The 124,626-nt window shown below is 36.8% G+C and overlaps 19 protein-coding genes, 1 long non-coding RNA gene, 1 other non-coding gene and 3 pseudogenes across 30 annotated transcripts; 12 read left to right on the forward strand and 12 right to left on the reverse strand.

Moving 5' to 3' along the window:
* Positions 1-265: 265 nt before the first annotated feature.
* Positions 266-2,042, forward strand: LOC147289562 (small ribosomal subunit protein uS10y). Its single transcript, XM_086236278.1, has 4 exons — positions 266-415; positions 620-758; positions 1,336-1,449; positions 1,724-2,042. Exons 2-4 carry the CDS (start codon positions 647-649, stop codon positions 1,864-1,866), a joined length of 369 nt encoding a protein of 122 aa, XP_086092404.1. The 5' UTR covers positions 266-415; positions 620-646; the 3' UTR covers positions 1,867-2,042.
* A 1,053-nt stretch (positions 2,043-3,095) lies between these two features.
* Positions 3,096-4,680, reverse strand: LOC147289563 (UDP-glucuronate 4-epimerase 2 pseudogene; annotated as a pseudogene).
* A 7,719-nt stretch (positions 4,681-12,399) lies between these two features.
* On the forward strand, positions 12,400-13,579 carry EXL3 (EXORDIUM like 3). The gene has a single exon (XM_086236751.1). It carries the CDS (start codon positions 12,527-12,529, stop codon positions 13,562-13,564), a length of 1,038 nt encoding a protein of 345 aa, XP_086092877.1. The 5' UTR covers positions 12,400-12,526; the 3' UTR covers positions 13,565-13,579.
* A 2,941-nt stretch (positions 13,580-16,520) lies between these two features.
* Positions 16,521-20,168, reverse strand: LPA2 (low psii accumulation2). Of its 4 annotated transcripts, none has more exons than XM_086235241.1 (3): positions 19,707-20,167; positions 18,099-18,233; positions 16,521-16,951 (listed from the first exon to the last, which is right to left on the reverse strand). In XM_086235241.1, the coding sequence occupies exons 1-3, from the start codon at positions 20,128-20,130 to the stop codon at positions 16,938-16,940; spliced, it is 573 nt and encodes a 190-aa protein (XP_086091367.1). In that variant the 5' UTR covers positions 20,131-20,167; the 3' UTR covers positions 16,521-16,937. The 4 variants fall into 4 exon arrangements, with proteins under 4 accessions (XP_086091367.1, XP_086091365.1, XP_086091366.1 ...); XM_086235239.1 differs by lacking the exon at positions 16,521-16,951 and adding an exon at positions 17,062-17,144 and having other exon boundaries at positions 19,707-20,168; XM_086235240.1 differs by lacking the exon at positions 16,521-16,951 and adding an exon at positions 17,361-17,422.
* Positions 20,169-20,251: 83 nt separating this feature from the next.
* LOC147289566 (DNA photolyase) lies at positions 20,252-24,170 on the forward strand. Its single transcript, XM_086235238.1, has 14 exons — positions 20,252-20,734; positions 20,823-20,956; positions 21,039-21,182; positions 21,297-21,411; positions 21,535-21,847; positions 21,968-22,178; positions 22,321-22,410; positions 22,538-22,793; positions 22,907-23,019; positions 23,097-23,195; positions 23,274-23,321; positions 23,444-23,554; positions 23,689-23,779; positions 23,864-24,170. Exons 1-14 carry the CDS (start codon positions 20,485-20,487, stop codon positions 23,962-23,964), a joined length of 2,076 nt encoding a protein of 691 aa, XP_086091364.1. The 5' UTR covers positions 20,252-20,484; the 3' UTR covers positions 23,965-24,170.
* Positions 24,171-24,192: 22 nt separating this feature from the next.
* Positions 24,193-29,476, reverse strand: LOC147289567 (Zincin-like metalloproteases family protein). 5 transcript variants are annotated; one of them, XM_086235234.1, is made up of 17 exons: positions 29,166-29,476; positions 29,000-29,081; positions 28,854-28,906; positions 28,704-28,758; positions 28,425-28,563; positions 28,272-28,326; positions 27,700-27,904; positions 27,289-27,384; positions 26,981-27,100; positions 26,738-26,863; positions 26,420-26,575; positions 26,109-26,225; positions 25,629-25,754; positions 25,466-25,533; positions 25,069-25,204; positions 24,789-24,948; positions 24,193-24,690 (listed from the first exon to the last, which is right to left on the reverse strand). In XM_086235234.1, the coding sequence occupies exons 1-17, from the start codon at positions 29,366-29,368 to the stop codon at positions 24,440-24,442; spliced, it is 2,148 nt and encodes a 715-aa protein (XP_086091360.1). In that variant the 5' UTR covers positions 29,369-29,476; the 3' UTR covers positions 24,193-24,439. The 5 variants fall into 5 exon arrangements, 3 of the variants coding, with proteins under 3 accessions (XP_086091360.1, XP_086091363.1, XP_086091361.1); XM_086235237.1 differs by lacking the exon at positions 29,166-29,476 and having other exon boundaries at positions 24,200-24,690; positions 28,699-28,758; positions 29,000-29,014; XM_086235235.1 differs by lacking the exon at positions 24,193-24,690 and having other exon boundaries at positions 24,798-24,948; positions 25,074-25,204.
* A 1,825-nt stretch (positions 29,477-31,301) lies between these two features.
* Positions 31,302-31,381, forward strand: TRNAL-UAG (transfer RNA leucine (anticodon UAG)). The gene has a single exon. It is a non-coding gene; the product is annotated as a tRNA-Leu (tRNA).
* Positions 31,382-33,869: 2,488 nt separating this feature from the next.
* Positions 33,870-41,055, forward strand: IRE (AGC (cAMP-dependent, cGMP-dependent and protein kinase C) kinase family protein). Its single transcript, XM_086238630.1, has 16 exons — positions 33,870-34,330; positions 34,527-34,594; positions 34,695-34,871; positions 34,984-36,267; positions 36,699-36,871; positions 37,082-37,331; positions 37,510-37,602; positions 37,688-37,828; positions 37,961-38,053; positions 38,677-38,964; positions 39,300-39,388; positions 39,582-39,633; positions 39,713-39,769; positions 39,858-40,016; positions 40,267-40,347; positions 40,700-41,055. Exons 1-16 carry the CDS (start codon positions 33,910-33,912, stop codon positions 40,787-40,789), a joined length of 3,516 nt encoding a protein of 1,171 aa, XP_086094756.1. The 5' UTR covers positions 33,870-33,909; the 3' UTR covers positions 40,790-41,055.
* Positions 41,056-43,035: 1,980 nt separating this feature from the next.
* LOC147289570 (MYB-like transcription factor ODO1) lies at positions 43,036-44,478 on the reverse strand. Its single transcript, XM_086238631.1, has 2 exons — positions 44,209-44,478; positions 43,036-43,893 (listed from the first exon to the last, which is right to left on the reverse strand). Exons 1-2 carry the CDS (start codon positions 44,469-44,471, stop codon positions 43,362-43,364), a joined length of 795 nt encoding a protein of 264 aa, XP_086094757.1. The 5' UTR covers positions 44,472-44,478; the 3' UTR covers positions 43,036-43,361.
* A 3,093-nt stretch (positions 44,479-47,571) lies between these two features.
* LOC147289571 (P-loop containing nucleoside triphosphate hydrolases superfamily protein) lies at positions 47,572-49,860 on the forward strand. 2 transcript variants are annotated; one of them, XM_086235466.1, is made up of 9 exons: positions 47,572-47,710; positions 47,796-47,855; positions 48,028-48,061; positions 48,153-48,270; positions 48,361-48,517; positions 48,760-48,840; positions 48,917-49,024; positions 49,189-49,253; positions 49,381-49,860. In XM_086235466.1, exons 1-9 carry the CDS (start codon positions 47,642-47,644, stop codon positions 49,385-49,387), a joined length of 699 nt encoding a protein of 232 aa, XP_086091592.1. In that variant the 5' UTR covers positions 47,572-47,641; the 3' UTR covers positions 49,388-49,860. The 2 variants fall into 2 exon arrangements, with proteins under 2 accessions (XP_086091592.1, XP_086091594.1); XM_086235468.1 differs by having other exon boundaries at positions 49,384-49,860.
* OTP70 (Tetratricopeptide repeat (TPR)-like superfamily protein) lies at positions 49,851-51,656 on the forward strand. Its single transcript, XM_086235465.1, has one exon. The coding sequence runs from the start codon at positions 49,990-49,992 to the stop codon at positions 51,553-51,555; it is 1,566 nt and encodes a 521-aa protein (XP_086091591.1). The 5' UTR covers positions 49,851-49,989; the 3' UTR covers positions 51,556-51,656.
* A 3,395-nt stretch (positions 51,657-55,051) lies between these two features.
* On the forward strand, positions 55,052-55,869 carry LOC147289573 (21 kDa protein-like). The gene has a single exon (XM_086237279.1). It carries the CDS (start codon positions 55,143-55,145, stop codon positions 55,713-55,715), a length of 573 nt encoding a protein of 190 aa, XP_086093405.1. The 5' UTR covers positions 55,052-55,142; the 3' UTR covers positions 55,716-55,869.
* A 1,214-nt stretch (positions 55,870-57,083) lies between these two features.
* LOC147289574 (21 kDa protein pseudogene) lies at positions 57,084-57,479 on the forward strand (annotated as a pseudogene).
* Positions 57,480-63,724: 6,245 nt separating this feature from the next.
* LOC147289575 (pectinesterase inhibitor 4-like) lies at positions 63,725-64,327 on the reverse strand. The gene has a single exon (XM_086234853.1). The coding sequence runs from the start codon at positions 64,325-64,327 to the stop codon at positions 63,725-63,727; it is 603 nt and encodes a 200-aa protein (XP_086090979.1).
* A 7,357-nt stretch (positions 64,328-71,684) lies between these two features.
* On the reverse strand, positions 71,685-73,463 carry LOC147289576 (uncharacterized). The gene is made up of 4 exons (XR_015121456.1): positions 73,269-73,463; positions 73,136-73,181; positions 72,611-72,682; positions 71,685-71,971 (listed from the first exon to the last, which is right to left on the reverse strand). It is a non-coding gene; the product is annotated as an uncharacterized LOC147289576 (long non-coding RNA).
* A 2,072-nt stretch (positions 73,464-75,535) lies between these two features.
* LOC147289577 (21 kDa protein pseudogene) lies at positions 75,536-76,472 on the forward strand (annotated as a pseudogene).
* Positions 76,473-77,170: 698 nt separating this feature from the next.
* On the reverse strand, positions 77,171-80,582 carry LOC147289578 (uncharacterized). Its single transcript, XM_086235260.1, has 2 exons — positions 77,782-80,582; positions 77,171-77,685 (listed from the first exon to the last, which is right to left on the reverse strand). Exons 1-2 carry the CDS (start codon positions 80,495-80,497, stop codon positions 77,345-77,347), a joined length of 3,057 nt encoding a protein of 1,018 aa, XP_086091386.1. The 5' UTR covers positions 80,498-80,582; the 3' UTR covers positions 77,171-77,344.
* A 456-nt stretch (positions 80,583-81,038) lies between these two features.
* On the reverse strand, positions 81,039-87,048 carry LOC147289579 (putative LRR receptor-like serine/threonine-protein kinase At3g47570). The gene is made up of 3 exons (XM_086235261.1): positions 86,839-87,048; positions 81,902-82,044; positions 81,039-81,618 (listed from the first exon to the last, which is right to left on the reverse strand). The coding sequence occupies exons 1-3, from the start codon at positions 87,018-87,020 to the stop codon at positions 81,227-81,229; spliced, it is 717 nt and encodes a 238-aa protein (XP_086091387.1). The 5' UTR covers positions 87,021-87,048; the 3' UTR covers positions 81,039-81,226.
* A 2,616-nt stretch (positions 87,049-89,664) lies between these two features.
* On the reverse strand, positions 89,665-92,097 carry LOC147289580 (jagunal-like protein). Of its 2 annotated transcripts, none has more exons than XM_086237825.1 (6): positions 91,938-92,097; positions 91,726-91,781; positions 90,830-90,878; positions 90,571-90,677; positions 90,233-90,302; positions 89,665-90,150 (listed from the first exon to the last, which is right to left on the reverse strand). In XM_086237825.1, the coding sequence occupies exons 1-6, from the start codon at positions 92,017-92,019 to the stop codon at positions 90,071-90,073; spliced, it is 444 nt and encodes a 147-aa protein (XP_086093951.1). In that variant the 5' UTR covers positions 92,020-92,097; the 3' UTR covers positions 89,665-90,070. The 2 variants fall into 2 exon arrangements, with proteins under 2 accessions (XP_086093951.1, XP_086093950.1); XM_086237824.1 differs by having other exon boundaries at positions 90,764-90,878; positions 91,938-92,096.
* A 761-nt stretch (positions 92,098-92,858) lies between these two features.
* On the reverse strand, positions 92,859-94,761 carry LOC147289581 (endoglucanase 8-like). Its single transcript, XM_086234854.1, has 6 exons — positions 94,396-94,761; positions 94,219-94,311; positions 93,847-94,053; positions 93,625-93,736; positions 93,327-93,493; positions 92,859-93,173 (listed from the first exon to the last, which is right to left on the reverse strand). The coding sequence occupies exons 1-6, from the start codon at positions 94,744-94,746 to the stop codon at positions 92,859-92,861; spliced, it is 1,245 nt and encodes a 414-aa protein (XP_086090980.1). The 5' UTR covers positions 94,747-94,761.
* A 2,810-nt stretch (positions 94,762-97,571) lies between these two features.
* Positions 97,572-99,684, reverse strand: LOC147289582 (endoglucanase 4-like). Its single transcript, XM_086234735.1, has 6 exons — positions 99,487-99,684; positions 98,893-99,393; positions 98,530-98,733; positions 98,302-98,413; positions 97,992-98,158; positions 97,572-97,886 (listed from the first exon to the last, which is right to left on the reverse strand). Exons 1-6 carry the CDS (start codon positions 99,655-99,657, stop codon positions 97,572-97,574), a joined length of 1,470 nt encoding a protein of 489 aa, XP_086090861.1. The 5' UTR covers positions 99,658-99,684.
* Positions 99,685-101,086: 1,402 nt separating this feature from the next.
* On the reverse strand, positions 101,087-103,975 carry LOC147289583 (endoglucanase 8-like). The gene is made up of 7 exons (XM_086238080.1): positions 103,818-103,975; positions 102,603-103,010; positions 102,407-102,499; positions 102,109-102,306; positions 101,881-101,992; positions 101,622-101,785; positions 101,087-101,517 (listed from the first exon to the last, which is right to left on the reverse strand). The coding sequence occupies exons 1-7, from the start codon at positions 103,968-103,970 to the stop codon at positions 101,191-101,193; spliced, it is 1,455 nt and encodes a 484-aa protein (XP_086094206.1). The 5' UTR covers positions 103,971-103,975; the 3' UTR covers positions 101,087-101,190.
* Positions 103,976-109,701: 5,726 nt separating this feature from the next.
* LOC147289584 (putative pectinesterase/pectinesterase inhibitor 59) lies at positions 109,702-111,369 on the forward strand. The gene is made up of 2 exons (XM_086238079.1): positions 109,702-110,587; positions 110,675-111,369. Exons 1-2 carry the CDS (start codon positions 109,702-109,704, stop codon positions 111,367-111,369), a joined length of 1,581 nt encoding a protein of 526 aa, XP_086094205.1.
* Positions 111,370-115,240: 3,871 nt separating this feature from the next.
* On the forward strand, positions 115,241-117,500 carry LOC147289585 (pectinesterase 2-like). Its single transcript, XM_086234683.1, has 2 exons — positions 115,241-116,117; positions 116,809-117,500. Exons 1-2 carry the CDS (start codon positions 115,241-115,243, stop codon positions 117,498-117,500), a joined length of 1,569 nt encoding a protein of 522 aa, XP_086090809.1.
* The last annotated feature ends 7,126 nt before the right edge of the window (positions 117,501-124,626 follow it).

Genomic DNA, 124,626 nt, shown 5'->3' on the forward strand with positions numbered 1-124,626 from the left:
GATAACCCATGCTACAAAAAATAACCCGATTTCTAAGACATATTCACACAATTTTGCAACAAATTAATCCTGCTATCATCGTTAATAAAAAGCAGAGGAAACTCGGAAGGAAAATAAATAAATAAAATGAAAAAGCAAACAAAATTGGTGTTTGTCTTCAGAAGCCTGAAGCCCAAGAGCTAACCCAAGTCGTGTTTAGCCCAGACTCATGAGTGGAACCCAATAACAAGTTTGAACTCGACCCGACCCGTCCATAAGACAAACGGTCAAACACACACCTGGCACAGATGGTGGCAAAACCCTAATAGACCATAATATATAATCTCACAAGACTTTGCTTGTCCCTCCCATCGCTTTGAGAAAGAGGTAGCAGAAGCCGCAGCTCCAGACCTCCTTCCTCACTCCCACCTCACAGGTCTGTCTCTCTCTCTCTCTCTCTCTCTATCTTTTCCTCTCTCTCAGCTTAGATTGGTGAAGGGGATTAGAGATTTCTGATTTGTTGTCAATTTGGTTTAATAATGAATTGGGAAAGTGAGTGGTACTTAGTAGTTTTTGTCTCATTTCTGATAGCTTAGATGCTATATTTTTTATTAATCGTTGCGTAATTATTTTGATATAGAGGAAAGCAAAGAAGTAGCTTAGAAACATGGCTTACGCTGCGATGAAACCAACAAAGCCAGGTCTGGAGGAACCCCAGGAGCAGATCCACAAGATCAGGATCACTCTCTCTTCCAAGAACGTGAAGAACCTCGAGAAAGGTCTTTATTTTTGCGTATTCTTTTTATTTAATTTATGCCCATTTCATTACCATTTCGTATTGTGTTGGTTTTTGGTCTTTATCATTTGGCATTCTTTGCTATTCCCATTTCCTTTCTTGTACTTTTGATTGGAAATGGACCACTATGTTAGTAATTACTTTGTTAGGGTCAGTTTTACTACCTACCCATTATCTGTGGTCGAAGTCCTATTTTATAGCTATATGTTTGTTATTAGTATAAATTGAACATTGGAAACATTGGGATAGTAGAAACATTTGTAAGAGGAAATTTTTGGGGGCTAAGGCGAGCAAAATGAGTGTATGCATGTAAGATTTTTCTTCATTTCTTATGGTAAGGTGTTAAGTCAGACCGATGTGATACCTTTTCAAAGAATTTGGTAGGTCAGTCGTGTTCTTCCGAGCTTGATAGTATAACCCTTATTTAATTGCTTTTTCATATGGTCAATATGGGTTTATCTACCATTATTTCTACCCTGGTTTTGTTTTAGCTTATATAGATTTTCTCAGTTGAATATTTCTTTTAGCCTGTTGGTTTGATATCTGTTCTGTATTGATAGTTTGTGCTGATCTGGTTCGTGGTGCCAAGGACAAGAGGCTCAGGGTTAAGGGACCAGTGAGAATGCCGACCAAGGTTCTCCACATCACCACCAGGAAGTCTCCTTGTGGTGAAGGTATGCTTCAGTGTGAAATGTGCTTGTCATAAGCTCATGTCTTGATGGATAGCATCATTATTTCCTACTGAGATACTAGTGTATATACTATAATGCTTTGTTTCTCAAAATGTGTGGCAATGGTTATGGAATTTTATGGTCATTTACTCAAAAGAGTTGGGAGGTCTCTAGTTGAATTTTGTGGTCTGTACCTGAACAGTTATTGAAGTATTGTCTCTACACATTTCCATTTTAAAGGCTTCTGTAGCTCTTAACATTTCGATTGTGATTGCAGGTACCAACACATGGGACAGATTTGAGTTGCGAGTGCACAAGCGGGTTATTGACCTCTTCAGCTCTCCTGATGTTGTCAAACAAATTACCTCCATTACAATTGAACCTGGTGTGGAGGTGGAGGTCACCATTGCAGACTCATAGATGGATGCATTTCTAGTTGTCCTAGTTAATTGGAAATCTTCCCTGAGCATGTTTGTTCTTTTCTTATTTTGAGATTAAAGACTTGTAGTGTTTGCAATTTTCTTGAGATGATGTTTTGAAATGGATATGTACTCCAATGAATATTTTAATATTAAATAGAAGTGCTTTCTGCAGAATGCTTTAGCTTTCTTTCCAACGTTTATCGCCTGTGTAGTTCAATTAATTTAGAGATAATAGAGATTTAAATTGGCGTCTATTGCTCTCTGATGCGCGATAAACAAATTTTTCTATTTTTAACTTGTTACCTTTGTTTTTCTATTTCGACCAAAAAACTTGTTACCTTTGTATTTCTTTAGCCCGAGATTTTAATGATGTTTTTTTAGAACTGCATATATTAGAGATTTTTTATCTGTACTCCCAAAATGTTCACTTTACCTAAACCCTATTTTAGCCTCATAAAAAAAAAAGAAGGTAAAGAACTTGCAAAAAAAGGGAACTTAGTAAACCCACCCCTCAATGGTGACCCCTCAATGGTAAACCCACCTCTCTTTTCTGGTGACCCCTCAATGCCGGTGACGCCCCCTTTTCTGTGGATTTTTTGTTTAGGAGTGAATAAGTAACATTTTTTAATAAAAATTTGTTGGAGAAGCGTTGTGGTTGGGTACATATAGAATTTCAGAATCAGAGATGTAGCTTCACCACGGCACCACCTCTTAACCTAAAAAGTTGAATGGTGACAACGTAACCATAATTGTAGTTTCTAATGATTTTTAGTCTCTTGGTCACATGAGTTTTAAGCCTCTTTTATCTAAAAAGTTGAAAAAGGTGACAACTCAACCATAATTATAGTTTCTACTGAATTTTAGCCTCTTGGTCACATGAACCATGCATGTCTCTGAGTCTAGACGTAATCCAGCTGATTGCATACTGCTAATGGACTCTTCGAACCTGCTTATCTTTTTTGGGTCAGATCAAACCTACTTATCCATTGTGGCTTTTACCATATATGCTTCTCATTTCTACAGACTACAGAACAAATTAAGCAACCAAAGAAAACCACCTATATGGATGTCGATGCTACCATTCACTCTTTCAAGAAAATTTATAGACAATAGTGCCTCATTTCCCCATAGTAGTAAGAGAAAAAGAACAAAAAACTGGTAAAACATTGTATTGATTAATTAAAAATGTTGTCTATGACTTATCAACAATTAAACATCAACAAATTAAAACAGAATTTCACTAATCAAGCACTCTTCCTCTTTGCTTCCGAAACATAATTAAGATACCAATTTACAAAGTTCCTCAACCCCATCTCCAAATCTGTGGTGGGCGTATAACCAAGCTCCCTCTGCGCCAAGCTTATATTGGCATGAGTAAACAAGACGTCCCCATTTCTCGGCATTGGCAACACAACCTTCTTAGCCTCCACCCCAAGGAACCTCTCCAATACACTCACAAGCTTACTCACTGGCACCGGCGACGTGTTCCCTAGATTAAAGACTCTCAATTGCGCCGGACTGGTAACCTTGCCGCCACTTCCGGTGCTCTTCTCGGCCGTGTCCAATGCAGCCAAGCAACCCTTCACAATATCATCAATGTAGGTAAAGTCCCTGGCAACAGAGCCATGATCAGGGCCTTCAAACACCACTATCCCCTTCCCTCTCAACATGTTCCTAGTAAAAGAAAAGTAAGTCATATCAGGGCGACCCCATGGCCCATAAACCGTGAAAAACCTAAGCCCAGTAATGGAAAGCCCATATATATGATTATATGTGTGGGCTATTTCTTCACCAGCTTTCTTAGTTGCAGCATACAAACTAGCCGGTTGGTCCGTACGGTCCTTCTCCGAAAATGGTACTTTCGAATTGAGTCCGTAAACCGAACTTGACGAGGCCCAAACAATAGCAGGCTGTGGGCCCGCTGATTTACAGGCCTCGAAGACATTTACGAGCCCAGCAACGTTGCTGTGAATATACGAGTTGGGGTTTTTCAGCGCGTAGCGAACACCGGCTTGAGCGGCCAAGTGCATTACGTGAGTGAACTTCACCAAGCGAAAGAGATTGACGAGCGTTTCGGAGTCATTGACGTCGGCCTCCATTACGATCACGCCGTGTCGTTTTAGCACATCGCTACGAGCGCGCTTCAACGACACGTCGTAGTACCTGTTGAAGTTATCTATCCCAACGACGCCGTCCCCGCGCTTCTTTAAAGCCATCGAGACGTGCATTCCGACGAAGCCGGCGGCGCCGGTGACGAGCACAGAGAGGCCGCCGGCGGTGGAGTTGTGGTGGTGGTGCGGTTTGGCGGATTGGAGGATGAGGTCTTCCCAGTTGGGTTGACTCGGGAGGACTCGGCGAGTTGAAGAAGAAGATGGAGTTTTGAGAAAGAAGAAGAGGATGAAGATTAAGATGGCCAACCAACAGAGGATCAGCTTGGTTATGGAGCATCGGTAGCGGTATCGATGACTGTGTTTGGGTTTGTCCATGGCAGCGCTGCTCATTTTCCCGAGAAAAGTTGGCTCCTTTTTGTTTCTGTTTGGTTTAGTTTATTGGGTTTTATTAATGTTGGGTGGGTATTTGAAGTGAAGGAAGAGAGGGTTGATGGGTATGGGATAACGTGAAACTCTGGGTTTTTGGGTGAAACAGGAATTTGGTTTTGTCTTCATCTTCTTATGTGTACTAAATTTTTCTGTGTTTTTTGGTGTACTTTGTGCTTTTTGGGTTGATGGGGTTATCTTTATGGTCCTATCTACCTATAAACACAGAAAGAGAATGACAAATGATGGAATGGGACTGAAGGATTTGGATTCCCTGTGTGAAAGGTAATGCTTTCTGTGTGCCAAAGATAGAGTCTTAGGAGGGAAACTGGATTTATGGGGAGGGAGACACAGTCTGCAAATGAGTTTAATTAAAGTTAAACACTCTATTATCAGTTAATTAAACAAAGAGTAGAAGAGTAATAAAAGAAATATAATTTTAAGGAAAAGAACGCTTTCATGAAGTTGTGAGTTGTGTGATATATGCTATTGAAATATGTCTTGCATTCTTGAACTATCATATGAATAATGAAGTTGGATTAAGACTGTTTCAGTGTTTCACATGCATCTATAAAGCATTCTTCACCAAAACAAAAAAAACATCTTGGGGGTGTACTGCTCTTTTTGGGTGATGCTACCTGGTGCTGACATTAGTAAGGTTGGGCCACACTTATGTTTTGAGGCCTCATCTACCCTGTCCAATGGGCTGTAATATTACTACACCCCAAGTAGAAGAAGGGCTCCACATTCATCAAGAACCCAGCCAAGTTCTAATGAACTGGATGTTGGATCCACACATTCATAAGGAAGATAAAATGGTATTTTTTTTTTTCTTTTGTTTTTTTGGTCAAGAGGTTCAGAACTTGGGCTTCATTCCTAAACTGTAGAAGATATTTTAAGGGAGATGATTATGAGAAAATGTGCAAAGAGGTCAAATCAATTGACATTAAACGAAGTATATATTCATTAACCAAAAAACAAAAAGAAAAGGAAAAAACGAAGTATATATTCTCTCAGTAACAGCAGTTTCTGTATAATGATATGCCATTAACATGATAGGCCTAATTACTATGCATTTCATGAACAAATTAATTAAGCAGCATGGATGCTTCTGTCAAATCTATAAATCATGATCATTAATGGGTTCTTTAGGCTCCTTTTTTGCCTTTCTTGCATGGTCGCTTCAATCACTTTTATTTTCCTTTCCAAATAACGAATATTTGTGGTAAGCTTTCGGTTCTTTTATCGCATTAAAAATCTCCTTCTGTTTCAAATATTAATCTAGCTACAAGCTCCAACTCAAAGCACTTTTCTAAGTGCTCTTCTCTAATGCAGATGAATTGGAGCTAACATTTCGCATCTCTCACAAAAACCTTATCATGCATAAATTAGTGAATTTATTTTTATACAAACTATTGGAATACAATGCATGCATCATTTAAAAAAAAAAAAAATTGGGATTGCATTTAATTTCTATTCAGTTCAACTGACTATTCGATCAATCAAATCCAAAATCTTAATTCCAAGATAGTGTTTAGTGTGGATACCACATCTTATATAGTTATTATCTAATAATGAAAATCACATTATGACATCATAAGGGTTTATATATGCTCACTGTGTCTATTTTTTTTATTAATTAATTTATAACGTGATAATGAAGATAGACACATAAAATATATACAACGGTTTTATGAAGAAAAAAAAATTTCTAATTCATATCCTAAGAATTAGGATAGATTGAGCACAATAAAATTATAAATTATAATTTGAGGAAACAGCGCGCATTTGCAATCACATACGTACGATCAAATGAATTTCATTTCATATATAGTGAGTGCTCACTCAATTAATTGTGATCTTTGTAATGATTCAAGCCCAACAACATTGGTGATTACTGATTACTGAATATATCCTGTGCTCGGTTTTGTTTTATCCTGCTTGCATAAAATCATCATGATCGATCGATCTGTCTGTGGTTAATTGGTTTCTTTCGGTTCTTTGAATCTTTTCATTTATGAAAAATCACTTTTTAATCATTCACGCCCACAACACCATTCTGCAGACGAGCTTTTGTTACCTAAAATCAATCCAAGCTTTTTCCTTAACGCGTTTCCCTTTAAGAGGAACTATATATGATATGACCCTGTTGAAATGATTGTTCAAGGTATACATTTGTAAATAAAACTTTTCGTCACGGGGCCGCGTATAATTTTTTTTGTAATTGTGTCTTTCATTACGTATTAAGTCATGATATGAAAGATAAACAAATAAATTGTAAATCTCATGATAGAGAAGTTTTTCTATATATACATTTATACATGATATTTATTCTCCCTCACATTTGATCTCACACAAATCTAAATTATAAATTTTATTATTCTTTTACTCGCACACTCCATATATCAATACAAGTGCTACACATTTTATATATGTTGTAGGAATAGTATATAATGAATTAACGATGCATGCATGGATATATATTAATCTGTATTAGGGTGTTTGATATACAAATCTTAGATGCATGGTAGATGGTTTCATATAATATTTGTCTGGAAAGTTTGGCACCCAAGAGTACAACCCATTAATATACATGTTGAATGAGCTACCACGAAAACTTGCCTTTTAATTGATTTGGTTAGGTGAGAACAGAGAAGTACTCATGCATGACTACATTTGATGCAGACCTTCTCACGTCACAAATTAAGTAGGAGATTTCAACCACCACAATGAGCTTCATATTTATGGCTGATTTTACAATATATAGCTTCAACCACCAAAGTAATTAAGCATATAACATGCATATCTTAATTTCAAATAATGCAAGTGATCAAACACTCATCCTAGAATTGTAGTCTTGTGATCACAAGTTTTATAGATTAAAACAATCAGTATAACTTTTGCATATTTAATATAAATTTTTCATGCAAAAAGTTTAATCCTGAACTTTAAAAATGGCATCGTTTTAGGCATTAAAACCACCAAAAACATTCCTATTTCCTTTTAGCACTGAAGGAGGGTACTTATTTTATGATGCCAAAAAAATGCAAGCTCCATGTGAACTGCTTTGTCGCCTGTATTCTTTAATATACATGTACGTAAACTGTGAAATAATTTACTTTTACCATAAAAAAAGGGTACAAAAGAAGCTATCAATGTCTAGCCAGAAGTTGTCGTCCAAGAGGGGTGAAAAATACAAGCAACAAATGGCCCAATTAATCACATAAAGCTTCCAAACCGGCCACTTCATATCAGATTATCAGACCGGTTTCAAAGCATGCACCAAAACAATTGCCATTCGCAAAAAACATCCTATATATCTTGTCCTTCTCAAAGGCCAAAACACATCGTTTTAGGTGACAACATAAAAGGTTCCCTTCACTGCTTTGTTTTCCTCCACCTAACCCACACACACACACACACGTACACCTCCTCCATCACCTCTGACCTCTCTATCATATATATTCTTGTTTGGATTTAAATATCTTTGCAACTGAAACAAGGCCAGATTGCACACTATTCTCATTTATAGTGGAAGGTTTGGGTGGTGGACGTGATAAACCATTCTCTCATACATTAAATGTACCCAATTTCATGTCTCATGCTTCATTGGAATATGGTGCTCATCTAATGCCCGTTAAAATTTAGTGGACCCTAACTACCGTAGATCAATTGAGAGTCAAATTTTATCATTTTTCTTTAGTTCTTAATTTCGTTCTCGGGATATGTAATCGATAATTAACTTAAGGTGTAACTAGATATTTTAGAATTTATTCTCAGATTTTGAGCTAAATATTGGAGAGCAGAATTTTCCCTAGTCAATCAAGGAAATAAAGTGTCGATGGATTGTACCTATGCTCGCAATCAACGTGGTGTGAATTTTCACAAATGAAGCCGCAATCAACCTAGTCAATCAACGTAGACATGCGACTTTTCTGTTTTTTTTTTGTCTGACTTAGACACGCAATTTCAAACATGCATGTATGTAATTGTGTAGTTTTAACATCCTAATTAAGTTTGAGTCCCCCAATACTAATTTGGAAAAAAATTGTACATGAATGTTTTTCACCGATCTTCTTCTTTATTATTTTTATTTCACATTATATCTTCATAATCAGAATAGTTGATTTTTGAAATAATTATATAAATATCATTTTTATAAAAAATTAACTAAATCAGAAATTATTTAGTTATGTAATCGTTATCAAATAAACAAATAGTAAATTTAATTGTTAATTTACAGAAATGATCTTCATAATTAAATTTTAAAAATGAACAATTTTGATCATAAATTTACAAAAAAATGATAAAAGAGAAAATAAATTGAAAAAGATACATAACATTCTCCAAAATTTTAATACCACCTTAAAAATCTCACGTAGTGTTCTCTCTCTCTCTCTCTCTACTACACGTATGTGAAAATTACTTGTATATAATTAAACTTACATATATGCAACCGTGACATAAAAAATTCCTTTTGTGATGAAGGGACCGGTGCAGGGTATTGGGCCAACATCGGTCGAAAACCAAACTGTAGCCCAATAGGAAGGGGGCGTTGATACCACGACGAGGGACGAAAGTATGGCTGACCTGCTGCATTTCAGACTGAGGCTGTACTTCTGTAACCCGTGTTCCCGCATACACCCCATAGTTTCCGCAACTCTGTCTCCGCAGCACTCTATACGCGCGTGTGGGAACGTAGAGACTAAGAGAGACGACACAGATATACACACATACATACTGTCAGCGCATGCGTGTATCGTTTGGTGTTGTTGAGAGCGAGCGTCACATCAAATTCAACGGTGGGGTCCACGCATCTCTTTCCTCACAGTTCGTGTGATTACTGATTAGAGCTGACTGAGGCCCACTGCCCCGTCGCTCTCAATCTCAGCTGTACGATCGCTGCTCCTCTCTCACACTCATTATTTGGAGCCGCGCAATTGACTCCGTGATTTGCAACAATACCCATTCCCAACTTTTGTTTTCCCGGCCATTCCCTTTCACTCTCCCAACTTTTGTTTTCCCGGCCATTCCCTTTCACTCTCCCAACTTGTGTAGTGTGTCTCTACTCTCTACACTATTTGCCCACAAGTTCGTCTAAATTTTCATCCTAAATATCGATGTAATGGATAAAAATATGGCATGTATGTTAAATGAGGTTTTGTGCATCAATTGATTCGATGGGTTCTGATTTTTTATGACTAGGGCATATTGGCATAGATTTTAAGCGATTATAAGACTTTGCATACAATATAGTGTTCGTATATAATCTATCATTCTAAACTTTTTTAAATAAACAAAACACTCTGCAGAGTATTCATCGAAGAGCATGCTCTCGGTCACAAACCATATCGCAAGTATGTTCTCAATATAGAGATGGATAATTCTTAACTGCAACAACAATGATTCTTTCACAATAATTTATAACATAATCAGTATGTGAGAAGAGCATTGTAGTACTCAAGACAGAAGGTTCATATTCTAAATATCATGAAACACCATTTAATAATCCCTGATTCTATGTACATTCGTGTGCGTGGTTTGTTCTTGTATGATAGAGATATATAATTTTATTGTGCCTAGCTCAAATATTTGAAATCAAGAATGCCCCTGTTTCAAATATTATAGTGCTCGAAGAAGACAATCAAACCGGGTCCAGAGATACGATATTTAGTACCATATAGTAAGCTAAGAAAGGTTATCATTGTAATTTGGAGAAAAAGCCAATTGAAAGGATTTGGCTTTTTACAAAAGCTGGAGCGATTGGAGTACAAATTTTGGCTTCTGAGCATCGAGGATCATGGCCAATTGCCCATTGTTTCATCTTTCATGGGTTGTGGACCTTGTGGTCCTTCAAGCTCAACATGAGTGAGAGAGAGTAACAGTTTTTCCCAAATAAAGTCGTTTGGGTTTATCTATCCATTTATAAATTATCTAATTAGTTTTCTCACATCATTTGTTATTAATTTTGTAATTAGTTCTAGATAAATTATACATGTTAACATATACATGGATAATTTATCTAAAATAAATCTTTTTTTTTTTGGTTTAAATCGTAACATGAAAAGCCGTATTGTTCATTAATTTCTTATTATATATAAAGTCTAAATTTACATTTAAAATTATAATCAATGGAAAATCATATGTATCAATTGTATAAAAAAAAAAACCATACATATCAAGAAGAACGGGAAATTTGTTGAATACTAATTATTTTGTCACAGTTTTAGATGAATTTTTTTTGTTGTCTTTGACATTTTTAGATGAATATCCAGTGATTTTTCTAAACAGTCAAACTCTAACTGTTGACAGAGACATTACATGCAATAAAATTATAGGCTATGGACCAAAACCTACCTAAGGTCCTAAACAATTTAGCTGGTTGAACCATATCCCGCTTGTTGAGACCACAAGGACTACTTCTTCAGTCTTTAGACCATGTTGCATTATTATCTTTTAGAACCAACAACAAATATGAGGACCACCATTTGATCGATGATCATGCTAGCTAGCTCTCTCATTCCGAGAATCGTACACCTTTATCCTTTGTAAATACCGTACAAATTTCAAGTTTGTCGATTGCCAAGATTGAATTTACAAACAAAAAACCAATTAATTTGTATGAAAAAGTGAACAAAAATTTAGAAACAGGTAGATTTGTCTGTATATCATGTATAAGACCAAATGAGTGAATATTATTGATCTAACTATAACAACAACTCATACAAACGTTTGCATAGTAGCAAAACCTGAAAGTTTATCCTTTTGTTGCTAAAACATTTTTTTTTTTTAAAAATTTATATGAGCTTGGTATTGTGAAGGCTGAACGTTGGAAGAAAAGACAGCAGTGCAATTGAGATAAGCCGTAGTCTCTGAGCAAAGGACGGCCGGCCAATTTTTTATAACCGGCAGCAACTTCTGACATAGACTGTATTGGCCTCGTCGGTACACGTGTATCCACCACCACAAGGCTTTGGTCCGTGGCTTCGACCACACACGTACGTACTAACGCATCCTGTCTTTTCCTCTAAAAGATAGGACCTTCTTCATATGCTCTTTTTTAAGAATAACTACATATTAATTTAATTATTTCTATATCTTACAGTTTTAATTCTTTATTATAAAATAAACATACGAAATAAATAATCATTACGAAACAACGTTAAAATGCTAAACATTAAAATTTTAAATAGGGAAAGAATATAAGACGATTTATAAATTCAAACGCTCAAAATTAAATCTGTATGAATATAAAAATATTAAAATTCACATGACACATAGAATTTCGGAATGACCATATATTATCTAAAATTTACCATAGCAACATATAGTACTTGAGGGTCGACTTTTCTCGTTACGCAAACAATATATTCGTGTGTATTTCTGTTTGCATCAAATACAAATTAACTCTAATTATATTCGTTTTATTAATCATTGTATTAAATGACTTGATAATAATTAAATACATTTTATTAATGATTTTATATTTAGATTTACTCAATATTATAAGCTAAGTAGTATTAAGAAAGTCATAAAAATAAACCTGTAATTATATTATAATAACCTATAACTCTATAAGTATTGATAAATTAATCATAATATGTTGGGGTCCAATTACGATCAACTCTCTTTTTTTTTTTGGCCATGGAAATCAACTCAACTTGACAATTTTGTATGAAACTGAGTGATAGGCTGATAGCTTGTCTTGTCAAAATTAGGACCTTTAAATTAAGACTAAGAACTATTTTCCCGCGCTTGGGAGAAGTAAAAGTAAAAAAGAAAATATAAAACATGCAGAGTTAAGATGAAATGACGACATAGACCATGATGATGATGATGGCCCCTGCTCTGTCTGACCTACAAGGCCCCATCACCCTCCCTCCCAGTCTCGGCTTTAAGAATCTATCTGTCCTCCATTACCCGCAAACCGATGCCAATCCCCTCTCAAACATTATTTTCCCTTCCTCAAAAAATGAAAAAACATAAAATCTAATTAGTTAATTAATTAATTAAATATTCCTATATATACCCTTTCTTCGACAAAAACAAACACTTGTAACTCCTAGTCCTAGCTTCCCACTCTACCACTCACACTCACACTCACTCACACTGAAAACTAAAATGCGCCCGGGCTGTTCCGGCCGGTATGCTCCGGTGCCTCTCATCCTCACCCTACTTACCGTGCTCCTCCTCTCCACCTCAGCAGTGGTCGCATGGCGCCCCTGGCCCCACCTTAAACCCAACGCCACCGATCTCCTCCTCGGAGACAACAAGAAGTTCGAAGGCTCCTCCGAGTTCGTCCACTTGATGTACCACATGGGCCCCGTCCTAACCGCCAACATTACCGTCCACACAATCTGGTACGGCACGTGGCAGCGCAGCCAGAAGAAGATCATCCGCGGCTTCATCAATTCCATCTCCGCCGTCGATTCCAAGCACCCCTCCGTCGCCGGGTGGTGGCGGACCGTCCAGCTGTACACGGACCAGACCGGCGCCAACATTTCCCGTACGGTGCGCCTCGGCGCCGAAAAGAACGATCGCTTTTACTCCCACGGTAAAACGCTGACCCGCTTGTCTATTCAGTCCGTGATCAAAAGCGCCGTTACGGCCAAAACGAAGCCGTTACCTATAAACCCGCAGAGTGGGGTCTACCTCTTGCTCACATCCGATGACGTGTACGTCCAGGATTTCTGCAGACAGGTCTGTGGGTTCCACTACTTCACTTTTCCGTCCATCGTCGGTTACACGCTGCCGTACGCGTGGATCGGTAACTCGGCCAAGTTGTGTCCAGGTGTGTGCGCTTACCCGTTCGCCGTACCTGATTATATCCCGGGGTTGAAGCCGTTAAAGTCACCCAACGGTGACGTAGGGGTGGAGGGGATGATAAGCGTTATCGGTCACGAGATTGCTGAGCTGGCAACCAACCCATTGGTGAACGCCTGGTACGCGGGTCAGGACCCAAGCTTTCCGGTTGAGATTGCGGATCTCTGCGAGGGCATCTACGGTACGGGAGGTGGCGGGTCGTACACGGGTCAGCTGATGGACGATCGCGATGGCGCCACGTATAACATGAACGGGATCCGACGGAAGTTCTTGGTTCAGTGGGTTTGGAGCCACATTTTAAATTACTGTACCGGACCTAATGCACTCGATCAGTAAAATTTCGGATTTTTATATTCTTTTTGTTTTTTTTTTTTCCTATTCCTGGGTTGTTTTTCTTTTTCCGTCTGGGGTTTTTTTTTGGTGTTTTTTGGCTGTTGGGAAGCTTGTTTGTTAATGCATAATTAGTTAAGGTAGTTAAGTTTGTTAATTATTGTATGTAATAATGGTATATTTCTGGTATACTGTCTGTTTATCTGTATACAAAGAGCTGTTGTTCCCTTTGGCCAAAAAAAAGAGCTGTTGTTCCCGCCTTATTCGAACTGAGGGAGTGAGGAGTACTGGAGTAGGAGTATTTTCGCTTTATTATTGAAGACATTTAGGAGTAGGTGATGCTATTGAAGATATTTTAATTTGATTAGATATTTTAGCTTTGTTGAGCACTGATTGCGTACAGCAGAGATTAGAAAGATATAATGAAGGAATGGTACTATGGTTGTCTCTACTCGCTCGAGTATTTAGTGCTTATTACTCGCCACTATTTCGTTTGGTGGACCTGGGCCAACCCCTAATGGCAACTATACAGTCTATACTCCCAACCCTAGAATGTGCTCGTATTTTTTACCAAGAAAAAAAGAAAGAAAGAATGTGCTCGTATTTATAGTTTCTCGAAACTCAATCTTATCAAATTGATTTGATATGGGGATTAAGAACCTTGTCTATGAAAATATGGAGATTAAGCATCTAATTCTTGTTCTTGTTTTGTCGTTTGTTTTTTTCAATGTCCAATGTCTTTTGCAAAAATTGTTTATTCATTGTTTTCTTGGGAAAATGATTGAATTGATTTGCCTCTAATAATTCAACTTTCATTATTACAAGTTTAATGATGATCATCATCTCCGAAAGAAAAGTGCACATAATAAGATAATCACCACCTTTTGATCTGTCCATTAAACTTGTTTTCCTATAGCATTAGTGATCGATCTCACCATAGGTAAGACAATATAATAAGGTCCTACATGCACGACATTCCTATGTGGAGATTGTACTAGAAAGATGAACCTTGCTATTCTTTTGATTTAGTTGTTTGGTGACTTTGGTCCACCCAATCACATCATTTTGAATCATATACAAACGTTTCATATTGCATAATAATTAAAATATTTTTTGTAAAAAGAACCGACACTTTTTGTAATAAAATTTTATATCCGAAATTATACAAAATAATTAAATTGTGGAGAATATTCATTCAGAATGGGGTTGTGCTGCATAACCTCTAACAATTAATACAAGAGCCAACCTTGCTGCTCTAACTCATTATCTACACAATAGAAAAAAATGACAAGCTTCCATTCCACCATACTTTGCAATTATGGGTTTGGCAAGTATTGAAAATTTCCACCTAATCTCATAGCAACAAGAAAAAAAATCAAAGCGATAGTGATGTATTATATCGAATCTAAGTGAGTTCTCGAAATTATACTAGAGTAATAGTAAGACATGCTTGATTATCTCAAATCTTCAATGTAAATCATCACTTTACTTGTCAATATTGCACCACTATTCACTTGACATACAAATATATTTAAGGGTTTATAAATTTATATAAAATAGTATGAAATATGAAGTTTGTCAAACTTGATAAAATATGTTTTAAGGGAAGTCATTGGCATACAGTGCATACTTTAATCTAAGTGTAATTTTCGGACAACTCTGTCTCTGTGCAGTAGCTTTAGATAGAGTAGTATATCACAGGGCCCCACTTGTTACTCTTTTTTCTTTCTCCTCTCAATTTTTCTTGGGTAAGTTTACCGGGATTTGAGCCGTGAGGCTTATGATGCAATGCTCCTTTATTTTTTTTTCTCTGTATTGAAAATGAACCTTGAATGCTTTTTTCAGTTTTCCCTTTATAAAAAGGAGGGGGCACATCTTGTTGTGTACTCCAACAAAACAAAGGCAGAGACACCAACCAAGCTGCTGCTGCTTAATAACAGGGGCACCTACTGTTGTGTGTTTCCACACTTACTTGCCCACCAAGGTCTCCGATTTGACTGGGGCTCCAACAAAATTTGTGTTTAAAACTTCAAGAATTGGGCACCAACTGTTCTGTTTTGTTGGCTGTGTTTTAAGGACGCTTCTCTTATGACAGGGGACAAACTCATAATAATAAATATGTGATTTGTGAGTGATTTTATGTATTCAGAATTCAATTTAAACTTTATAATATCCAATAGTTTGTGAGTAAATAATTGAAGTTTTCCTCCTCAACCAAAAAGACTAACTCTTAATAATATATAGAATTATAGAAGGGAGTAGGGACTCATTTACAAGCTTTTTTTTTTTGCGTTGTGCAATGGTTTGGCCAATTTGGGTTTTACACCCCATCGAAAGTAGAAAAGATTTCAAGGTTAAGCGGTCAAAGCATTACATTTAGGGAGAAAAAACCAGCTGGCTCTCACTTCAAATTCCATCAACTTGCAAATTGAAAAACCAAGTTTAAGACCTCAATTTGACCTGAAAATGGAAGAATAGTAGGAGTATCACTCAAATAGTGCCCTTTGATTATCTTAATCAAATATTTAACACATAATTATAAAGTGGCAGCGGCGCCTGAAGCCCGATCTTTGAGACTTTGACCTTTTAGTCTTTGTGTGTATAAAATATGTTCACCTTTGTATGCTTTTGCTTTGTCTTCCTTAATGACACATATATTAAATTACTAGATGACTAATATTCTCATCTTCTGGGTCCCAATACTATTATACAACAAGCTACATTTTACCAAATTTTAACTCTAGTGTTTGTTTGGTTTATCATTTATGGTGTATGTGTGTATGGTTTAAGATGCTTGTTGGAGTTTATCTGAAAATAGCACTTAAACAAGTCGGGTTGGACGGGTCGGATTATTTGAATTGAGTATTTGTTCTCTTCAAATATTGCAATGGAGGCCATGTGATGTAGATTGTAGAGACTGAGTTGTCCATATTGATTTGCATTTAATTAGAAGAGGGGACCTCAAGCTCATTGTCATATAATTCTCACACAAACTTTGGTGAAGTGAAGTGAGACTCAGCAACAGTGGATCATTTGGGAAACTGAGGCCAACTGCAACGCGGCCAATCAATGATTGGGTGATCCTTTTTGAAAAAATTGACACTACATCCTTAGGGGGAAGCCAGAATAATCAATATGACCCCTAAAAATTCGCATAACTTTGAATATTCGGATTGATCAAGTTTAGAAGCGCCAAATACACCCTTCGCATGACCACATTGTTTAGGTCAATGCTTATCACTATTTGCTGGTGAGGACACAAGTATTGTCTTTTCCTCATATTCTTGAAATCTCACTGCTTTTACTCTTTCCCATCCTTGTAACGGCTGTAGTTACTTTTAACAGTATTATTACTTCATTCAGCACTGCAAATATGACATTAATTATGCATACCTGAAAAAGTTCACGTAGATCATCACTCATGGTCAAAATAAATGAAGGAAAAAAGTAATTGTTAGAGCAATGACTGCAGGTCCTACTCCAAGTGGTTATACCAGCAACCACCATTGTAATTCAATTCAGTCAGTACAAATACACCTCCTCTCCTTTTCATTAGCTTTTAGTGCTGGGCAGTGGATGCATCCATCTTTTTCCATACCCATTATCACAAACATAAACTGTTCAGTTGGTTGTCCTGGTATGAAAAGTACCATTTGCTAATAGAGGTAACTGTTACTACTTTAAGGGATTTGTATCTCTATCAAACCGTAGACATGGATGCAATAAGAGTTTGATGAGGTTTTTCTCACTTAAGTGATTGACTGAGTGGTTATACAAAAGCGTGTAGACCACCCTAATAATGTAGGGTGACCAAGGGTTAATACAGTGGATTTAAGTTGATGTAACCACAGATCTCACGGTGAACTGTAATAAGTACAAAAACAATTCAATGGTGAGAAAAGTGAATTCTCAGTCACAAGTTCACAACCAACTTAGTGAAATATCAAAGATGAAGGGAAGCTCAAAAAATAATATAGAAAAGAAAAAATTAAAAGTGGAACAGAAGCAAGTAATGCAATCATGGCAAGCTTGTTATAGTACCAGATGAAAGTTGCGAGAGATAAACTACTCCTTTCTAAAGGATGACTGATGAGTGCACTAGTATGGTATAAAGCAATATAAGTAAAAGCACTGCGAGGATGATAGGAAGGCCAAGAGCAGGGCCAAGACAGTGCAACATGCGATTGTATATGGGATGCTCTCCCGATCTAGATGGTCCATTTACAGGATAAACCATTAGATCATGAGAGTCCACTCAATGGGGTGTGGGCCCCATGTGATCCAATGGCCCACCCATCACTGGACTTACGCCTATGACGTCTAAAAACAACATGGCTTCAAGTATAGCTTGTACAAAATTAATAAGGGTCAGAGCACAGAACTGCTTAAAGGATCCACTGGAGGCTGTTCGCAATTTCTCAGCTGATTCATCTTTCTATCAAGCATTAAAAGGCACTACAATTACAACCTGAGAAACTACTGAATTGTCTCCTCATGTACCTGAATGTTTCTCTCTATACAAAGTAAAATCATTTCTCACCTTTAAGTTCCTCATTCTGCAGGTACTTCAACACTCCATATGTAACAGTTCCAGCAACAAACAAGCCGACTGTTGGTGTAAAAGATGGATATAAATACTTCACAAAGAATTTATCCCACTCTTCTGGCAGGAAGCCTGAAATGCAAATTAACTAATCATTTACCATGTGAAAAGAATATAAAACATACTTGACCAAATCAATTATAGAAATAATTTACATGATTTTCTTTTATTATGTTGAATCTTTTTCTTTACATCTAAAGTAATCAGTCATACTGGACAATGTACTGCTTTTTTTTGACATGTGTGAATAAAGGATGCATCAATAGTCCCATAATCTGGGGGTCAGCTAAATATGCTGTGCTATGAAAGTAATGGTTTTTGTGAGGTAGTTGGATTGTCAAAGAGGGAAGTTTGGAAGACAGAGAAGCTTTGCATTTGGAAGGCTATGCCTGTTCTGGTTTATCTTAGGTGATGCAAGCATAATAGTTTGATAGTCGAGGGTGTTAGCTTCGAAGAAGAAGATCAACATGGTGTTTCGTACAAACTCTTTCCAATATTTTATATTCTAAATAACTTTTTGATTTTTTCAATGTTCGTATGATAGTCAGTGGCAGTCGAATACCCTTTAGTTGGTCTCAAGTTGAGCCACCTGCTTCAACAAATGTTCTAGAGCTAATTTGTGCAGTATCCATGGTTGTAATATGTCTGCCACTAGGAGTAGTGAACATGCAAGAGGGGCAGAAATGATTTGAACCAACAAGGGGTTGCTGCAGATTACAGTTGGATGTTGGACAGAAACAATATCACACAGAAGATGGAGATCAATGATTTGCTGCTGGACAAACACTACAAGAATGACTCAAAATGACTCAAAATACTGAATTGAATTCTAAATGATGAAAATTGAATGCTAACTGACCTAGATGTTGGACTGATATAAGCAAAGTTGCAACAAATGAGTAAAACCCTGAACTAAACCACGTTTCTCTTTGGACCAACGGGCTTAGTGTTGGACTTTCTCTAAGGAGTGATATTTTGTTTATACCAGGCTATTCATTAGGGTTGCACACCTTTGATTCTTCTTCTCATTTTTTATTTTTTAAATATCCTAAAGGAAAATGAAATGTAAGCCTCCAAGAAGAAAAACATGCTGTAGAAATTTTATGAATCCCTCTTCATGTGAGAAAAGAGTTGGATTTAAGGGCAAAAATAAATAATGACTTATAATAGACAATTCGTATGTAGTTGTTGTCAATGTTATTTTTCTGCTAGAGACAACATTATTGGATATAAAATTCTGCTTTCATCATATTTCCTAATTGAGTTTTTCCCCCAAGTCCAACTCCAAGTTCTAATCCAGAGTGAAGTTAGTTTCACTGAAATTACTAAGATCCTTAAAATTACAGAAAATCAAGACTAGATAACACAAGTTGAAAGCCATCAAAGGAAACAAAGCCACCTATAAAACATGAGTCCAGAATCAAGAACACTATCCAAGTTCATCCTATAGATAAATACCCAATAAAAATTTCATATGATTCATATCAATGCAAATATGCAATCACAATTGTTTGATAACAAGATGAATGGAAGGCATAATCCTACCCGATGCGGCGAGAGTAAGGCCTTGGACGAGAATGACCCCGCCGAGCCCCAACCAAGCAAGAAGAAAAGCGCTCTCATTTGTGCTCACCTCTTTGGCCTTCGCCTCATCTTCTTCAGAGAAAAGCACAGGCTTTTCCACCGGCGGCCGCCGAATTATCGAAGCCCTCTCTGTTTTACTCTTCTTCGGTTTGGCTGGAGACGAAGGAGATGAGCCAAAGCCCAGCCCAGCTGAGGTGGGTTTCTTGGGTGGGACCTGGGTGGTCTCACTCTCATCAGTGACCTTGATGGTGGGTTTAGACGGCTCTGATGGGGTCTGCGACTTGACTGTGAAATGGGTCCTGATTGAAAAATGGAGGAGAGGACTGTGAAGAAGATGATAGGGTTTGTTGGTGAAAGAAGAGGGACAGTGGATTTGTAGCGCCATTTTCAGTTTTAGTTGGTTAGTGTAATAATTTTCTTTCTTTTGCTGTTTTTGTATTTCTGCTGCTCTAAAAACGACATGTCGTTTACTCTGACTAACAAAACAGAGTGAGAGCTGAATGCCTTCTTCTCCTCCACAAAATCCCAATTCATGGTCTCAACTTTCATTCAATTTTTTTTTTTTTCTTTTTGGAGCAAAATTTTCTTCGCCACAGAAACAATTTGAATTCTGCGTCTGCAATTTCAACAATGCCAAACCCTAGAAATCCCCCAATTCTTCCTCAATAAAACCTCTGCTCTCTTCTTTCCTTAATGGACACGAACATCCACATTCAACAGTTGACGCTTCCTCTCCCGTATGGCTTCACTCCTCACTCTCCTTCACTTTCCCTTGCTTTCCTTCTCCCCAACCACCCTCCGCTTCCCACCAACACGGCGCCGTTTCAGAGCTCAATTTGCCGCCAACGACAGAGAGAAGAACACCGGCGTGGCCGTCGTTTGGCTGAAGCACGACCTCCGAATCGACGATCACCCAGCCCTCCTCGCCGCCGCCTCTGATCACTCCGCCGTGGTTCCTCTCTACGTCTTCGACCACCGGATCCTCTCCCGTAAGTCTCTCACATTTGTACTACACCGATATACAAAACTACGACGTTTAGGTGAATTGACTGGAGTCAATGTGCGTAAAATGTGCAGGTTTTCCTGAGAAAATGCTAGAAATGGTTGTGCTTGCTTTACAAGATTTGAGAAGCTCGTTGAGAGATAAAGGTTCGAACTTGATGGTCAGGTTGGGGAGTGCGGAGAATGTGATACGAGAGCTTGTAAAAGAGGTTGTTTGCATAAATATTAGCTTTGCTTTCTGTGTGTATGAGATTGAGAGACTACTACTTGAACCACTCAGGATTGGAACAGGTTCAGCTTGTTACCACTGTGTATGCTGAGGAGGAGGTAGAGTACAGTTTAAGGGAATTGACTGATACTGTCAAGGACACCTTTGAAACAATGCCTTCTGCGCCGGAGTTTGTACTGTGGCGGACTCCGTTTTATGATTTGAAGGTAGTTCTGATTGTCTTGATTTGTTTTTCGGTTTATGTTATGAGATGCTGATTGATGATTGGGTCAGCTAATAATTGAGTTATTTATTTACTGGGTGATTGCGTGGTTGTGTAGAGCTTGAAGGATATTCCCGATTCGTACAATGACTTTACCAAACTTCAAATACGGATAACTTCACCCCTTCCGCTGCCGGCTACATTAATTGGTGGTGAAATTGAATTGGACTGGGGTAAAGTTCCAAGAATGTTCATGTTTCTGCTTGTAGTTCTCCTTGATTTTTTCTAGTAAATATTAGCAAAGATTATATCTTGTAATTAGTGCCATTGCCAATGAAAACTGTACTGTGATATAGGTCCTATCCCCACATTTGATGATTTGAAGGAATTTATCAATGAAAATGCATGCAAAAAAGAAGAGCCTTGGAGTTCAATCAAGGAGATGTCGACTGGAACAATATTGATGAAGGAATTTTTGAAACCTTGGGAAAGAAATCAAAACCGTTCAAGTTTTAGACATGCCCAGGTCCAGTCAAAGAGATGTGATAATTCTGTGTTTGCCCCAACGAAAGAAAATTTTGTGGGAGGTGGGACGAGCACCGTATTGAAAGTGTTGGCTGCATACTTGAGATATTTGGATGGAACAGCACGGGATGACTACTGGAAGGAGTATGTGGTCACATTTTTAGAATGTTATTTAGAGAGAAAAAAGCCTAGGAATCATCATATATTCCTTTTCAGTTCATAACTTTATTAAAAGGAAGGTTCTTTTGGCATAATTTGTTGTAGGGTACATGAAAGGATGCACTATGCTGAAAGTCGAGATGGAGCTTCTTTTACCACACTCTTTGGTCCTGCCCTTTCTCTTGGCATCCTATCCAGAAGGAGAGTACATTTGGAAGCTATTAAGTATGAGAAAGAACGAAATTCTGGATTTCTCTCTCCTTTTGGATCAGGAGCTACAATTGCTGCAACTGTTGATTCAGTTTGCTCAATGGAGGTGCAATATCAGCTATGCACAAATTATATTTGTTTTAATTGAAGCAGTTCTTTGTAGACTTACCTTGTGAGGTTGCTAGCTTATAAAAACCATTTTCTTTGTACAATAAATTTATAAGTAACTGAGTTATTTTTTGTGGCAGTGGTATTGGCTTGTGGCTCTAAAAAGTCAGATAAGTGATGATAGAAGATATCATATTCGTATTTGGAGTTGGAAAGGCTATCTAATTCAGGTATTCTGTTCAAAACTGATCTTGGATCAAAGATATTATATGGCTTTTAACTGGAGAAATACCTAGCTAGAATTAGGTTGTAGATTTGAGTATATAATCATTCACTAAAATACTATCCTCTTGTCAGTATACAGTTGTCGGTCATGAAGGTCCTGCTATTCTTCTTGTGCATGGTTTTGGAGCCTTTTTGGAGCATTACCGTGACAACATATGTGACATCGCTGAAGATGGAAACCGAGTTTGGGCCATCACAATTTTAGGATTTGGCAAATCAGAAAAGCCAAATATTGTATACACCGAACTCATGTGGGCTGAAATGCTTAGAGATTTCATTGTTGAAGTTGTGGGTGAACCAGTGCATCTTGTTGGGAATTCAATTGGTGGTACGTTATAAACTGGAAACGAGATGTTTAACGTACCTAAAAAATCCCTTACGATATTCTCTCCAGCGCCCATGGACTTGCATAAACAATCCCTTACTATTTTCTATCTCCAGGTTATATTACTGCAATGGTCACTTGTCTTTGGCCTGCTTTGGCCAAATCTGTTGTTCTTGTCAACAGTGCTGGAAATGTTATTCCAGGATATTCCTCTGCGCCATTCACCAAAGTAAGTTTGATTAAAACCGTGGAAGACCCCTCATCTTCATATGTAAGACAGCATTGTAATTTATTTTTCTGTTCCAGGAGAGAAGAACTACAGGTGCTTCGTGGCTGGGTGCTCGACTCCTTTTGTTCTACTTAAGGTTGAACATCAAGGACATAGTAAAGAATTGCTATCCAACTGTAAGTATCTCTATTGCTCTCTCAGTTTGCATCTGGTTCACTTTTATAGTATTCGTTTTAATTTCTTTACTACTGCAGAAAACAGAGCGAGTCGACAATTGGCTTATTGATGAAATGCTAAGAGCTGTATCCTCTTTCATGTTAGATATATTACTATTTTTCTAGGAACTAGCGATCAGTGTTGATTTTCTAATACAGCTTACAAGACATGTCTAAGTTGTCTAAAGCATCCTTAACATAAATGATAGTCATATGATCCTGGAGTGGCAGTGGTCCTAGAAAGCGTTTTTAGCTTTAATCTCTCAGTTCCTCTTAATTATCTCTTGGAAGGATTTGAGGGCAAGGTTCTGATTATGCAGGTAACCCATCTTAACAAGCAGAGAGAAACGCCATTGACCAACTCTCTGTCTCTTCCCTATGGTTTGATTTTCAGGTTAAATTTTCATAATTTGATTTTTCCTTTTTTCCCTTGAATCAAATCATATTCTATTAGGGAATGAGAGACCCAATATCTGACTCCAAGTCGAAAGTGGCTATGCTTAAAGAGCATTGTTCTGGGTTCATAATCAAGGAATTGGATGCTGGTGGGTAAAATGCTTGACAAAAATCATTCTCCTCCCATGTGCTTTCATGGCAGTTTATGTTTCTCATTGTGTTTGAACTTCCAGGTCATTGTCCCCATGACGAACTGCCTGAGGAAGTGAATTATATTATTCGTGAATGGATAGCAACCCTGAGCACTAAACTTCCGGTTGTCAGCTTTAAGTAGATTTCATATTGGTTGGGTTTCAAGCACCAAACTTCTGGTTGAAGGATTTTTTCAGATAATCATTTTTTTTTTTTCCTGCTATTTGATCTCATGTAAGTAGAAATCTGTAACATCGAATTTTTTTTTATTTTAGCAATTTGTAACATAATTTTTTTCTCCATTGACAATATGTAAACCTTTTTTCCTTTAACAATCTCTACCATTAATTTTTGTTTTGCTAAAAACCTGTTACATTAATTAATAATCGTTAGGTTGCATGCATGTACAAAATCCATGTGGATGTACAAGCATAACCCTCAAAAAATGGATAAGAAACTGTCAAACCCTACATCGCCTCAGCAACCCCATTGTGAGATCTCTCCTATAGCTGTTAGTCCATGCTTAACCTGTGGGCATGTTGCTATGCCTCCTACAAGAGAAGCTGTTCACTTGATTAGTTTTTTGAATTCGAATGAGCATAACAGGGGGCTGCTCTCTAATTCTTTCCCACCAACTTCATTTCATTACAAAGACAGGTAATGTCGGGAACTATCCCTCCATTTAAATCCCTTAGAATCCCATCTCCTACAAGACCATTTAACAAATCAGTCGGTTCTTTAGCTCCCCCATGCTGTAAGAATTTTGTTCTTAAAGCAGTTCCTGTGGTTAATGATAGTGGATCTTCTTCACACAGCTTCTGCCATATAGTTGCAGCAAAACATTTGGCATACAAATAGCTATAATAACCTGCAACAAGTGTACACGATACAGCCAAGAAAATGAACATCAAAGTTAGGATGTTGTCTAGAAGGAACAAGAGTGTTGGCAAAAAGGTGTTCGCATACCTGCACCATAATTCAGGAGGTGATTGAATCGGGTCTGCCAGTGTGTGCCCTCCACATACTTCCAACTAGTATATTGTCTTTTGAGATCCGCAACAATAGAACTTGTCGGTAGGGTTGGCTGTTCCCCAAAGAACGTCTGATCAAGAGCAGCATAAAAAATCTGACAAACAGGAAACACGCAAGCAAACATTGGTCAATATTCTTTCTTGTTGGTTTTTGTCTTCCCTTCCAAACATATAAAGGGATCATTTATTGATTTATCCAGGTCCTGGGACAAAACCTGACGTTGCAATTCCGTTGCAGAAAACATCTTTTTGGCACCCTGCATTGACTCTACTAACTTCTCAGGTATGATTTCACCAGTTGAATAGTGTTTGGCAAATGTCCTCAAAACTCGATAATCCCATGCGTAGTACCTTGACATAAGACCAGAACTACTATCAGGTACATTACCAACCTATCCATCACAAAGGCTACAATTCAGTGAAACAGTAACCATTTTCTCATCAATATCTCAAAAAGAGACTACCATCTCTAAATTGATAATTCACAAAGTCCCACACATTGAAAAGTATCATGGCATATATATATTAAGCTACATTTTTTTCATATTTTTGTACAATGATCTTCTTCAGATAATAAGGACAGTGGAATAATAATCACAGCATTCAACTCACTCAAAAAGGTTTGAAGGTGTCTCCGCTAAATCAAGAACCACCCTGGTACCTGAAAAGTGTTGGTAATCCTACAAGAAAATACAAAAGATGTATTATGAATTTATGATGATGAAATGGAGGAAATAAAGCTTGATTTCTCAGTCATAAAGTATTTCTAGAATACCGTTCTTGAAAGCAATGAATGAAGAGCATGTCCAAACTCATGAAACAGAGTTTCCACTTCCCAGTGATTTAGTCTCACGGTTGATGAATTATGTGAAGCAGAAAAATTGCAAACAAGAGCAACAGCCTGTGCACCAAACTATAGTTAAAAGTCCAATCAACAAATGCATAGGGCATAAAGTCATTGAATGAGATAATATATATATATTTTTTTTTAAATAGTGTGCAATCCAATTCAGACATTTTCTCACAAAGGGGAAGTACTCTGTTCTGATATTTATTAAGAGAGATTCTCCAACACAAATGCAAATCCACCATAATTTCAAAGACTTTTAGGGTTCAAAAGAAGTATTTAGATCCCCTACTTCACTTTTTGTTCCATTTTCAACAATTTAACTAAGAATTATGAAGTCTACTCCTTAGAAAGAAGCCTAATGTGAAACATAAAATTTGACTAGAGCAAAAATGTGTATTTACATACAGGAAGTTGGTATTCTGTTTCAGATACCCTGCAGCCACCTTTGATTGCAAAATGAGCACAACCTGGATACTTGCCCTTCCTCGAGTACAAATCAAGGTAGAGATACCCCAAATCACCCTGCAACAAGTGCATATATCATAATGTATAATGTGGAAAGCACAGAAGAATAAAATCAGCAAAACTATATTTGAATATGCACAAGATTTTACACAAAATTATGCATATAATTGAAACATTCCTGATGATATGAGTTCTCTAAAGCGTATAGCATATATAGAGACATTCACACCTATTATCATCCATGTAAATACCTCTTCAGGATGATGAAGACAAATTTTAAGCACATCTGGGTGCCACGATTCACCTGGTGCCAGGGGGATGCTATGAAATGTTGCACCAAACAATGACTCCAGCAGCACTTTCAAACCCTCGATACATTGTGGCAGGGAAAAATACGATGCTACAACCTGCATGAGAGAGGAAGAGAGTCGAGAAAAGTTCCCTAGCTTTCAAATTGTCAATATGATGTCTCAACAAATAAAGCAAAGGGATTCTATTCCACAAACATCATAGAAAGTAAACTTTGCACCAGATTTTACTTTATAAGCAAACAGAATAGCATAGCATACCGAAGAGTCCAAGTCATAGGCAGAAGATTTCATCATTGCTGTGTAGTATGCCTCATCCCATGGCTCTAAATCTCCATTGTGTAGACCACATTTTTCTCTCTTAAAATCCCTAATTTTTTTGAACTCCTAAATTAAAAGTAACTTCTCATGAATAAACAACATCTGCAAAATAATCTACAGCCAAAATGAAAGAGTACAAATTCTTTCAAACACTACAAATATGTCATCCAAAGGACATAATACCTCATCAGCACTGGCCCTGACCATCTTGCTCGTCTCTAGTAAAAAGGACGTCACGACTTCTGGTGATGAAGCCATGTTAGGCTTCACAGTGAATTCAGCATAAGATCTATACCCCATTATCTGCATTTGTCAATTAAGAACAAAGCATGCCCATAAGCATAATAATATAATAGAAAAAACCTACATCAAATCATATCCTCTATTTCTATAAATGAGACACTTCCTACAAACTACAAATGTCTAAAAAAATATCACAAGAGGATGTCTGATTAAATATTTATCAGGCACTACATGTGAAGATAACAAACCTGAGCTAGCTCATGCCGGGCAGCTATAAGTTTATCAAGAACACCAAGGTTTGCCTGAGGAACAGAATTCCCTTTGATATATGCCATTTTCCTAACCTGAAAGCAAATTTAGTTAATAAAATAAAAACAAATACAAAATTGTCAACTGCAACTGGGAAAGAAATTTAAGTGCCAGGCAATATATCCTTCTGGAAGAAATCCTAGGTTTGTTTACATGTAAAGCAAATGAGAAAAACAAAGAAATACTACAAAGTCCATCCACAGTATAAAGTTAGTTTCCATATTATGTCAGTCAGAACTTAGAACCACTTTTCTCAGTTGTCCCAAGTTATTGCACTCGCCTAACACCCGACTGCACCAAAGATTGAGTAAACAATAAAAGAAACAAAATTTTTGAAACAACAAAGTTACCTCATCATCTGGTGACCATTGCAGAACAGAGGATAGAGTATGTGGGTCTGTTGTTATACAAAATCCTTTTTCTTTCTTCGTACCCCTTGAAATTGCAGTTGTGGAACGATAGATGGGCTTAAGGAGATGGTGCAAACTTTGTGGCATACGTGATGCTGGGAAAATATCCACAGCACCTGGGTCAATGATGATATTTTCATTGAACCTGAACCAAAAACAAATGCATTTATAGCAAATGTAAAGAAAAATAGGCAAACTGTTTATTTACAATAAAAAGAATGCACAGAATCAGCAAGCAGTTAAACCAAGTCTCCAGCAAAACAAAATTTGAATTCCAAAGAAACATTTGGACCTAGGCTCTAATGGTAAATGGGCAGAGTGAGCCTAAGCAATGTCTCTGGTTCATACTATCAATAGAAAGGAACTTCTTTTCCTAAATGCTGAAGCAGTCGTAAAACAAAGTGTGGTTGAAGTCATTATTTGGCACACTGAACACATAAAAGCATAACCATGGGATTGTGAGAATCAGTGCCGATTAAATGAATGTGAAAAATTCAATATATTATACTTACTCTCTGCACAGTTGGGAAATTTCCATATTCAGATGATTCACTCTATCTAATTTCTCTGCAAAGCAAAACAGAGATGTTTTTAGCATGCAAAAAAAAAAGCCCCTGCTGCAACAGCACCATAAAATGACGAGAGAGTAAGTACCGAGTAAGTACCAGCAGAAAGATGAATTCCACCCCTCTCAAAGTCAACGCGGAGGTAATGTGCTGCCCTCCGAGCTTCGTCGGTGAGCAAATGACCCTCTTGCTCAGCTTTTTTCACGGCATTATACATAGTATGATTCGTATTTAGATACTATAAGACAATGATGAAAATTTTCAAATCAGACACTAGAAATGGCTCATGAAGCATGACAATAATACCATTCGTATACACTACAAAATCATGAGAAAAATTCAACACTTGAAAGTGAAGACCATTCACCGTCACCTCACATGTAGATATTCATTAATTCTCATTGACGCCTTGTTCGCCTCCTCAACGAATTCCCTAACACACGAACATATTAAATTATGGCTAATACTTATTAATGAAATCGATATGTTGAAGAATATAAGAACCGAAATATTGAAAAATTCAGAAACCTGTCAGGATGAGTATGTCTGCAAAGTTCGGCAGAGTCGACGACGGAGCAGACCTATCAAATTAGACAACAGCACAATGCAATTAGTCGAAGCACTCTTATAAAGAAAGTAGTAAAAACTGCAAAATCCTAATAACTAAGACATACTGTGTTGGAAATCTCATCCATCGCTCTGATTATTTCAGCTGAGGAAGGCATCCCTGAAATGTATGCAACCAGCTCTCCGGACCTAAGAAAACAAAATTTAGAGAGCAGAAGGAAATTAAAATGTGATGAATATTGAGAATTTCTTTCTTTTTTTTTAATTTTGGACCTTTCGATGGCATCGTCGACGAAACGTCGAAAGCCTTCGGCGGATTTTAGGTGGTCGAAGCCGTAGAGACCAGTGGCGGCTCCGACTTGAGGGGCTGCGCGGGAAGTGTGTTGACGACGGGTCGTGAGAGTGTCCGAAATGCAGAATATGGTAGCGGGTTTGGGCCGGAGCTTTGTGGCGGGCCTGCGGAGGAGGCTCAACATTGTTCGCGGGTGGAATTTGGGTTGGCGGCGGCGGGAGGGTTGTGGATGGGGATGAATTTGAGTTTTTTTTGGCCAGGTTTATTTCTCTGTTTTTTTTTTTGGCCTGGGTTTATTTCTCTGTTTTTTTTTTTGGCCTGGGTTTATTTCTAAGAGTAAATACACCATCGAATCAACACAAAAAAAAAAAAAAAAAGAGAGAGTAAATACACCATTGATATATATATATTTCACCTTAATTCAAGTGATGGGGATGACTGGGTTAATAAACTAGTATTTATATTATTATCAATAGGTACATAATTAGATACACTCATTATATTCATATGTATATGAAACCCACATGTTTCATTGGTTACAATTAAACATAATTTTTATTTATAAACATGCACCAAACTTAAAAATTAGAATAGTAAGTTTCATTGAACATGGCACGGCACGCATATGAAAATTATTGCAGTGTGTGAATATAGAATTAATTACACTTACATCTTTTGAGGTTTATTATTTTTTCACATATACTCTTTTAAGTTTTAAAAATTACACATACATCCCATGAGGTTTCAAAATTATTACATATAACCCCCAACAAGAGAAATAAATAAATAAACAAAAAAGAAAATATTTGTATTGAGGTTGGACCTTACACCTTGAATAATCTTATTAGGCCATTTTATCCCTTATCATGTCTTTTTGTATAATTTTTTATCATTTTTCGTCTTATTTTAAAGGGTTATATGTAACAGTTTTGAAACCTTAAAGGGTGTATGTGTAATTGTTGAAACCCCAAGGAATATATGTGAAAAAATGATAAATTTCAGGAATATAAGTGTAATTAACTCGTGAATATATAATGAAAGTTCGAAGTGAAAATTATAGCAAAAGTTCTATTATTATACCCATTTTTTAATTAAAGATCTAGTTTTCACTTGATCATGCCAATGACTGAATGATATGACCAATTTTAAGGGTAAAAATGAATTTGGGATGGTTTAAAAGTTAAAACAACACCACAATAAACCCTTCTTAAAACAACGCCACAATAAACCAAGATAGGCATGAATTTGGGATGGTTTAATTCCAAACTCTTCAGCAGAGGATCCACTAACCAAAGCATTTTTTTGCCCGCCTACTAATGTAATTCCTCATAACACAGGTTTAATTCTGTACAATGCTAGGCTCAACTAAAAGTTAATCCAAAGTAGAACAAACCAACCCAGAAACAATCCAATCAGAACCGCCACACAGAGACAGCTCTGGCCCATCATCCTTTCGACAAAGGTGGGAGGTGATGGTGGAGAGTAGACAGAAAATGAAACTCGCAGTTGAAGATGATTCTGTCAGGGATAGGGATTCTCCCGGGGACGAGGAGACAGCTTCTGACCCAGGCAGTAGCCACTCCTCAGTGGATCAACGGCGGTCTCCTGCAATAGAGTGAAAATATCGAAAATTAAGGCTAAATTGACAATGCATGAAGAGGGATGGAGAGATAAAATGAAAATGCCCATATTGAAAGAAAATCCAATATGTAGACCGAATTTTTGGATTTTCTTTCAATATGGGCATTTTTCATTTTATCTCTTCATCTTGTTCACTCTTCATGCTGTCAATTTAGCCCATAATTTTTTATACCTTCACTCTGTTGCAGGAGCCAGCTGTTGATCCACCCAGTGATGACAGCTCGAATGAGGAGTGGCTACCGCCTGGATCAGAAGCTGTCTCATCGTATCAGGAGAATCCCTATCCTGACAAGATCGACGGCGGGTGGAATTTGGGTTGGCGGCGACGGGAGGCTTGCGGAGTTTTTAGGTTGAGTGTGTATATGGATCGGGTTGAGTTCGTTTAGATTCGGGTGTACGTTGAAAAACTCTGATATTTTCAATAATGATAAATTCATTAATATACTAATAAGACAATGGTTAATAATTTATCAAGTGACAGTTTGGCCGAGTGGTCTAAGGCGCCAGATTTAGGCTCTGGTCCGAAAGGGCGTGGGTTCAAATCCCACAGCTGTCAATTTTGTGTACTTTTTTGGCCTTTTGATAACAAATAAATACAAAAATTCCTTGACTCATAATTTTTAATTTTTTTTTTTTGAGTTCGGGACAAGGGTTTAAATTTCGATTTTTAAGGGTTCAAAAATTTTAACACTCATTCGACCAAATTTTGGAAAATTTCGACAAAATTTCGCTAAATACCCAACTGAAGCCAGTGAGGGACTGAGGAAGGAAGCGGAGACCATAGGGAGGCTCGGGGAAGCGGAGACCAGAGGGAGAGAGGGGAGAAAGAGGCGAGCTGGCCTCGTCGCCGGCCGTCGCCGAAGGCAGTAGATCGAAGAGAGAGAAGAGATCGGGGAGGGAAGGAGGAAAAGAAGGAGAAAGGAGGAAGAGAAAGAGGGAGGAGAGAGAAGGTCTCGGCGTGGGTTTGGTGGCTGGGCAGTGGGAAAGAAGAAAGATAAGGAAAAGATGAAGTCACGGGAAGAAAGAAGAAAAGAAGGAAATAAAGGAAGGAAATAAAAGAAAAAAAAAAAAAAAGAGAAAGGAAAAAAAAAAAAGTTTAGAATTGGTTAAGGACTTGAGGTTTGGGGTCTTTGTGTAATTAGAAAGAAAAAAAAAATTTGGGATTTCGTTTAGTTGTTTTTAAATTTTAAATTCTAATACATTTTTATATAAAAATAATTAAAAATATCTTAAAGAGCCTAAACTTTAATATCTTATACCATATCCTAAAGAATATAGAATACACATGATAAAATATACAAAATTTAGTGTATATATTATAGAGTATATAGGATTTAGTATATAGAGTATATATGATTTAGTGTATAAATTATAGAGTATAAAGAATATAATAATTTTATTTATTCATTATACTAATTTTATTTAATAGTATTTGCCTCCAGCGCGCATTATATTCATCACATATCACATGAAACCTACTATATAATTTGGTTTTCTCAATATTTTTTATCAATGTAGTAGATAATATGTTAAATAAACATATGGTAAAGTTTCATTCAAAATTTTCGTATTTTGATAACAATTTCCGTCGTTTCAGTCGAATTTTTGTCGAAATTTAAAAATTTTTGAAATTTTATCGAAACCCGAAATTTTATTCCTTGGTTCGGGGAGAGGAGAATGATTATGAGTGTATTATAGGTAATTTTATGGTCCTTTCAACTAGGCTACTCAACAATTACATCCTTAACTTATAATTAGATTCATTTATATATATATGAAACCAACATATATAAGTACATTGGTATTATAAGGTGGTAATACTAGCATTATAGTATTTGATATGTTTCGTTGATTACAATTAAAAATAATTTTAAATATAAACATGCATCAAACTTAAAATTATGACAGTAAATTTCAACGAACATGACACACATATAAAAATTATTGCAGTGTGTGAATATGTGATGAAAGTTAAAATGAGCAAACAAAAAGGTATGGTGCATAAGAGCTAGAAGAGATGATTAGACTATAAAAACACAACACCACCAAAAGTATAGTTGCAATTTCATTTTGTAGAATTTTTTTGTGCCTAAGAAAAAGAAAGATGAGTTAAAAATGGAATGTAATGACCATATTAACTTCAAATTACATCGTCAAAACTATAAGTGCAATATGTGAAATGAGGTTGGCTTAGTTAGTCGAGGACAATAGTTTCCCTCTGCACACCCGGGTTCGAATCCTCCCCCCTCCCCTGTTAAGTCGGGAATAGAATTTTCGAAGTGATACTTCCTAAGCCAAAGTTTCGATATTATATCAAATAATTACCAAATTTTGTTGTCGATTAGGTTGCTTCTCTTAGTCATACATGTTGTACCACAAAAAAAAAAAAAACATTATTTAAATTTACAATAAGAAAAATAAATTTTGAATACACAAATTACTATTTTCTCATTATTTTATAGACTTAAATACAAAAATAGTACACGAACTTTACATTAATTCTCAATTTGGTCTACTAATTATAAAGAGTGTTAATTTGGTCTACAAATTTGCCAAGTTGTACCAAAGCAGTATAAATGTTAACTTTCATATAAAAATTGAAGATCTCGTCACATAAAAATGTGATAAACGAACTGAAATGCCCCTGAAAATGTGGTCACATATTGTGCACATGACCAGTTTCCATTAATTTTTTCGATAAAAGTTAATGATTATGCTATTTTGGTATAAGTTAAAAAATTTGTGGACCAAATTAAGAATCATTGCAAAATTCGTAAACATTTTTATATTTAAGCCTACTTTATAAATTTCCAATGTAATGTGGGTCGCAGGCTCGCAGCATACACAAACATTCCAAACGGACGGTGAGTTGTTACGGTAGTCCCGTCCGCAGGCGAACGCGGGCAGTGGCATGCTTAGCGGGAAGCACGTTTCAAACCTCCAACCGAAACAAACATTATTCGTGTCAATCTCTAACGCACCCTCCCTATTTCCCGCGAAACAATCTCCACAGTTTCCCTTCTCTCTCTCTCTCAATCCCCAATTCCATGAAGAATCCGAACCCAGACCCGAACCCTCCTCTCCATGTCGAGCGCTCCTCCGGCTTCAAACCTACCGCAGATTTCGACCTCCGACGTTCGCAAAGACCCCCCCGCAACGACGTCGTCGTCGTCCCCGACCCAAGCCTCTCCGTCGAGAGCCAAGCTCCGTAAGATCCCTCCCATTCCGATTCGCCGAAGCCCGAGATACAAGAGCGAGGAAAGCGACGAAGAAGAAGAAGATGGAGATTGTGACGAAGAGGATGAGGATGATGATTATCATAATCCCGACGGTTCGCCCATCATATTGCCTTCGTCGCTCGGCCTCAATCACATTCGGACTCGATCGGCTCCGTCGCCGCTTCGCTTCTCTTCATCCATCGGCGCGCCTTTGAATCTCGTCGACGAATCAAATAAGGTCAAGTACACGGTCAAGCCAAAGCCCAAATTCTCGCCCATACAACAAGGTATAAAAATTTGTTCAGGTTTTAATTTTGTTTGGGAAAATCTTGATTGGATTATCTTTTTTTATTGTCCAAGAACGAATTGGATCATCAGATATTGTAATTTTGAGCGTATATAATTTATTTATTTATTTTTAAATTTGTTTGGAAGCAATCTGGAATATCATCTGTAATTAATAAATTCACGATTTCTTTATAGTGAAATCTGTGCATTGGAGTCAATCAAAATCGCTCAGAAATCCATCACTACTCAGTCCAGTGTTGGAGGTAAAGAAATTGTCAACGGATTGCTTATTTATTATTAGTTGAGAAATGCGGGTAGCTCACGAGCTTGACAATGTGGTTTGTGTGTAATGTATATATTTAGGGTTCTCATGCAGTTTTTTCAAAGGAAATGCAGTCCCCGCGTTTTCAGGCAATACTGCGTGTTACAAGTGGACGAAAGAAGAGATCAACTGACATTAAGAGTTTCTCTCATGAGCTCAACTCCAAAGGAGTTCGACCATTTCCTTTGTGGAAGTCTCGTGCATTCGGGCATATGGAGGTAATATTACCCGCACTTGTGTATTTATTTATTTTTACTCCCAATCATTTTTTTTTTTTGGCCAAGTTACTCCCATTCATTTTAATTTATGTGGCCATTGTAAATTTTTTAGGAGGTTATGGTAGCGGTCAAGGCAAGATTTGAGAGGTTAAAGGAAGATGTCGACTTTGATTTAGGTGCATTTGCTGGTGATTTGGTGGGTATACTTGAAAAGTCTTCAGAGTCTCACCCTGAATGTAAAGAGGGTTTGGAGGATTTGTTGGTTGTCGCCCGACGGTGTGCTAAGATGCCGCCTAGTGAATTTTGGGTGAAGTGTGAAGGCATTGTTCAGAATTTAGATGACCGGCGTCAAGAGCTACCAATGGGGGCCGTCAAACAAGCCCATACCCGTCTTCTTTTTATCCTCACTCGGTGCACACGGCTTGTGCAGTTCCAGAAAGAGAGTGGTTTTGAGGAAGAGCACATTCTCAGTCTTCACCAGCTCAGCGATCTTGGTGTTTATCCAGAACAAATTTTCGAGACTGCACAGCAGAATGAGAAGCATATGAAGAAGTCTCGTGACCAGGAAAAAGCTAGTGGAGCTGATGATGTGGAGGTTGGCACTGCCAAAAGCGTTGAATCTACAACCAGCAGCTATAGGATGTCATCTTGGAAAAAACTTCCATCTGCTGCTGAGAAAAAACAGAAAGGTTCTGATGCACCCTCAAAGGACAAATCAGATCGTTTGGATGCCAAAGATGAAACAAAAACTTGCAGTGACTACAATACTGAAAATCTGGATACTTCATCATGCGATCCTGAACACTCAGAAGTGACTGCTAGTGCGCAAAGAGTCTCTTGGGGACTATGGGGGGATCAGCAGAATGTTACATACGAGAATTTGATGATATGTCGTATATGCGAGGTTGAAATACCAACTGTACATGTAGAGGAGCACTCTCGAATATGTACGATTGCTGATAGATGTGACTTGAAGGGTTTAACTGTGAATGAACGACTTGAAAGAGTCACTGAAGCTCTTGAAAGGATAATGGAATCTTGGACACTGAAAAGCACTGATAGTCGAGGATGTTTTGATGTTGCAAGAGTGTATACATCAAGTATACATGAAGATTTAGATGACTTGTCACCCAAGCGAAATGACATGTCTCCTCGTTCTGAAGACATACTTGATTGCGTTCCTGATGCTGACAATTCTTTTGTCATGGAAGATCTGAATGTTTTGCCTGACTTGTCATGTGATACACGTTCTGCTTTGATACCTGAACAAGGAACCAAAACCTCTTCAGCAGGAAGCTCGACACCAAGATCACCACTGCTAACATCAAGAACCAGTCAGATTGAAATGCTGTTGAGTGGATGGAGAACAATACCAGAACTTGAGAATTATCAGCAGGTGCCATGGTTAAATCTTCCATCTGACAGGAATATTTGGTTTTACTTCTTTTTCTCTCAAACATGAAGTCAGTATACTCTGTTTTAAGTTTGTTTTATTTCTTTGCAACTAAAAGTCTGTTGAATGCATTTTTCTTGTGGAACTGGGTTCTTATAGATACCCTTCTTCTTTTACAATTTTTCATTACATTCAGTTAGAAATTCTTTTTACCTACACCCCTACCTCTGTGCAGTTATTGTGCTTTTCTCTTCCTAGCTATGTCAGTTTGTCTCTGCTCAGTCTTGTGGGATTGTGGGCTTTGTTTATTTCTTAATATGGACATTCTAATGACCTTTGCACAACTAGTATGATCACTTCATAGCTTTTCTTGGAATTTTCATGGGAAATTTATGTTATGATATTCATATTTTAATTGGACCATGGATTGACAGATACACAAGCTACTGGATATTGCTCGTTCTGTTGCAAATGTTAGCAACTGTGACTACAGTGCATTGGAGTATATGCTTGACCGATTGGAAGACCTAAAATATGCTATCCAGGACAGGAAGGTCGATGCCCTTGTTGTAGAGACTTTTGGAAGGCGTATTGAAAAATTATTGCAGTGAGTTGAAGTCAAACTTTATTACTGCATAATTCTTCTGGTTTGTAAAATGTGAATATCCTCAAAAGATTCTCTTGATTTGAGCATTAAAAAAATTATCTAAATTTTAGCTCCTATGGTCATTATATTTTTTTTCAAATGATTGGTTAGTTATTTAATATCTAATCATAACATCTCTGATTATAATTATAATAATTATGAAATTTACAGGGAAAAGTATGTACACCTATGTGGGCAGATAGAAGATGAGAAAGTGGATTCATCCAATGGTATGGCTGATGAAGAGAGTTCTGTGGAAGATGAAGCAGTTCGTAGTCTGCGTGCCAGCCCCATCAATCCATGCTCTAAAGATCGAACATCTATTGAAGATTTTGAAATAATAAAACCAATTAGCAGGGGTGCATTTGGACGAGTTTTTCTTGCCAGAAAAAGAGCGACCGGTGACTCATTTGCTATAAAGGTCTGTTTGATTCTACGTGATTTAAGAGAAAACAGTGTACATTGTTTTTTTGGACTTTCCATATGGAAAAATGGAGCAAAATGATAGCCATGGAAATGCTTGCTTCTTTAAATTGCATGTAATGGCTCAAGACTGTTTTCAGAAGAATCAGAACTAACTACAGTTCAAAATTCTGCAGGTATTGAAGAAGGCTGATATGATTCGTAAAAATGCAGTTGAAAGTATTTTGGCAGAGCGTAACATCCTTATATTGGTTCGCAATCCTTTTGTGGTGAGTGGTCCCCAAAATGTATTCTCACTAAGAATGCATTGCATGTCAATATATTTTTCTAACTCATACTTCTGATGATGAACAGGTCCGATTTTTCTATTCCTTTACATGCAGGGAAAACCTTTATCTGGTTATGGAGTACTTAAATGGTGGAGATCTTTACTCTTTATTGAGAAATCTTGGCTGCTTAGATGAAGATATGGCCCGTGTATACATTGCAGAAGTTGTAAGGGCATACCAATATCTTTTTTTCTTTTTTTCCTCTCCAGATTCACTTTTTCCATGTGCACTTCTCTAAAAGTTTCTCATAGATGGTATTACAGCATAAGTAATCTTTTTTTTTTTTTTTTTTTTAAAGGTTCTTGCTCTGGAGTATTTGCATTCGCTAAATGTTATTCATAGAGACTTGAAGCCAGACAACCTGTTGATTGGTCAAGATGGTCACATCAAGGTCAATATTTTGCGGTTTTAGTTCTTCAAATGTTTACACAATCCCTTCTGTATATAGTTACAGATAAGTTTGGCAACAGTATAAACATTCTGGCATTTTTATCATGCATCTTTTGTTAATTTTTGTATCATATTTGGTAGTAAATCAAGGGCTCTTTATATCGAACTCCAACAACCTGAATTTAGTGGAAAGTAGGAGAATAACTGCACACTTTTTTGTTGGTACTTTTATTTTTTCAAGTATATTTGGGTTTGTTTCTGTTTTTACTTTATGAGATGATTCACATCAGAAAAAATTATGCTCCCTAATTAAATAAATTTGGTTTTATCGAATGTTCATGTTCATGAAGTTGATTTGATTTATGTTTACAAGGAGACGACCTTCTGTGCTATCCAAAATTCTTATGGCTTTTATAATTGCTTTCTTAAATTTTATTCGTGAAGTTGATTTGATTTATGATTGCATGGAGACTACCTTCTGTGTTATCGGAATTTCTTATACATCTATAATTGCTTCTTTCAATTTCCTACTTGTTCAGGCAATGAAGTCTCCTGCCTATTTATGTTCTGCGATAAAGAGCTTACTTGTCACTTCTCACAAATGTCTAATACCTTATGTTACAGTTGACAGATTTTGGGCTCTCCAAGGTTGGTCTAATCAGCAGCACTGATGACTTATCAGGTCCGTCAGTTAGTGACAACGGTTTTCTTCGAGATGATGAACCAAAAACTCAATCTTCACCGGAAAGGGCACAGCGCCAAAAGCATTCAGTTGTTGGGACCCCTGATTATTTGGCCCCTGAAATACTTCTTGGCATGGGACATAGCGCAACTGCTGATTGGTGGTCTGTGGGTGTTATTCTTTTTGAGCTGCTTGTTGGTATTCCACCTTTCAATGCAGAACATCCACAGGTATGCACTCTAATTGTGGTGGATATAAATTTAAATTGGTTTTGGACTACCATATACAAGACTGATTTTGTTTGTTTTTTTTTTTTTCCCTTTTTGGTGAATATTTTCTGCAATATGGTATTTCTGTCTTTTCTTACATTTCTCCAAAGTCTTGCATAGAACCAAAATAATATGAACAGGTTTTTTTTTAACTATGTAACTTAGTAATTTTAACATCTGAATGGATTCTTTCGATCCTTATAACCGTGAATTGTAACATTTTTTAGTATCATGTCCATTTGATAGTTGTGGGTGAACAATTTGACATTGATACTTATAGGTCCTCTTTATTGCAGCAAATTTTCAACAATATAATAAACAGAGATATCCCCTGGCCTAAGATACCTGAGGAGTTGAGCCATGAAGCATATGATTTGATTGACAAGTAAGAATGATCAGAAGAGATCTGTGCATTTTCTGGATGTATAAGTTACAATGCTATTGTGACTTCTTATGCAAATTTTGTGAATGTCTTATATTTAAAGAGTCTTTGTCAGACTAAGATATCTGAAGTCCTCTCATTTAGAATTTGAAAACAGCATAGCATTTACTTACATTTTCTTTGCACTCCTTGTCAGACTGATGACTGAAAACCCAGTTCAAAGACTTGGGGCAACAGGTGCCACGGAGGTAAATTATTGACTACCTTTGACAAAAGTTAATTTGCTAGTCATAATGATGATAAAAATAAGTGTTGTTTTCCTGGCAGGTGAAACAACATCCCTTCTTCAAGGATATTAACTGGGATACACTTGCGAGGCAGAAGGTCATTTCAAGTTAACTTTGGTCTTATGGAGTTTTAAAATAATTGTTGACATATCTGTGATAGTCCAGAGTACGCTTATTGGTTGCAGGCTATGTTCATACCGTCAACAGATGCACATGATACAGGTTATTTCATGAGCAGGTACATATGGAATCCAGAGGATGATCATGTTAATGGAGGCAGTGATTTTGATGACATGACCGAAACATGCAGCAGTGGATCATGCAGCAACCTACAAGATGAAGATGTATGCATGCTTCTATTTCAATATATGATAATTTTTCAATCTTTATGCATGTAGAGCTGCTAATGGATCAAACCATAATCCTTATTACATCAAAGTTGATATGGAATAATATAAACTAGAAGGATGTAGTCAAAGATCTGATTTGGAAGTGTACTTGAAACGCCACTAAAATTATCTTTGAATTCTTAATCACCCACCTGATCCAAATTTGACAGACTTGGCCACCTGACCATTTATGTCTGTGATTCAGGGGGATGAATGTGGCAGTTTGGCGGACTTCACTGCTCCAACCCTTGACGTGCAGTACTCATTTAGTAATTTTTCATTCAAGGTATGGCCTTTGAAGCCTAAGATATTTTCTCTATTTTAAGGAAACTTTAGGCGCCAGATGGAAATGAAATGATGGTGGGTTGTATACACAGCTCTCTTTAAGGGAACTTTGGACGACAGATGGAAATGAAATTATGGTGATTTGTGTACATAGCTCTCTTTATATCACCTTATCATGCTTACCTCCCCCCCCCCCCCCCCCCCCCAAAAAAAAAAAAACTGAATCTAGAAACCTAAAACCTACCTTTATGAGAAAACGTTTTCAAAATAAATGTGGTGTCTAAATTATAAATGCTTGCATATTTATATTAGACTGCAGTTCAAATTGAAAATTTAACTTCTTCTGTTCTCAGAACTTGTCTCAGCTGGCTTCTATCAATTATGATCTTGTCGTGAAGGGCGCGAAGGAGTCACCAGATGCCTCCAAGTCATCTGTTCCATGACAGTAGACATTGTTTCTGTAATCCTTAACAAGTATATGCCTGACCTAGTGCTCTCAGCTTACTATCTCTTTAATATGGTTCATCGGAGAAAAGTCTTCAATAGTTCAGGAAGTGCCTCCTCTATTCGGTGAAAGCAGTTGTTCTTCCTGAAGGCAAAGATAGGCTGCTATTGAAGCTGGTCTAGTTAATCTCAGTTAACTTTTCCATTCTGAAAATGGATATCATTCCACAAGGTATGCTTAGTCTTTTTTTCTTGGTTTTGACCCCGTGAGTTTCTTGTATATATCACCTTAGTAGAAGAAAGTTTTGTATCTTTTTGTATATTTTTAATTAGTGAGCACTTCAAAATCCGTTGGTAAAAAATCAGACTTAGGCAACAATATTCATGGTCTTCTTGGATGGTTTTTCTTCCAATAGAAATTATCTCTTTGGATGCTTGGCAGCCACGTTCTCTTAGAATCTTAAATAATCTGATATGTTATATCGTTAGATTTTTAATTTGAACCATTGATTAGAGAACTATTGTTTGAATGTGCATTGCTAAATCAATAAATCATAATGTCAGATATCTGGTAAGAGAAAGGACAATGTGGTGAATCCTGGATTGCTTTGGAAATGTAGGATGGGCTGAAGCCTTTTGTTCTAAATCATAGCCCAAAAATTAGTCTACTATAAGGCAAGCAGCAACTTTCTTGGGGTATTATAGCTTCAGCAAAATAAGCTTTTCCCTGTGTAAAGCGCAATGCGCAGTATAAAATACAACCGGAGGTTGTGGAATGCTTATGTCAGAGAATAATGGCAGTGATGCATCGAATAGTGCTAATTGCAATGACGCCAATGGTTTTTTCTTTTTAAAAAAATTGGATTTTAAATTAGGGTTCATCATTTTGAGTCCAGATTGAAAACATTTATATTTATGGCTTTAATTCTTATAAGATATACATACTATCATCACATAGTATGTAATTTTGATGGTGCACAAGCCAAAGGTAAACACGTGTTTGGAAGAAAAGGAAGTGATCGGCATTGTGTTATATAACAATGGTGCTCTTGCTGCTGGTACCTGATGGTATAGTTTATTTCACACTTCGTTTCTTTACAAATATACAATATTACAAATTTACAAATCATATAAAACCAAATAAGCTACCTACTAGTTGAGGTGTCCACTCTCTTCTTTATGGACCCTTTTTAAAATTAAAACAAAAAATAAAGTTTGAAGTTATAAGTAGTGTTTTTTCTTTTAATTATTTTATTCTTAAAATAACATTTTAGTCTAGTACTAGTAGGATATACCGTCCATGGAAGAGTAAAAATAAAGAATATTTCATGAATTCATGATCTATACCTATCAATTAGCCACACACAAAAAAAAATACAATAAGAGATGAGAATGAAATGTCACTCTCTGGAAAAGTTATGGGATAACATCAAACGACAAAAAAACTATTGCATCTGCAATGACGTGAATTGGAGGCTTTCAACAAAACTTTATTTGCAACTATTTTGACTTAATTTTCAAGAAAGAGAGAATTGTTAAGAGTTGGAACTGTTTTGGCTTTTATTAGAACTATTTGTTTCAAGATGATGAATATTTATTTGCTTTATATACTCGATGATTAGAAATATTTAGTTAAGGGTGGAGCAAAAATTGGAGTCCCCAATCCATTGGCTTGGGCTTTTTAGGCTCGAAAGGGATGCCTTACCTAAAAACATAAGAAATTGACGGCAGTGTGTTTTTATTGACTGGACCCATTAATTTCAAGACATTATTACATTGGTTATTAACTTATTATACAACTTGCTGTCACTATTAAAGAAGGGAGAGAGATACAACATATATAAAGTTATAAACCCATGACCGATCTCTCTCACCTGATCTTATTACTTTTTTCATATAAAACAAATACTAAAAGTATAAAAAGTTTTATAAAATTTGGTTTCCTTTTTAGGTAGTAATAATGACACTTTAATTTAATTTTCAATACTCCATTACGGGATTGTAATAAAATTTTAAAATATCTAGTTTGAAGTACGAAAAACTAAAATTAGAGTGTTATTATCATTATTGTTTTTAATTAATTTATTATTTATCTATGTGGTTGCTTTCATGGTTATGTTATATTTGTCACTCTAACTATAAGTCTATAACTCTGTAGCCATAATGAGGATTATAACTTTTCACATAAGATAGCTATCACATCAGTTTACAAGCCACATAAGTTAATAAATTTGCAATGGGACACCCTACTTACCAACCCATGTATTTGTTGACATTGGTTGGTTTAAAACATCTCTGCATTCTTCAATTACAGATATATGTTCCACTAAGCGTTAGTGGAACTTTGATTATCCAAACGCTTAAGAAAAAAATAAACTGACTTCTTGAACAAGTTGATGGTTTTGTCCTTCTTTTGCTTCATCATTTCTCATATAGAATAACAGAGTATCCATTGCAGTAGTCACTTTCTTGTTACTTTGGCTATGCACTTATAATGCTTGGTAGGTAATTTTTGGGGATTGCATATATATATATATATATATACATATATATAATGTGTCCTACGTGTCACTAATTGATACAACCAAACTCGAAATCCTCAACCCCAAAGTCCTTATAGTCCAAGAACCATGCTGAGCTATCCTCTGATGATGAAGTTGAAGACAACCCAAACTCACTGTAATTGTCTCCAACAGATGAAAAATTCCATGACCAATCCTCAAGAAATGTATCAGATAATATGTAACTCATCAATGGGTCATCGTCAGTGTTAGTATTCGGCTGATCAAATGACTGATGAGATTCATTGGTGCTTAAGGAAATTTCAGTTGCAGTGCCATCAACGTTGTTACTAGAGATCATTCCATGTTCTGGGAGATTCATATTCTGCTGATCATTCATGTCTGAATCTGCAGCAGCTGGTTGATTATTGGCTTGACAAGGAGTTTCTTGGGGGGTGGTGATGGTCACTTGTTTGTGGAGAGGTTCATGAGTAATTGGATCAATGCCCATCTTGAGAAGCTTTTTCTTGATGTGTGTATTCCAGTGATTTTTTATCTCATTGTCAGTTCTTCCAGGCAATCTTGCTGCAATTTTGGACCACCTATACAAAATCACAGTTCAAAATTATGCTAAAAAGTTATTAGTCCAAAACCACAATTGACAACATATGGGTGAAATTAATAATAAGTAGAAAGATCGGATATTATATATTGTAACGTAACGCTCTACATTTTCAATGTGAGATACACTCTCATCATCTATACTCCACCACAACTAAATTTTTTTTAATTCAATATGAGATATTATATGCTATAATTATGACTCAAAAACCCAAAAAACTAGAAAATGGTTGATTAAGCATTAAAGTAGAGAATTTAAAAGACCATGACTAGAAAATTGGCAAAGAATATAGAACCTATTGCCAAGATGGGCATGGAGGTCAATAACAAGTTGTTCTTCCTCTTCATTAAGGAGGCCTCGCTTCAAGTCAGGCCTGAGGTAATTAGTCCACCGGAGGCGGCAGCTTTTGCCGCAGCGGCGGAGGCCGGCAAGCTTGGGGACTGAGCGCCAACAACATTGGCCGTGTGTGAGGATAAAATTGACCAATTTCTTGTCCTCCTCGACGGTCCATGGCCCTTTCTTGACACCAAGCTTGTCACAACAAGGTTGCCTACCCATCACTAGGAGCTAGTTAGTTGCTCAAGTACGTGTACTACACCACTCAATTTTTGCAACTCCAAGAGAACCAAAGCTCCACTCACCCACCTTTATATACTAGTGAGTCTAGTCACTGCCTCACTTTTGGAGCAAATCAAAAAAAGAAAACCTAAGAAAAATTTAGAAATGTACTAACTCTCACGCTTGACTTATATGCGTGTAGGACACATCTTGCCCAAATTTAAAATTGATAGTTACCATGCCATTTAGCCTTTTTTTTTTTTTTTTGGCAAATGTCAACATATGTACAAATACCAAATGGCATACGTAAAGGTGTAGATGTCATAGGTTGAATTATAACAGTTAAAAAAATATCTAAATTTATCTCAGATATATAATTTGGAGGTAATTGGACATATTAGAGTTATCTTAATTTTTTTTTTTTAAGTTATCTTAAATCTTATACATGATGATTGTTCAAGACTTCAAGTTATCACATAAAGAGAAAAGAATGTTTTTTATTTTTATTTTATAGATGAATAAGGAGATATTAATGAGAATATATATGATATAATATTATTTTGGATGAAGCAAGATAAACATTATAATATATTCGATTTGTGCATTTTTAGTCCCGAAGGCGCATGCATAGCCGATAGCCCCACAAAAAGGTCCTTCCAAAGGGTATCATTGTACATGCGTTGTGAATTTGTGATGATGAACTCATGACAAGAAAATGACTATGGCGGTGTGCATGCCTTAGTCCAGCGACTCTATACATAGTATATTATTCGTATATAAAAACGAAATTATAAATTACGTGGATGCGTGGATTCACGCGCTTGGCAAAAAAGGGATAACAGCCCCAGGAGTTTTAGATAAGTGCTTGGGACCTAAACATCGATTTTGATCTGTTGCCGTTTGTTTTATTCCGCTCTCCAAAACCAAACGGATGTGGGGCCTTCAATTGCGATGGTGGCAACTGGCAACTGGTACTGGGATCAACCGTCAAATCCTGCAACCAACCATAATCCGACACCTAAGCATTTCCCTGTGGCCTTTCCATTTTTTTATTTTATTTTTCCAATTTTCACACATTTTTGTACACGTTTGCAACTTTGCATTGATCACTCTCACTCTTACTTAAGCACTTCATCACCTATATCGTCACCACCACTCTAGGATCCAAGCCTTTATTATATATAGTATGCGCTTCACAATCTTGGTCACTATGAAATGGGTCATGGGTGTTTCTTATTTTACCCTTTTTTGTTTTTGTTTTTTAGTTTTTTTCATTTTGTCGGCACATCATACATACGCATCACCAAAAGAGAGGAATCTTCTTTTTAAGAAAGAAGTATGAATAAAAAATGACCAAATAAGTATTATAATATTAGGATGTGTATGTTAAAAAGTTAATTTTACATACAATACAACATGTACATTACAATTACAATTACATCTTTTTACTTAATTCTCTTGATTGATTAATTTTCTTATTTTTTTATGATTCTTTCTGATTATATATCTGGACATACTTTATTTAAGCCTATATTTCTTGTATAAACGTGAAGATTTGCATTCTATGAAATTTAATGTTAAATAAAAAAATTCTTATAAATTAAGGTCTTACTCGAATAGCTAGTATGAAGTTTAATAAAATGTTACTATATAGCTACTTAAAACCAAACAATGCGCACTTGTTTTAGCAGCTTTAGATGTTTTGAAGTACTGTGTTAAGAGTCTTACACACTTTTTTTTTTATTTTTTTTTATCAAAGAGTCTTAAACCCCTTTGTTTTCGTATTTAAAACCTTTATTGTGATGTCATTATCCAAATAAGTGATGTAATGCGTGGGGTGCTAAGTCGTCATTAAACCAATAAAACCCAAATGTGAAATGCCAAAATTAAAAGCTTTCAAGTTCAACTTTTCTTCATTGAACGGACATATGTGGTAAATTTTCAACTGCAATATTGGTTGGCCTGGTGGGGGAGTTTGCTGCTAATCAGATGGTCATAAACTTTGAGTGTTGAGACAGCAACATCTTTTTGGTCATGCAATCCACATTTTGTAAAGGGCACAAATTTAGCTCCACGCGTGCAAAGCAAAGGGGTTAGACCCACTTACCCAACAATATGCTATGTATCTTAAAGAAATAATAAAAGTTTTAATTTTCAAATCAACTAATACATGGAGAGTGGTTATAGTGAATACGTTTGCATCTTATGCAGACAGATGGAATGGCCCCAACAAAGAGTATATCTTAAAATAAAAATGAATACGTGGACTCGTCAACCAATAGTGAACTACACATTTGTATCATACGATTCATACCAACGTCTGCGCGGATAAGTTCTCAAGTGTTTTGACTTTTGAGAGTTTTGAGTGTTTTCACATTTGATTTCTTTCAGATAACAAAGTTTGGTTTTGATTAATGGTTTGGTGGATAAGGTGGCAATTGTTACGTGACTTTTGATCTGGCCGGGTACATGATTAGATGCTCTGACAAGATGAATTCAAAGAGTGTTTTTGTAATGCTGATGATGATAAATTCATGGGTCGATCCAGCACAGTGACAGTTGTATGTATGTCATGCCCTTTGCATGCTTCTGCTCAGCCTCTGTTGCGCAATGTTTTTTTTGGATGACAGATCGATGATTTTAAATGGTAATTAAGTAGGAATTAAGTTCGCATATGATTGTAATTTGCAGACTAACAATTAAATTTATAGTAAAGACAATTATGTGTACTGACTGTCGCATAAAACTAATATTGATAAAGTAGTCAAGCACTGGTGCTGTCAAAGTGTCAAATGTCAATGAGTAATATAAAGCACTGGTGATAGCAACCTCATTACGACATGTCGTTAATGGCTTCAAGTTTCAAGCTACTAATTTATCCTTGAGCCCAACTAATATTTTAATGGACTTGGTGGGTCAAGTCCAAACACCAGTACAAGTGTACCAACACATTGTAATAAGGCCAACCCGTTCGACAAAATGCATTGGTGGGCTTATTGGACTCTTTCGGCCCAAATACAGTTTGGGCCTTACCTAGCATAGCACAGGCACGTGTCCTCGCCTGAAGAATTCGTGCACCCCTCAGGTAATAAGGCCAACCCGTTCGACAAATGCCTCACTGAAAACGTCAAAGAAGAAACACCAATTCGGAGCAAGTACGGTAGAGAGAGATGTGGAGGCGCGTGGCTTCACTTGCTCCTCTGTTATCCCCTTCAAAACCATCCATCATTAACCATCAGGTATACGACTCCCCACTCTGTATTCAATTAACAATTAGGAATTTTATCTGTTTCCTGATAAAATGGTGTTGATCATTGACCGCAGGGAGCTTGCACATTTAAGATTTGGGAAACATTTACCTCAGAATCAGAGATAATAACGCCGGTACACAATTGTTCCATTGTTATGGCTTATGGGTTGGGGTCTGAAACAGTTTGGGAGACTATATTTATACCCAGATTGTGAATTGTGATTTTAGCTATGAATGAAATCTTATTATATAAAAAAAGAGATGTCATTTTAATCTTCTTGACTGAAGTATGTTGTTTGAATGCAGACAAAAGATGCCCCATTCATAACTTTTGTCTTAGGTAAGGTTTTGGCCTGCTTATGAGTTATGATGTTTTGGAAAAAAAAAAAAAAACCTAAGAGTTTGTAACAGTTTGGTGTTCTCACTCTCAGGTGGCCCGGGCAGTGGAAAAGGTACTCAATGTGCAAAGATGGTTGAGGCCTTTGGGTTCACTCATGTGAGTGCAGGTGATCTGCTGAGGAGGGAAATAGCTTCCAACAGCTCATATGGGTAATAATTGTTTGTCCTTGTTGTTCAGGGTAGTTTCTATATGTGTCTGTAGTCTTCTTAAGTACCTTGCTTATGGAGCTACAATTGCAGCTCTGTGATTCTTAGTACAATTAGAGAAGGAAAAATTGTTCCCTCTGCAGTGACAGTCCAACTCATTCTAAAGGAGATGGAATCAAGTGACAACTATAAGTTTCTCATTGATGGGTTCCCTCGAAGCGAGGAGAACCGCCAGGCATTTGAACAAATTGTGAGTTTCTTTCTTTTCTTGTGAGCCAATGTGGCAATGTCAACTCTGTCTAATGTTTAAGAAAGTTAAACTCTTGTTAGACCTAGATGCAAGGACAACTTTATCTGTAGCAATTCATAGCATAAGTAAAGTATATGAAAATAAACTCAAGAGACCATATCGTGAATCTGACTGACATCTTCATCAGCATTTCATTTTATAACCAAATGATTCCTCATCTTAGCTTTATCGAACTGTTGCAGATTGGCACAGAACCAAATGTTGTGCTTTTCTTTGACTGTCCTGAAAAAGAGATGGTGAAACGAGTGCTAAATCGTAATCAGGTGCTCATATATTGTGACTCTCTGTAGGGTTGAATTATGTACATATATTTATCTAAAGTACGATGTGTTAATGCAGGGCCGAGTTGATGATAATATTGACACAATCAAGAAACGCCTTGAAATTTTTGACGAGTTAAATTGGCCTGTTATCAATTACTACTCACAGAGGGGAAAGCTTCACAAGGTGAATAACACATTCAAGGGTTGGATGAATCCTGTTTTTAACTTTGTGGCATCAATATCTTGGAGCTTCTCATGTGTTTGTATGAAGTTTTCTAGGCTGCAAAGCTGGTCTCTGATAATTTTCCTTTAAAATTTTGTACACGCATGGAAATCCGATGTGTGCAGATCAATGCAGTGGGAACGGTGGATGAAATATTTGAAAAAGTTCGCCCAATCTTTGCTGGATTGAGGTATATTCTATTATTTTGTATATCCAGTTTTGAGCACTCATTGTCATTGATAATTCTGATTCTATTCTTTATGGTGAAAACTTTTATATGAAATCAAAATGTGGAAATAACCTGATTTTTCCTGCAGCAGGTGATGAACTGAATGTTTGAGTAAAAAATAGCAGACCATGTAAAAATTTATTGTTTTCAACTAAAGTACCCTGCCTCTTCTCTCTGGCAAAGACCACCGGAGGTTAGTCTGCTAGCTACAAGTGTCTCTCGAGGAGTGGAAGTTCCTCCTAAAAGGAGAGCATGGGGAATTCTAAAGCAATTACTTCTCGGCTGGGTTAATTTTTGCTACCCTGATTACTGCGTTAGATGGTGCATGTACAACACATAAGCTAGAAGGAGAACTACGCAGCATTACTTTTCAACTGCAAGTGAAAAATGTTTGTAGACTCAACTCAATTGAGCTCCATCTCATTACTGTTAATCCAAATGCTAACCTTATACTTAAGGTGCATGAATAGGAAAATATTCTGAGTTTGTTGTACTGAGAATTATGTTAATATTTGATGATCGAACATTTTGCACCCAAAAAAACAAAATACCTTCATTCCTTGTTTCATATTAAAATCCAAGATTTGCAATTGGGCTTGTGGGCCTGTGGCCCACCAGCATTAGTAGCCCAGTAACTAGTATTCTACAAGCAACTCAGAAATTGTTTTTTAGTTTCTTCCATTACAATTGTGCACAAATGGAGACCACTTTGCAACCGTTAAGTTTCCACACAACAAAACTGAATATCCAGTGTTGTTCTAATAGCAAGAGAAACAAGAAGAAGCCAAAACAAAATCACCAAAAGCAAAGCACCAACTCCCTCTCTTTCCCAAAATCAACCCCAACCTCACTCATTATCAACCGTGAGCCCTACACCCAAACCAAACTCCAAGCCCTCGACGCCGTCGTCAAGGACCTTGAAGTATCCATTGACAATGGCATAGCCGTCGGCACCGAAATCTTTGCTTCCCTTTTAGAAACATGTTACCGCTTAGAAGCCATGGATTACGGTCTCCGAATTCACCGCCTTATCCCCACAAGCCTTTTACGTAGAAATGTTGGCATCTCGTCGAAGCTTCTTCGACTATATGCGTCAAGTGGGTATATCGAGGAGGCTCACCAGGTGTTCGATCAAATGTCTAAGAGGGACGCGTCGACTTTCGCCTGGAACTCGCTTATCTCGGGGTACGCTGAATTGGGTTTGTATGAGGATGCCATCGCGCTGTACTTTCAAATGGAGGAAGATGGGGTTGAACCGGACCGGTTCACGTTCCCTCGAGTTTTGAAAGCTTGTGGGGGAATTGGGTTCGTCCAAATTGGCGAGGCTGTGCATCGGCATGTAGTGCGTTTGGGTTTCTTGGGCGATAGGTTCATTTTGAATGCACTGGTGGACATGTATGCTAAATGTGGTGACATTGTGAAGGCTCGGAAAGTGTTCGATAAAATTGCTAATCGGGACTCGGTTTCTTGGAACACCATGCTCACAAGTTATATGCATCACGGGCTTTTGCTGCAGGCGTTGGACGTCTTTCGCCGAATGCTGCACAAAGGTTGCCAGCCAGACTCTGTTGCTATATCAACAATTCTCGCCGCCCTGCCATCGTTGGAGCTTGTGGTTCAAATTCATGGATGGGTGATTCGCCAAGGAGTTGAGTGGAACGTGTCCATTGCCAATTCCTTGATTGTTGCGTATTCCAATCAGGGAGAGTTGAATCGAGGGCGTTGGTTGTTTCGTCAGATGCCTGAGAGGGATGTCATAACATGGAATACTATGATTTCAGCTCATTCGAAAAACCCCAAAGCTTTGCTCTATTTCGAGCATATGGAAAATGCTGGTTTCTTGCCGGACAGTATCACATTTGTGTCGATATTATCAGCTTGTGCTCATTTGGGTTTGGTGAATGATGGGGAGAGATTATATTCTGCCATGAAAAATAGATATAGAATTAAGCCAATTATGGAACACTATGCTTGTATGGTGAATCTTTACGGAAGAGCAGGTCAAATCAAAGAAGCTTATGGTATCATAGTGGAAGGAATGGAGTTTGAGGCTGGTCCAACTGTGTGGGGTGCATTGCTATATGCTTGCTACCTTCATGGCAATGTAGATATTGGAGAGATTGCTGCTGAGAGACTCTTTGAATTGGAGCCTGATAATGAATACAATTTTGAGCTTTTAATGAAGATTTATGGTAATGTGGGTAGAGTGGAGGATGTAGAGAGAGTAAGAGTGATGATGGTGGATAGGGGATTGGACTCATAGACCCATGCATTTTATCTCCAAAAAGGCTTTAGTTTACCTGTAATTTTGTAAATGTCCAACGTAAGACTAAATAAAAACATTCAATTTAAATGTCTCTTAATGTTCAAGTAATGTTCTTGTGGTTATTAGACTCTGCACATTCAGACAAGATTCTGTAATTCTAATTTTTCAATTTGTATTTGTCATGATTAACAGTCTGACCTTAAAAATCATAATCTAAAACGTTTAACATTCCTCCACTTCGAAATTTCACACGGAATCGTAATTTCCAAACCGTAGTTTTCAAACATTGTTGCTTCATAAAACAAATAAGGAAGCAGGAAGGAAATAAATGGTTAATTAAGGGAATTAGTCCACATGCAAATTAATGAGCATGTTAATGACATATGACCAAAACTGAAATAAAAGGAAACTACTTATAATTATAAAAGCCGAAGTCCAACCATGAGTTAATTAATATTCAATAGTTGTATAATATACAAAATTTGCACAAGTGATGTTTCAAATGCTACCTCTTAAATTTATAAGGTGCAATCCCATTTTTTTATAGGGTCCATGCTGGCCTAGTAATCTTTTATTTATGTCAACTTTCTTTTCCACATAAGCTTCTTAGTTATACTTTTCTTTCTTTGTTTTCGATCTGTATCATCTTCGAGATTACAAGTCTCCACGTTCATTTTTTTTCTTCTCTCCTGCATTAGTCTTAATTTATAACTTGGTATAAGTTAGCCCAATGATTCACAAAGCCGTACATATCCCAATAATTAATTAATTGATACCTCGTTTGTTCATCAGTCAAGAGTCAAGACATTCTCTTTTTAATTTCTTTGGTATAATGATGCTCATAAAGTCTTAGAGTTATAATGATAATCCAATAATTAACATGTCTCAGACCAAAAATAATAATTAACATGTCAACAGCTTGCACTATTGATAATTATGGACAGGAGACTTGTATCTCTAATAGTTTAAAGTACTTACCCTCGACGCAAAGTCCCGAGGAAAAGAAATTAAAAAAGACAACCTATTTTCTTACATATAATGCATCACAATTTCATCTTATTGAGCCCAAATTAATCATTCTTGCAGAATAAGTATGCATTCGTGGTCTGCAATACACATGCTTGCTGCACATACAATTAAGTTGTTAAATATCTTCTATGTAGCTGCAAAATTTGATTGCTTTTCACTCCAAGGAATGCTTGGTGTCTGAAATAGGACAAGAAAAGAATCTACATCAACAGTTTATGCAGCCGACCAGCTGAACCCTAATATATTCAGGGCTTTGTCGGCTGCAAATTTCCTATTGGATCTTGCTTGTGCTTTGCTTGAAGAGAAGGGATTGAGTTGTATTCTTCGTTCATATCTATTTGATTGTTTCGACCAAAAAATAAAAATCTATCTGATTGTTGGTCACATGACTCATTGATTGATTAGGCCAATAATGCATTGCTGGTAGGTCCTTATGCAGTGATGGGAAAAGAGCAGGCATGGTCTTGCTTATTCAGCACCATTAATTTTCTCTTATACTTCAATATCTGCATGAACATGTAGAAACCGAAGCACCAACTAATCTTACAAAAAAAAAAACAAAATTTACGTATAACGGGTTATACACTTTTCTTATTAGAATAGATGGTTATATGACTAATATATAAAAATATATTATGAAAGTGTAAGGCTTTGTTTAGTGTATAGGATATGATTAAATATATGAGATCAATAACTAAATTCATGTGTATTGAAGGAAGAACTTAAAAAGTGTCTTCTAACTTAAAAAAAAAAAGATAAAAAGAAGATATATTATTTAATCTCATTCTCTTTGAAGGAATTTGAAGAGATAAGTCTTCTTTTATGATTAGTCCATCTTAATACATTTTATTCCTTTAAGTTAGAAATTTCTTTCTTAAATACATATAAATTTAATTATTTATTTTATTTAATTATATTCTATGCACTAATCGAGGCTAAGTGTATATCCATTACATTACATATAAGTTTTTCTCGAATTTATAATATCATCAATGTTAAAACAAATCCCAGATCTTATATATAGATTCGAGTAAATCTTAGTTTTTAGCCTTCTGACATTAAATAACCTTAAAGATAATGCATGTCGGCAAAGGACGGAGGCCAAAGTAATAAAAAGGGGTGGTGGGGGCAGACTGCAGAGGCCTCTGCTCTGAGCTCATCCTTCAACCGCATTAATTACAGTTGGGTATATGGAGTACGGACGGGTCCCTTTTCTTCCTTCTTGGAAATAAAAAGCATTGGCTGCAGTTAGGTATGTTCCTTTAACATTACTTTGTACAGTCATCATTCCTCTTTTTCTTTTTGTACAGTAAGTCTTTAACGATATGGGTTTCACTGTTTCACTGTTTCAGTTTCACATCTCCTTTTTACATTGTTTTCTTGTTTGGCCATCTTTTCTTTCCCCTTTCTTCTTCACCATTCCTGCTTATCTACGCTCGGTCCTTTTGGTCCATCACTTCACATTACCTTCCCCATAGAGGCTCTCGTTTTCATTCTGAAAGTCAAGATTCAAGAAGAAAGGACCATACCTACTTACAGAGGACTTTCAATTGTATAAATTAATTTAACCCAAATTCTTGTTTGTTTAATTGATGCGTCACCACTTATTAAATTTATTTACTAAACTTTTATGACTAAATAATATGACAGTCTTTCATTTATCCAAACTAATATTTTGATTCATGATTATCTTGTTTATATATGATCAGTGAACAAAATTAATGAGCCTAACTAACTTACCTAACTTTATTGCAAAAATTGAAGGATACCAAGTGTACCATTGTACAAATCTGAAAAATGCATTTGATCCTTGTCAAGTTTATTGCATAATTATTGGTGTTGTACACATTAGAAAGTCCAAGATGTCACTCCCAATCACAAGGTCTCGATCTTCTAATTAAGTAAGCGCAGCTATTATGGAAAAGCCATGAGTCCAACCAGTGACACTGTCCCTAAATCCTGTTACATAATTGAAGGAAGGAATCCCAAACAACCTCTTCCCCTTCCATAATCCGTGATTTATGTCAAGATTTGTGAAACACGTGATGGGGATCGATCCATCATAAATTTCTTTGAAAATTTTCCCAAAAATCAACAAATATATGGGTCCCACATAACCAGCAGAGCGGCTGATTTTGCACCCATAAAAATAGAACCGAGTCACGTCGGTGGCAAAACGTGGGGTAAGTGGGTAACAACAATAAAAAAGTTGAAAAATACAGAGAGCATCATGTGCCCAAGTTTCATGAAGTTGACAGAGATTTCATTTCAGTTTCCCTTTATTTAATCTATTTTTGCAAATCAGTCCCTTTAACTTTTGGCTTCATGGGTGCACCGTCCTTTTTTTGCCCTTTCCCAATTCTAAGACGCCATGAAAAGAAATATAAATTAAAAATAACCCAATACGCCAAATTGCTTTACTACTGTGTGCATTACTCCTCTATAAATACAGAGAGTCAGAGAGCCCTTCAGTACCACTCTCATTCTCAAATCTCAACCTTCCAATAGTCCAAACTCCAATCCCAGTTCAAATTTGAAGCATTTTCTGCTCTGCAATGGCTAGAGCCTCTGTTCTTTGTCTACTGCTTGCCCTTTTTTACATTGCTGGCACAGCCAACTCTGCAGCCTCAGATTTCATCAAGACCTCATGCAGTGCCACCAAATACCCACAAGTCTGTATCGAATCCCTCTCTTCCTATGCCACTTCAATCCAACAAAGCCCTCGCCAGTTGGCCCAGACAGCCTTGTCTGTGAGCCTGACCAGGGCTCAGAACGCCAAGGCCTTTGTGACCAAGTGTGCCAAATTCAAGGGACTCAAATCCAGAGAGTATGAAGCCATCAAGGACTGCCTGGAAGAGATGAGTGACAGTGTGGACCGCCTCAGCAAATCCGTTCAGGAGCTGAAGAACATGGGTTCATCCAAGGGTCGGGATTTCTTGTGGCATATGAGCAATGTGGAGACTTGGGTCAGTGCTGCTTTGACAGATGATAACACTTGTCTTGATGGGTTCTCTGGGAAGGCCTTGAATGGCAAAATGAAGGCCTCAATTAGAGCACACGTGCTTAATGTTGCACAAGTTACTAGTAATGCTCTGGCTTTGTGTAATCAGTTTGCTGCCAAACACTAATCAGCCACTGGTGCAGAGTCTGATGTTGAGTTTAGTTTTGCCTTTTTTTTTTTGAGAACTATATATGTTGATGTGGTTTGGTTTGGATGTATAATATTTAAGTCAGTGTCTTATAAATAAAAGATATAGAATATGCATCATGCAGACTTTAATATGTTAAAGTGTTTTGAATGCCTCTTTGAAGCTAGCTATTCATGTTTGGAGCTTAAAACAGTTTTTGGATTTAATTGGTTAAAGGTTTAGACTTTAGATCAATGAGATCCTTGATTGAAGGGATAATTGGGCTTAATTATATATTTTTAAGGGACAAAAACTCAATTGGTGTGATGGGCATCGATAGGTCCATTCCATACAACCAAACTTTTTTGTTAATTTTTTGGTAAAATTGCAACAATTTCCAGCGTATCTTTTGGATTGTTTTCTTGTTTGGTTATCTTTTACTCTTCTTCTACGCCATTTCTACTTATCTACATGCACTTGATCTTTTGGCCCTTCACTTCACATTACTTTCCCAGATAAGCTCCAGTTTTCATTATGAAAGTCAAGAAGGAAGGAACATACCTACTTACAAAGGACTTTCAATTCGATCAATTAATTTAATCCCAATTCTTGTCCGTTGAATTGATTATTGATGTGGCACTGCTACACTTACCAACATTATTTATTAAATTTTGTTTATTAAATAATGTGATAATATTTTATTTATTCAAATTAATTTTGTAAGATACGACTTTAAACAATACCAATTGTACAATCTAAAAATTACAGTCAATCCTTCTCAAATTGAATGCTTGCATATTGGTGTTGTAGAAACTAGAAAGTCCAAGATTTCACTCATAATCACAAGGTCTCTCTTCTAAAGTCGTGAGTCCACCCAGTGACAATGTCCCTAAATCATGTTACATAATTAAAGGAATTGCAAACAACTCTATTCCATAATCCACGATTCTTATTAAGATTTGTATAACACACGATGGGAATCATTAATTTCCTTGAAACTTTGTCCTCAATTAACAACACCCTCCTAAAATGTGGATCCCACATAACTAGCATAGCTACTGATTTTGCACCCATAAAAAATTGGAACCGAGTAAAGTCGGTGGCAATTAATGTTAGGTAATTTTTTACTACATTAATAAATTTGAAAAATAGAGCATCACGTGCCCAAGTTTTCAAGTTTCCATGAAGTTCACAAAGATTTTAGTCGTCAAGATTTGCAAGATTAGCCTATAAACCCGCAACACGAAATCATACTCCTCTATAAATATAGAGAGCTCCTCAGTAGAAGCCTCACTCTCAAATCTCAACCTTCCAATGTATAGTCCCATCTCACCCTTGAATTCCAGTCCAATTTTGAAGCTTTCTGCAATGGCTGGACCCTCTGTTCTTTTTCTACTAGTTGCCATTTTGTACATTGCTGGCTCAGCCAACTCTGCATCCACACCCAGTGCCACAAATTTCATTAAGACCTCGTGCAGTGCCACCATATACCCACAAGTCTGTGTCCAATCCCTCTCTTCCTATGCCAGCACCATCCAACATAGCCCTCAGCAATTGGCCCAGGCAGCCTTGTCCGTGAGCCTAACCAGGGCTCAGAGGGCCAAGGACTTTGTGACCAAGTTGGCCAAATTCAAGGGACTCAAATCTAGGGAGTCTGCAGCTATCAAGGACTGCTTGGACCAGATTAGAGACAGTGTGGACCGGCTCAGCAACTCGGTTCAAGAGCTCAAGCACTTGGGTCAATCCAAGGGCCTTAAGGCATAGATCAATGGGATCCTTGATTGAAGGGAATAAATGAGCTTAATTATAGATTCTTAAGGGACAAAATCTCAATTGATGTGATGGGCATGAGGGCATCCATTCCATAGGTCCATCCCACACAACCAAACATTTTGATTTTTGGTAAATTGCAACAATTTCGAGCTTATGATAGTGATGCAAAACAATGATATATGAATTATTACTATATAATATATTTATAGATGAGTACAGACTACAGAGTACTGACTAGTGACTAGAGTAGGAGAAGAGAAATTGGAGTGTGTGTAAAAGTTAAAAGGTAGAGGCCTGGAGGGTAGGCTTGAAGCAGACAAAGAGGACCGAGGACCATTTGTGGGGACTCACGTGTGATGGTGACCAGCACGTGAGAGGGGGAATACCGCAAGTGAGGGTGGGGCAGTCTCAGCTAATGCCTAGGGGTTGCCTACTTGCCTTTGGGTCTTGAAGACCACGTGAACCAAAACTGCCACAATTTATGTTACTCCATAGTCCATGCACACCACTGACTAAACCATGCATTTGTCCACAAAACTGCCCCATCTTTCCGCCTTTTTTTGTTTTAAAATAAACCTTTCCGTCTTTATCCAATCTTTCGGCTTTTTAAATAATTTCTTACACTTATGACTTATCCGTACGAATACTAATTGGATGTTTTTCATCCATCTTATATTTTCTGAAACTTTCTATAATACAGTCATTGATGTTATACATTTACAATTTAATAATGATGAAAAACCTACATCGTAGAGGGAAAGAGGTGAATTGTTGAAATTCAAATGTTAAAAATATATGCATGACATGGAGTAGCTGTATTATAAAATATTTCATTTTTTCTTTCTTTCAAAATATGAGATCACAAAATGAAAAAATTAATTATGATGGAGTAATCAAAAATCAAATAAAAAAAATGTCCTTATTAAATGGTATGAAACCAACCCAACCGTTACCTCATTTTCCTTCACATTATATATTTAAGTGAAAAACTCAAATTTTAATATTTTCAAGTCCAAACATGGAGTTGGGGGAAATTTGCGATTTCTCAAAAGTGAAGAATGTTTAGAGATAGAGTTGAGTTTAGATAATGCTATCAAACCCAACTTTTGTTTTTTCTCAACTTATATCACATTATGACATGACATTTTTATATTTATTTTATAATATTATTTGCTTGTTTAATATAATAATATAGTGTTTCTATCATGTACTATATAGGTTGGGAAAATAAATTGTGAGAAAATATGGGTACAAATAGCATTTTCCGGTTATATTTTAAGTGATTAATTTTATGAGATTTCAAATTTGTTGGACAGTTTTAGGCAGGATTGAAGATCCCTATTCTTTAGAACTCCTTAATATTTTCCTTCTGATCTATCATCCATATATAGAGAGCTCCAACTCGGCCCAAATTGAACTATACTGTATAGTGTAGACCCATGGAATTCTGGTCTGTAACATATTGGTTCCAAGCGATGTGGGCATGCATTGGGCCCACACAATGTTTTAGGAGCTTTCAGCTTGCTTTTGTGTCCATGGCTTCATGCATCAACAGTACCCTTTACACTCTCTTTTTTTCTTTTTTCTTTTTATAAAAAATTTGTTTATTTTGACAAGAAGACCATACACCTTTAAGACCCATTTTAAAATAATCTCATGAACTATGTTTTCAATTAAATAAAAAAGAAATCTGTCATTTCTGAATTTTGCTGGGCTTATATACAATGGCTTTAGTAGTCCTCCAAGATCTTCTTATGTGTGAATTAAACTGTGAAGGGACATTTTCAAGTCTTTGACTCGCAACATATTCAAGTAAACTCTCTCTTGTATTTATATGTGATGCTACCACAACAGCATCTCTTGAATTAAACCTAAAAGAAACGAAGAATTCAATATTCATTTCTTTTAGTTTATATACGTCTGCAATAGTATGGGCACCGATCACTTATGATGACATTTGTTAGGACACAGCCACAAATGGACACTACTGTATTATTTGTACTGCTGCTCAATTATGACGTCACACAATGAAAGAATATTCAAAAGGATAAGATTGGTGTCCTATTTGGCTCTTACTATGCAGGAATGGCCGGGCACTGGCCGGCACTGGCACACATACCGTTCTTGAAAGCAGTCTTATTATCAAAAAGTTTTGATCCATTCCTTTCATTTTCATATTAGAGACTCTAATTAATTACTAGGGATTCTTCTAATTTCTAATAATCTAATTAAGAAAACAAGTTTGAAGTGACTTGAAATCGATCATTAGACCATCCCCAATCATATTTTCTACTCCATGTGATCATCCCCCACTCCCATGCCTGAATTAATGCAAAGCATATCCATACCATCACTTTTTATTATAATCTAAAATGGGGTATTTCTTCATTTTATTCTAATCTATTGGCATAGACGAATTGACGTACAACACTTGTGTTTGGAAATACATATAGAAATCTAGCTTGGTCAAATAATCGATCATATATATGGAAATTAATATTGAGGGGCCTTTTTCCTTTGGCCAGCATTTTCCTATCTGCAATATATACATGACATACCAGATGTCATGTGGGGAAACTGCAGATTCCATTGAATTAAAATATTTACTAACAAATTAATTAACAGAAGAGAATAAATTAATTTCTTCCCGTAACTTTATGGATGAAATAATATTAGATGCATGGGATTAAAATTGTAAGATGACTTTTTGGTAGGGTTGATTTTTAATTATATATGATTAAATTTGGAGCACATGTTTTTGCCAAGAATTATAATGCATAAGAATTTGTTTTATGCACTTTCTTTCTTGAAATTTTTTTTATACCAACTTCTTTATATAAATCATGCTGTAGGCTTCTAGACCTCAGTGTGTCAGCGTGTTTAGTACAGTTGTACGTACTTAATTAATATCATTTTTGTATTTTGCTAGTCATTATTATACAAACTCTTATTAACAAACCATGCATATAACTATATTTACGTACATTTAATTTGATATCACATGATCATTTGTGATATCACCCCCACAAAAATTGGTCACTAGCTCAGACCTGTCTTAGCATGTGTTACATGTCGTGCATCTTTGACTTTATTGATTTCATGGTGTTTGGCAAATCAAATTGGGTAATGATTTGCCATTAATATGTAGGAGCTAGCTAGCAATTCACATTGAGAGATTCGGGGTTGGATTATAATAAACAGATTTTGTAATCCATTCATACATGCATTGTGAAACTCACATGGCCGGGATCATCAGATCATGGGAACGTGAAGCTCCTATTTTTAATTTCTTTGGGAACACACATGCATATATATGTACATGAGAAGCTCTTAATATATATATGGCTTAATTATCGATTTACCACCCAAAATTGTAACTCATTCCCACTTTACCACCTGAAAGTTTTTTTGTCCCAGATTACCACCTGTAACTTACATCCGTGTCCCATTTTACCTTGTTCCGTCAACAATTCCGTTAATGCTAACGTGGCGCGCTGGATGTGCGCCACGTGTCACATCTTTTTTGTATTTTTTGATTTTTCTATTTTTATAAACTTTGAAAATTAATTAAAAATAGCTCCGAACTTAGAAAAATACACGGAAAATTCCTACCAACTTGTCTTAACTAGTACTAATTTACTATGGGGTCAAAATGCCAATTTTCCCTCTAAAAATTTCCAAAAAATTTGAAAAGTCCAAATTTATTTCTAGAAAATTAAAATACTCTAGACTCTTTGAAAATTCATAGAATAATCTCCCGAACTCCAAAAAATATGAGGTCTGCACCGTTAGTCTTCTAAAAACTAACATTACCTTTCTCGTGAACACTTGCTACCCAAAAGACCTCTCGGTCTTACAGAAAAATAAAATTCCCTATAAAATAAATTCTAGAAAAATTCTAAAATTTCTGTAAAGTCTCGAAATAATTCTCTAAAACAAGCTTTTGGTAATTTTTCAAAATATTTTTGAGAATTTGTCCAAGAGTTTACGAAAATTCTAGAATTTTTTCTAGAATTTATTTAATAGAGGAAAATTTATTTTAATTTTTTAGAAATAAATTTGGACTTTCTAATTTTTTTGAAAATTTTTAGAGGGCAAATTGGTAATTTAACCTTATAGAAAATTAGTGCTAGTCAAGACGAGTCCGTAGGAATTTTTCGTGTATTTTTCTGAGTTCGGAGCTATTTTTAATGAATTTTCAAAGTTTATAAAAAAAAAAAAATAAAAAAATGCGAAAAAATAAAAAAAAAAGATGTGACACGTGGCGCACATCTAGCGCGCCACGTCAGCATTAACGGCCAGATCGTCAGCATTAACGGAATTGTTGACGGAACAAGGTAAAATGGGACATGGATGTAAGTTACAGGTGGTAATCTGGGACAAAAAAACTTTCATGTGGTAAAGTGGGAATGAGTTACAGTTTTGGGTGGTAAATCGATAATTAAGCCTATATATATAGCTAGAATTCAAGTAAAATGTTAAAAGACCTACAAAATCAAAGTTCAAGTGGTTATAAGCAATGTTAGATGTACTACAAGGATATACGAAAAACTTAAAAAACAGTGTTGAATGAGATGGTCTAATTAATTATGTGTTTGTTACAACCATTTAGGCCCCGTTTGAGATTGCGGTGGAGGACCCAAAAGCTGCTGTAGATGGCAATTCTCAATCACTTACAGCAGTTTTGGTGTTTGGTAAAAAAATAAAAAAACTTCTTTTCTCCACAATTCTCCACTCCTCACAACAAAAACAGAAAGCAGGTTTCTAGGTGATTTTGAAAGCTACAGTGACTCACAGCAACAATGAATGTTTTATTTTACCCATAATACCCTCGTTGATTTCCATGATTTTTATTTGTTTATTTTACATTAAAAAATATGTCCATTGTTAGTTATATTTTATATTGTGATAATTAATTATGATATTTTATTTATAGGATTAAAATTATAATATACCTAAAAAAATAATAGACATACTTATTTAATAATGTTGTTCTTAGAAAAATTAATGCTAATAAAAATTTGTAGTCAAAAATTTTAAAAACAAGTAAAAAAACATATTATTTTTACCAAACAAATAAGTGAAATGCACTTTCAGCATCATGTCCATTTTAGTAATTATACACAGTCACATTATTTTTATATTAACATTTACCAAACACTTTGATACTGTTTTTTGCACTCACAACACTTTTAAAAACATTGAGAGATTCGGGGTTGGATTATAATAAACAGATTTTGTAATCCATTCATACATTGTGAAACTCACATGGCCGGGATCATCAGATCATGGGAACGTGAAGCTCCTATTTTTAATTTCTTTGGGAACACACATGCATATATATGTACATGAGAAGCTCTTTATATATATATATATATAGCTAGAATTCACGTAAAATGTTAAAAGACCTACAAAATCAATGTTGAAGTGGTTATAAGCACTGTTAGATGTATTACAAGGACATACGAAAAACTTAAAAAACAGTGTTGAATGAGATGGTCTGATTAATTACAACCACTCGGTATTATATAAACTTGAGGGCCCTTCCAATAAGGGATCTCTCATTTAGTGTTAAATGAGGGATCACCTTGTGTGGCCCACACGGGTCGTTTTATGTTAATCCGAACCGTCCATTTTATACATCTCCATTGATAGATCATCCCTGCAAAAAATCAATCAAATCGGAAATCGTTTACCCATTCGTTTAAGCGGTTAAAGTTTAAAACAAATGGACGAACAACAAATTCGTCTATAAACATCTAAACTTTGATCGCTTAATCGAACGGGTAAACGATTTCCGATTTGGCTGATTTTTTGCAGGGATGATCTATCAATGGAGATATAAAAAATGAACGGTTTGGATTAACACAAAACGACTCGTGTGGGCCCCATAAGATGATCCCTCATTTAACACTAAATGAGGGATCCCTTATTAGAAGGGCCCTCATATAAACTTTATTTGAATTAAGAATACATATCACTATATCATTATAGATGTCCATTGTACCCTATATTTGATATATATATATATATATGACTGTTCCATTAAAAAAAATTTCAAAACTAATTGCTCAAAAAGTAGTGAAATTAAATAAAGATGAGCTCAAAGCCTCAAACCGGCCATGCAGCTCAGTAATCTTCCAATTACAGCAAACCATTTGAAAGTTGAAACAACTTTTAATTACATTAAAATAGCAGAAAAGAAAAGAAAAAAAAAACATTAATTAAGAATTGCACTAGTAAACGAGGGTGTTGACGAGAGAGAGGGCATTGCTAGCCAACCTAGCAACAGTGAGAATACTCTTGTTGATGGCAGCCTTGACCGCGGCGCTTACCTTTTGCTCTTGGAGGCCGTTGGTACAAGTATCATCGTCCGTTATGGCAGCACTGACCCAAGTCTTTATATCGTCCAACTGAAACTGGACGTCGGAAGCCGTGCCGTTGAGATGGCTCATGGCGCTCACCGACTGCTTCAACTCGTCGATGGAGTCCTTGATCGTTTCCACGCAGTCCTTGATGACGGCTGTCTCGCTTTTCGTGAGGCCCGACTGCTTCAACAGCTTCGACACCGTGGAAGATGCAGTGCGCGCAGCTTTTAGTGTGACGGAGAGGGCGACGGTGCAGAGCCTCTTCGGGTTTGTTTTGATGGTGGACGCGTAGGAGGAGAGGGACTTGTAGCAGATGCTTGGGTATGTGGTTGAATTGCACGCAGTTTTCACGTAGGTTTTGTAGGTTTGGGTCGAAGAAGAAGTTACTGAGCTTGTGTCAATGTTTGTGATCAATACAAGAAGAAGAGAGACAACAAACATTGTTGTTGTCAAAGTTTGAGCTGATCCCATTTTTAGTTTTCTTGGATTGATGGGTTTGTGTGTGTTTGTGTGTGTGTGTGTTTGGTGAGGATACCAATACCAATTTATAGGCCACTCTCTCAGGTGACTATGGAACTCCCAAATATATTAGTAATTTCAATAAACTATTGGCAAGAGATGAGATGCCACATTGCTAATCTTGCACTAGACCCAACCACTTAAAAATGAAATTAATTAAAAGCACGTTAATTGTTGGCATGAGTCAACTGATAGTTAGTTATGTAATCAATTGTGAGGAATTCATGGGATTTGAATTTGTAATTAATAGGAGGTTGATGGAGAGCTGACTTTGTATTCTTACCATTTGTATACCTCTTGTAAATACTATAAATACCTCCGACTGGAGATGAATAAAATTATCAGAAAATATTCTCCCTAAACATTGTTTTTAGCATTAATAATGTAGAGAACATCTTGGGGAATGGTAATTATGAAGTAATGTTGATGAATGGAGGAGATTTCAAGGAGCACAAGACCTGTTTTTGAAGGGATGGTCATTTTGGTGAAACATATATACTTTAATTCCATGGCTTTTGAATTAATGGAACACGATCCCATTCTCCATTCCCACTATGCTGCACGTAAAAATACTCAACTATTGTGAATTTGAGGCTACATTTAAAACAATTAAGATTTTTCCTTTTTTTTTTTTTTTCTGAAAACAAGTCTTAAGTTTACACACTGTAAAAACCTTTATTAATTAATTAGTATTGTTGATGCTAAAAATTAGTTCAACCATCAAAGAAGTGCTTGGAAATTGGGATGTCGAGTAGGTATTTTGTTTGAGCTACTTGGAGTGTTGATGGAGTAGTCATATTCTGCATATAGGTATGTGACTAAGAGTGAATATCATAAAAGAGAATAAAATGAAAAAAACTTGAAATTTTGAGAGAAAATTATTTTAATTAACTTAGGTATATTTCACGATTTATACCTCATCGATCACGATTCACAAAATATGTGTGCCGGCTCATCAATCTTCCACTGGAACTGAGTATAGACGCGCTTGCGCGTGAGGTATAAGCCGTATAGCGAACACCGAAGAAATACGGCGGCATGGGCCAACGGTACGTTTTGCGCCTAACCTATGATCTGTAGACACGTGGCACATAAAAAGTCAAGAACCAATAAGAACGTGCGGGCATAGCACATGTGACCATGCACTGTAGTGCAGCGTGAAACGCTGCAGGACCACAGGCGCTGTTCGTGGACGGTTGATCGGAGTTGTGGATGTGGTCTAGATGTAATCCTCTACGGCATGCCAACTTCAACGCTACTGCAGCCGCATGCCTTGGCCACTAATCATTGGCCACGTCGGGCGTCAGCGAACCATTGGTTGTGATTCCCTGTGTTGCGTTATTTATAATCAGCAACAAAGCGGGGAATTAAAGGAAAATAGTTGGTATAAATCGTCGATTTCGTGGTGCAGGTGATCAAGACGTGTACATGGTGTACCCATTAAGTTAACATCCCATAATTTATGGAAGGAAGCAAGGATTTATGTTTTTTTCTTGATTTTTTTAAAAATGTTTTTTCTTTAAACTTTTTAAACGTATAATATAATGCAAAGATTAAAAAAGAAAAAAGTGTCTTCTTTAAAATTTAATTTCTCAAAGCATTAAAAAATATATATAGTACATGTCATATAGTGTACTGTGTCAAACAAAAAAATTCCAAAAATTTTAGAATTGAGTATTGAACATTCGTACATTGGTCATTGGTTTTTAACATTCATACTTTTTTTTTTTTATCAAATAAAAAAAAATTCATACTTTTTGTATTCAACATTCGTACCTAAAATTAGGTACGATTGATGTTTATATCAAGTACTAACTTACTGGGTTTCCGAGTTTGAAAAATGTAAGGACAATGATTGCCTCAATTCGGGGTAGGAGGAGTTCTTCGGTCCTTATCGTAATCGTTTAGTCATATAACTATTATCAAATAAATGAAATAAATTGATGGTTTGGTGAAAAAATTACTTTTTAAATATAAACTGTCAATTTATTCGTTAACAATTATATGATCAAATGATTTTTGATTGAGTTAATTTTTTACAGAGATGATCTTGAATAAGTAATCTAAAAAATAAACGATTTCGATCTTATATCGGCATAGCCGAACAGTGAGTTTTTATGGCTCGGACTGAGGGACTCCTCCTACCCCAAAATGAGACAAGCATTTTTTAAAATGTAATATATAGGTGTGATTTGTTTATTCAGAAAATAGAATTTGAACTTTGACTTTTGTATTCGATGAGGCTCGGCCCAATGACGTCGTATATGGAATTATGGATTTCGTTTTTGTTGGTGCCTAGTGCTCCATCGCAACAACTATTACGAGTAAGATAATGACGTGCAGTCGTGCAGTCGTCTAATTTTGCGTCTATTTCTGTTATTTCTGATGTACCTCTTGTTGGTGGAGAATGGTCCTAGACCTTGTATATCGTTTTTTGCCATTTATTCAATACTTCTATCCAGGGCGGCAATAGAAATTTAAATGAGGCCCTTATATAAATACATATAACTTTACAAGAAAAAATAATTAAAAAATCATAATATTTTAAAAGATTACTTAAAAAGTATCCACCAAGCTAAAAAAAGTCAAATATAATTTTGTTTTTCTTTTTACTTTCAATTTATAAACAAATTCCTTATGTTATGAGAAAAATAATATATTCCTATTAACAAAAGTTCATGTTAATTAGAAGACTTATTCACGAAACTGCCCCTTGAGTATCTTTCATTCTCATTTTGCTTCCTTAAAATTTAATTTTCTCACTTTGTCTCTCGAACTTTACAAATCTTTTCAAAAGTTATATTTCTTCAAGTCCGTCAATGATTCCGTCAAAAAAGTTGATGTGTCACTCATCCACGTAAGCGACAAGTTAGATTTTTTAACCGAGACATTGACGGATTTGACGAAATATGAGGTTTGTAAAGTTCGGGGGGCAAAGTGAGAATGAAAGATATTTTCAAGGGATATTTTTACGAATAAGCCTAATTAAAATATAAAGGAAATTATAGAAGTTACCAAAAAAAATTAATTAATATATATATAAATTTATATTCATTTTATTACAACTCATATTCATGTTATCAGATTATAAAAAACTGAAATATATTTATGGTTAAGTTAATCAAGATATAAAAAAAAAAAACAAGAAAAAAAACTAATGTGCAGTTGGCTGTCAGTGAGGCCAGGGAGTGAAATTTCGAAAATTTCGGCAAAATTTCGCCGAAATTTTCGTTTTTTGGGGGTTCTGAAATATTATACCATATCCATTAATTTTCGTTAATTTTTCGGCGAAATTTCGGTAAAATTTCGGCCGAAATTTCGAAGCAGCCTCACGTTTATTTTTGTGAACTATCAGCGAAATTTCGCCTAAATTTCGACGAAATTTGGCGAAATTTCGTCGAAATTTGAACTCAGATCTGCATCTGATCAGCCCATTTCCTTCCATTTTCATCTCTCAGATCTCTCTCTATCTCTCTTCTCTGTCTTCTTCCCCTGCGCAACACCTTTCTTTCTCTCTTTTCTAGTTCTCTGTCATCTCTCTCTCTCTTCTCCCCCTGCAACAGAACCTGTGCGCACCCAGTTGCCTCCGGCTTCCGGCGTGACCCCCTGCCTCCTCCCCCATCGTGGCCTCCAGCGTGACCCCCTGCATCCTCCCCCATCGTGACCCCCTTCCCTGCAAGCTAGGCTGCAAGTCTGCAACCTCCACTTGTTAGTAGCATTGTAGCAGTACTTGCGTGAAAGAGAAATCGTGGCCTGAGTGAAACCACATATAAACAAATATCTAATATGACTTTTTGAAGTCTGCAAGACTGCAAGTCTGCAACCAAGGAGTGAAATTTCGAAAATTTCGGCGAAATTTCGGCGAAATTTTTGTTTTTTTGGGATCCCGAAATTTTATCACATAACCCTTAATTTTCGATAATTTTTTGCCGAAATTTCGGTCAAAATTTCGATCCCCCTTCAAGTGTATTCCTGTGAAATTTCGTCGAAATTTAAACGAAATTTTGCTGTACGGCTGTATTCTCCTTTTTCACTCGGATCTCTCTTTTTCAACCACACACTTAGATCTATCTTTCTTCAGTTTTTCTCTCTGTCTTCTCCCCTGCCAAAGATCTCTCTCCCCTTACCTCATCACTGGCGAGACTCTCTCTCTCTTCACTCTCTCTTCTTCGCCTGCGACTCCATCTCCGGCGTGACTCTCTCTCTTTTCTCCGCTTGCAAGTTGCAACTCCTTCTCTGTAACTTTCTTCCTCGGCGCGAGACCCCTGCAAGGTTTGTAGTATACATCTATTGATCTATAATGATCTTGACATCTTGTATCAGTATATATATAATATATTATATATGTAAGATACTGGCTACTGCAACTTCCATTAGTCTGCAAGTCTGCAATATGGATATTACTATATTAGTATATATTAATATTATAATATATATATGCCTGCTAGTATTGGTGTACTGCTAGTCTGCTACTAGCCTACTGCTTGCAAAGTTGCAATAAATATGAGATGGATAATGGATTATATTCTATATTTCTATCTTTACCATTTTGTTTGTACATTGTAGTATTGTACTATTAAATTTAATCTTTCTGTACATTTTTGTATTATTAAATTTTCTTCATAATTCATATAAAGAAGCAATATGTTAATACTTAATACTTCATGTATTTTTATGTTTGTGATGAATTGAACAACTAAAAATATAAATTGAAGAAAGTAGATCATATATCCAAGCCAAAGCCACACAAGAGTGGATGTGGATCTACTGCAATATTGTGGCAGATGAGCAGATCATAATTACAAATTTACAATAACTACACTGGCCTACACAAAGGAACAGGAGAAACATTTTAAATAATTGTAAGATACAAATCTAAACTCAGTTAGTTGGATACGTGTATGTTGAGTATTGAATTCAATTTGCAGTTTTGATTATTTATGTTGAGTATTTAAAATGTTCCCACTAATCCTTCTCGATCAGGCAACTCTAACACAGGATCAGACACACCTACCAACAGTGGAAGTAGAGGTGGTGGTGAGGGTGGTGGTGGTGGTAGAAATGAAGATAACACTGGAGATGATCAATACGATATCATTCGATTTACTGGCGAAGAAAACTACACCCATGCAACACAAGATGAGGATCATGGGAGTAGGCGTGCAGGACGGGGAATTGGTACCATTGGAAAGGACTACAATCGCAGGAAAAGAGGTAATGTGGGTATGATACCAGAAGAAGAGGATTCGTTATCCACCACTTTTGGTTCTATGGGGGTAGCAGATGATAATTACAATTATGGGCAAAACCCTCCAATAGTCTACCCACCATATCCCTTTTACTTAGGTGAGTCTGGCAGTAGCTCTTCAAATGAGTATGGCTATGGGCAAATCCCACCACAAATACCACCTCCTGATCCATACGGTTGGCATGTTGGGAATTATATGCAAAGTTATGCTGGAGATGTATCTTGGGGTGATTATTCTTCGCAATTCACCTACTCTGGATATGATGATACTGAAGACAGCGAAAATTTTGAACCTGCTAGAAACTCTATGTGGTATTGAATACTTATTTAATTCATGATCTAAAATTGTAATATAAATAAATTTGAGGTGTTATTTATATAATTATTAATTAGTGACCCATTTTTTTAACAGTATTTACTACCAGCGCGCATTATATTCATCTTATATTACATAAAACTTACTATATAATTTGGTTTCTTCAATGTTTTTTATCAATATAGTAGATATTATGTTAAATAAGCATATGGTCAAGTTTCATTCAAAATTTCCGTATTTTGATAGCAATTTCCGTCGTTTTTATCTAATTTTGTCGAAATCGAAATTTTAATCGAAATTTCCACGAAAATTTCCGTCGAAATTTCCATCGAAAATTTCCTCGAAACCGAAATTTTACTCCTTGTCTGCAACCAAGTCTAAAATCTAATATATTCTTATAAACAAAATATCTAATATGACTTTTTTAACTTTGCATATTGGATATTTGCCAAATATAAAAAAAAATCATTCTTCTGAAAATTGAATTTTTTTTTATCTAGCTCGAAATGGAATTATGGCCGACTTGATTTATTTTTGATTTTTTTTCACACATTTTAATTTTTTAATTATGTTTTAGAAAGTGTAAGCCTTTTAACATAAATGCTTTAATAATCTACACAACTGTTGCCATTAATATCCATTTGACTTGATGTTGGTACAATGGTATATGCCTTTTACAAATGTACACAACTCACAACTGTACAACCATGTTCATAATTTTTAAAATAATTTAAAAAATATAAAAGTTCTACTTACTACTTTACTAGTACTCCACCGAAAACACAAACAACATGCATCACTTAAATGAGGTCTTGAGTATCACTTTATACAATAAGGTGATCAGTCAATCTAAGAACACACTTTTAATTGTTTGATTGTTTCTACTTTTTTTTTTTTTGTCAAGAATTGTTTATACAATTATACTTATTAATTATATATTTCTTTATATTCTATTTTGATGTCAGTAACTCAGTACTCAGTTATATATGGCTATATATATAATATATGTGTAAGTGTGTAACAAACTAACAATTACTAATGATACATGATATACTCATATACATCATACGTGCAGTGAATATATGAATCAAAATTAAGTGTATGAATGTATCTATGTTATAAATTATAATATTTTGGTATCGGCTTTTATTTTGCATATAAAACTTTGGAGATTGAGTGGTACTGCTATTATGGCCCATCTGAGGTGTTATTTATATAATTATTAATTAGTGACTTATATTTTTTTAACAATATTTATTTCCAGCGCGCATTATATTCATTTTATATCACATGAAACTTACTATATAATTTGATTTCTTCAATGTTTTTTATTAATATAGTAAATAATATGTTAAATAAACATACAGTCAAGTTTCATTCAAAATTTTCGTATTTTAATAGTAATTTTCGTCATTTTTGTCTAATTTTGTCGAAATCGAAATTTTAATCGAAATTTCCGCGAAAATTTCCATCGAAATTTCCATCGAAAATTTCATCGAAACCGAAATTTTACTCCTTGAGTGAGTGTGACGCCCCGAAACTGGGAACACCACAGCGGCACCCGTCTTAAAGATCCTGAGACTATAATACCCTTTACCCCGAGTATTATATTCCCAAGCTCTTTAAAACGAGTTAAGCCCTTTTTATTGAAAAACCCGGGTTGGATCAGAGTAGTAAAAATACAACGGAAGAAATTACTGAAAATGCATCATATTATAAATAATAGTAAAGAGTACCAACCCGTGAGGGTTATGTGTTTCAAGTACACTAACCCTAATGCTACATAATAAAACAGTAGATAAACAGATATGTCAGGATAGTCCAACCCACGCCAGAGTGATTCAGTCTTCAACAAAGTGGTGCAACAAATTGGACTCATGGATAGCCATTGGGATATGCCACCTACGAGGATGAAAGAGAAACACCACCACAGATCCAAAGAAAGGATCTAAACCAGATAGCAAGACTGAAACTGACAAGCTGCAAGTGCCACACCCACGACCTCAATCTTGGTTTCCAACAACTGGATTATCTGCACTCACAAGAGTACAGTAGGGGGTAAGCGTCACATACGTTCATCGCTTCCCCTCGAGGGAAAATCCTGGTTAGGTTTGAAACAATACTCGAAAATATAGGATTTCAAGGAAAACAGTTTAAAAGCAATGCACACCCAAAAACAGGGTATCAATATCAATAATATTGTAACCAAAGCCAGTAATGATAAAGATAATTATGCCAATAATCAGTGAGTAAAGCCTTTGCATGCTCATACATCTTTTTCAGTGAAAATCCTTCCTGTCACGTGACATAGTTCAGAAACATACCTGCGACCGATCACATACAGGCCAACCACCAGTATCGGAAATTCAACCACCACCTCGATACTGTGGTGAGAGTATCCATTTACCTGGTAATACCACATTGGTTAGCCTCCCCAGAAAGACATTCGACTAACTAGTCCGTACTTACCCCTCCGGAGGTTTAGGGGATCGAAACCCAAGGTCACAACACGTGCCCGTTACTCTCAGGTCGTCCAAGGTATCACACAGAAAATCACACAAATATGCCATACAAAAATCATGCACATTCTCTGTGAAAGACATTTTCATATACATATAGTACGAAAATAGGCAGGAAATCCAATAACCGGGATATGGTACCTTCCCCCTACCTGCTTTACCAAAGTGTGTCCCTTGCCTGATCCATTTCCTGTGTCTGGGTCCCACTTGTACCTGTTGGGAAACTGGAGATCCGAATCCGACGACAGCTATTAGGAACGTACTAAACGTACTCTCGACCTTGTCTGTTAAGACCAGGTAAAATTTAGAGGTTTGGCACTAGCGTAACTTGCTAGGCTTCTCTAAATTCTTGATCCGGCATGACCCTGCTCCCCGAGGCAGACAGTCATGTCAGACCGTGTGGTTTCTAAGTTTATTTTAATTTATTGTCGAGGAGGTTGATCAGATATGAACCTTACAACGTGACCAGGTCGGTGCATGGGGAAACTGAGGGAGCTCTGGCTCAGTACCCAACGCTTGTATGCTCATGGACTGACCTTAGTCATCACGTTATTTGGTTACCACTGATATGGCCTCAATATTTATTAAGTTCATTTAATAACAACAGTTAAACGGTGTTTCGTCTATAATCACCACTTAAACAACAGCAAAATAAATAAGCTGGGTTAAGGGTATACCTGTTGAAGACTTCCCACGAGCAGAGTCTCGGTACTACTAGACTTGCTAAATAATAAGATTAAAATAGCCTAATTAACAAGAGATTTATTTAACAAAATTTTAGCAGAAATTCGACAGGGATCAAGAAATTACCTATGGAGCTCAGAAATGATTTTTTTAAAACTTCACCAAAACATAGCCTTCACACTACTAGAATTGAAGAGCTCGTCGCCACGATCGCGTAGGCGAAATCGGATCGTCGATCGGAGCTCCAAAACTCAAGATAAACTCAAAACAAGATTGAAGAAGAGAGAGAAAGGAGGAGAGAGAGGAGAGAGAAGCTCTCTCTTGGGAAGCGTGCGGCTGAAATGGGATGAAAATCAGCTGGGGGGTGCGCTGCTATTTATAGGGAGGGTGAGTGAGTCAACTCGGTTGACTCATCCGAGTTGACTGGGTTGACTCAAGTCAACCGTCATAACTTTGACCAATGAGAAATTGACATGTGGCGAAGGCCCTGACACTTGGCTGCACATGCAGCCATCAGATCTTGCTGCCATGCATCGTTGGACGCTCCAGATCGTGCCACGTGGCGCGATCTGGTGATTTTCTATTTTATTTTCTTTTTCCTATATTCCCCAACTTCAAAAATTAATTAAAAATAGCTCGGGACTCAGAAAAATACCCCGAAAAATACTACGGACTCGTATCGACTAGTACTAATTAACTATGAGGTCAAATTACCAATTTGCCCTTTAGAAAAATTTCGAAAATTTCAAGCTCCACAAACTAAGATAAAATGCTTTTAAAAAATGAAATTTTGGAAAATTCATAAAATAATCTCCCGGACTCGGAATAATACGAGACTTGCTCCGTTGGGTTCGTGAGTAAAAGTACCACCTTTTAAAGGTCTAACTTGGGTCAAAACTCTAGTCAAAGTTGGTCAAACAATTAAAGCTTAAGGTGAAAAATACGATTTTCCGCCAAACAAATTTCTAGAAAAATTCTAGAAATTAAAGAAAAATCCCAAAATAAATTTGGAAAATTTTGGGTCTCACAGTGAGGCCTAGACTTCTAATAGTGAGGACCATACTTCTAAATGGGCAGAGTTTTATTGGGGTCTGAGCCTGAGTCGCCTGACTCAGCCACATATTCAAAAGTGTAAAAAAATTAGTTAAAAGTCAAAAACCTTTCGAAGATTAAAAAATGGGCCTCTTTTTTGAAAGGTTAACGCCTAACTACACAAACTAAACTCAATTTCATTACGTGTACCTATTTCGTACATACTAAAAATTTTCTGGGTGTCCTTAGATTTGGGGCTCTGTGCGGCCGCACTCCCTGACCCATGCTCAGGGCCGGCCCTGCTTCTATCAGTTGAAATCTAATTTATTTTGATATCAATATTTTTATACTTTCAAATGCTTTCAATCTTGACGATTATACATTCATACGTTAATATTCAAAATTCCACATTACACCAAATTCACCAAAGACTCCAATCTTTATAATATAATGTATAAACAGAGAGATAGGAAACCACCCCACAATGTAATAAGGAACAATGTAATAAGGAAAGCGCTATTGTTTTCCCTAAAATCTAAAGAACTATAAAAAAGAAAAATGCATTATTTGGTCATCTACCTCCTATCTCTACTTGATTGGCCAATTTAGCACATTATTGTTCCCACCCTCACATGAATCATTCCTAATGAACCCTATGATATTTTTCTTAATTATATATATATATATATTTTATGTTCATGAACTAGTAGTGCTTGGAATTCTAAATTTATTACATGATAATTTTTTCTGATTTAAATCGCAAATGATAGGATAGTGTTTTATTGATTTTTTACATTACTTACCAAAGAACTTATTTATTTCAGCCTCAAAAAAAAAAAAAAAAACTTATTCATTTCATGACAAATAAAATATTAACACGTGACCTTATTTGATTCCTAAATTTGAGATCCCTAAAATTATGGTATCAGAAATATCTTTGGCGGCTTTCTTATCCCTTATCCCTTTGATGCGATGAATTCGTTTTACAATGCTCCAAATGGGGAAAGGAGGATTTAATGCTGAAGTTGACTGAAATGCTGAAGTTGCGGGAAGACAGACAGATATAAGTCGAATGCGTCACCGATCAAGTTGGAATGGTATTCGTTATAAGATTTAGATAACTACGAGTCTACTGTCTTTTCTTTCACTTTGCTTTACACCCAAATTGACCCAATTGCGGCGGAAAACCGACTTGCAAGCCCATATCGTGTCAACAACGGATGTCTCTTAGCTTAATTTTGGGTCCCCAAAAAAGATTTTTCTGGTATGCCTTTTAAGACTTGGGAAATTAGGATTATCTACATGATTTATTTATTTATTTTTATTTGTGTAAATTGGTCTATAAATTGGTAACTTTCCCTCCTTACTCTCATCACTTCACTGACTTCTAAATTGAAAAAACAGAGAAATTCAGATATGGAATCCTCATCTGCTAAACATTTCCTCACATCCCTTTTCACAACACTTTTCATTAGTTGCTGCATATTCTACCCAGCCTCAGCAGCTAGAGACCTTGCAGTTCCCAAAACCAACACCCAATTCATTAAAACATCCTGCAGTGCAACAACCTACCCAAAACTCTGCCTCACTTCCCTCTCAAGCCACTCAAGCGCAATCCAAACAAGTCCCAAACTCATGGCAAGTGCAGCCCTTAATGTGACACTTTCGTCTGCTAAACAAACCTCTATCATGATGTCAAGGCTGTCCCAAAGACATGGCATGAAGCCTAGAGAAGTTGCTGCCATGAGGGACTGTGTTGAAGTGTTGAGTGACTCAGTGGACGAGCTCAGAAGGTCCATAGCTGAGATGGGTCACTTTAGGAGCTCTGATTTTGAGCTTATGATAAGTGACATACAGACTTGGGTCAGTGCTGCTTTGACTGATGAGACCACATGCTCTGATGGGTTTGAAGGGAATGGGATGAATGGGAATTTGAAGACTGTTGTCAGGGGCCTGATTGTTAATATTGCACAATTGACTAGCAATGCCTTGGCTTTGATCAACAGATACGCTTCAATTCATGGTTGAATGGATCAACCAGTACTCTTCATGATTGAGATCAATTAAATTACTATAAGATATTTTTGTAGGAACTAGCTAGGAAGATATATGCTTGCAACTGTTTGATACAAAAGTTGTGTGTTCTAAGCTGCTACACTCGAATTGTACGTGTGGCTCTTCGTAGTCTTTAAGATATGCATGGTGCTTAGATACTGAGATAGATTTACATATATGATGTGGATAAGGTGGTATTGTAATTGTACATATAAATGCTTAAGTTGCAAATTCATGTGTTTTAGATGGTGTTTGCCTTTGTATATCATCTCAAATCCATCCTATCGAGTGCTTATACTTTTAAAACTTTTAAAAAAGCGTTTAAACCTTTCATGTAAGTGAAAAATGACTAATTTACAAAAGTTTCCCATATAGATGAAAACCCAAAAAGTTACAACTTACAAGTAAATAACTAGCGAGTGGAAGGGAGAGAAGATAAGAAGATCCGAAGGACCCATTTGGGATTTGACTTGGTATCTTTTATGAGATGGTGACAGGCTACTTATCAATTTTTATATAATTGGAGGATGTGTGGTCAGGGTCCCAGGGTCCCAGCTCTTGGATGTCTTATTTGCTAGAAGCCTAGAAATGTACAATCTCCATCATGATATTAACAAAACCTTTGATTGCAATACAATAAAATCCCAATAATTTACAAAGATTAGGAGTCACATGATAAATAAGGCCAGTGGTTTCTTTTGGCAGCCATTCATAATGTTGTTTTCTTGAATTGAAATATGGTCCAAGCTAGCTAACACAAGTCAGGTTCATCAACTTGCCTATGGCAACCCCAAATGAAAACAGAGTTGAAGAAATGATTTCATTAAAGCCCAAAAGGCAATTAAGTTAGAGTGTTTGGTTTTGATGCACTTTTGTTAGAAATTCGAATCAGATTGCAATTTGCTGCAAGTCAGGTTGATGCAGTACAAATCAAATAAAGATACCAAGACAAAGAAAATGCTGTTGTTATTAGGTAATATGATGACCGGGAATGTGAAGACTGGTGTAGAAGCAGAGGATCATAAATGTTGCAAAATGACTAGCAATGCATTCGCTTTGATCAATAGATATGCCTCAAAAAGCTACCAAACATCACAGTACGTAACAAAAAGTTTCTATCCAAGAAGAGTGTCCCTAATGGAATGCAATTCAGATGCAACAAAACTAATATCTTTTCGGTCTGTTGGGGATTCAGCAGAACACATGATTCCAATTCTAAATATCAAACTCAAGCACTCCTCCACTTTAGGAGTTTCGTTGGTGCCTCGTTGAAGAAGCAGCGAATCTGCAATCTCTGTGACTTGCTCAGGGAAAGCCATCTTCACAAAATTATGCAGGTTTAAGCCATCACTAAACATGCCGTCAGTGGGTCTCTTCCCTGTAAACATCTCTAATAAGAGAATGCCAAAGCTGTAGACATCTCCATATGTTGACACTTCACTTCCCATACCATACTCTACAGTTCAAACATCACAATGCAAAACACTATTTGAATTATTTAAGAGCGAAAAAGGAGAAAGAAAACTGTGAATAAGCATATGAGGATGTTTACCTGGAGCAGCATAACCAATGGAACCTCTTATTCCAATGGAACTTGTGTCATTTGCAATAATGTTACTGGTTAAATTTGAGAGAAATCTTGCAAGTCCAAAGTCAGAAACATGTCCAGTCAATTCTTTATCCAAAAGAACATTGCTTGGCTTCAGATCACAATGCACTATCGGTGTTTCACAATGATTATGAAGATAATCCAGTGCACAAGCAACATCAATGGCAATGTCTAGCCTTTGAAGAAGATCTAAATTCTTTGGCGCGGCTCTTACCTCTACAGTTCCAGAAGTTGGATGCAGCCACTCTTCTAAGCTCCCGTTGTCCATGAACTCATAAACCAAAGCCTTGAAATCATTACCACGATAATCAACACTTGAACATGCTGTTATAATCTTGACAAGATTTCGATGCCTGATATTTCTCAACGCCTCACATTCAGCTATGAAACTCTTAGAAGCTCCTTGGCGTAACATGTTAAACACTTTCACTGCAACAAGCCGAGAGCTATCATCTTCAAACACTCCTTTGTACACAGACCCAAAGCTACCCACACCAATCAAATTAGCAGAAGAAAACCCATCAGTAGCTTTTAGGAGAGTGGCATATGACACTTGCAAAGCAGAGTTCCCCAAATTGCTTGATGAAGTTTCTTTGTTTTTCTTTCTTGATGAAGAAAGAAATAAAAAATACAGCATAATTGCTATTCCTAGAAGAGAAAACGCAGATACTGTAGAGACTACTACCTTCAAGATAGGAGACAATCTTCCTCTGTTGGACTCTTTAGAGTTGCATTTGGGCAGCTGGAGATTAGCAACACCACCACAGAGCCTAGTGTTTCCAACAATTGAAATCGCACTTGCATTTTTAAAAACACCTTCATTTGGTATTGCTCCCCAAAACTCATTGAAAGACAGGTTGAGGTTCTTCAAGCCAAAGCGCTCTAAAAATTTTGGGATTTCACCGGACAAATTGTTTCGAGAAAGATCTAAATCTCGGATCCCTCTCAACGAAACCATGGATGAAGGAATGTGCCCCTTGAAGTAGTTGCCTTGCAAATGAAGGACTTCTAAACTCACACAACTACCAATGCTACTCGGAAGTTCTCCAGATAACATATTATCAGAAACATCCAATGCACCTAGATTCGTCAACTTTCCAACCTCTATGGGAAGGGCACCAAACAAGTGGTTTCTCGAAAAGTTCAAAGAAATTGATAGGGAGGGGAGGCCAATAACTTGTGTAGGTATTGTGCCATTAAGGTTATTTTGAGAAAGATCGAATTCGAGCAGCGAGTGGCATTCCCCTAGGCTTAAAGGGATGTTGCCCTGGAAATTATTTCCTTGCAATAAGAGTGTGGTTAACATGGTTAAATTTCCTAGAGAGGATGGAAGTCTCCCTGATAATTGGTTGTTTGGAATATCCAACTCCACAAGCCTTGAAAGCTTCCCTATCTCATTGGGGATGTTACCTGTGAAGGAATTTTTCCCCATAGTCAACAACCCCAAGTTGACCAGATTCCCTATTCCAGCTGGTATACTCCCATGTAGTTGGTTTGATTCAACCACAAGAATTTCAAGCTTGGTTGACAGATTGGATATTGAAGTGGGCAAGGTCCCTCCAAAATTGTTATTGTTCAAAACCAACCACTGCAACTCTGTGGCGTTGCTCAAGCCTGAGAGAAAACCCAAGTCACCATCTTTACCGCTTCCCAGATGATTAAATTGGATGTTGAAATACAGGAGGTTGTGAAGGTTTCCCAAATCCGGGATCTGCCCGGTTAGTTTGTTATCCGAAACTTCAAATGTGTCTAGACTTGTTGCATTGGAAATTGACAGAGGAATGGACCCAGTAAACTGGTTGGCGAAAAATTCAAATACTTGGAGATTGGGAAGAGTGTTGACCAAGTCCGTGGGAATAGTCCCTTGAATTTTGTTTTCTGCTACAGAAAAAGTAACAAGAGCAGAGAGGTTATAAATGGAGGGAGGGATGGTACCAGACAATTTATTTTTGGCCAATGAGAAAAATATCAACTTTTTCAATAGGCCTAGAGATTCAGGGATGTGCCCCAACAAGTTGTTATCAGTAAGAGCAAGTACTTCAAGAGATGAAAGGTTGCCCAATGAAGGAGGGACCACCCCTGTCAAATGATTAAACTGGAGAACAAGTTTTTGAAGCTTAGACAAGGATTTGAGTTCTGAAGGAATTTGACCCACCAAGTTATTGTCACCGAAATCAAGATTGATGAGGTTGAAGCAGTTGGATATGTTGACAGGAACAGACCCAGTAAGTGAGTTGTTGTCTAGACGTAATACCTGCAATCTACGCAAATGACCAATTTCTGGAGGGATTTGATGACTAAAGCTATTGTTTTCGAGGTATAGTTTGGTTAGAAAGCTTAGATTTCCAATGTGGGGGGATATGGACCCCACCAAGTTCTGGGACTCTAGGTCCAGCACAGTGACCCTCTGGTGGTTTCTTCGACTGCAAGTGATGCCGTGCCAGGAACAGAAGTGAATGGATTCGTTCCAGGAGCTCAAAACCCGACCCGGGTCATGCTTTATTTGGGCTTTGATGGCTAGCAATGCGAGTCTGTCCGTTTCATTCCCTTTCAATGTCAACCTCTTGGGGTCTGTGGTTAAGGGATAGCTGCAACAACAAAAAAATATTGCATTACAAAGTGAGTATGTTAAGATCAATTTGACAACCAAAACCTCCATTTTGAATTGGGTAATTAATGTGAGACAGTGAGAGAGAGAGAGTATTGGGTATTGGGTATTGGCCCTATTGGGTTGTGAAATTGGTAAGAAGGAGTGGGTTGTGAAATTGCTAAGTTCCTTCTGAGGCATGAGAAACTAACTTATAGGAGAGAAAGATAGTAACGACAAACTGTTGTGTTGACTAATTTTTCCAAAGCCGACTTCACAGTCTTCACTTGCGAGTTGCGACGACCCGTGATGCGTAGCTACAGTCTTTTCGCCCGTGGTGTTGGCACTTCAAGGTGGGCCCCGCTTAAGATAGCAAAACGACTTGAGAAATTGAGCGGAACGGCAAAGCTATCATTACTAAAGGCCACCCCACCTAATTACCCACGGCTGAGATTGCTGACTTCAAACTTCAAATACTCCAGAATCCAGATACACGAACAAAATCCAGTGAGTGGATTATGGATAGGGCCACCAAAGTCAAAAACATTGAAATCAATAATAGTGGGTTTTACACAAATATCTTTTCATAATTTCCACACTACACTTGGCACACCATTGATTTTATTCAGAAAAAATTAAAGATACTTACAGATGGATGTGATGTGATACATTGAATATGAGACTAAAATTACAGATACAATTATTACATAATTTTAAAAAAGTAAATTCGTACATAAATTATTTCAAGATGTGGCTCAAACTAAGAAAATGAAAACAGAGTTGATATGTAAACAAGAGTTTCTATGCCAGAAGAGTGTCCCTAATGGAATTCAATTGAGATACAACATCACTGATACCCTTTCGGTCTCTTGGCGATTCTGCAGAACAAGCGATTCCAATTCCAAATATCAAACTCAAGCACTCTTTCAATTTTTGATCTCTTATGCTGGAACTGGAACTGGATTGATTGGGAGTGTTGCTGGTGCTTGTACTTACATTTCCTCCTTGAACAAGTAAAGAGTCTGCAATCTCTATAACTCGCTGAGGGAAAGCCATATTCACAAATTTATGAAGGTTCAAGCTGTCACTAAACATGTTGTCAGTGGGCCTCTTCCCTGTAAACATCTCTAACAAGAGAATGCCAAAGCTGTAGACATCCCCATTTGTTGCAACCTCACTTCCCATACCATACTCTACAGTTCAAACATCACAACACATTTTCAGGAGACTGTAAATAATAAACTAAAATTGCTCTATTTGAATTATGTGAGATTCAACAGGCTTTGAGTGAAAAGAAACCCAGATAAATAGCAAACACAATTTTTGTGTGGAAATGAGGGCATATACATTTTTCTTTGTTTTGCAACATGAACTCATTGAAGTATTGAACTATATATGTAAATTATCAATTATTTGTTTTTCCTGCCTAGGTAAAAGAAGAAAGGAACAAGTGAAACATATAGGATATTTAATTACCTGGAGCAGCATAACCAATTGTGCCTCTTATCCCAATAGATCTTGTTTGATTAGCAGAAATGTCACTAGTTAGCTTTAAGAGAAATCTCACCAGCCCAAAGTCAGCAACACGTCCAGTCAATTCATTGTCCAAAAGAACATTGCTTGGTGTCACGGGCTCACTTTTTACGCAGCGGAATTTGCCCGTGCGGCGCCAAGATTCCTCTGAATCAAGGCCAGCTATCCTTTCTCTTTACTCTTTTCAAGATATAGACCCATTCGTTGCCTTCTTGAGGTTTGCCAACAAGAACTACTCATCTCGAGTCTCGCTCGTAGCAACTATGCGATTGCTTCCTTGTGTCAAGGTTCTCAGCCAAGACACTCGCCCGATCGATAGGTTCTTATGACGCCGGCATTCCATTCTCACATGTCGGGTCTTACTTTGTTTCACATCCCATTTGTCCTGGCACTAAGGGCTAGCTCGCGCCCATAGTCCTTTCCTCGAGTTGAACATGCAAGCCAACCTGCAAGCATGCCACCCGAGTGAGCAACTCTTCTCCGATGCCCTACATTAGCTTTCTCTCGTTGGCACGGGGTCGCCCCTCCCATGCCTGCTAGCATCATATATTGTGCATGGCCGAACCTAAGCCGATGCCCTCGTTGAGTACTACATGGCCACTGTGCACCATGAAGTCTCCGGGAGTTCACATGTAGTCGACGTGTTGTACATACGGCGCGGCATAAAGGAATTCCCCTCGTAGCCTCGTGTGCGCGCGCCCAGCGCAATACAAGCACTCCCGCTCGCTTGTACTGTCCGTGGGACCTCCTGTCCCATGGAGACACATGACCGCCCTCCGGAAGTCATGTGCCCGCCCTCTAGGTCCCCACAGGTTCCTAGAGTAGCTCGCTTAACGCTTCATGGGTGTGGGCGTCGGGGGTGGTGGAGAGCTTGACACCATGTCTCCCCCTCTAAAGAGCATTTTATGACTTTCTTCACAAAGCAGGAGGAAACATCAACTTGCGCGAGGAGTCATAATTGGCCATAATTAATTCATCCGAACTCCGATTGACGAACCGTCAGTTGCGTTGGACTCGTTTCGACCTCCTGAATTTACCGGTATTTTTAGATTTTCCAAATTCCCACCGGAAGACCCCGAAACAGCCAAATGACGAAATTACCCTTCTACGCGCTCAACCCGGCCACTCTTCGCCAAACGAATGCCATTCTCTCGCCATTTGACCCTCCACGCCTCATATTAATGTCACGGAAGCACAACTCTATGTGCGAACCGTGACATCCTCCCCCACTTATCATGTCGATGCCCTCATCGACGTGCCTCCAGCTTTGCTCAAAATGCTCATTAGGCCTCCTTACTCCATTAGGGTTGATAGCAACGAATACTGTCCCTCTACCTTTGTAGAATCACCTCTGTGACGACCTTCTCGCGCCCACTCCTGGACTTGGGGGCAAAGACATGTACCGAAGCATTCACCCAACTTCATTCTCCTCTGCCTGAACTCAATGTTGATATGACTCCACCACTTCTATAGCCAGTTTGCTCCTTCGAGCTTCAAAGTGTCCACTCCTGGATATGATTGTACTCACCGTACTCCTTGAATTGCTCCTCTGAGCTTCAATAAGTCCACTCTAGGACATAGAATTTCTCCCAAAGCTGTTTGATGGTTCATCTGAGCATAAATGAATCCACTCTTGGACTTGGAGTCGCATGTACTTCTTGTTCAACTCCACTCAAAGAGAGATGCACCCCGCCGGGTGTAGCTTGAAAGCTAACCGCACTCTTCTACGGCACCCTCATGCTCATTCGTAGTGACAAGGACCCATTGCATTCCTGCATTACTGGTTCCTTCCCCATCTCGGCTCTTCTTCTTTTCTCTGGTCTTCTTTTGGCACTTAATTGCCTCACTTACTGGCACCAGTCAACTCCTTGACACAACCGTCGTACCACAAGGCTTCGTCCTCTCACATACTAGACCCCGTAGCAGAAGTCATGCACAAGTTACTGAGCTGAACAACCCCTGTTGTAGTTTCACCCTCGCAGATCCACTTACCAGCACTATCTCTTGTCCCTCGGTGAGTATCTCTTGTAATGCACCTCTGTGCGTTTGACTCTACCGCTTCTCGTGGGCTCCCCCACTTAAGCTAAGGATTATACATTTCAAGTTGCCTCTTGATGTGCACCTCTGTGCGTTTGACGCTGATGTGCTCTCGTGGGCTCCCCTACTTAAGCTGGGATGTACTTGTCCCCATCTGCCTCTTGTTGTGCACCTCTGTGCATCCCTTGTGTTTACATTCTTGGGCTCCCCCACTTTTGCTATCAACACTTCTGTCAATAACTGTACATTGGAACATGGCTCAACACAAACTCCACTTGATGTCCCTGCAATTGTCTCACAAGTTCTGAAGGAAATGCGCCCCTCTGGGCGAGGTTCTCTAACCTACTACACTCTTGTAGCACCCCGCTTACACATCACAAGTGATCCACCGCATGTCCCTCAAGTAGAGCAGGCATGAACTCTGTCCACTTCGTTGTTTCCTGTGTACTTGGCCCTCGTGGCCTTCGCTTCAGTGGATTTGGCCCTCGTGACCTTCAGCTTATTCTATTCGGCCTTCGTGGCCTTTAGTTTCTTCTATTCGACCCTCGTGGTCTTCACTTCTGTGTATTTGGCCCTCATGGCCTTCGCTTCTATGTATTTGGCCCTCATGGCCTTCACTTCTGTGTATTTGATCCTCATGATCTTCGCTTCTGTGTATTTGGCCCTCGTGGCCCTCAGTGTTGTGTACATGGCCCTCGCAGCCTTTACTTCTATGTACTTGGCCCTCTTGGCCTTTACCTTTATCCCGTTCGACCTTCGTGGTCTCATCTTAATTCTACTCAGCCCTCATGGCCTTCACTTCTGTGTATTTGGCCCTCATGGCCTTCGCTTCTTGAGTACTTGGCTCTCATGGCCTTTACCTCTTATCTTGTTCGACCCTCGTGGTCGTATATCGGCTCTTTCGCCTCTTGTTTTGCTCTTTCTCAGACTCTTCACCTTTGTTGTGCTCAGTATGTTGCCTCTTGCAACTTTCCTGTGGCTTTTTTACTCTTGTGTAGCTTCTTGCTCCCTTATGTGCCTCTGCACTAAGGTGCCTTCATTTTAACTGATTTGCACAATGTTTGCTTCTTTGCATGTCTTGATATCTCAATAAGATCGTTGGCAACCATATGATAACTGTCGCGACTTACATGAACTCGACTATCACAAGAGCAGCACACCAACGCGGCTTACAAGGTACTTCTAAACCCATGCGCTCCTCTAGCGGCTTACATGCTTCAATAGATCAATGCGCCACTACGACGGCTTATAAGAATCTAAGGAAGAATGCGCAACTTCGACTCTCAAGCTCTTGTGACTCCTCCTTGCACAATGCACTAGTCTGTCATAGGTGTCAACGCTCCCGTTAAACATGTCTCTTCATTGGGGCTTCACTCTAGCCCATTTTCTCATTGGGTGCTTCCGCACTTTTGTTCCATTACTTGCTCGGTACCTCTGTACGATGTTCTCTTGCTTGTTTGGTGCCTCTGTACATTGTTCTCTTGCTTGTTTTGTGCCTCTGCACATTGTTCTCTGACTTGCTCGCAGGACAGTGTCACTGTTGCCCATCCATTGGTTTCAACTTGCCCTCTGTGGGCTTCTCTTTGTCTCACTCTTTGGACTTGGGGTTCTCTTTCACTACAGATGTGGCCCCGACATCTTCGTTTGTCAACACCATTCAAGTTAGCGTTGTCCCCAACTTGGCCATTCTTGACCAACCTGGCTCTAATACCAACTGTCACGGGCTCACTTTTTACGCAGCGGAATTTGCCCGTGCAACGCCAAGATTCCTCTGAATCAAGGCCAGCCATCCTTTCTCTTTACTCTTTTCAAGATATAGACCCATTCGTTGCCTTCTTGAGGTTTGCCAATAAGAACTACTCATCTCGAGTCTCGCTCGTAGCGACTATACGATTGCTTCCTTGTGTCAAGGTTCTCAGCCAAGACACTCGCCCGATCGATAGGTTCTTATGATGCCGGCATTCCATTCTCACATGTCGGGTCTTACTTTGTTTCACATCCCATTTGTCCTGGAACTAAGGGCTAGCTCGCGCCCATAGTCCTTTCCTCGAGTTGAACATGCAAGCCAACCTGCAAGCATGCCACCCGAGTGAGCAACTCTTCTCCGATGCCCCACATTAGCTTTCTCTCGTTGGCACGGGGTCGCCCCTCCTGTGCCTGCTAGCATCATATATTGTGCATGGCCGAACCCAAGCCGATGCCCTCGTTGAGTACTACATGGCCACTGTGCACCATGAAGTCTCCGGGAGTTCACATGTAGTCGACGTGTTGTACATACGGCGCGGCATAAAGGAATTCCCCTCGTAGCCTCGTGTGCGCGCGCCCAGTGCAATACAAGCACTCCCGCTCGCTTGTACTGTCCGTGGGACCTCCTGTCCATCGGAGACACATGACCGCCCTCCGGAAGTCATGTACCCGCCCCCTAGGTCCCCACAGGTTCCTAGAGTAGCTCACTTAACGCTCCATGGGTGTGGGCGTCGAGGGTGGTGGAGAGCTTGACACCATGTCTCCCCCTCTAAAAAGCATTTTATGACTTTCTTCACAAAGCAGGAGGAAACATCAACTTGCGCGAGGAGTCATAATTGGCCATAATTAATTCATCCGAACTTCGATTGACGAACCGTCAGTTGCGTTGGACTCGTTTCAACCTCCTAGATTTACCGGTATTTTTAGATTTTCCAAATTCCCACCGGAAGACCCCGAAACAGCCAAATTACGAAATTACCCTTCTACGCGCGCAACCCGGCCACTCTTCGCCAAACGAATGCCATTCTCTTGCCATTTGACCCTCCACGCCTCATATTAATGTCACGGAAGCACAACTCTATGTGCGGACCGTGACACTTGGCTTGAGATCACAATGAACTATTGGTGTTTCACAATGATTATGAAGATAATCTAGTGCACAAGCAACATCAATGGCGATATCTAGTCTCTGAAGAAGAGTTAAATTCTTGGGTGCGTCACTAACCTCTTCTGTTCCAATAGTTGGATGCAACCACTCCTCTAAGCTTCCATTGTCCATGAACTCATAAACCAGGGCCTTGAAATCATTACCAAAGTTTTTGAGGCCAATAAGTTTTTGAGGTATTGCACCTCCAACGTTATTTTCAGAAATATACAATTCATTTGCTTGAAGGGCTTCCGTGAAGATTAGTTGAAATCTAATTTATTTCGATATCAATATTTTTGTCGATATTTATACTTTCAAATGCTTTCAGTCTTGACGATTTTATAAACGTTAATATTCAAAATTCCACATTACACCAAATTCACCAATGGCTCCAATCTTTATAATATAATGTAGAAACAGAGAGATAGAAAACCACCCCACAATGTAATAAGGAAAACGCTATTTTTTTTCCCTAAAATCTAAAGAACTATAAAAAATAAAATAAAATGCATTGTTTGGCCATCTACCTCTTATCTCTACTTGATTGGCCAATTTAGCACATTATTGTCCCCACCCTCACATGAACCCTATGATATTTTTCTTAATTATATATATATTTTTTTTATCTTCATGAACTAGTAGTGCTTGGAATTCTAAATTTTTTACATGATAATTTCTTCTGATTTAGATCGCAAATGATAGGATAGTGTTTTATTGATTCTTTACATTACTTATCTAAGAACTTATTTATTTCAGCCTCAAAAAAAAAAAAAAAAAACTTATTTATTTCATGACAAATAAAATATTAACACGTGACCTTATTTGATTCCTAAATTTGAGATCCCTAAAATTATGGTATCAGAAATATCTTTGGCGGCTTTCTTATCCCTTTCATATTAAGCAAGCATATTAAGGAGAGCAGTTTTGCTCACCTCCTTTAACTCAGGTGTATGCTCACCTCCCATCTAAAATGCTGCCATGTGTTTAAAAAATTAATCATGAGTTAATATATTGTATTTAATTATTTGTGATATTATAATGATGAGAGAGAAAAATAATTTGACAAATCTTTTTTACTTTTATCCTTATCTTTTATTACTCAACTTTTTTCACTTTTTTATTACCTATTAATTTTTATTTTCTCTTTTATTTAATTATTTCTAATAATTTTTGCTTCTTTTGTTTTTTTGCTCTTCTACAGTACGCCTCTAGTATCTAAAAAACCACATGCATTTAATAATTTTTGCTTTTTCTTTTTTGCTCTTTTCTAATAAGCCTCCAGTACCCAAAAAACCACATCCAATTTTTTTGGGTCAATTTCTCATGTATACACCTTTTATCTATTTTTTTAATTAATTAAAAAAAATAATCCAACAACACCTTTTTTTTTTTCGCCTAAGAATTCTTCTTTCTTGTCTCATACATGACCTTTTCAGATCAAACAAATTCTTAGGTCAATCCAAGGTGTTGCAGCATTTGAAGAAAGAAGAATAGTTGCAACGACATAATTTTTTTATTTTTAACTCATGTAACTTTTTTATTGGATTTTTTATGTATGTAAATGAGTTGTTTTAGATTTTTGTTTGGCCAACATTTTAGATTAAACTTTGCAAATGAGCTTTTTGTTCGAATTGCAAATGTGTTGTTAGAATATTTTATTTTTTAATTAATTAAAAAAATAGATAAATGTGTATACAAGAGAAGACCCAAAAAAATGGATGTGATTTTTTGAGTACTAGAGGCGTACTGGAGAAGAGCAAAAAAACAAAAAAAGTAAAAATTATTAGAAATAATTAAATAAAAAAGAAAAGAGAAATTAACAGGTGATAAAAAAAAGTTGAGTAATAAAAGATAATGATAAAATAATAAAAGAATTGTCAAATTATTTTTCTCTCTCACCATTATAACATCATAAATAATTAAATACAATAGATTAACTCATGCTTAGTTTTTTAAACACGTGGCAGTATTTTAGATGAGAGGTGAGCATACACTTGAGTTAAAGGAGATGAGCAAAACTGCTCTCCATATTAAGCTCAATTTCATGGAGACAATCCCCATTTTTTAGTTTAAGTTCCGATACTACATTTCATATTTTCATGGATGACAATAAATTTAAACGTGAGGTGAGCAAATGCTAATCAGAGTTGGGTATTGGTTTGTGAAATTGGTAAGTCCCATTCGAGGCATGACCAACTAATTTATAGGATAGGAAGAAGCACTTCACTATGGCCTTCATTTTCTTCCAACTGGCGACTCACTGTTGTTGGCGTTTTCTAATGATTCTTATATAGGCCACTCACTCATTTTTGTGTATAACACTAGAGGAAGACTTAGATAGGAGATGGAATTCCAAGAAATCGACAAGCGCTGATGACTTGTTTTTCCAAAGACGACTTCACTTTCTTCCTAGTGTTGACTTCCAACTTGGTGTACTAAGTAGTTATACGACAAGTTCATAATATGTTTGATTTCTCAGAGTATGGTTTTTAATTGCCTTTAAAGAGGGAAAAGAAAATAACTTTGTTGAACAAGACATGTGGAAACAATACCGTGGTTGTGGTTGTGCCACATGGGGTCAGAGTCAGACCCACCCCAACGTGCTGTTCACGGTACAACCCACTGATGTTACTTGGCCACTAAGCAGCACCAAGCCCATCAAAACATCTTCTACAGTTGTAGTCCAGCAACTTATCCAAGACATTGCTTTGGCTCAGTTTGAGGGCGTAAGTCCAATTATCCATGGTCCCAGCATTCCAATTCAAACATCCTAAGCTTGCCATAATACCAGTGACATTTCAAATTTCAATGCCCATCACCACATTCATAACCATTTTTATTCATGCAGATCAAAACAAAATAATAAAAACAGGGCACAGCTTGGACAATTTCCCTTCAGTTACCTAAACCAAAAAACAATAAATAAATAAATAAAAATCCACGCATGCACAGACAACCAACAAACCAACTATTGGTTACAGTATGCTATCCACTTTCTATTAATGGATCAAATTACATGCCTACCATCACTGTTCTCTTTCTAAACATTAATAATGACATGTAACATGCTCACTGGATCTGCGTCCTGTCAAAATATCAAGTAATCAAACTATCTTCCAGGAATTGTAAAATTTGAACCCCGAGTTAACTTGAAAAAGAAAATGCTCCAGTCCTTGGCACAGTTAAGAGGTTCTTTTTGGTGGAGACATGTTACTGATGAGAGAAATAATTGTGCTGATTGTAAATATCTGTACCAGGAACCCTGTGAAATTTAAAACATAAATTTTAGACTTCATCCACCTTTAGGTCTATTAGCATCACACAAAGAAGAGAACAGATCTCACCAATTACAATGCGAGTGGCCTCAAGAAGTTCAAACTTCTTTCTTTCCCAGTTACTTGGATTTTGGAGAACCTACTCGACAATTTCATAGAAAAATTAGCGAGTACCAACAATAACAAGAAAATGACAAACAATTCATGTTCCCACAAACACACACAATGGCAGCAACGCAGCAGCCATGTATTAGTTTTACAATGTCAGGCCTTCCCTCTCATCAATGAAAACTGCTTTTTTTTTTTTTTTTTTCTATGAGAATCTTGTAAATGAAAACTTGAAAAGTATCTTAACAGTTTTTCCAAGTTTCTCATCAAGAGTTGGAAATAGAACAGAACTACCTTACCTCTAATGTTAAATTCCCCTTAGCAACAGACACAATGGAGAGAAGTGTTCCAATAGAAGATGCAACAATGTAAACTTTCAACAAACTCACTCGGCTGCGCCTTCGACCTTTGGCACAACAGAAAGTGGTAGTATAAGAACAAATACAAAAACTGAAGTCACTTGAAAGTAAATTACAGGATTCATGCAGCTACCTAACTCCCCAATTATCAGGGAAGTAGAACCAATAGAAACAGATGAGATAGCAATCATATTAGGACCTTCCCCATTTAGTGTTGTGTATAGGACTCCTATCAATTGAATGCAAGCCTGCAGCAACAGAGCAAATGCTGATCAAAAGAGAATCCATTTAAAAATGATGGACTGAAAGGACCTCATGAATGAAATGAAGCTTCAACAATAATCAGATATGATAGTTGAATTGTAATCTATTATAGAACCCAAACTCAACCTTCCGATAAATATGTTACCTTAATCCTTATGTTAGTGCCGTAAACAATATGCTTAACCCTAGATCATCAAAGCCAGTTTACTCAGAACTGAACATTATACCTGCCAGGTAAATCACAAAAGAAAAAAAATATCTACCAAAATGTTTTGAGTTGGCGGTTTGAATTCAACCCACTTGTGCAACGCATCTGTAGTGTGTGACCAAATATAAATTTCCCATATCTAACACAATTGAAATAAGAGGCTACTTGACCTAGTTTACTTCTGCTGCATAACCTAGCTATATAAGGGTATATTTATAACTATAGGGTTTGTGCGAATTGCAGATGCGGTTGAGGGAGAGAAAATGATATACTATCTACTTCCAGTGTAGTTTATGCCAAATTTCGCCTGTGGACATAGGACTATGGCAAAACTATGTAAATTGTCTTGTGTTCTCTATTGATTGTTCATTTCTATTTGAACTTCTCAAACTGCTGGACTCTATTATGACCAAGAATTAGGTTTCTATAATTAATTACTTGAAGAATTCATACATTATCAACCTATGCTTTGGGTAGCCCAGTTAAATACGATTTGTACTTCAAAAAAGAAAAAAACCGCTAAATTAAAGTAATGCTGGGTCCAAATTCAATGAAAAATTATAAAAAATTTACTTCTAGAAATCACAAAGCCAACATTTGAGAGAGATCGAGAAATTGAGTACCTGAGTGAAAATCAGCGCGTAGAGACGAGATTTCCCTTGAGCTACCTTTTGATACCCTAGAATTCGATAACACCAAATCAAATATAAGAGGACCCAGTATAAAGAGTTCGGGGACTTAGAGATCTGTTTGGATGCAGAGAAAGTGAGAGAAAGAAAAGGGAGGGGGGATTGGATTGATTATCTGATTATAGAGAATAGATGATGAAGCTTACGAGAGTCAACAACCATGCGGTAGTTGAAATCGGAGCCATCAGTTCCAGTAGGCCTCCCCGATGCTGATTTTCTCTGCTGCATCTTCTTCTTCTTCTTCGGTCTGCTACTGGAGACAGGTTTCGCTACAGCTCGCAGGCGTACCGGAGAGGTTTTGAACTTTTGATGTTAAATCTTTTGGAAATATAAAAGGGGCCCGCTCTAATTTTTCTAATTTCCATTTTCATCTTTCAAATGAATAATTTTGCGAAATTGACCTTTGAAATATTCGGAATTTATCTTTTTGGCATGGATAAATTTTTTAATTTTCATTTATCACTTTTTAAGGGTTTACAGCGTTTACTAACATTTTTGTTCTGATTTAACAGCTGCATAAAAAAAATCTATTTTACAGGCACCACCAATCTTCAAAATTCTGGGATATTCATTTCATTTTTATTGACGATGTATATTCATTAATTAGTGTGAGTGCTACATTATAAAAGACTTTGTATTAATTTCTGCCAGTGTTACAATTTGTATATAAATTGATCATAAGTTTTTTCGGAAAAAGAACAAATGAAATTTGTAAAAATATTTGGTTTACTGATACATATAGCTTATAGGCGTAATTAGATATATTTCAACATTTAGCTTGAATATTTGTACAATTGTACTCGATGAGAAAGTAGATTATTGGAGTTTTCAACATTACCAAAAAAAGAAAAAAGAAAAATACTAGTATTAAGGACACTAGCACTGAAAGTAAGTTTGACTTCTAGTAAGTTTAATAAACGAGTAATGAAACTTTATTTAGGTTGCAATGACAATTGACAACTAATGATAAAGAATTGCAACTCAAATCTTTGATCCAAACGGTGACAAAATGTGTTTGGAATCAAAGATATGGTTGAAATGCATGTTCACAATTTTGTTGGAAATAGTTATTTAAAGTAAGCCAATACACCCACAAAGGGTGCATTGATGTATGTGGTTGGCTCGGATTGTTCCACGTCATATCTCGAGTCTTTGAATGTATCATCCTCAGCAGGTCCTCCCACAATTGCACCTATTAGCAAGTTTGGATTCGGATCTTTGCTACTGAAATATGGGTCGCCTGCATGACACTCAATGTGCTTTGGGTCCTTATCAATGGAAGGTAACACAGAACCACGGTGATGTATTTTCTGAGGAAACTTGTTCCCAAATCCCACCATGTATGACATCCCTAATGGGTTGCTTCCTAGTATATAATCAACCTGTAATATCGCAAATTACATTATAATAAATTCTTTTATCACAGTTTATTAATAATATAATATTGTTATGTTTTCAAACTGTCATCTGAATTGAGAGAATATTTTTTGTATACATACATATATATATTATATATATATATGGCACATATATACCTGTCCTTTGACAAAATTCACCATCCTATCTGGGGTGACAACAACATTGTTGCCGCAATCAACAACTTTTTTGTGAACTTGCATGTAGTGAGCATAAACTATAAGAAGAAATGAGATGGATGTTGTATGTTGCAGGTTACTTCCTCCGGGTTTGAACAAGAGCCCGCCTAATATGAAGGAAGAAAAAAAGAATTACGCATAATTAAGATCATGAACATATACTGAATTAATATGTATACTTTGCGTAATTGCTCTATATATTTTGAATGTATGGTCTTGATATAATGTCTTATTCTACCTGGTGAATATGAGACTGATTTGGGAGCAGGTGATTCGGGCAAAATGGAGCATACCAACTGGTCTGCTTTGGGAATAAAGGGATCAGAACTGGAGGGATCAGCCATTACCCACTGAAAATAATTAATGAAGAAAACTTTAGGTTGAGCTGCATATATATAAAAGTTCATGACTATAAAAAAAGAAAAGAAAATGAAGTTTAAACAAATAATTAAGAAGTGACCTGAGAAACAAGTATGTTAATGCCAGCATGCTTTGCATCCCATCCAAATTCATGGGACTCACCACCTACGTTTGGAACAGGTTGGCCATTCACATTTCTTATTACAGTGGTGGACTCCAAAGAGTGTATGTTCTTTCTCACATAGTCCCAATATTTAGGCATCTTGGTTGCCTTGTATAACCATGAAGCTCCCCAAACCAATTCATCCTGCATCATATATATAGTCAAACAAATAAAACTCCGAAAACGAAATTAAGGTCATTTCATTGAGAGATAGGATTCTCTCTTGATATTTTTTGTACCGATCTTGTATTTATATTCAAAACGATGTCAGTTTAAGATTGACGCATAATGAATTAAATTCAACAATACCATGTAGCCATCAAAGTCACAGTAAAATGGGCATGCTGCGTTGCCAATACTGTCATTGTAAGATCCCCTGTACTTGTCTGCAAATTCAAACACCTAATATCCCATAGACAGAAAAATTTAATTATTAGCCCAAAAGTTCAATATTTATGCAAAAGTACTCCAATATCAGTTATATACCCTGATGGCTCGGCTAAGAAGCTGATTAGAGTAGCCCCTGTCTGAATGTTTAAACACCATGGAAGAAGCTGCAAGTGCAGCTGCAATCTCGGCTGAGACTTCAGAACCTGGCTTTTGGGTATTTACTGCATAAGAGGTTCTGGGGGTGTCCATGTCTTCAGGCCTTTGCCAACAAGTGTGGTCGCCATTTGGGTCACCAACTACCCCAACAACAGTGTTAGGCACAGCTGTGGCTTTAAGCAAATAATCAGTCCCCCATCTTATAGCTTCCAAAGCATGTGGAAGGTCCCGGCCCATTGACCCTCCGAACTCTATCACACTCCATGCCAACATTGTTGTTGTGAAGGCCATGGGAAAGTTGAACTTCACATTGTCACCTGCATCATAGTAACCTCCCACCAGATCCCTCTGAGGAGTAATGTACAATTGTCAATGTTTGAATCGATCTGAAGGCAAAAGGTCTACTAAATGATGTGGTTCATAAATGTGGTTTATTGTATTTGATTGAGCATTAAAGTAGTGTGTCCAATGAACTTTATTAACAACATTTAGGACCTGTTTTGTATACGGAATTGATTTATTGGAAATTAAGTAATTAATTTATCTTCTTAGATCTTCAAAACTTAAACCAAATAGCCCTAAACTGCAAATCCAGAATTTGGGATATCAACTTTACTGTTTACAAGTGAAAAAGCTAGTGATGCAAAAGTGATGGTTGACTTCTTTTCATGGTAAAAGAAGTCAACGAAACATGAAACAAAACCAATGACAAAAAGTTTAATCAAAGATCTAAATTAATTAAAAATGTGTTAATTAAAGGGCAGTTGGATGAGGTCTCAAATTTGCATCTTCCTTCTCCGTATTAAAAAAATAAAAAGAAGCAAATTTGAGGGCTCATCAAATAAATGTATAATATAGATATATTTAATAAGTGTAAATATGTATCCGTATAAATGTAATTGTTGTGAAAAATAAATGATCGTAATTCAAAATGAGTTTATATTCAAATAATAAAACATTATCATATCATTTTAAGGAAAATTTGATAAGTGTAGCAGTGCTCCATATCTTATTACAACCGGTAAAACAAATATATATATATATATATATATCCATGAAATAAGTGAGTGAGAGAGATACATGAATGTCACTGCCATCTCGTAGGGCAGAATGTTTCCTCCAAGTCATTCGTTGGGAAGGCGGTAACCTCCCCGACCTCTGCCCTTCGAAGAACAAAATGCTCTTCGACAAGGCATCTGCGTAGTTATATTGTGATGATGAAGCCACGCTTGCAGCTGCAGTTGCAGTTGCCATTGCCAACATCAACAGCCCTGTCCCTGCTGCTAATATCAACACCCTGCTAATTGCAAGCTGGAAATTACAAGTACCACACATATTGATTTTACTCATCGTCATTTCAATTCTCTACTGTATACCCAGAAGAGATCGAGCAAATCTCACAGATTTTGGTCTGTATAGTGCGTTTAGAGGGCGAGGGAGCACATGTATATATATATATATATAGTACGTGGGCATGCATGTTCCTGCCGTATGTAAATTTGGCATGTAAAATACACACCTTTAAACTTAGTTGTAAATGCCTTATAACTTTTCAGAGCCATTCCATAAGTACCCAAATCTGGGGTGGTCAGTATCTGGATTTTGCTACTATATGCAAAGTATAAAGCATGTTTTATTATATTTTCTTTTATATAATTACCAGGATATTTTGTTTTTGTACTTATTTTGCTTATCTATTTTCTTTACTATTATAAAGTCAGAAGAAAAATTTGTTATTACATACTTCACCAAAAATAAGATTGCCCAATATACTCTTCATTTAATGAAACAGTTATATAAAAATAACCTAATAAATAAAGGTATAATTGTAAAATAAATTTTAAAAAATAGAAAAAGACATCTCACCACTTTAAAATAAAAAAGTAAAAATGTCAATTGACACACACGTGGCGTGTGCCAAGAGGCTAAGTATAAATAGAGGTAGAAGGAGGAGTAAGGTTAAATTTTCAAATAACTCAAAACTACCCTGCTTAAAAATATATACAACAAGAAAATGGTATAATATAAAGAGAGGGTGAATTAGTAAAATTGAAAGGATTAAACAAAATTAAAAATTTAACATATGAGATTATAGATAAGAACCTCACTATTTTGGTAGTTTCCACACTCTTTCTATGGAGAAATTATTCTGTATAACCGATATATTAACACGTGGTATAACTAATTTATGTGTTATAATATGAGTGAATGTTATTAATAGTATATCCTACTAATATAAACATATCGTCCAATAATATCCTTACACGTTGGATTGGTTATACCACGTGACGGTGTATCGGTTATACCCTTTAATTTTTCCTCTCTATGGATCCTTTTGTTGTCATCCACGCCTCACTCTCATCCCTCTCAAGTCTCAGCCTGGGTGTTAAACAGATATTGGGACTGTGCAGGAGTTCATCGCCACTGTTGAAAAGGTAAGTGCATGTTTCTTTCAGAAAAGAGAAAAACACACACATATATAACTTCAGACCCTATGCTTCTTTAATTCTCTTTTCATTGATTCGATTTATCAAGAAAGTGCATGTAAAGATATGCTTTACAATGGAAACAATGGCCGTACGCGAATGCATGTGAAGGTAAAATATATTTTCCACTACTCCAAAATTCAATATAGTTTGTAAATTGAATTGTTTTCGCTTCACACATAGATAGACCATTAAATTTGTCCTGTTTACGACCATTAACTACCAATATTTTTCTTTTCCACAAAATATGAAAGGACTTCATTGACTATATAATAAATAGTTTTAAATTGGGTAAATCATTTACGAGTTTTGACTAATTGAAATTAAATTTAATGTTGTACTTTGTACTTTTTTTTTATTTGTTCAATGATTTCAATCTTAACCACTTTATTAATTACCAATCCAAAAATTATCAATTCATGGATATGACTTGATCTACACCCCCAAAAGTGTTATGAATTGACCATTTTTTGTCACTCTTTTTAATTAATAATAGATATTTGCAATAATCTTTGGCAAATCACAAAGAATCTCAACTCGATCATATGATATCTTTGACCCAATAGTCATGAAATCAAGAGGCTCTCCACCAAAATGTTTGTGGAATTAGCTAGCCAGGGAATTAGTGATCTAATTAAAGTAAGCCAAGACACCCACAAAAGGTGCGTTGATGTATGTTGTTGGCTCCGATTGTGGAACATTAAGCCGTGAATCATCGAATGTATCATCCTCAGCAGGCCCACCCGGAATTGCACCCATTAGCAAGTTTGGATTCGGATCTTTGCTTTTGAAATATGGGTTGCCTGCTTGGCACTCAATGTGCTTTGGGTGCTTATCAATGGAAGGTAACACAGAACCACGGTGATGTATTTTCTGAGGAAACTTTTTCCCAAATCCCACCATGTACGACATCTTTAATGGATTGCTCCCTAGTATATAATCCACCTGTATTTAAAAATCACATATCAGGCATTAAAATTATTGACTATTGATTGTATGGTCCAAACTCACTATCTGACAAAAAAATATTACCCGATAAATAATATATACCTGTCCTTTGGTGAAATTCACTAGCCTAGCTGGAGTGACAACAACATTGTTGCCACAGTTAACAACTTTGTTGGCAGCTTTCATGTAGCCAGCATAAACTAGAAGAAGAAACGATAAGGATGTCGAATGTTGCAGGTTACTTCCTCCTCGTTTAAACAAGAGCCCACCTAATATGAAAACGGAAAAAGAAAATACGTGTAAGATAACAAACATACACTTAATCAATGTGTGAATGTATATATATTCTGAATTTACGGTCTTGATTTACAATTTGACAAATAACATATCAAATATTATATATAGAAAGTACCTGGTGAGTATGAGACTGATTTGGGAGAAGGTGATTCGGGCAAAATGGAGCATACAAGCTGGTCCGCATTTGGAATAAACGGATTTGAAGTTTTGGGATCAGTCATTACCCACTGCAAATTAAACAATTAAAAAAAAAATTAGGACGAACATATGCATATACAAGGTTGATCGATCACCCTTAAAAGAGAAGAAAATGATATGTATTGTTATAAGCTAAAAAGGTGACCTGAGAAACAAGTATGTTAATGCCGGAATGTTTTGAATCCCATCCAAATTCAGTGACAGCTCCATTTAGGTATGGAACAGCATCCCCATTTACATTTCTTATTACAGTGGACTCTAAGTAGTGTATGTTCTTTGTCACATAGTTCCAATAATTAGGCGCCTTGGTTGCCTTGTATAACCATGAAGCTCCCCAAACCAATTCATCCTATCAGTCACACAAAATTAATTATATATTGTGCATTTAATCAAAATTTCATTTCAATATATAACACAGCATGTAACGTAATACGATTCAATCAAGGAAATTTGACCACTAATTAAACAAGGAAAGCAAAATTAAGGGCACTTAATGAATTAAATTTACCATGTAGCCACTAAAATCGCAGTAAAAGGGGCACGCTCCTTTACTAATACTGTCATTGTAAGACCCCCTATGCTTATCTGCAAATTCAAACACCTTGGTGGCTCTGTTAAGAAGCAAAGCAGAGTATGCCCTGTCTGAATGTTTAAACACCATGGAAGAAGCTGCAAGTGCAGCTGCAATCTCAGCCGAGACTTCAGAACCTGGCTTCTGTTTATTTACTACATAAGAGGTTCTTGGGGTATCCATGTCTTCAGGCCTTTGCCAACAATTGTGGTCACCAATTGGGTCACCAACTACGCCAACAACAGTGTCAGGCACAGCTGTGGCTTTAAGCAAATAATCTGTCCCCCATCTTATAGCCTCCAAAGCATGTTGACGATTTGAACCCATTAAATTTCCAAACTCTATGACACTCCATGCCAACATTGTTGTTGTGAAGGCCATGGGAAAGTTGAACTTCACATTGTCACCTGCATCATAGTAACCCCCTACCAAATCCCTCTAAGGGCGTAACGGAACGTACCATAATATCAGCACACAAAAAATAAACAATGATATGAATTTTATTATCAGCGAACAAACAATGATGCTTACACCAATATCAGAGCCATCCTTTAGGGCAGAATCTTTCCTCCAAGTGACTCGTTGGGAAGGCGGTAACTTTCCGGACCTCTGCCCTTCAAAAAACAAAATGCACTTCGACAAAGCATCTGTGTAGTTATGTGATGAAGCCACAGCTTTCGCAGCTGTGGCCATTGCCAACATCCCTGCTGCTACTATTACCACCCTTGTAAGGGAATATCTACACATGATTTTACTCATTATTTCTCTTCCTCACACTTTTTTTTTTTTGGCCAATCTCTTCCTTACACTTAAACCCACTTTTTTAGTACAATTTTTGAACAAAATATTTCTAGTAGAACATCAAGAAATGCATGAGCCAGGGATATTTATATATAAGGCTTGTGTGGTAGATCTGATCACTATGTGCTCTCTCACTATCTGCTGTATAACAGAGTTGGCATATTCTTAAATGTCAAATTTCGTTTTGGATTTTATTCCTTATTTCTCTGCATCTTGCGACAGTGATACACTGCATCCATTTTCATAAAGGAGTAAATTTTGGGTGTGACACTAACACCGCATGGTGGCGTTACTAATCCACACAAAAATTTCCTTCATAAGGCAGATGATTAACATAGAACACACAGGGTGACAGGGTTGGTAACTTTGGTAATGCGTTATCCAATTTTTATGAACCCAAATTTTAATGTCACATATATTCAAGAACCATTCCATAATTACCCAAATCAGAGGTGGTGATTATCTGGTTATGTAGTATATACAAGTGGTTATCTTTTTCTGTTATTGTTACTTCCTTTTCCGGTTAATATATAGATTCTTTAGCATTAGAGTACTAATTGATCGATATCATATTTGGCATTATGCATGCATGCAGATCATTGTGATATCATGGATTCTGGGCTTGGGAATCATAGGCATCACTGTCTGTTACCTCAGCACAGGCTTCGTGGGATCTAATGTCCAAAAAAAAATCATAGCCAAGTAAAAGTCAACTAAAAACAAGTAGAGGAAAACCAAGAAGATGTAGATGATCTGAATTGGGTTGCAAATAAAATTGTGTGACAAATGACAAAAAACTTTCCCAGATAAAAAAAAAAAATTGACAAAAAAATTCATCTGGATCATATGATCTCTTTGATCCAATAGTCATGAAATGAGAACGCCAAGAACCTCTCTCCCTACACCAAAATGTTTGTGGAATTAGCTAGCTAGGAGTTAAGTAGTGATTTAAAGTAAGCCAATACACCCACAAAAGGTGCGTTGATGTATGATGTTGTTGTTGGCTCGGATTGTGAATAACCGGAGAATCTTGGAATCATCGAATGTATCATCCTTAGCAGGTCCACCCGGAATTGCACCTGTTAGCAAGTTTACCCACCCGGATTTGATAGGCTGCCTGCAGAAATAGTTTACCCACCACATAACAATTTATTCGAGCCATTTCATAATTACCTAAGTCAGAGCTGGTGATTATTTCAAAAAATTGATTAAGCCTGTGTATACATATACACATATATCATACGAATACATAAATTTTGTATGTAGGCCGAGAAATTAAATAGCTTAAATTTTGTTGTATGAATAAGGTTAATGACATATATTTTTGAGAAGGTATATCTCTAACCAACTTTCTTTCTTTCTTATTTGTTTTGCATGATACAAATACAAAATCAATTGTAACCAAGTTGAAAATCTATATATGAGCTAGCTTGGCTAGGATGAATGTGATTTGAAGTAAGCCAAAACACCCACAAGAGGTGCATTGATGTATGTGGTTGGCTCCGAGTGTACAAAATCCTCTCGAGAATCAGCATATGAATCCTTGATATCTGGTCCTCCAACAACAGCCCCAATTAGCAAATTAGGGTTTGGATTCTTGCTATTGAAGTAAGAGGTTCCACCTCTGCAATCAATTTTTTGGGGTTGTTGACCAACTGATGGCAAGGACGAGCCACGGTGATGAATTCTCTGAGGAAATTTTTGACCATATCCCACCATATATGACATGTTCAATGGGTTACTCCCAAGTATATAATCCACCTGCAATATCAGTCGGTCCAAATTGATAATTCGAGCATCCAATTTTTCAGTCTTCTAAATACATAGTAAATACCATGATGAAAATGTGGCACATAATTAAGTACCTGGCCTTTTGCAAGTTGTACAAGCCTAGCAGGAGTGGCAACAACATTGCCGCAATGAACTACTCTCTTGGCTTGAGTCAAATAACGAGCATAAGCAACAAGAAGAAATGACAGAGACGTTGCATGCTGCAGATTACTTCCTCCGGGTTTAAACAAGAGCCCACCTAATTAATGCACAATTTAATAAACAAATTAGTCACTGGGAAGTGGGAAGTGGGGGCTTGCAATATCCAAATTAGAGAATTGGATTAATTAGTACCTGGAGAATATGACACTGACATGGTTGGTGATTCAGGCAACAAAGTGCATACGAACTTGTCTGCATTGGGAACAAAAGGACTAGAACCAGTAGTGGTACTAGACAGGACCAACTGTGTACCAAAACATGAAGAGAACGTTGTATTAGGCAAAAATTAGTAATGGGTTAAGTTTAGTACCAAATGTGCTAACGATTGATATAATGTTGTAATTAGTACTAATTAATCACCTTGGAAAGGAGTACATTGATGCCTGCGTGCTTTGCATCCCATCCAAACTCTGCAAAGCTACCACCAACAAATGGGACACCATCTACATTTCTCATAATAGCCTTTTCCAAATAGTGTATGTTTTGCAAGACGTAATTCCAGTAGAGAGGTGCCTTAGTTGCCTTAAACAACCATGCTGCTCCCCAAATCAATTCGTCCTATATAAATACAAGAAATTGTCACATGAAAATAAAGATCAAATACTACATTAATTGATCAATATATAATCTTGTTCTTAGCATTGGTTTGCATATATACCTCGTAGCCACTGAAATCACAATAAAATGGACAGACCCACTCTTTAAGTGCATCATTATATGATCCCTTGTTCTTATCTGCAAAATCAAACACCTAGTACTCCATGCACAAATTAAGTAAGTAGAATGCAATAATAAGGTATGGTTAAGGCATATATAAGTACAGTCAACAGTGATTAATCTCATTTTGCAATTACCATTCTAGCCCTTTTGAGAAGCCTGGCAGAGTACCCCTTATCAATTGACCTAAACACCATGGAAGAGGCTGCAAGGGCAGCTGCTATTTCAGCCGAAACTTCGGAACCCGGGAACTGTTTACTGACAGCAAAGGGGGTTCTAGCGGTGTCCATGTCTTCAGGCCTCTCCCAGCACTCGTGGTCGCGGTAAGGGTCGCCAACTTGGACAAAGACAAAGCCAGGAATGCTTGTGGCTTTGAGGAAGTAGTCAGTGGCCCATCGAATGGCGTCGAGTGCATGTGGGAGGTCTGAGTTCATGTCCTTCCCAAACTCTAAAACGCTCCATGCCAACATAGTCGTTGAGAATGCCATGGGAAAGTTGAACTTCACATTGTCACCGGCATCGTAGTAACCCCCTACCAAATCAACCTGATCATCACAACTATATGTGAGTTAATTGTATAAAGAGTTTTTTACATGTGTAGCGACCAAATTTTGGGTCGTCTCACGTTGTAACTTAATAAGAAAAAATTAAACCACATTATCACTTTAATTTAAAATTTTATTACAATTTGACACCCATACCTAACAACGTTATTTCGTGATTACATACTTTACGAAGGGAAAAATGAGAAGCAATAAACTACTTTTTCAACAGTAAGCAATAAAGTACCCTTTCAATTAATGCATTGAAGCCTTGCCAAATTTACAGCTTTTGGCCCATCGAAAGGAAAAAGAAAATGGAAACTGTTGGATCCTGTAACTGTTGTCATGCCTAAATTTATGAGATTTTATCATTTGCAACCGCTATATAATAAGGCACACAAATGGGCATCTTTATTTGGCAGTTTTAGAATTTAGGAATGAGTATATGACAAATTTTTTATAACAAATTTATATATAATGACGTAATATTTTTATATTTATATTTCTCAGCAAATAAAATTTCTTTGATGTCTGGTAGCATCCATCATCTACCAAACAATATATGGAGTTGAAATGCTGGATTTCTCAGGTTTCTAAACACCTCATCTAGTCATCTAAAGGGCAAAACAAAGTTTTTTCTTTGGTTCTTGATTGATCATATGAACATCCTAAAAACTACTCTATGTAATGTGACTAAAAACTTTCTATAATTTGTGTAATAAGAGTATATTAAATCTAAGGAAGTAGCAATTTCTATCAAAATTCAAGAATGAACCCACATAGAAGAGAGAGAGAGAGAGAGAGACTTACACCAACTTGAAAGCCATCAGATAGGGCAGAATCCTTCCTCCAAGTCATTCTCTGAGAAGAAGGCAACTTGCCAGACCTCTGGCCTTCAAAGAACAATATGCTCTTGGTCAAAGCATCTCCATAGTCATGTGCTGAAGCCACCGTCGTCGCCATCACCACCACCATCAACGCCGCCACTAAGCTCCCCAACCTCAACCTCATCTCAAGTACTAGACTACACATTGTGATCTCTATCTATCTACAATACTACTTGTGACTATATATATATACAACTTATATATGCGTGTACATCTGTATTTCCTATATAAGTAGCCAGATTAGGGCCTAAAATTACTGATGGAATTAAATGAAGAAAAGTAGGGGCAAGAGTAACAGTGCGGATGTCCGCTGATTACTAGCTTACAAGGGAAGCAAATATATATAATACCAATTACCAAAAAAAAGAAGAGGACATTGGTGAGAGAGAGATGGAGGCAAAGGAACTAACGAATTTGGGAGGCGCTTCCGGAGCCTCCTCCGTGTAAGTTGGTGAATGAATGAATGGAATGAATCTTCTTCATGTATTGCTATAAGTCCACTTAGTTTCATTCAGTGTATCGATCTGAGAATTGAGAATTAGTACTACTAACTCAAACTGACGGCTCTTGTGGGCAAAATAGTAACTGCGTGGATTACACTCCTAACTTCCTTCTTTGACTATTTGAATTCAATAACAATTCATACCATATATGTATTAAATTATTTTCCCTATTCCCAATTCCCTAATTAATTAATATGGAATGTTTCTCATACATTTGTTCTTGATTGATTTCACATTTTCATGGACACTCAATATGCCCATTTGGGTATGTCAAACGCCACCCCATAAAAGTATATATGAATGTCAAAGGAAATCTCATTAATGAAAATTTTTAAGGAAACCCAATTAATATTATTGGAGTTTTTGGCAGTTATCCATGTAACTTAATAACGTTCCAAACAGAGAACAGTTTTGCTCACCTCCTTTAACTCAGGTGTATACTCACCTCCTATCTAAAATGCTGTCATGTGTTTAAAACATTAACCATGAGTTAATCTATTGTATTTAATTATTTATGATATTATAATGATGAGAGAGAAAAATAATTTGACAACTCTTTTCAACTTTTATCCTTATTTTTTATTACTCAACTTTTTTCCACTTTTTTATTACCTATTAATTTTTATTTTTTTTATTTAATTATTTCTAATAATTTTTGCTTCTTTTGTTTTTTTGCTCTTCTCCAGTACGCCTCTAGTATCTAAAAAACCATATGCATTTAATAATTTTTGCTTTTTTTTTTTTTTCCTCTTTTCTAGTATGCCTCCAGTACCCAAAAAATCACATCCAATTTTTTTGGGTCTTCTCATGTATACACATTTTATCTAATTTTTTAATTAATTAAAAAAAATAATCCAACAACACTTTTTTTTTTTTTGCCTAAGAATTCTTCTTTCTTGTCTCATACATGACATTTTCAGATCAAACAAATTCTTAGGTCAATCCAAGGTGTTGCAGCATTTGAAGAGAGAATAATAGTTGCAACGACATAATTTTTTTTTTTTGAACTCATGTAACTTTTTATTGGATTTTCTATGTATGTAAATGAGTTGTTTTAGATTTTTGTTTGGCCAACATTTTAGATTAAACTTTGCAAATGAGTTTTTTGTTCGAATTGCAAATGTGTTGTTAGAATATTTTTATTTTTTAATTAATTAAAAAAATAGATAAATGTGTATACAGGAGAAGATCCAAAAAAAATGGATGTGATTTTTTGAATGCTAGAGGCGTACTGGAAAAGAGCAAAAAAACAAAAGAAGTAAAAATTATTAGAAATAATTAAATAAAAGAGAAAGAGAAATTAACGGGTGATAAAAAAAAGTTGAGTAATAAAAGATAAGGATAAAATAAGAAAAGAGTTGTCAAATTATTTTTCTCTCTCATCATTATAACATCATAAATAATTAAATACAATAGTTAACTCATGATTAGTTTTTTAAACACTTGGCAGTATTTTAAATGGGAGGTGAGCATACACCTGAGTTAAAAGAGGTGAGCAAAACTGCTCTCTTCCAAACAAGAAATTAACAAAAATGATTATTATACTAGGACAAGCCAAGGAGTAAAATTTCGAAATTTTCGGCGAAATTTCGCCGAAAATTTCGTTTTTTAAGGGTATGTAAATTTTAACATTATACCAAATTAATTTCGAAAAATTTCGCCGAAATTTTCGAGTCACGGGGTGGGAGGCGCGGGTTCTGGGCGAGTGAGGAGGCTCGAGGCTAGCTGGGCAAGGAGGGAGGAGGCGAGCGATGGGCGCGGACGGTGGATCTGTGCGAGGTGAGGAGCGGCGCGAGGCTGGCTGAGCGCGGACGGTGGATCTGTGCGAGGTGAGGAGCGGCACGAGGCTGGCTGAGGAAGGAGGGATGAGGCAAGCAGCAGGCGCGGGCGGCGCAGGCGGTGCGGGAGGAGGGCGCAGATCTGGTGGCTGGGGAAGGACTGAAGGAAGGGAAGACCAGTGGGGGAAGAAGAGGAAAAGAAAAGAAAAAAAGAGGAAGGGCACGGGGGAAGAAGAAGAAAAGGGAGAAAAAGAAAAGAAGAGAAAAGAAAGGAAAAGGAAAAAAAAAGAAGAGGAAGGGCACGGGGGAAGAAGAGGAAAAGGGAGAAAAAGAAAAGAAGAGAAAAGAAAGGAAAAGGAAAAAAAAAAAAAAAAGAAGAGAAAAGAAAAAAAAAAGAAAAGAAAAGGAAAGAAAAAAAAGAAGAGAAAAAAAGAAAGAATTATTTTTTTTTTAAGGTAGATTGAGATTTGGAGTCTTTAGACAATTGGAAAGAAAAAAAAAAGGTTTGAGATTTTATTTGGGGTTTGATCTGGTCATTTTTGTGTTTCGTTTAGTTATAAACATAAATTATGAAAAAGAAATTTATCCCCTTATCATGAAATTTCATTTTCTTAATGGTTTTCCAATTTTGATAATTTGTAAAATTGAAATTTTAAGTAAACAGTTGTCGGCGCTGCTGCTATCGGATTGGTTCTATTTTAACCCAATTCGGCTTAATTTAACTATCGAAGACCATTTCCAAGTCCCTTTGAGCAAGCTTGCTACTTTTCGTTGCCACATTAGTGATTTATTCGTGTAATTTTATTATGTAATTATTAATTAGTGAAGTATTTTTTTAACAGTATTGTCTCCGGCGCACATTATATTCATTATATATCACATGAAATCTACTATATTATTTAATTTCTTCAATGTTTTTTATCAATGTAGTAGATAATATGTTAAATAAACATATGGTCAAGTTTCATTCAAAATTTCCATATTTTGATAGCAATTTTCGACGTTTTTTTCTAATTTTATCGAAATCGAAATTTTAATCGAAATTTCCTCGAAAATTTCCGTCGAAATTTTCATCGAAAATTTCCTCGAAACCGAAATTTTACTCCTTGGGACAAGCTAGTAGGATTTTGCTTTCGTGGGTCTGAATTTTAAGGGAAAATATGTTTGTTTGATTGTCAAAAGGGAAAGAATGTACTTTCTTCCCAAAACCAAAAGTCATCAACACACGGAAATGATTTTGAAGCCGAGAATAAAGGCGAAGTTACCATGAAAGCACCTTTACTCAAGGTAGCAGATAGGGATAAAGAGGCCAGTAATATAGTAGAAGCCCATTTTCATGGCGTTGAAATTGTGTGTTATATAGAATTGAATAAACGGCAAAGGCCAACCTTCAGTAAGGGACGGCTCGGCCCAATTCATTTTCCGTCTTAATGGCCCCACTTTCTACTAAACCAAAATTATGATCTAGTGGTTCATCCTCGATTCCACCACTCAACAAACCAATAATAATAACGAAAAACAAAAGATGAAAAACCGTCCTTACTGAATGTACTAAACAAAGGTTTATGTTTATCAAATAATTTAAATTACTTTTTGATCAAAAAATAATAATTTAAATTACTCAATTCTTTATTACATTTTCATATGCTTACTGGATATATTGGTTTAGATTTCATTGGATATTCATATGGAAATCATGTCAGTTTTTTAATTTTGAGATCCAATAGAATTCTTTAAAATCATTGAAACTAATCAAATTCGATTGAATTAGATCATTCAATATGAGCGGATTGCATTTAATTTTGAACACCAAATGAATACCAATTTATAGCACCAATTGGCATTCATGCTAATATTTTTTGACACTTAAATTTGATGAGTTCACCTATTAACAATAAAGTTTAAATTTATGAAATCGAAGTTGGCTAATGGAAATGTTCCATATGAATTTCTACTATGTTCAAACTTTATCACTAGCGATAGTGAGACTGGATTTAAACTACTGCCATTATCTCCTGGGCTCAATATAGCAGGCGAGTGGGCTAGAGTTGGGCTTATGCAAGCCCAGTTGAAATTGCAAATAGGGGCCCAGAAAAAAAAAAAAAAGATGGAAATCAATCATAATTTTTATTTTTATTTTTTATCAACAACCATACAAGTTTAAGCTATACTCTTGGTATGCAATCTTTCCTCCAGACCTTATGATTGGATATAATTGAAAAGATGTTCTCTTTGTAGAGAATGTATAACACTCAGAATTTTAATATGGAATATGGGTTTAGTTTAACAAAATCGATCATAGTCGATCATTAGGAATTGAAAATTAATCAAGGACATTTGTGATAAATTTAAGTTGGAATACCTACTTTATTCATGGTTGAACAACTTGAACTTGAACCACAAAGAAAATGGTTTCGCTTACTTTACAAACTAAATTGGCACATGGCCCATGGGGTTACCCTAAACTTAAGGGCTGGGTATTGGACATTGAGTGATGGAAGAACATGGCTCCTTTCGTTCAAGGAACTATTACTTTCAATGTACATGATCCAATAATATCAAATTACTCAACCAAAATTAATTACTTTAATTTAATATCGTACTACATGGGCATCATGCGTACGGAACATCTATATGTTTCTTAATTAATTGCATGCATTTTCTTAATTACTATAGAGTCTATAGTCAATGTGGCTTAAATGTGGCCCATAAAAGTACTCACTAGGACCAACTAATGTGTTTGACAAGAGGCGTGTTTAATATTATAAAAATTAATTATATACCTACCTTTTGATTTTCTTGGTGATCTTGATTGTACTTCTCCTAGCTATAGCTTGCTAGCGAGTTCCTAAACCGTTAAGTAGTTGAGGAATTCAAGCAATCATATGAGTGGCGCGCAATTTCATTCTAATTAATTATCACATTGCATTGTAATATATGTTAGTGTATCAGTGTATGTATGTTTTTCTTCCACACAAACACATGCATGTATCAATTTAGATATTACTTCATAATTCAAATCCTACAATATTACACTTATAGATCATATTATTAATCAAATTTATCAAAAATTAATAGAACCCATTTGCATTGAAATATGCAAAACTATATAACACAAATAATTTTATCATTACAATATACCGTAAGCCCATGCGTGCTCTAACAACATACTCCAGTATTTTTAAGATCCAATATACTCCAAAACAATGTCATCCCTCTCAATGTCAAGATTCAATATTATACATATAACATGCATTTTGCATCATCAATGAAGTATTTACGTTAAGAGACTAATTAAGAATATATATATATATATGATTTGATAGACAATGTTACGTAAAGCCAACATGGTATATCTTGTTTTGCAATCTTACTCATCATGCATTTACACATACATGTTGTCATCACATCTTTTATATTTCAAACAGGCCAGCCTATCTATCTACTACCCCCTCCTCTTGTTTGTTCCTACATAATACAAACCCCAAAGACATGACCCTCACAAACCTCATCATTGACATCAACCATGGCCATGAAAACAAGTCTCCTCCTAATCTCAATCCTCGTCTTCTCTTCCATCTTCCACTCGGCCCTGTCAAGAAGCCACCACCATTCAAACCGCATTCGCACGTGGTGCAACAAAACCCCTCACCCTGAACCATGCAACTACTGCATGTCTCACAGTCGCCACCACCTCAAACCAAAACATACATCCGAATTTCGAAAAATGATCGTGCAAGTCGCACTCGAGAGAGCTCTCAATGCACGAGCATATGCCTCGAATTTTGGCCCAAATTGTGAAAGCAAACCACAAAAGGCCGCATGGGCGGATTGCTTGAAACTCTTCGACCACACCGTCCTCCAGCTCAACCACACCCTCCAAGGCTTATCCACCAACAAAAGCTTCACCAATTTCGATGCACAGACTTGGCTCAGCGCTGCCTCCACCAACATCGAAACGTGTCGACTCGGGTCATTGGAGCTCAACGTTTCAGACTTCATCATGCCCATCACGTCCAACAATGTGTCCGAGCTCATTAGCAACGGTTTGGCAATTGGATCCCAAATTCCCGACCCGGAAGAAAAAACATACACAGAAGGGTATCCCAATTGGGTTTCGAAACATGACCGGAGGCTGTTGCAAGCTTCAAAAATTAAGGCAAATCTTGTGGTGGCCAAAGACGGGTCGGGTCATTTTCGGACCGTCCAAGCAGCCTTAGATGTAGCAGCAAAGAGGAGAAAGACTAGTAGGTTTGTTATATATGTGAAGAGAGGTGTTTACAAAGAGAACATTGAGGTCAGCAGCAATAATAACAACATCATGCTGGTCGGTGATAGCTCGAGATATACAGTAATCACAGGCAGCCGAAGTGTCAATGGAGGTTCCACCACTTATAATTCTGCCACAGCCGGTAATTAATTAGAATTTGGATTTTCTGCTGTGCTTGTTTTGTTTCGTTTTTATTTAATTTAAATTTTTAGGAACAATAAATTTTCAGGTATTGACGGGCTTGGCTTCATAGCCCGTGGCATCACATTCAGAAACACGGCCGGTCCGACAAAGGGTCAAGCTGTGGCGCTCCGATCGGCCTCCGACCTCTCCGTCTTCTACCGCTGTGCATTTCAAGGCTACCAAGACACCCTCATGGTCCACTCTCAACGTCAATTTTACAGAGAGTGTTACATCTATGGAACCATAGACTTCATATTTGGTAACGCAGCCGTAGTTTTCCAAAGTTGTATTATTTATGTAAGGAGGCCCTTATGGGGCCAGGTCAACGTCATCACAGCTCAAGCACGAAACGACCCGTTTCAGAACACAGCTATTTCTTTCCATAACTGTCAAGTTCGGGCCGCGGCTGACTTGAAGCCCATAGTTGGGGCTGTTAAAACCTATTTGGGCCGGCCCTGGATGCAGTATTCCCGGGTTGTCTTTCTTAAATGTTACTTGGATAGCTTGGTGGACCCAGCGGGCTGGTTGGAGTGGCAGAAAAGTAATTTTGCTCTCAGCACTTTGTATTATGCTGAGTATAAGAATTTTGGGCCTGCCTCCTCCACCAGATACAGAGTGAAGTGGCCTGGTTTTCATGTCATTACTAGTGCAAATGTCGCGTCCAAGTTCACCGTCGGTAGCCTTATTTCCGGGCGGTCATGGCTGCCGGCCACTGGAGTTCCATTCACGTCCGGCCTCTGATCATGTCCTATATATATGTAATATGTATAGTATAATTGGTTGTACTTAATATTTATTTGTTTTGGGAGAAAGATTATTTATATACGTTTGGTGGTTATTGGATTTTTGTACATTATATATAATACATTCTCAAAGAAGAGAAATTATTAAATTAGTTATTGTAATATTGTATTTGGATGAACAAATTTGACGAAGAGAATTAATACATGCACTTTCATCTGACATCTATAATTTTGGTTATATATCTTTTAGGAATTACAAAGCATGCATGCATATATATAAACCTCAATTGAAAACCCCATATAATAGTAATAACTAATTACTAATTAATGTGCAGAATGTTTGTGAACATCTCCTGCAAGGTTACGCATGTCAAAATGCATGGACACCGACTTGATGTGTGAACATGAGATATTTATTTATAGCAGTTGCATGTGCGAGTGTAACGAGTGTTACGCCGAACTTGAAGATTAGAAAGAACAAATTAACAAAAAAAATACTTTACCAACAAGTCAACAACTAAACACCAAATACGTACTTGATTTATACCAACAACTACCTAATATATATATTCTCTGAGTGTATATATATATATGTCTTGTAAGTTGTAACAACCATGTAGCTGGATTAAGAAAACATAAGATTGGATTCCTGTACTTGAGTTAATTTAGCTAATATATGCATAATTGTGGACGCGCGTACTGAAGGTGCAGATTTAAATGGTGGAGGTTCTCAATAAGTGAGAACTTGCATATATGCATGGGAACAAGTTGCTTGTCCAAATACTAATTAATATATATATCAATAATGCTAATCGTCTCACTTTTTTTTTTCAACATTTGTATCTCACCTTATGTGTCATTACTTTACTAGACACCTTTTTAAGTGTGGGATGGGGCGAATGCGCCGACTCCATATAGTTTTTCAACAATTTGAACCGTCTATTTTTTTAGCCTCTATTTATAGATCATCCTTGTAAAAAACTAGTCAAATTAGAAATCATTTACCGATTTAACTTTGATCAAATAAATAAACAAACCAAATATTTTTGACAAGACCGTCTATTCATTTGATCAAAGTTAGATAGACAAATGATTTTTGATTTGGCTAATTTTTTATAAAGATGATCTTTGAATATAGACCTAAAAAATAAAAAGTTCAGATCGTTAAAATACTATATAAAATGAGTCCTATGAGAGATCTCACAAATAAAATTATTTATAAAATCCCACAATGATAGATGAACAAATTAATTAAATTTAATTGTATATATATATATATTTATAGAAAGTCATTGTACAGATAATTAAGAAAATGTTGCAAAGCATGTTTGTTTAGGAAGAACCGATGAACAATTATTGTCCAGTTGATATACAGTATAACAGTGGCAGGCTGTAATGCATTTTAATTTATTTTTCTTGAGGAATCGTCCCAACGTTGAAACCATCACAATTATTTTTCCATCGAGAAGAAAAAAAAAAAGAAACAGTGGGTGCCTACTGCCTACCCATAACGCGTTCTATCGCTGCTTAGAATGTTCAGAGTCAAAGTCAACAACTTAAGAAATAGTCAGACATAAACATATCCAGCTATTTGGGCCATTTGGCATAGCCCATGTAATGTAATTTATGAAATGTAATAGGCCGGACAAATATTCTCCGCGATTTTCATGCCCAAGGCTTCCAAAGTCTTCTATTGCGCGCCCTTATATATAGGTTCTTCTTGGATCCATAGCTGGATCCACTTTCTTTTTTAATCTCTCAATGTTATTTTATTTTCTTCATATCTCATCCATTGAATTCATATATCAATTTGGGGAAAAATAAATCATATCTAAAGATTTGACATAGATCCTCCCCTTCTCAATCTCTATAATTAAATTTCTGTCTATGATTTCATCCATGTAAGCTCATCTAAACAGATCCAATGGACTAGTTCAAAAAAAAGTTGAACCCAATGGTTTATTTTTGTTAATTGAATTTTAATTATGTGGTGGATTATCATGTGAGTAGTATATATTTCTTTTATTTTTCTTCAAATTCCAGAATTTCAGTTGATGAGAAAATAAAATTAATACAATTCAAATGAATAAATGATAATCCATAGATCAAACATTAAAATTGATTAATACAATCCAATTTAATTCTGACCAATGATAGAGAGAGAGAGAGAGAGAGAGAGAGAGAGAGAGAGAGAGAGAGAGAGAGAGAGAAGAGCTGAAGTTTTTTTTTTTTTTTTTACCACTAGGGCATGTTTGGTACATTGTATTACTCTGGATAGGAATAAATAGTCTATGTCAGTTGTTTGGTGTCAACTTGTATTATTTAATTATCTGACTATATAAACTGGACTGAGTTTTTAATACTCTCCTTACCTGACTAACTAAGACAACTCACACACCTGAGATTAGATAATACACGCTTAATTATAAAAAAATTGGGAAAACAAAAATACACTAAAAACCAACAGACGCTATTTTCATCTTCTTCTCTCTAGGGTTCTTCTCTGCTATCTTCTCTACGGGTTATTTTCTTCACTCTTCTCCATGTAACCATCTCTCACTCTCTCTCTATCTCTCATACTCTCTCCAATATGCTTCTTCTTGCTTCTGTTTCTATGTTCTTCTCTCTTCATCTTCTCTTTCTTTATATATTTCCTCTTTTATGTATGGTGTCTGATTATTTCTTCTTATCCTTTCTTTTAGATTTGTTCAATAGATCCTTTTATTACATTTTTTTGGGAATTAGGTTATGATTTTTTTCTTCAAAGTTTTGCTTGGGCGGTGTTTTTCTTTAATTTTCACTAAGTTATTAAAGAATTTTAAAAAATAGTATGATTCGCTGCTATCCGATGGAGCACCAAATACAGTATAACTTAGTCATACTGTTTATCTGAAACAGTACCAAAACAGTCAGTACTTTCCAGAACAGATTAATATTATCCAACAGAAATTAATCAGTACAGTCCGACGTACCAAACAAGCCCTAGGAGTCTAAGCTTCTATCGGGCACTAGCTTCTATTAGATATTCACGTATATGACTCAATTTGTTATTTTATCAAAAAAATATGACCACCTATGTACAATAATTTTTTGGTTTACAATAAACTAGACCATGAGGTACGCCATTGGAATTATATATATAAGGAATTGTTTGGTTGTGAGGCTTCTATGCAGTTCCATTATAAAATCATTTTAGCCCTAATATCATATTCCAGCAAAGGATAAGCTTATAATGTGTTAATTAGTTGGGAACTGGCCGGGATATATTCATTCATGTATAGAATTGAATCAATTAACAAGCATATATATACGCGTGAACTGTGGCCTAGGAGAGATGGACTGGCACGTTCTAATTAAAATCATATCCACGGACCACCATTAATTCTTCATAATCTGTGTATGTTTGAAGAGAATATTACACGTACAGTGCAGGCCGCGTTCTTAAATATAAAAATTATTAATTATATATGTCTTTTATATGATGCAGTCAATTCAATTGCTTGACATGTTCTTTTGTGAGTCTGTCAAGATAGTACACCTAGAATATGTTATAACTAGGAGAAATTATTCTATAACTAGAATATGTGATGGCATCAATATTGGTTGCGTATAGGACATCATAATTGATATATAATAAGAAATTATTCAATAATAAGATAAACATCAAGTATCTCTTTGTGTTCTTCTTATATATTAAATTTTCATATATTTCAATTTATATATTCGCTTACTATCTGCCTCCATGTATTCATACTAACAACCTCAAACCTCTCTGTCACTACGTATGTTGTATGTACCCGGCCCCCTATATATATATCCCACTTCTTATTTCTTAGCTACAAACCAATTCAAACCTAAACAAGCCAACCATGGCCATTAACCCAATTACTTCATTCATTCTATGCGTGTCCTTTGCTTTTCTATTTTCATTAGCCCTGTCTAAGGAGACCAATGTACTCTCCACCGGCATAGATTGGTGGTGCAATAAAACCCCATACCCCGAAACTTGCAAATACACCTTCAGCCATGACCAAAAAAACAGCTTCGCCCCCAAACAAATGTCCGACTTCAAAAAACTTGCGGTCCAAGTCGCATTGGAGCAAACCCTGAAAGCCCAAAGCCACAACAAGTGGCTAGGGTCTAAGTGCAGAAACGACAAAGAAAAGGCTGCATGGGCTGACTGCTTGACCCTCTACCAAGAAACCATCACCGCTCTCAACCAAACCATGGACCCCGCCACCAAGTGCACCGACTACGACGTCCAGACCTGGCTCAGCACAGCCCTCACCAACCTCGAGACATGTCGGGCCGGGTTCAAGGAGCTCGGGGTCTCGGACTTTGTGCTGCCCCTCATGTCCAACAATGTTTCCAAGCTCATAAGCAACACTTTGTCCATTGGCAACGTGTCGAATATTCCACCAGTGACTCACAGATACAAGGAGGGTTTTCCGAGTTGGTTTTCGCCGAAAAACCGGAGGCTTTTGCAGTCAACACCGGCTGCGGACGTAGTGGTGGCGCAAGACGGGTCGGGGAACTACAAGACCATAAAAGAGGCGTTGGATGCGGCGAAGAAGAGGAGTGGGAGTAACAGGTTTGTGATACGTGTGAAGAGTGGGGTTTATAAGGAGAACCTTGAAATCAAACTCAAGAATATTTTTCTGCTTGGAGATGGGATGAGGTATACCTTTATCACCGGTAGCCGCAGTGTTGTGGGAGGTTCCACAACTTTCAACTCTGCAACAGTTGGTAAGCTTTTTCTCTCTCACACACACAAACTTAATTATGAATTGTCAAAACTCAAAACTCAAACAAGCGGCGGAAATTGTTGGTTTTCAACTTTTCAACTTTTGAACAAGAAAAAAATAGATAAATAAAATAAAAGATAGAGGGTTGAAAAATTGGTAATCTCCAAACAAGAGAGGGTTAATTAATCTATATAGACTTAAAAGATATAATTTTGAATTTATAGCATTTTCTAAAGACTTATTTAGGGAAGAATTTTTTGGTATAACCCTCACTAGAACATGATATATTTATTAATATGATAATGGAATAGTATAAACTTGGTGCCCACTCATGTTATAACATGTAGATTACTAACATTACGAAACTATTTTAAGAGTTTTTGTAAAAACCATTTTGGAAGGAAGCGCTTATCTAGTAAGCATTAGAAATAGGTTTTCTTGGCTTCTAAAAACAAAATATCAAACCATCCCTGAGAACTAGCTAGATTTTCTAAATATAAGAGCAGTATTATTTATATTTAAATCTCACATTTAATAAAAAGAAATATACAAGAAGGAAACATTTCTCATATAGAAGTGGTCAAGGAAGACTTAATTTTGAATCATTGAAATATACCAATAAACATATTGTATGATTTGTAATTGTCTGTAGTTAATATTTCTAACTCTTAATTGTTACTGTGTAATTACAGCGGTAACTGGCGAAGGCTTCATTGCACGCGGCATCACATTCCGCAACACAGCCGGTCCAGAGAACCACCAAGCCGTGGCCCTCCGGTCCGGCGCCGACCTCTCGGTCTTCTACCGCTGCGGCTTCGAAGGCTACCAGGACACCCTCTACGCCCACTCCAACCGACAGTTCTACAAAGAGTGCTACGTCTACGGCACTGTCGACTTCATCTTCGGCAACGCCGCCGTCGTCCTCCAGAACTGCATGATCTACGCCCGAAAACCCATGCAAGGACAAAAGAACACCATCACGGCACAGGGTCGGACCGACCCGAATCAGGCCACGGGCATTTCGATCCATGACTCCCGGGTCATGGCGACGAACGACCTTAAACCGGTGGTGGGCTCGGTCGAGACGTTCTTGGGAAGGCCGTGGAAGGAGTACTCGCGGACCGTTTTTCTGCAGACTTACCTTGACACTTTGGTGGACCCCGCTGGGTGGCTGGAGTGGGATGGCAATTTTGCCCTCACCACTTTGTATTATGGAGAGTACAAGAATACTGGGCCGGGTTCTTCCACTTCTGCCCGGGTTAACTGGGGCGGGTATCGTGTGATAACGAGCGCATCGGAAGCTTCCATGTTCACAGTGAACAACTTCATTGGTGGAAACTCGTGGTTGCCTGCAACTGGTCTGCCGTTCACTAGTGGGCTATGATCATAAAAACATTAATTATTATTTTTATTTTATTTCATCTTTGTTGCGCTAATTTATTGCAATTCATTCTTTCATGTAATTAATTATGTTCATTAATTATTGTTGGAAACTTGGAATAACGTATTAATGTAACAAAATGTGGATTTTCGAAATTCGAATCAGATAAAGCCATAAAACCACATCGAAGCCCACTGAATTACCCTGGCCCAACAGACATAGTTCAGTAACACAAAATTGGGCTTAATAGCCTTAATTTGGGTAAGACCCCCAATAACCAACTAACTAAGGACATTGGCTACTATGCAAATGCACATGCGAACAGATGTAACGGTCCATAAAATTATATTCTAAGAACATGTCAATTCAACAATTCACATGTATCCCTATGTTATATCTTCTCCGCACCATAACTCCAAGTTGAATTTAAAGGCAACTTCTAGTTGCATCATAAAACCTAATCAGTGCACCCATCTCTAGAAAAAGAAGAAAATTTTCATTTTTCAATTTTTCTTGTGGGTACGTGTATTGATCATTTTCATGAAGTGAGTGGCTGCCTCAGTAATGTGGTAGTGAGTGAGTAGTGTGAATAATATAGTCCTAATAATTTCAGCTTTCACTCCTTCCAGCTTTATTTGTTCTCATTTCTCATTCACATGATCATGGTTATAATAGGCACTACAATTTTCGAGGTGACATATAAACCAAAAAACAATCATATATATCTCCTGCCTGCTCATGAGTAATTATATAATTTTAGGTGAGACTTTGGCATTTGATAAAGGTGACAACTGACAACCAAACACTAAAAACACAATTATTAGAATCATAAATCACTTAATAGTCAATAGTCTTGTGTCTTCGTGCGTGTATACTAAAAACAATTGTCAACCATGCGTCACATTCACAAATTTGCACTTATGCTTTTTGCCTTTATCAGAAAAATGTGAATTTCAGTTATAAAAGAAAAATTTTATGAAATAAATATGCATAACATATTCTTTTTCATATTGGAGTTTTGAGAGATGCAATATAAATTTGTAAATTATTATATTTGTTTGTATGTATACAGTGTTGTTATTGTAAATAAACTCTATAATGTAATAAAAGAGATAAGAGTAGATACATATAACATATAGGCTTTTTATCATAATAGTCTCTCTAGTTTCACTCAAACATTAAATTGGTCTCTAAAGTGTATTTTTAATCAATTTCATCTCTCATCTTTACCATCGAATATCAATTTGATTACTAAACACAATTTGAAAATTCGCAAAAAATAACTTGGGATACGAAAAAAAATTTCAAAAATTCCTATGAACTCGTCTTGACTACTATTATTTTTAAAGTAAATGATTATAAAGCCCAAAATTGGGCTTTCACTACTTTTAAGACCCAGGTCTTTTTTTGGTATTTGAAAGAAGCCCAATTTATACCAACCCGGTCCTCACTTCCGTCTCCGTCATTCTCTCTCCGTCTCCTTCTTTTCTCTCCGTTTATCTCCATCTCGATCCCTCGCTTTCTCTGTCTGCAAGCTTTGCCGCTGCTCCCTTCTCCGGCGACTCACCATTGTTGCCGTCTTTGATCGGACAATCGTTGCCCCTGCTTGGATCGATCTCGGTGCCTTTCTTCGGCAAACCACCACGAAGATGATCCTCCCTTCGCTTTGAGAAAGAGGTAGCAGAAGCCGCAGCTCCAGATCGACCTCCTTCCTCACTCCCTACCTCACAAGTATGTCTCTCTCTTCCTATCTCTATATCTCTTTTCTCTCTCAGCTTAGCTTGGAAACATGGCCTACGCTACCACTGAATTGGGGACTGAATTGGGGTTTCTGATTTTGGGACTCCAATTTCAGGTTTAGGACTCCAATTTCAGATTTTGGCACTCCAATTTCAGATTTTGGGGTTTCTCTCTCCACTGATTGGTTTGCATGCTAAGCAATGAAAGTAATGGATTATTAAATGATGTTGAGGAATTGATTCATAATTTCGTTTCTTGTTTTTCTTCCAATGAAATTAATTTTTCATTCTTGTTGAGATATGGGTGTTAGATATAATTATAACTTTACTAGTGATTGTTCAGCTCTACACAAGAAAGGTTCCTATGGATCCCAATGTTGACCTGCAAGCCATAGCTACATCTTGCAATATTTGTTGGGGCTGACCTGGAAGCTTTATGTCGTGAGGCTGCCTTGTCTGCAATGAAAAGGTATTCAGATGCCAATAAAGATGGTGCGTTTAGCTTATCAATAGAAGACTGGAAGCATGCAAGGTCTGTGGTTAGCCCAAGTATAACAAGAGGTGTCACTGTTGAAATCCCCAAGGTGACTTGGGAAGATATAGGAGGATTAAAAGACTTGAAGGTGTGTAAATTTTTGTATTCATTCAGGTTTGGAGTCTGATGGTACTAATTATACCTTTCTCATTTACAGAAAAAGCTCCAGCAAGCTGTTGAGTGGCCTATTAAATATTCTACTGTGTTTTCAAGGCTGGGAATATCACCCATGCGGGGAGTTCTCCTCTATGGTCCTCCAGGATGCTCAAAAACCACCCTTGCTAAAGCTGCTGCACATTCTGCCTAAGCTTCTTTTTTTTCCTTGAGGTTTGAACTTCTTTTGTAGTCTTCAAGAGGGATATATTAACAGGAGAATCTTAACATGATTGACTTATTCATGGTACCGATTTAGAATACTGTATTGGGTTGCTTAAATACCTTTTATTTTGTTTGGGCTGAAGCCCATTTCTTAGGATATATTTCTCTTAGAAATTATTCAAGGCTGACGATCATAAAGTTAGGTGCCTTTTTTCCAGATCAAAGGGGTAGGTGAAACAAAATGTGCAATCTCAAAAGTAAAATTTAGTGTTAGGCTGATTTGCTGAAACAAAATGTCACCTTTAATTATTCATTGGAAGGAAGCTGCTCACCTTAAAGGGAACAGAAGAACTGGTGACTAATATATCGATTTTGTTATTAATTAGTGTACGTAATTGTGGTATATATATAACTATATATATATACACGGGTGGTGCAGGATATTGGTTTGTGTAACTACTTGTATATTAGTGTTTCATTATCATTATTGAGTAATTCATTGTTTGTGTTTCAATGGCAGGGGAGGTTTGTTTCTCTTGACTTTTTCTTGACTAGAATTTTGGGGTCATGCCTATATTTGTTTAGGTGGCAATTCAAGTAGGAATCAAAGATGTACTACTGGAAATTTTATATATTGTTCAAATCATTTATAGTTATGTCGTGCATCTTAGTTATGTTAGTAGAATATGTCATATTCATTTTATAGCCAATATGTAAGTGGAGTTGCGATTGTTACTGCTTGTCAGTAGCAATATGTAAGTAAGTTATACAGTAATGTGATTGTTATTTAAAATGTTATTTTATAGCCAATATGTAAGTGGAGTTACGATTGTTACTGTTTGTCAGTAGCAATATGTAAGTGGGGTTACGATTGACTTTTCCTTAAAAATGTTTGTTGATGCTTAGTTGCTGCGTTAAAAAGTGGTGTTTGTAGACATAATTTTGAGTGGATGAATTGCAGGTAACATTGGACAATATCTGATTATTACTTCCAGGCAGTAGCAATAGGTGATTGTTAGCAATACCTGATTGCCACTGGCAGGTAGTAGCAATTCCTAATTGTCATTGCCAGACAATAGCAATAGGTGATTGTTATTGCCAGACAGTAGCAATATGTGATTATTATTAGCAGTAGGTGAATATTACTGTCAGGCAGTGACAATATGTGATTATTACTGTCAGACAGTAGCAATAGGTGATTGTTACTATTCGATAGTAACAATTATATTTATTATTAAAACACAAAAGATTACTGTGTGACAGTAGCAATCAGGTGATTGTTACTGTGTGACAGTAGCAATCAGGTGATTGTTACTCTCTGAATTTTGTAATTTTCTATGGTTTGAATTTTGGTGATTGTTATTGTATGACGATAACAAGATATATTAGTTATCTTCAACAGGTGATTGTTACTGTAAGACAGTATCAATAGGTGATTGTTACTACCAAATAATAACAATTTCTGATTGTTACTGCCAGACAGTAGCAATAAGTGATTGTTATTATCAAACAATGATAATACTTGATTGCCACTGCCCGGCACTAGCAATAGATGATTGTTACTATTCGATAGTAACAATTATATTTACTATTAAAACGTAAAAGATTATGGATGCCTCATCTTGATTTTTTGTATTTTATATTGGTTATTATTTAAGATGTTTTATGACATGAAAATACATAAATTATTATTTGGTTTTTTTGGGTAGTTTATGTACCAATTGGTACTGAAATGAAAAAAAAAAAAAAAAAAAAAAAAAAAAAAGGGAAAAATGGCATTTTAAAAACACTGTAGCGCGCTACAGTAACGGCGTCACTGTAGCGCTGTTACTGTAGCACCGGTTTTTAAAAAGTGGGCCGCTACAGTATTTTACTGTAGCGCTTGGGCCGGATGAATAGTGAATTTTAAAAAATGGACTTTAAAAAAAAAAACCCTTATTTTTATATAGGTTCAAATCATCAAATTGATTTTCCAAAAAATTTGAAATTTCCAAACTAATTCCCCAAATTTTTCAGGAAAATACTAAACGTCAATTTGATAATTTAATCTCATATAAAAATAGTAGTAGTCAAAACGAGTCCATAAGAATTTTCGGAGAATTTTTTTATATCATGAGCTATATTTGACAAATTTTTAAAATGTGTCTAGAGTTAAGTTGATGCTTGATGACAAAAATAAGCGATGATATTGAGTAAAAATGCACTTTAAAACTAAATTAATATTTTAATAAAAATTGATGGACTATTTGTGATAAAAAAACCTAACATATATACATTTGTGATGAGTAACAGATATTTTGACAAATATAAAGCCACACATTACAAGCAAGTACCATATGACGTCCATTGTGGGAGGAAGTAACTTCACAAATTAGACGAAGATGTATAAAACATTACTTTAATCAATGGTCTTCTAATTTTATTTGGAAAAGGAATTGACCTTTGGTTGCACTGAAAAGGCAAAACAGTATGGACCATTGGACCTATCGTTCTGCTTTTTTTAATTCTTTTTTTCTTTTTATGCTTTTGTTTTTGTGAAACAAATAGGATCAAGTTAAAGGACCTGATCCTCTGCCAGGCAAATTATATCAGATTGGTACCAGGCTTTTAATCCAAGCCCTTCAGTTTTCTTCAATAACTGAGATGTTGCCACATCACCCAACTTCTTATTTTCAGATTGGTACACTGCTTAGACCCACCCCACGGCCACCTCCCTCCCCTCCTTTCCTCCTCTCCCACAGTCCCCAATTCCCCACCTCCTCCCATTTTTTCCCTCTTCCCTTCTCTCTCCTCAACTCTCTCGGCATGATGACGATGGTGTAAGCAAAGCCTCCAAGTCTGAAACTCACTTCTTCCTATACTCACCCTCTTGAATCACATCCAGAATTTTTGTGGGCATGGTGTTATTGTGAACCTTCAACAAGAAAGAAGCCCAAGCCGCATGAGTGGGTGGTGCGGTAGGTGCGATGTGCTGATGGTGGTTTGTTTGTTTTTTTTTTTTTTTTTTTAATCTTTTCAATATTATCTTGGCCTATTATTTTATGGAAAAAGAGGATTTTTTTATATGACAAAATCTCAGCCATCAACTTGAATCAAGGGCTGAGATTAAAAATTGGGTACCGGTCTGGTATATTTTACCTGGCAGAGAATCCAGATCCCAAGTCAAAATATTACAACAATAGGAATCGTAGGAAGTAGTTGTTCCTCTCCCTATTGTTGAGTTACTTTTTTCCTCCTCTCCTAGAGACTCAGGCTCCAACTGGTATTTCTGGCGTTTAGAAAAGCTCCTTAAATCTATCCTACCCTATATGGTATATTTAGACTCAATTGCGTCACCTTGCTCGGGTCGGGAAGCGAAGTTTTACAACGAGAGTAGCTCAAGTGAGGTTCTGAAAGAAAGGTGTCAGTATTAAGCCGAAAGACAAGAGGCATACATTCATCATTAAACCGAAAGACAAGAAGCGCGTATTCGTCATCACAAGCCAAAAGCCGAAAGGCTGAGAGTAATGTCCCACATTGAAAAATTATAGTTTAGTATATGTGCTTATATATAAGGTCTTGGGTCTCTTCACTCTTTATCAATTAGTTTTTGGTTTGATGCTCAAATTTTATTATGGTATCAGAGCATAGTTATCTACGTGTAAGGCCAAACGACCATACGTACTCTCACGTCACCCAAAATAATTTGTCTACGTGTTAGGCTCAAAATCTTGTCACATATGTGGGGGCGTGTTGAGAGTAATGTAGAGCATTAATATCCTACATCAGAAAATTATAACTTAGCATATGTGCTTATAAGGTCTTTGGTCTCTCCATTCATTGTCAATTAATTTTAAATTAGATGCTCAAATTCTATCAACAATATCATTATGTATGTATGTATAATATATGGCCTGCATGTAATTCACACTCTTTGTTTGCGTAGTACATACTCTTGGCAGATTCATTATACTCTTTAGAAGCCTTAGGAATATTCCCCTTCTTATTCTTTTAATCTTAAGTTCTTAACAAACATATATACAGGCCTTTTTTTTTTTTGCCAGGAACATATACACAGGCCTTAAAAAGGCTAATTTGTGAAATTATATTATCTATAGAAATGGATAATTGAAGAAGGGAACAACCACGTGGAACCCACAACTTGGACAGAGAGGATTGAAAAAACATGGTCGATCCGAATCTGTGGTTCATGCGAGGTGGACCTACAACTCCAAGAGTAAGAATGATTAGAACAAAACAGTGACATCTGCTGAAATGGGGCCCAAGGTGTATTAGAGAAGCCGCATCCTCATTGGTTGCGGTGAAGCTCAGCCACCCAAATGATGCCACGTCAGCAACAACGGAGTTCTACCGTCCACCCGAAACTTTGGGACGGGATCAATGATGTTTCACAGCGTCATCATTAAAAGAAGAACGGGGCGGGCCTACGTGATTCAATCTCAGTGTGAGTGTCTCAACCTTTAGCAAGTCATGTAGCTACTTCCTTCCGAGTTCAATCCATACTTCCATTACCATTTAAAGCTCGATCAGTGCCGTT

Source organism: Dryas octopetala, chromosome 3 (genome assembly GCF_963921425.1).
Source record: "Dryas octopetala chromosome 3, drDryOcto1.1, whole genome shotgun sequence".
NCBI classification, from domain to species: Eukaryota; Viridiplantae; Streptophyta; class Magnoliopsida; order Rosales; family Rosaceae; genus Dryas; species Dryas octopetala.

What these genes read in the sequence shown, in the direction of transcription:
- LOC147289575 (XM_086234853.1), bottom strand. Translation starts at nt 64,327, where the DNA reads ATGGGATCAGCTCAAACTTTGACAACAACAATGTTTGTTGTCTCTCTT.
- LOC147289579 (XM_086235261.1), bottom strand. Translation starts at nt 87,020, where the DNA reads ATGGACAATGGAAGCTTAGAGGAGTGGTTGCATCCAACTATTGGAACA. An exon ending in CATTGTGATCTCAAGCCAAG is followed by an intron (nt 82,045 to 86,838) that starts TGTCACGGTCCG and finishes CGTGACACCAAG; the next exon opens with CAATGTTCTTTTGGACAATG. An exon ending in AATTGGTTATGCTGCTCCAG is followed by an intron (nt 81,619 to 81,901) that starts GTAATTAAATAT and finishes TTTGAACTGTAG; the next exon opens with AGTATGGTATGGGAAGTGAG.
- LOC147289581 (XM_086234854.1), bottom strand. Translation starts at nt 94,746, where the DNA reads ATGGCCTTCACAACAACAATGTTGGCATGGAGTGTGATAGAGTTCGGA. An exon ending in ATCAGTCTCATATTCACCAG is followed by an intron (nt 93,494 to 93,624) that starts GTAGAATAAGAC and finishes CCTTCATATTAG; the next exon opens with GCGGGCTCTTGTTCAAACCC. An exon ending in TGAATTTTGTCAAAGGACAG is followed by an intron (nt 93,174 to 93,326) that starts GTATATATGTGC and finishes GCGATATTACAG; the next exon opens with GTTGATTATATACTAGGAAG.
- LOC147289570 (XM_086238631.1), bottom strand. Translation starts at nt 44,471, where the DNA reads ATGGGTAGGCAACCTTGTTGTGACAAGCTTGGTGTCAAGAAAGGGCCA. An exon ending in CATGCCCATCTTGGCAATAG is followed by an intron (nt 43,894 to 44,208) that starts GTTCTATATTCT and finishes GATTTTGTATAG; the next exon opens with GTGGTCCAAAATTGCAGCAA.
- LOC147289585 (XM_086234683.1), top strand. Translation starts at nt 115,241, where the DNA reads ATGGCCATTAACCCAATTACTTCATTCATTCTATGCGTGTCCTTTGCT. An exon ending in TTTCAACTCTGCAACAGTTG is followed by an intron (nt 116,118 to 116,808) that starts GTAAGCTTTTTC and finishes GTGTAATTACAG; the next exon opens with CGGTAACTGGCGAAGGCTTC.
- LOC147289582 (XM_086234735.1), bottom strand. Translation starts at nt 99,657, where the DNA reads ATGTTGGCAATGGCCACAGCTGCGAAAGCTGTGGCTTCATCACATAAC. An exon ending in AGGATGGCTCTGATATTGGT is followed by an intron (nt 99,394 to 99,486) that starts GTAAGCATCATT and finishes TTACGCCCTTAG; the next exon opens with AGGGATTTGGTAGGGGGTTA. An exon ending in TTAACATACTTGTTTCTCAG is followed by an intron (nt 98,414 to 98,529) that starts GTCACCTTTTTA and finishes TTTAATTTGCAG; the next exon opens with TGGGTAATGACTGATCCCAA.
- LOC147289571 (XM_086235466.1), top strand. Translation starts at nt 47,642, where the DNA reads ATGTGGAGGCGCGTGGCTTCACTTGCTCCTCTGTTATCCCCTTCAAAA. An exon ending in GCTTCCAACAGCTCATATGG is followed by an intron (nt 48,271 to 48,360) that starts GTAATAATTGTT and finishes CTACAATTGCAG; the next exon opens with CTCTGTGATTCTTAGTACAA. An exon ending in AGAGGGGAAAGCTTCACAAG is followed by an intron (nt 49,025 to 49,188) that starts GTGAATAACACA and finishes CGATGTGTGCAG; the next exon opens with ATCAATGCAGTGGGAACGGT.
- LOC147289580 (XM_086237824.1), bottom strand. Translation starts at nt 92,019, where the DNA reads ATGCAGCAGAGAAAATCAGCATCGGGGAGGCCTACTGGAACTGATGGC. An exon ending in CCGCATGGTTGTTGACTCTC is followed by an intron (nt 91,782 to 91,937) that starts GTAAGCTTCATC and finishes ATCGAATTCTAG; the next exon opens with GGTATCAAAAGGTAGCTCAA. An exon ending in ACGCGCTGATTTTCACTCAG is followed by an intron (nt 90,879 to 91,725) that starts GTACTCAATTTC and finishes CTGTTGCTGCAG; the next exon opens with GCTTGCATTCAATTGATAGG.
- EXL3 (XM_086236751.1), top strand. Translation starts at nt 12,527, where the DNA reads ATGCGCCCGGGCTGTTCCGGCCGGTATGCTCCGGTGCCTCTCATCCTC.
- LOC147289566 (XM_086235238.1), top strand. Translation starts at nt 20,485, where the DNA reads ATGGCTTCACTCCTCACTCTCCTTCACTTTCCCTTGCTTTCCTTCTCC. An exon ending in CGGGATGACTACTGGAAGGA is followed by an intron (nt 21,848 to 21,967) that starts GTATGTGGTCAC and finishes AATTTGTTGTAG; the next exon opens with GGTACATGAAAGGATGCACT. An exon ending in ATTCAGTTTGCTCAATGGAG is followed by an intron (nt 22,179 to 22,320) that starts GTGCAATATCAG and finishes TTTTTGTGGCAG; the next exon opens with TGGTATTGGCTTGTGGCTCT.
- LOC147289584 (XM_086238079.1), top strand. Translation starts at nt 109,702, where the DNA reads ATGGCCATGAAAACAAGTCTCCTCCTAATCTCAATCCTCGTCTTCTCT. An exon ending in TTATAATTCTGCCACAGCCG is followed by an intron (nt 110,588 to 110,674) that starts GTAATTAATTAG and finishes ATAAATTTTCAG; the next exon opens with GTATTGACGGGCTTGGCTTC.
- LOC147289583 (XM_086238080.1), bottom strand. Translation starts at nt 103,970, where the DNA reads ATGGCGACGACGGTGGCTTCAGCACATGACTATGGAGATGCTTTGACC. An exon ending in TTCTCAAAAGGGCTAGAATG is followed by an intron (nt 102,500 to 102,602) that starts GTAATTGCAAAA and finishes ATGGAGTACTAG; the next exon opens with GTGTTTGATTTTGCAGATAA. An exon ending in GTCAGTGTCATATTCTCCAG is followed by an intron (nt 101,786 to 101,880) that starts GTACTAATTAAT and finishes TGCATTAATTAG; the next exon opens with GTGGGCTCTTGTTTAAACCC.
- LOC147289573 (XM_086237279.1), top strand. Translation starts at nt 55,143, where the DNA reads ATGGCTAGAGCCTCTGTTCTTTGTCTACTGCTTGCCCTTTTTTACATT.
- OTP70 (XM_086235465.1), top strand. Translation starts at nt 49,990, where the DNA reads ATGGAGACCACTTTGCAACCGTTAAGTTTCCACACAACAAAACTGAAT.
- LOC147289567 (XM_086235234.1), bottom strand. Translation starts at nt 29,368, where the DNA reads ATGTTGAGCCTCCTCCGCAGGCCCGCCACAAAGCTCCGGCCCAAACCC. An exon ending in GTCGACGATGCCATCGAAAG is followed by an intron (nt 29,082 to 29,165) that starts GTCCAAAATTAA and finishes TTGTTTTCTTAG; the next exon opens with GTCCGGAGAGCTGGTTGCAT. An exon ending in AAACAGAATACCAACTTCCT is followed by an intron (nt 25,755 to 26,108) that starts GTATGTAAATAC and finishes TTTGGTGCACAG; the next exon opens with GCTGTTGCTCTTGTTTGCAA.
- LOC147289562 (XM_086236278.1), top strand. Translation starts at nt 647, where the DNA reads ATGGCTTACGCTGCGATGAAACCAACAAAGCCAGGTCTGGAGGAACCC. An exon ending in CGTGAAGAACCTCGAGAAAG is followed by an intron (nt 759 to 1,335) that starts GTCTTTATTTTT and finishes CTGTATTGATAG; the next exon opens with TTTGTGCTGATCTGGTTCGT. An exon ending in GAAGTCTCCTTGTGGTGAAG is followed by an intron (nt 1,450 to 1,723) that starts GTATGCTTCAGT and finishes TTGTGATTGCAG; the next exon opens with GTACCAACACATGGGACAGA.
- LPA2 (XM_086235239.1), bottom strand. Translation starts at nt 20,130, where the DNA reads ATGGCGCTACAAATCCACTGTCCCTCTTCTTTCACCAACAAACCCTAT. An exon ending in CCTTACTCTCGCCGCATCGG is followed by an intron (nt 18,234 to 19,706) that starts GTAGGATTATGC and finishes TTTGCATTTCAG; the next exon opens with GCTTCCTGCCAGAAGAGTGG. An exon ending in GCAGAATGAGGAACTTAAAG is followed by an intron (nt 17,145 to 18,098) that starts GTGAGAAATGAT and finishes GTATGGAAAAAG; the next exon opens with ATGGATGCATCCACTGCCCA.
- LOC147289578 (XM_086235260.1), bottom strand. Translation starts at nt 80,497, where the DNA reads ATGGAGGTTTTGGTTGTCAAATTGATCTTAACATACTCACTTTGTAAT. An exon ending in CATTGGTTATGCTGCTCCAG is followed by an intron (nt 77,686 to 77,781) that starts GTAAACATCCTC and finishes TTTGAACTGTAG; the next exon opens with AGTATGGTATGGGAAGTGAA.
- IRE (XM_086238630.1), top strand. Translation starts at nt 33,910, where the DNA reads ATGTCGAGCGCTCCTCCGGCTTCAAACCTACCGCAGATTTCGACCTCC. An exon ending in GTCAAGATGGTCACATCAAG is followed by an intron (nt 38,054 to 38,676) that starts GTCAATATTTTG and finishes CTTATGTTACAG; the next exon opens with TTGACAGATTTTGGGCTCTC. An exon ending in GCAACCTACAAGATGAAGAT is followed by an intron (nt 40,017 to 40,266) that starts GTATGCATGCTT and finishes TCTGTGATTCAG; the next exon opens with GGGGATGAATGTGGCAGTTT.